The sequence below is a fragment of the Pezoporus occidentalis genome, unplaced genomic scaffold (genome assembly GCF_034315485.1).
Source record: "Pezoporus occidentalis ecotype Australia unplaced genomic scaffold, CSIRO_AGI_Poc_V1 ctg355, whole genome shotgun sequence".
NCBI lineage: Eukaryota > Metazoa > Chordata > Aves > Psittaciformes > Psittacidae > Pezoporus > Pezoporus occidentalis.
Window position 1 is genome coordinate 60,296 of NW_026915538.1, and position 139,882 is coordinate 200,177.

General features: G+C 52.1%; 2 protein-coding genes across 8 annotated transcripts in view; both read left to right on the forward strand.

The window, feature by feature from the left end:
- Positions 1–22,693: 22,693 nt before the first annotated feature.
- On the forward strand, positions 22,694–95,463 carry DAGLA (diacylglycerol lipase alpha). Of its 5 annotated transcripts, XM_062630526.1 has the most exons (23): positions 22,694–22,856; positions 49,137–49,276; positions 55,562–55,715; positions 58,659–58,797; positions 59,276–59,487; positions 61,877–61,978; positions 62,563–62,701; positions 67,067–67,154; positions 71,646–71,780; positions 72,408–72,485; positions 73,905–74,029; positions 75,205–75,361; positions 75,666–75,749; positions 75,860–75,937; positions 80,999–81,079; positions 83,188–83,330; positions 84,950–85,018; positions 86,016–86,088; positions 87,815–88,011; positions 88,487–88,616; positions 89,067–89,248; positions 91,355–94,073; positions 94,122–95,463. In XM_062630526.1, the coding sequence occupies exons 4-22, from the start codon at positions 58,703–58,705 to the stop codon at positions 92,280–92,282; spliced, it is 3,096 nt and encodes a 1,031-aa protein (XP_062486510.1). In that variant the 5' UTR covers positions 22,694–22,856; positions 49,137–49,276; positions 55,562–55,715; positions 58,659–58,702; the 3' UTR covers positions 92,283–94,073; positions 94,122–95,463. The 5 variants fall into 5 exon arrangements, with proteins under 5 accessions (XP_062486510.1, XP_062486511.1, XP_062486507.1 ...); XM_062630523.1 differs by lacking the exon at positions 55,562–55,715 and having other exon boundaries at positions 22,695–22,856; XM_062630524.1 differs by lacking the exons at positions 22,694–22,856; positions 55,562–55,715 and adding an exon at positions 28,734–28,846.
- A 20,279-nt stretch (positions 95,464–115,742) lies between these two features.
- MYRF (myelin regulatory factor) overlaps positions 115,743–139,882 on the forward strand; it is a 64,272-nt gene continuing 40,132 nt past the window's right edge. For all 3 annotated transcript variants that reach the window (XM_062630528.1, XM_062630529.1, XM_062630530.1), the window contains exon 1: positions 115,743–115,956. In XM_062630528.1, coding sequence (XP_062486512.1) covers positions 115,911–115,956 — 46 coding nt within the window. In that variant the 5' untranslated portion in view covers positions 115,743–115,910. The remainder of the gene's footprint in view (positions 115,957–139,882) is intronic.

A 139,882-nucleotide genomic window follows, 5' to 3' on the forward strand; every position in this document is an offset into this window, starting at 1 on the left:
TAAATAAAGGGATAGACAAGTGCTGGAGCACTCAGCCTGAAAGGAAGGATGCATGGTCACCCATCACCTCTTATCCCTGTACCCAGGCTGCTGTAAGCCCCTGCCTGATGCCAGCATCCACCGGGGGCCGAGGACACAAGGAGCAGCGATGCCAGCATCCACGCAGGGCCTGGGATGCAAGGAGCAATGCGGCGGCCATCAGCAGCCATTCCCTGAGGAGAGTTTTCACCTCCTCATCCCTGCCTTTGGAATCAGGTTTCGATCGATGACGAAGCGCCTGCTCCAGCCCCGCTACCCTGACTCAGCAGGTCCCCATTGCCCGGCAGCACTGGGCATCGTGGTCATGCCCTGACTCCCCAGGGATGGGCGCTGGGCCTTTGGATGCTGACCTGCTGGGACCCCTGCAAAGGGTTTGGGATCGGGATGTGCTCCCAGTGGCTGGGATGCTGTCCCCAAGGAGCTGGGAATGGTGGCAGCACAGCACCACAGGGGTGGCCGCAGGGGCCCTGCTCTGCTTTGCCAGGCACTTCCAGGGGAGAAGCTTGCAGGGTACAGACACTGGGACCAGTTTGCAGCCCCATCAGGCCCTGCTCTTCCCTCTATCCCCCATCCGAAGCCTGCTGAAGCCCCATCCTCCCTCCCATTGCTTTCAGAGCCCTTCAGCACTGGCCTCGGGTCATCTTTATTTCATGAGTGCTGGAAGGCGTTGGCGGTCGATGCCTGGGAAAGGCAGTGCTGGAAGAAGATGCTGCCCTTGGGCAGGCTGGCTGGGGCTGCTCTGCAACCACTGCCCTTCCTAAAGTGCTCCTGAGATGCCGACGTGGGCCTGAGAGCTCGCCCTGCCTCTGAAACAAAAGCTCTCCGTGTCCTGATGCTTGGATCGTTTGCGGTACCCGGCTCCATCACGAGCAGTGACCTCTATTAGTCATGCTATTAGTCTCATCAGGGGTTCCTAAAGGACGTTGCAGCGAGGTTCTGCCGAGTAACTGTACAATTAGGGCTAAATCAGCCCTGTGGCTGCAGCTGCTGATGGATGGGAGCCGTGGGGATGGCTGGGGGTGCGGTGGGATGGAAGGGATGCGAGCGAGGTCGTGTGGGAATGGCATCTGTGATGGCAAAGTTGGATAGAGATGGAAAAGGAAGGATGTGCCTGAAGGTCAGGCAGGGATACACAAGGGGATGGAGGGAGAAACTGCTGTTACATTCAGCACCCGGACTAGCAGCAGACCTCTGGCTCTATCCAATGTATGGGCATCCCTGTGCAGCCACTATGGACTTGCTCCCTCATGGAGTCATGGAATGGTTTGGGTTGGAAGGGAGCTTAAAGCTCATCCAGTTCCAATGTCCATCGTTCAGGGACACCTTCCACTGGAGCAGCTTGCTCCAAGCCCCTGTGTCCAACCTGGCCTTGAACACTGCCAGGGATGGGGCAGCCACAGCTTCTCTGGGCACCCTGTGCCAGCGCCTCAGCACCCTCCCAGGGAAGAGCTTCTGCCTAAGAGCTCATCTCAGTCTCCCCTCGGGCAGGTTCAAGCCATTCCCCTTGGCCTGTCCCTACAGGCCCTTGTCCCAAGCCCCTCTCCAGGTTTCCTGCAGCCCTTTTAGGCACTGGAGCTGCTCTAAGGTCTCCCCTTCAGGAGCTGAACTTTGGGGTGAGATCTCCCTCCCCAGCCCCATGAGATGCTCCAGCAGCACCCATGAACCCTTGTTTCACCCTGGCATTAAAGAAACCTCCCCTCAACGCAGCAGTAGTGGGGCAGAAGCAGACTGGAGGAGAGTGCTCTGAAAAGACCAGAGCCACAGGGGCGGGATGGGGAGGGCAGATCCCAAAAGGAAAACTCGCAGGGCAAGCAGGGATGCGGTGTGGAGGAGGGTGGAAAGGCGACGGTGCAGGGCAGGGTGGTGATGCACGGCTGAGCGCTGCCACATCCGCCTCTAATCCAAACATCTCTGCTCCACTGCAGGCGTCGGAGCAAAGTCCAGGGGAGTTCGTATCCCCGTGAGGACTGGAGCAGGTCCAGCAGGAAAACCCCCAGGATGGATCCAGGAAACCAGTGCTGGGGAGGAGCAGGGAACTGGGAAGAAGGGGAGGTCCCAGCTGCGGGAAGAGCAAAGGTGGGAGCTGAACTCTCCATCCCATCGTGGCAGCAGGGAGCAGCGCAGGAGCGGGCTCGCTAATGCAGGCTTTTAGGAGGAAGGGTTTTAATAGCCCGGGAGCAACACGGGGTTACTGAGGACAGGTTGCGCCAAGCCCTCTCCATCAGCCTCCTTCAGTGCAGGCGGTGATGGAGATGCAGGAGCAGCTCTGCACCTCCCAGCTGGCTCACTGCAGGGCCACAGTGCTCACGGTACAGGGGAAGGGGCTGCTGTCGATGTGAAGGCAGCCCCAAGGAGAAGGAGAAGCTCTCCATGACCCATCGGGGTGCACTTGCAGAGCAGAACCCCCCTCCCGTGTGCTGGGCTGCACCCCCAGAGGGTGAGCAGCTCAGGGAAGGGGGTCCTGCCCCTCTGCTGTGTGAAGGGGAGACCTGAGAGCAGCTCCAGTGCCTGAAGGGGCTGCAGGAAACCTGGAGAGGGGCTTGGGACAAGGGATGTAGGGACAGGCCAAGGGGAATGGCTTGAACCTGCCCGAGGGGAGACTGAGATGAGCTCTGAGGCAGAAGCTCTTCCCTGTGAGGGTGCTGAGGCGCTGGCACAGGGTGCCCAGAGAAGCTGTGGCTGCCCCATCCCTGGCAGTGTTCAAGGGCAGGTTGGACACAGGGGCTTGGAGCAAGCTGCTCCAGTGGAAGGGGTTGGGGTTGGAGCTGGAGGAGCTTTAAGGTCCCTTCATCCCAAACCAGGCTGGGATTCTGATTCTATGGTTGAGACCTGGCTCCTTCCCAAGCAGCTGAAGATGCTACCGCAGGCATCAGCCAGCGGGATCCCTCTGCCCGGAGGCCATGGGGATGCCAGCAGCCCAGAGTGGGGTCTTTAAGAGCTATTAAAGGCAATGGCCATGCTCAGGGCAATGGGGGGAAGCAGAAACTTCTTGTCCCAGCCGTGCCACTGGCCATGGGGCTATTGAGACAGTGTCCAGGCAAGGAGCTGGTGGTTCCATACCCAGGGACCCATAGGAGCCTTTGCAGCACCTTGAGCCTCACTCATCCCTCTGAGACCCGGAGCATCCATCAGCCTTGCAGAGCTGGCTTGGGATGACTCTGTCCTGCCTGTGAGAGACCCCAGGTTGCTGTACCAGTGTCCCACAGCCCCCCAAGGTCTCCAGCTCCCTGCATCCCTGGACCACTGCTCCCCATCCTTAGGTGTTCCCCAACTTAGCAGGGGATAGAGGCTTCACCCCATCATCTCCATATGGGTTACAGCAGCAGAGAGCAGGAGAGCATCCCTGATCCCATCTCATTCCTCCTTGACACCATCCTCTGGCACCTGATCTTGCGCAGGGGGAGGATTTGCGTCCTGTGCATGGGATGCTGGAGGGGTGTCCAGGCACGGGCTGGTTCCGCCGTGCACCAGTTCCTGGTGTTCAGCCCTCATCCAAAGCCATCCCAGGAACACGAGGGCGTGGGTTTGGAAGGCTCACGGCAGCTCCAGTGCCGTGCCAGCATCCATGCCTGCGCTGGCAGATGCTGCGGCTGTTAACACCCTGCATGCCTCCAGCATCCTGCGGGTTCCAGCAGCACTCACCACTGCCTGGCACCATCCCCTCCTGCCTCCGTGGGCCCCGAGGCTGGCAGCAGATGGCCAGCACCGGATCCCTTTGGAATACGCCGTGTGCTCCCTTATCCCAGGGCTCAGCCGGTGTGGAGAGCACCAGATGGGCAACCAGTGAGCTCCAGCACAGGGAAGCAATTCCCAGTGCAGCAGGGAGCGATGGGAGGACGAACGCGCTCCCGGCACCTCCTGGCCCCGCATGGTTTGCCCGAGCTTGTTATTCCCATGTGGATGGTGCAGGATCTGCTCCATGGCACAGGTGCCGCAATTCCCAAGGAATTCCCAAGCACGTGCTGCCTCCGCCGGGATGCTTGGGAACACTCAATTGTCTGAACAGGGATCGGCAGCGTCGGAGCAGCAGGGGGGTCCTGGGAAGGGAAGGGATGAGGATGAGGGTAAAATGGGATGGGAAGAGAAGGGATGAGGATGGTATGGAATAGGAAGAGAAGGGAAGGGATGAGGATGAGGGTGATACAGGATGGGAAGAGTAGGAAGGGATGAAGATGAGGATGATACGGGGTAGGAAGGCAAGGGACGAGGATGAGGATAAAATGGGATGGGAAGATAAGGGATGAGGATGGTATGGAATAGGAAGAGAAGGGATGAGGATGAGGATGAGGATATGAGATAGGAAGGGAAGGGATGGAATGAGGATGATATGGGGTCAGAAGAGAAGGGATGGGAAGGGAAGGGAAGGAAAGATTGGGATGGAAAAGGTGGGATGGGATGGGAAGGATTGGGGTGGAAGGGGGGGGTGAGATGGGAAGGGTTGAATGAAGTGGAGTGGGGTGGGATGGGAAGGAATGGGGATGATATGGGATAGAAAAGGTTGGATGGGGATGATATGGGGTGGGACTGGGATGATATGGGATGGGGATGATATGGGAAGGAATGGGGATGATATGGGATGGGAAAGGATGAGATGGTACAGGTGTGATGTGATGGGAAGGATTGGGATGGAAGAGGGGGTGAGATGGGAAGGGTTGGATGGGATGGAGTGGGGTGGGATGGGAAGGAATGGGGATGATATGAGATAGGAAAGGTTGGATGGGGATGATATGGGATGGGACTGGGATGATATTGGATGGGGATGATATGGGAAGGAATGGGGATGATATGGGATGGGAAAGGATGAGATTGTACAGGTGTGATGTGATGGGAAGGATTGGGATGGAAGAGGGGGTGAGATGGGAAGGGTTGGATGGGATGGAGTGGGGTGGGATGGGAAGGAATGGGGATGATATGAGATAGGAAAGGTTGGATGGGGATGATATGGGATGGGACTGGGATGATATTGGATGGGGATGATATGGGAAGGAATGGGGATGATATGAGATAGGAAAGGTTGGATGAGGATGATATGGGATGGGACTGGGATGATATTGGATGGGGATGATATGGGAAGGAATGGGGATGATATGAGATAGGAAAGGTTGGATGAAGATGATATGGGATGGGACTGGGATGATATTGGATGGGGATGATATGGGATGGCTCAAGTGCCCCTCAAGCAGCATCCAAGCAGGGTGCCTTCATCCATCACCGATGTTTCAGGGTGCTGCCCCTGCTCCCTTATGGCAGCATTAACACCTCTGGGATGGGCTATTCCCACTGGGCAATGCGGGGGGGACACCTCATCCCCCCTGGCACCCCGGGATCTCTCCAGCCCTGGGCAGGGGAGGGCTCCAGGCAGGAGCTGGCAAAGGCTCCTCTCCTCCTTCCTCCCATCCTCCTCCTCTCCACACACACTGGGATGCATGGGGGGGGGGGTGTGTCTCCCACATGTTCCGGGATGGGATGCATGGGGGGGGGGGGGATCTCCCTGGTGTCTCCCACCCCTTGGATGGGGAACTTCTGACTCAGGCACTGCTGCTTCCCTGCTGGAATCCCGCTCCACAGCTGAGTGTCACCCAGTGACGCAAATCCTGCCACCCCCAGCACCAGGAGCCACATTTGGAAAGGTTTCCAAGGGGTTTCCAGGCAGGAATCAGACACCCCCATGTGGGAGCTGCCGTCGTATTCCACACAGGAAGGTGCGGAAGGGTGGGTCCCTATGTGTGGGGTGCCGTGGGGAGGACATCCCCCCCCCATCCATAGGGATGCAGGAGGTCACTGAGCCCTGGGATGGGGTGTTCCAAGCTCCTCTGGCCTCCTCACTGGGAAGAGCTGCAGCGAGGAGGGTGGGAAGCTGCTGTAATTCCAGTAGTAGGGAAAAGCCCATCCAGCGTTGAACTTCCAAACCTCCACACAGCCCTTTCCCAGTGGAACAACGCTGGACTTCAATTCCCAGCACACCGGGAGGACGGGGATAGCGGAGCGGGATGGGAGGGTGGATGCTGCTCCTGCATCCCTCATGGGCTCTCAGCAGTGGTGCCCCATGTCTCACTGCTGTCCCACCATGCAGGAGGGATGCAGGAGCCTGAGCAGCTCCCAGGGACTTTGGGAAAGCCCCAGCCTGGATCCAGCCTTTCCTGCGGGATGGCAAGGGGGGACACGTGGGATGTGAGGACAGAGCTCGGCTCCTGGCAGCCCCGGGTTGCTGCAACCTGGACCCTGTTCCAGCATCTCTGGGTACAGCCCTGGGGACCAGTGTGAAGGGCTGAGGAGAACTGGGAGCACTGGGATGTGATGGGAGCACGAGGAACACCAGGAGGAACCCTACTGAGGGCATTGGGACCCCTGGGAGCACAGGGATGTGCCAGGAGCACTGGGAGCCTTGGGAACAGAGGGAGCATGAGGAGCACTGGGGTGCACTGGGGTGTTCAGGGAGCATTGGGATCGCTGGGAGCACTGCGATGCTCTGGGAGCATTGGGAGCCCTGGGAACAAAGGGAGCACTGGGATGCACTGGGAGCACCAGGATGTGATGGCCACATGAGGAACACCAGAGGAAACCTAGGATGCGCTGGAAGCAACAGGAGAATGAGGATGCTCTGGGAGCACTGGGAGCCTTGGGAACAGAGGGAGCACAGGGATACTCTTGGAGCACCGGGATGCACTGGGAACAGAGGAAGCACCAAGATCACTGGGAGCATCGGGATGCACTGGGAGCATCAGGATCCCTGCGAGCATAGGGATGCATTGGCAGCATCGGGATCCCTGTGAGCACAGGGATGCTCTGAGAGCACTGGGAACAGAGGGAGCACTGGGATGCTCTGAGAGCCCAGGGATGCAGTGGGAGCATCGGGATCCCTGTGAGCGCAGGGATGCAGTGGGAGCATCGGGATCCCTGTGAGCACAGGGATGCATTGGGAGCATCGAGATCCCTGTGAGCACAGGGATGCATTGGGAGCATCGGGATCCCTGTGAGCACAGGGATGCTCCGAGAGCACTGGAAACGGAGGGAGCACTGGGATGCTCTGAGAGCCCAGGGATGCAGTGGGAGCATCGGGATCCCTGTGAGCACAGGGATGCATTGGGAGCATCGGAATCCCTGCGAGCACAGGGATGCAGTGGGAGCATCGGAATCCCTGCGAGCACAGGGATGCAGTGGGAGCATCGGGATCCCTGTGAGCACAGAGATGCACTGGGAGCATCGGGATCCCTGCGAGCACAGGGATGCTCTGAGAGCATTGGGATCCCTGCGAGCACAGGGATGCATTGGAAGCATCGGGATCCCTGTTAGCACAGGGATGCAGTGGGAGCATCGGAATCCCTGCGAGCACAGGGATGCAGTGGGAGCATCGGAATCCCTGCGAGCACAGGGATGCATTGGGAGCATCGGGATCCCCGTGAGAACAGGGATGCAGTGGGAGCATCGGGATCCCTGCGAGCACAGGGATGCATTGGGAGCATCGGAATCCCTGCGAGCACAGGGATGCATTGGGAGCATCGGGATCCCCGTGAGCACAGGGATGCAGTGGGAGCATCGGGATCCCTGCGAGCACAGGGATGCATTGGAAGCATCGGGATCCCTGTTAGCACAGGGATGCAGTGGGAGCATCGGAATCCCTGTGAGCACAGGGATGCAGTGGGAGCATCGGGATCCCTGTGAGCACAGGGATGCATTGGGAGCATCGGGATCCCCGTGAGAACAGGGATGCAGTGGGAGCATCGGGATCCCTGTGAGCACAGGGATGCTCTGAGAGCACAGGGCTGCGCTGGGAGCAGCAGGAGCCCTGTGCACAGCGGGAGCCCCGGGACGCCCCGGGACGCCCCGGGAGCACCGGGTGCCGGTGCGGTCTGAAAGCTCCTCCTCGTGGCTCCCGCGGAGAACTACCGGGCACGGCCCCAGGGCGAGGAGCGAGCCGGGACGTGGGGCACAACCCGGTGCATCCCTCCCATCCCATGGGGGCACAGCCACATCCCGGGAAACGGGGGGTGATGGGGATGGGGCAGGGATGTCCCTGCGGATGCTGGGATGGGATGAGCATCCCGGCTCCCTTCCCGAGGGCACCCCACCAGTGTGAGCCCCGTGCAGGATTTCTGCTGGCTCCCAGGAAGCATTAAGTTAATCCATGAAACAGGATTTCAGGCTGGGTATGAGTGTGGGGATGCTGCAGGTGGAAAATCACTTCTGCTGCCAGCAGCAGTTTCTGCTTTTCCCCTTGCTGGCAAAGGTATTTAAATAAGAGGGAGAAAAGAGGAATGGGAACAACCAGGATCTGCAGGGCAGTGCTCTGGGGAGAATCCCCCTGCATCCTGCATCCAGCTCTGGGGCAACAGCACAAGGGGGACCTGGAGCTGTTGGAGTGAGGCCAGAGGAGGCCATGGGGATGCTGCAAGGGCTGGAGCAGCTCTGCTCTGGAGCCAGGCTGAGAGAGCTGGGCTGGGGCAGCCTGGGGAAGAGAAGGCTCCTGAAGGGGAGACCTGAGAGCAGCTCCAGTGCCTGAAGGGGCTGCAGGAAACCTGGAGAGGGGCTTGGGACAAGGGATGTAGGGACAGGCCAAGGGGAATGGCTTGAACCTGCCCGAGGGGAGACTGAGCTGAGCTCTGAGGCAGAAGCTCTTCCCTGGGAGGGTGCTGAGGCGCTGGCACAGGGTGCCCAGAGAAGCTGTGGCTGCCCCATCCCTGGCAGTGTTCAAGGGCAGGTTGGACACAGGGGCTTGGAGCAAGCTGCTCCAGTGGAAGGGGTTGGGGTTGGAGCTGGATGAGCTTTAAGCTCCCTTCCAACCCAAACCAGGCTGGGATTCTATGAATTCCAGAGCTCTGTGCCCCTTTCCCTGCCTGTATGGACTTTGTGTCCCCACCCCAGCAGGTTGCTGCCTCTGCATGCACTCAAACTGCACATTGCCAGCATCAGCTGCAGGAATCCCCCTCTGCCAATCCCCCGTGGAGGGAGCAGGGCCTGGCAGCATGGGGACAGGAACTGATAGGACTTGGAGTCGTTTTAGGTGCTGGGACTTCGCTCATCCCCCTTTTCCAGCTGGCACAAAGAGGATGGGCTCACACCCGGCTCTGCCACCAGCTCCCATGGGAATGTGGGGCCGGTTCCTGCACGGGCAGAGCTGCTCCCCCCTTTACTCTGCACCCTCCAGCTCCAGAGAACCCAAGGAAAAATCAATACCTGGCTGCAAAAAGGAGGCAGCTGCGAGCTGCTTTTTATAGCAAGCTGTCCCATTTGCATCCTTCCTCCGTGCTGACCCAGGGACACCGACCAACGGCTAAATTGGCTGCGTTATCCCAAGGGAAACGGGCTTGGAAAAGCACCAGCCCAAGAGAAGGCGCTGACGTTGGCCGTGCTGGAATATTCCACCCCAGCCACCCCTTCCTTTGCTCCTTGTTGCTCCAAGCCCCTGTTCCTCACAGGGATGTTAGGTTGGTCCCCAATGATCTTGTCCCCTTCCCAAACTGGACTGGGGGGTGGGATAAGGTGGTTTCCAGCAGTCCCAACCCCTATTGAGGATATCCTATAGGCTACCCTATAGGCTGGATTTGGTTCTGGGCAGCGTGACATAAAGGAAGGTGTACAGGGGGGTGGAGCAGATTGCCTTTCCATCCCAAACTATTCTATATCCCAAAGGGAATAATGGATGTGGGCAGGAGCAGAGCCTGGATAGCCCTTCCCATGGGCTGCTGTGATGGCAGAGAGAACCACAGGGAGCAGGAGCAACCCCATGGCAAGCAGGGAGAGGGATGTGGGATGCTGCAGGTCCAGCCCAGGATGGAGAGGGGCTGCTCTTTTCCTTTCCCCATGAAGATATCCCTTTTCCCCCTGGATTACAGAGGTGCCAGAGTAGGGGAGCCGAGCACGCTGGCATATCTAGGTCACTGATGTGAGCAGCCAAATGAGCTCCCTCATTAATTCCCTCTGTCTCTGCATTGCACCTACACGGGGCTGGGATGTGCAAATCAGGCTCTGCCCTGACAAGGAGGGGATTTGGGAAGCCCTGAGTGGGAGGGAAAGACGGATGCACCCGTTAGCCAGGGAGACTGGAGCAAGATGAAAGGTGAGGAGCTAATGTCAGGGTGGCAGGTTGAGGAGAGGAAGGCACGGCATTGACAGGGATGGATGGATGGATGGATGGATGGATGGATGGATGGATGGATGGATGGGCAGACAGAGGAGTGTGGGTGCCAGCATCCTCATATCACCCTTGCCTTAGGGCTTCCCTGCCCTTGGAATGCTTTTCCTGCTCGCAGCACAGCACTAGAGGCAAGACTGAGCCTCAGCTGCCTTCCCAGGTCTCCCAAGGGCTGTCCATCAGCATCACACCTGCAGCAGATGAGGGATAAAAGAGCAACCGAGGGAGGCAGGGGCTTCTTGGGAAGACGGCAGCATGGCCTGAGGCTCTGTGCTGTGTCTGCAGGGAGGGCTGAGATGAGGTGTGCTGCTGCTGGTGCATCACAGGAAGGTGTGTTAGGACCTGAAGCCTGTGCAGAGCGCATGGACCAGGAGTTTCCCCCCACCTTCCTTCCAAATGGCTCCTTCTCCTTTAGCCGGCTGTGATTTGCCCTGCCCTGGGGGTGAGGGCAGCCCTTTCTGCTTGAGCTGCTTTAGGGTCATAGAATAGAATGGAAGGGGTTGGAAGGGACCTTAAAGCTCATCCAGGTCCAACCCCAACACCTTCCACTAGAGCAGTTTGCTCCAAGCCCCTGTGTCCAACCTGGCCTTGAACACTGCCAGGGATGGGGCAGCCACAGGTTCTCTGGGCACCCTGTGCCAGCACCTCAGCACCCTCCCAGGGAAGAGCTTCTGCCTTTATCTAACCTAAACCTCCCCTGTTTCAGTTGGAACCCATCACCCCTTGTCCCATCACTCCAGTCCCTGATGAAGAGTCCCTCCCCAGCATCCTTGTAGCCCCCTTCAGATGCTAGAAGGCTGCTCTGATAACACATAGGTTATAGCCTGGCTGTTGGGGGTTAAACCTCGGCTGTGAGGTCATAAAGCCTTTGCTTGCTCTCCTTTAGTGCTGCTTTTTAGTGGCTGAACCCCACATCGTGGCTGGGTTCGTTGAGCCCTGCTGTCACATCACTGTGATGCGCAAGTTGTGTCCTTCCCGTCAGCAGGATCCCATTCCTGGCTCTGGGAGAACTCCGGGTGCTTGTGACTGTGAAGGGGACACCAGCCTCTGCTGAGGAGGAGTTGCTGGCTCTTGATGGTGGCATTAAGGCTTTGCTGAGGGGGCTTTGGGAAGCACCAGCACCGTGCTATAAGGCGGTGCTGGGCTCCATGCCTTGTGAATGGCTGTAGTAGCAGCATCCTCGGGTGAGCAGCAGCAGGCAGCGGCGGTGCGGTGCTGGGTGTGTAATTGGTGTCAGTGTGAGCAGCTGAGGCCGGTGCTTTGAGGATGAGTAATTACATCAGCCTAATTGTGACAATCAGGCTCTTCATGTGGTGCCAAGCTCATCTGCAGGACAGGCGGGAGCTGCTGGGACAGCATCCAGGCAGCGTGGTACCCGCGCATCCTTGGCCCTGTGCCTGCCAGAGGTGGACAGAGCAGGGCTGCATGTCCCTCTGCCCTGAAAGAGGAGGGTTTGCTGCCTGTGAAGGGTGGAAAGGGGAAGCTGTGCTCCCATTAGCACCCAGGAAGAAGGGATGGAGAGGGGCCTGTAGGGACAGGCCAAGGGGAATGCCTTGAACCTGCCCAAGGGGAGACTGAGATGAGCTCTGAGGCAGAAGCTCTTCCCTGGGAGGGTGCTGAGGCGCTGGCACAGGGTGCCCAGAGAAGCTGTGGCTGCCCCATCCCTGGCAGTGCTCAAGGGCAGGTTGGACACAGGGGCTTGGAGCAAGCTGCTCCAGTGGAAGGGGTTGGGGTTGGAGCTGGATGAGCTTGAAGCTCCCTTCCAACACAAACCATTCCATGACATCAAAGTCCTTGTGGATACAGGAGAGAATGGCTCTGGGGTGCAAGAAGGCTTTAGCCAGCATCCTTTTATTTTACCCTCTGCATTTATGTTTTTCCATGTCCTTTGGTATCTACATCCTACATCACCCTACATCCAACAGTTGTAGGGTGAGGAGAGAGGATTTAGGAAGAAAACACTTGAGTCTGTGTTCAAGTGACCTGATGCATGGGCTCTTCCAGGCTCTCCTGAAGCATTTACTTGCTTTTAAGGTCGTTTTGTACCACTGGGAGATGCTGTGTCAGTGTCCCAGGGTGAGGGTGCTTTGCCTGCCAACACTGAGCCCCCTGGTCTGGGTGCTGCTCTCCGAGCTCCATCACCCCAACATTCCCACTCCCAGCTTCAACTGAAGCTGCTGGCAATGAGGGGGCTGTGTTTGCCCTTGGCAACCCCACTCGGATGCCCACGGACAAGGGGTGCTGATGGCTTCTCCTCCCCACAGCAGGGGACAAGCTGGAGAGCAGCGGGTCTGGAGGCAGTGGGTACCACGCGAGCTGTGCTGCTCTAGCATCATCCCGGCTTGCCCGAGCATCTGTTTGTTTGTGTGGGTTTCTCTCAACAGCAGCCCTGGCAGGTTGGCACCAGGATGGGAGCTGCTGCTCTCTGCAGCATCTTTGAGCAGAGCTCCAAGATGGAGCTGCCTACACAGGCAGCTGAACGGGCTTGGGTGAGCAGCTCGGAGCTGGCACTCGCATCACGCCTCAGCTTCTTCCCTCCCCTCAGAGTCTATGGGGGCCCAAAGCTATCTCCTAGCAAAGGTAGAAGGTGATGGTGGTGTGGCCTGTGTCCTGCCCTGCCAGCGGTGCATCCCTGCTCTCGCTGCCTTGAGCGATCCAAGGATGTTTTCCATAGCGCTGCCTGCTGATGCTCCTGCAACGGGCACATCTGTGCGCCTCCTGCCATGGATATTAGGAAGATCCATGTCACTAATGTCTGATCTTCCCAATTCATCTTCACTAGGAGGGTGGTGGGACTCTGGTTGCTCAGGGCTGCCCCATCCCTGGCAGTGTTCAAAGCCAGGCTCTAATGGAAGATGTCCCTGCCCATGGAATAGGATGAGCTTTAAAGTCCCTTTCAACCCAAAGTCTTCCTCCTTTGCTTGGCCCTCTGAAGTGACTTGATCTGCTTGATCCTCCTTGAGGCTGTGTGTGTCTGCGTCTGCTCTGTGTGCACAGATTGCGTGTGTCTGTCTAGTCCATGTGCACAGATGTGGGCTCACGGGGAACAAGTGCTTGGTGCAGGTCCCATGTGGGTGCTTACTGAGATCTGCAGCTCCTCATGGACCTTCTGGGGTTGATTTCAGGTCCAGGAGGTGCCTGTGATGGGAGTTTGGATGGGGGACAGGTCCCTCTTTTACACCCTGTGGCTGTTGACTGGAAGCAGCCTGGTCCAGCCTGAGGGATGCAGAGGTTCCCCAAACCAACAGCGTTCCCTATGGGACTCGCACCCCTCCAACCCCAGCACAGAGCTGCTCTGTTCTGTGCGTGCCTCATTCCAAGCTCTTCTGCCACGGCTGCCAAGCTTTGGGATGGGGTTTTCTTTCCAGCTCTTTCCTTCAGAGCCTTGTTTATGGCCGTCAGGATTTGACAGGCTCTTGGCACCCTCCCAGCCCAGCAAACGCCGCGGTAGCGGCAGCTCCCGCCTGCTTTCCCCTTGCCCTGCCGCGGCGGTTTGAGACCTGTTGGGAGCCTTGTCTTTGCAGGGAAATCAAGTTGGAGACTTCCAGAGCCAGAAAAGACCTGGCACAGGGATGACAGCAGCAGAAGCCAAAAGGCTCAGATGGTTTTAAATGTCAGGGAGAGGTGTAAATGCATCTCAGAGACAGCGTGTCCAGGAGCGATGGTATTTTACAGACAGCCTGGTCTCCAGAGCCAGCATCCCCATGGCTCTCTCCTCTCTCGGAGCTGTGACTTCACCTGGGTGCTGCTGCGTGGCCACGCTGGGGCTTGCCTGTGGAGCGCCCAGCACGGGGAATGATGCTGGTGGCTGTGGCCTGTGGTGAAGAGGAGCGGGATGAAGGGCTGGCGAGGGGAAGGGGAGGGGGAGAGCTCCTGATGAGCAGAAGCACAAATGCCTCTTGTCTCCTGCTGCCAGCGTGACCTTTTCCGTTCTGAGATGATCCACGCTGACACTCGGAGGTGGCGGGGCAGGAGGACGTGGTCATCATCTCAGCCTCACCGCTGTGTGTGTGCCTGCTCCCCTCCATCACCCCCCCCTCCCCTTAAAAGAGTTTTAGGAGTCAGCAAGTTCCCCGTGCCAGCCATCTGTCCCATTTCCCTTAGCAACCATCCGTCCTTTTCTCCTTCATTAAGGATCTGAAGCAGATCCTGACTGTCAGCCCCTCTCTTGTTTCCCTTTTTGCCTCTCTGGATCATGCCTCTTGCCTGTCACCGTGTCACAGGCTCTTTCTCTGGGAACACGATGCCTTCCCACGCAGGGGATGCAGCCATAGGCATGTTCGGATGGGCTCTGTTTGCTCACGTTCTGAGCAGGCTCTGGCTTCCCTGCTGGCTCTTCCTTTCCAGCCTGATCTTCTCCAGTTCCTTCACCTCATCCTGATCCATGTGCTGCTTGTGTCGTGCTTTCGAGGATGGAGCAGGCACCGGTGCTATTTCCATGGCACATCTGGGCTCTGACTCGTTGGGATGCAGGGGAAGAGCCTTTGGATCCGGAGCTGTGCCACGTGTTAGTTTGGTGATGGAGGTACCGAGCTACCGACTGCCACAATAACAGTGCTGTGACTTAAACTGAGGGGAATGCTCCCAGCTGAGCCTCGGGGTTGGTCCCCCCAGCCCCATCTCTCAACACTTGCCCACCCATCATCTCTGGGCATGGCCAACAGAGCTGAGCAATCTCCTTTCCAGCGTTGCCTGCTCACATCTAACCTGCCTTGTGCTGTTTCTGCTCCTCACAGAGGGATCCAGCACCCTGGATCCAGCTCCTCCTTGCTCTTTCTCCATGCTGTTGTTTGACCCAAAGGTGCACCAGGAAGAATCAGCCTGGGGTTTGCTGCTCTTCTCCCATCATAAACAGGTTCTGGGTGGTGAGGGCAGCTCCAAGAGGCCACCTGGATGCACTACCTCAGCTGGGCTCGTTTTGTGCTCCTGGAGCAAGGATAAGGGTGTTGGTGCATCCCAAACCCTGCCACGCATCTCTCACTGTGGCCCAGCAGGGCTCTGCCAGAAAGGTCCTGGAGGAGAAACCCACTGGGAGGAAGGATGCCCTCTGCCAAACCAAGGCCATCATGGAGACTCGAGCCCTGTGATAACACCTCAGTTGATGCTGTAAGTATTGAACAAGCTGCATTCAAGCGAGGGAGGATGCAATGCTCTGCAAGGGAAAACTGGGAATTCTCCATGGGATAACTATTCCAGGAATACTGGTCTTCATAGCAACCTCTGCTTTGCTCCTAGGTCCCTCTCCCACCTGCCTGATGGGCTGAGATCCCAACACCTCTGTGCACTTTTTGCTGGGGGAGCTGTGTACTGTGAAGAGGATTAGGATCTCAATGGGATGCTCCATCCCCAGGCTAGAGCAGAGCCCTCCCCATTGGGCAGTTCTGAGCTGGGCTAAAGCCAAGTGGGTTAGAAAGGTCTTTGAGGTCCTGGAGAACTGAGGGATGGCTCTGCAGGAGGTGTGAGCAGTGGGCAAGGAGCCCGGAGCAGAGCCAGAGAGAGGAATCCTTAATGTGAACCCTTCTGGTTTGGTCCAGATGCTTCAGCCCTGCTAAGAATCACCCTTGGAAGCAAGCACCGGTTCCTGAGTGTGCAGAGAAGGGATTTGGCCTAATGAAGTTATCCAAGTGCTCTGGCTCCAGCTGCTGCTTCTAATTGCATCTGTCTGATGTCCAGAGATACGGCAAGTAGGGAGGGTCGGCATCCTCCTTGCATCATCCACATCCTCTGTGCTCTGCCCGCATCCAACAGCGTATTCCTGGTATTCCTGGCCCCTCTTGCTTCCTAGAGAGCCTGGGAGGCTGCAGGTGCTGCTTGGTGAGGAAGAGGCAGACTTGGTGCTCTCTTGCAAGTGCTTCTCTCCAGCGCTGACAGGCACAACACAGCTGAACCATAAACTTCCCTATCCTGCTGCAGCCATCCCTGTCACAGGGGGTTAGCAAGCGTCTGACAAGCAGGAAGCAGCCTGGTCAGCCCTTAGGGTAAAGTCTCCTGGTTTGCTATCTCAGGCAGCATCCCCCCCTCAGGGAAGTGGTGTTAATGCCACCTGAGCCCTGGGACAGGGCCAGCCCTCCTGCGTGTGGGGGTGAATGCATCCCACATCCCTAAGGCTCCTGTTAAAACTCCTGATTCATTTCTGGGCTGGAGCTCTCCTTCCAAGCGAGGCTTTAGCAAGGAGGATGGAGCCAAGGGCATTTGAGAGGTGGGTGGTGAGGAGGAATAAGAGCATGTAGGAATTTGGGGGGGGTGTGGGGTCAAGCAAATAAGGAATATGACGTGTTATCGCACCTGAACTGATGCTGGGATGGAGCTGGGATGCTCTGGATGCTCTGCTGAGCTGCCAGCACTGCAAGCACAACACCATGAGTCAGGTCCTCGGGATCAGGAGCTTGTGGGTTTGTATTTTAGTCCCCTCTGAGCCTTTCGAGCTCGTTTCTCTCCTTGGTTTTCCTGTCTCTGCAGAGCCACGAGGCTGGAAAAGCAAACTCCAGCCCATGGCTTGTGGGGAAACGAGGGGTTCATCCAAGAGGAGACGTGTGACAGAGCTGGAGGATGATGGCAAATGCACCAAGAGCCCTGAGCGCTGCTGCTGTGTGATGGAGAGGCCACCTGCAGCTGCTGAGCAGGAAAAAGGCCCTGGGCTTTGCTGAGCAGCCCCAGCAGTGGTGAGAAGCCCAATGGAGGGTTATTTAATGCTCCTCTGCAGCGGAGATGGCCATTTACCAGTGAGGAATCTCTGGGCTGAAGAGCCACAGCTTGGCTAATGCTGGATAATGTCCTTGGGAAGGGAGAGGGGGGGAGAAAGTGCTGGCGGGATATAGAGCAAGTCTTTGAGGCTTGGCTTCCATAGTTAGATCTGGCACAAATATAGCAAAGCAGCTGGAGGATGAGCTTGTGCTTGGAATCATTAGCAGCGAGGGCTGTGCTGAGTTACTGAATGCAACCTGGGGTTGGGGGGGGAATGGTTTCTAGGCTCTCTATTAAAGCCAATCCGTGGTGCACGTGTATGCATCTGCTACGTGGCAAAGGCAAACTCACTGTAGGGTAAAGGCATGGAGATGCCCTGCGGGGAGGTGAGCTGTAGGAAGCAGGGATCGCGCGAAGCGAGCCCAAGGAAGCAGCTTTGTGGCTGGGAAGGTGGCTTCACCTCCAGGGCAGAGCTGGGTGGGCAAAAGGGGCAGCTGAGCAGGGTGGTGTCTGCTGGGGTGAAAGGGCTGTGCCCAAGGGAAGGAGCTGGGAACGGGCCAGCGATGCTCTGCCCTGCTCACCTGTGGTGGGAATTGAGGGATGCCCCACAGCTCTGTAATGGTCTCTTCATGTGTCACTTAGATAGGCTCATGGAATGCGTTGTGTTGGAAGGGACCTTAAAGCTCATCCAGTTCCAACCCCGTGCCACGGGCAGGGACGCCTTCCACTAGAGCAGCTTGCTCCAAGCCCCATCCAGCCTGCCCTTGGATACTTCCAGGAATGGAGCAACCGCTTCAGCTCATCTCCAGAGCATCTCTCCCTGGGTCATTTCATCTCTGAAACGAGCCTTAGCTTACAGCAGGGATGAACTTGGTTTAGGTGTCCATGCACACGGGAGCAGATCCAGCCCCCTGGGCTGCTCCAGGTTAACCCAGCCTCTTGCCTTTTGGAAGGCACAAAAGGGGACAATGCACCCAGCTTGCATCGAGTGGGAGCTTGTGCTTGCCCTCAGCAGGAATCAAACCTCTCCTGGGGTGCCCTGTGGAGTTTGACTTGACAGCATCCCTGCTTTGCCTTGTGCAACTGCCTGGGCTTCACTTGGGTACCACAGCTGGTTGCTTGGTTGTCGAATGCTGCTGAGCATCACTTTAACAGGAGCGGAGGCTGGATGCAGAGCCCTGAATGTGATGTGGGGACATGGGAGTAGGGACATAGCGTGATGCATGCTGTGTCCTCCAAAGCATGTCCTGGTGCCTGGAGAAGGCCCTGACTCATCTTGAGGAACATTTTAGCATAAGACATGCTGAGCACAGGAGAAACACCTTTGTCAGGACAGTGCCTGTTAGGCAGGATCTGAGTAATGCAGTTTATCTGCAGCGCTGCAGCAGCTGGTCCTGCTGCGGGGCATTAACACTGGGCTCTGGTGCTAGGGGAGAGGCAGAGGGGCCGGTGTGGGAGGTAGGGGTGGCTTTGTGTGGGGATTACAGCTGCTTCTGTGGCTGTTGAGGCAGAGCAGGCTGCTGGGGAGATGCGATAGTGGGCAAGGAAGGACCCGGAGAGATGGTGGGGATGGGGAGCTTAATCCTGGAATGGGTTGGGTTGGAAGGGAGCTTCAAGCTCATCCAGCTCCAACCCCAACCCCTTCCACTGGAGCAGCTTGCTCCAAGCCCCTGTGTCCAACCTGGCCTTGAGCACTGCCAGGGATGGGGCAGCCACAGCTTCTCTGGGCACCCTGTGCCAGCGCCTCAGCACCCTCCCAGGGAAGAGCTTCTGCCTAAGAGCTCATCTCAGTCCCCTGTCTTTCAGTTTAAAACCATCCCCTATTTCCCTTGTCCCAAGCCCCTCTGTGTGCAGTGGAAGAAGCTGTGGGATGATCTCTTGATGATGAGAGTTTGTGCTGTACAAAAGGGGATCTCAAGGCAGTTTTAGCCTGCAAGGAAGGAGAAATGAAGCTGCCACAACACCTGCAGTGCCTGTAGGGGTGATGGGGACCACTGTGATCTGGTGCTTAGCAGTGCTTGAACAGGAGACAGAAGGCGGTTGGGTACCCCTGATGTTTGAATCCCTGTGTCAAGGAGGCTGCCGTGCTCCCACATGAGCCCATAGAGGCTTGTTAATGCATTTCCATATGATTTGATTGTAATCCTCATGGAGCAGCTTTGGGAATCTGGCAGCATGGAGCTCGAGGAGGAGCAGGGCTCGCTACAACAGCAGGACTGAACTGTCTGCTTCCAACTGGGAAGCGAGCAGGAGCGGGATGGGAGAGCGGTGGGATTGGATGTGCTGTGCTTGGGGGTGGCAGGAACGAAACCAAACTGAACGACACCAACACTCCAAAGCTCCCCATGCCCACAGCTAGCTTGGGCAGCTGACGGCTCCGGGGTTTGTGCCTTTGGGAGCCTTGTTACTTTCCCAAATTCCCTACAGAGGGCTTTGTGTTGCTTTTAGGCTTAGGAGAATGTGATCCTTGATCCTGGAATCATTGAATCATAGAACAGTTAGGGTGGGAAAGGACCTTAAGTTCATCCGGTTCCAACCCCCCTGCCATGGGCAGGGACACCTCACACTAAACCATGGCACCCAAGGCCTCCTCCAACCTGGCCTTGAACACTGCCAGGGATGGAGCATTCACAACCTCCCTGGGCAACCCATTCCAGTGCCTCAGCACCCTCACAGGAAAGAATTTCCTCCTTAGATCCAATCTAAACTTCCCCTGTTTCAGTTTGAACCCGTTACCCCTTGTCCTGTCACTCCAGTCCCTAATGAAGAGTCCCTCCCCAGCATCCCTATAGGCCCCCTTCAGACACTGGAAGCTGCTCTGAGGTCTCCCCGCAGCCTTCTCTTCTCCAGGCTGAACAGCCCCAACTTTCTCAGCCTGTCTTCATACAGGAGGTGCTCCAGCCCCTGAGCATCCTCGTGGCCTCCTCTGGCCTTGTCCCAACAGTTCCATGTCCTTTTTATGTTGAGGACCCCAGAACTGCACACAATGCTCCAGGTGAGGTCTCACAAGAGCAGAGCAGAGGGGCAGGATCACCTCCTTGGACCTGCTGGTCACGCTGCTTTGGATGCAGCCCAGGATACGGTTGGTTTCTGGGCTGCAAACTCACCCTCACTTTCGTCACAGGGCAGAGCCGGATGCCTTCGCTGTGGACCGCATCCTCCCTGTGCATTGCTGGGATGCTAAAGATCCCCGGAGCTTTGCCAAGGCTGCTTGCAATGATCCAAGTTCTTGTCCTGGAGAGCCGATATCGGCAGTTCCAAGGCTGCGGTGACAGCAGCTCTGTACCTGTCTGTCGGGTTGAAGTATGATGTACTCTGGCTTAAAGAACAACACAGAATGTCCCCTTCCTTCACGTTCCTGGCTTATTCTTCAGCCCAGCTTGGCTGCAGAGCAATCAAAGAGCGAGCAGGGATGATGAGGGCCAGCAATTTATTAAGGCAGTGCTGGTGCTGAGGGTTTTATAGTGAAACTCACGGTGCGGTGTCAGCGGAGGTGATGTCCTGATGGAGAGGCAATAAAGCAAGCTGGGTTAAGCGTGCAGTAATAGGCATGTATCCGAGGCAGCCGCTATGATAACCCAGCTGATGGATGTCTCTGCTCTCCTAGGTCCCTCTTAAGGTGTAGGATTTATCGCTGACACCTCTGTGCCGTTGCCCTGGGCACTCAAACCCCAAATCTTTCGTTCTCCCCAGGTTGGGATGCTCCCGAGTTGATGTTCGTGCTGCGGAGGATGTAGGTGGGGACCGGGTTCACTGGGGCTTAGCGAGCATCCCACCTCTCCTGTGATGCACTCAAATGGATGCCTTGTGTAGCTTTGGTGCTGGTGAGGAGTTATTACTGTGAGGGCTCTGCCCCCTTCTCCCATTGCGTGCAATGAGAGGGCAGTGCCCTTCGTTGAGGGGTGTGAAGTCCTGAGGGAGCGCTAAGGAAACAGGTCAACACGAAGCAAAGCCCACATTGGGGTGTAAGTTGTGTCCCTGCCATAGAGGAGTGCGGAATGAAGAGCTGCTCCTGGCTGGGGTGTGCTCCATGGATAGGGCTGTGCTCTAAATACAGGCTGGCCTTTGATAAGCAGCAGCTCTCGTGGAGCTGAGTTAGATACGCACATCTGAGCATCGCAAGCAGAAAGCCTGAGCTGCACCAGTTTAATAGCTTGGATACATCAATTGGCAGCATCCAGGCTGGAATGTACTGGGAAGCACTGGGAATAAAGCCCCTACTGATTGTATTTTCATCAGTTAAGCAGTTGCTTATGGTTTTCCTGACGTTCCTGCTCCTGTCTGCTCCAGGTTCCAGGAACGTCTGCCCACCGGGATGGCGCTGGCTCTGCTGACAATGGCTCACGCTGGAGGGGAAGACCTTGGAAGGATAAAATGGTTTTGGCTAAATACTATATTTGGCACCAGCTTTTCATCTAAACCTGAGCCACTTTGCACCTGTCTGGAGAGATAAAGGGACTTAAAATGAGCGTGAGTGTGGTTTTGATGCCTGAACAGTACACAAAGCCCTCAGGAGAAATGAATCCCGGGGCTTCAAAGCCTTTGCTGGATGTTTTTCTACCACCTAGAGCACTGTCAGGCTATTTTATTTTCAAGGTACGGTGATTTCACCGAGCAGACCGTTTGAAGGCTGCTCTACTTGCTTTAAGGAGGAATGGACAGATGGGTATGTGCTGCTATTCCCTGCTGGATGAGCTGAACTGTTTTCTGGGACACGCGTTTCTGCCCACAGGAGGCTCTTTTTGCTGCTTTTCTGGTCTTGTGCAATAGCAGCATCTAAAATATGACCTGGAGGATTGAGTTCAGCCTTGGGCAGCTCTAGATGTGGAGCTGTTGAGTGAGGCCAGAGGAGGCCACGGAGATGCTGCAAGGGCTGGAGCAGCTCTGCTCTGGAGCCAGGCTGAGAGAGCTGGGCTGGGGCAGCCTGGGGAAGAGAAGGCTCCTGAAGGGGAGACCTGAGAGCAGCTCCAGTGCCTGAAGGGGCTGAAGGAAACGTGGAGAGGGACAAGGGGACTGTAGGGGCAGGCCAAGGGGAATGGCTTGAACCTGCCAGAGGGGAGACTGAGCTGAGCTCTGAGGCAGAAGCTCTTCCCTGTGAGGGTGCTGAGGCGCTGGCACAGGGTGCCCAGAGAAGCTGTGGCTGCCCCATCCCTGGCAGCGCTCAAGGCCAGGTTGGACACAGGGGCTTGGAGCAAGCTGCTCCAGTGGAAGGGGTTGGGGTTGGAGGTGGATGAGCTTTAAGGTCCCTTCCAACCCAACCCATTCCATAACGTTCTTGGCTGATACTTTGGTACTTGCTGAGTCCTTGCTGTGTCCAACCCAGGCCACCGCTGTCCTTCCACCACTGCAATGCCACGAGTGAGGGAAGGCTGTTAAGATGTGTCCATCCTAATGAGGATTTGCTTGGTAAGTGAACATGCGAGTCTGGGAGGGTCCATGAAGAAGCTTCCACGGTGTTCTAATCGGGGAAGGGATGCTGGGAGAGCCAGGTGTGTTTGGCTTCTGTCCATCAGTGATGTGTTGGGGGCACGAAGCTGCTTCATGCTTGGAGTGGGGTTAAGTGGAGCTCTGGCTGTGGGGCTGGGCTGGCAGTGGGGAGGGAGCCGGCGCCCTCAAGGGGGTTGTGGCCCTGGTGCGCAGCAGGATGCTGCCGGTGTGGGGGCCCCGGGGGCCAGCGGCAGGACCAGGGCTCGATCCCCGTTACCGGCAGCCGCTCCCCGCATCCCGCCCGCACCGCCGCCGCAGGCCCGCCAGGGGGCGCCGCCGCCCCCCTTACCCACGCGCGCTTTCTTCTCCCACCTCCCCAGCCGTCGCCATGGTGACCGCTGGGTGCGTAGCGGTCCTTACGAAGCTGACGCAGTGGGCGGCCCGGCACGGGCGGGGGCGGCCCCTGCACGGGCGGAGGCGGTGTTAGAGAATCGGGGGGCCGCCAGGCCCCCGGCATGGAGGCGGCGGCGGCCTTGGGCCTACGTCGCGGGCGGCGGCGGCGGCGGCGGCTGAGGTGAGGCGAGGCGGGATGGCGGCGGCGGGAGGGCAGGGCCCCGCGGGCCGTGAGGCAATGAGGCTGCCGCGGCAGGTGCCGAGGGGCGGGGGTGCGGGCTGGGGGTGCCCCGCTTCACGCAGCCCCGGCGGGGGGAGCCTGCGGGCTGAGGCGAGCGGGAGCCGCAGGCTTCCCCCGCCGGGGCTGCGTTGGCCTGCGCCCGGTGGACGAGGCGGTTTCCCTCCCCGGAACGGAGGCCCGAGCCCCCGGCCCGAGGTGGGTTTGGCTGGCACGGGTGATGGGATGGGTGCTGCGGGCTGGCGGAGGGGTGGGTGTGACCCACGGAGTCGGTCAGTGCTCGGGGCGGCCCCGCGGGCTCCCGCAGTTAACGGGGGCTGAAGGTGCTCCAGTGATGCGGGTTAACCGCGCCCTGGGTGTAGGAGCCCTCGTTTAGGGTCGCAGTGAGCCGCATGCTTATGGAAGTAAAGGATACATCGCCCTGAGAGCGTGCAGCTGGGGTGTTGCCAGGCTGCTCAGCCCTGTGCCCGGTCTGGGCACCGCTACCTGCCGCTGTGCTTGGGACAGGCTTCAGTTGCCGCTTGGAATGGTGGTTGCTGAGTCTGCAGGTCCCAGTGGCTCTTAACAGCCCCAGCTCCAGGTGGGAAACAGCACCGTGATCGCCAGCGGTGCTCTGTACGGCTCCTGGGATGCTGGAGTGTTGCAGCGCTGTGTGCTGGAAGCAGCACATCTCGGTGGGGTGGGTTAAACGGCGTGTTAGAGGCAAGGTTCTGAGGGTAAGTATAACCTGGGCCAAGGTGGGAAAGGCTTGATTCTTGCCTGCCAGGGCAAAACTTTGTCCTGCCGGCTGTCCTTCCGCCCTGCTGTGTTCTGGATGGACGGGGGAATGGTGGTTGCTGAGTCTGCAGGTCCCAATGGCTCTTACAGCCCCAGCTCCAGGTGGGAAACAGCACTGTGATCACCAGAGGTGCTCTGGACAGCTTCTGGGATGCTGGAGTGTTGCAGCGTCGTGTGCTGGAAGCAGCACATCTCGGTGGGGTGGGTTAAAAGGTTCTGAGGGTAAGTATAACCTGGGCCAAGGTGGGGAAGGCTTGATTCTTGCCTGCCAGGGTAAAACTTCGTGCTGCCGGCTGTCCTTCCGCCCTGCTGCGTTCTGGATGGACAGGGGGAAGAGGCTGCGCTTTGTGCGGTCAGGCAGAGTGTTTTTAACATAGTCGTGGTTGGGAGATAATGAAATTGCAGGAAGTGGCTTTTGGAAAGGCAAAGTCTTTAATGGCTTGGGTTTGTTACGTTGAAACATGTATCTCCAGTGGGCGGAAGTGGAGAGCTTCTCTAAATAGGCAACGTTATCAGGGTGAAGTTATTTGTTGGCCCAGGTGTTAGCTTTCTGTGTCATGAAAGTTACGTGGGGTTCTTAGAGGTGCTGCTGAAGTTACTGCTCAGCCCTCAATGTGTGTGTGAGGCTGCAGCGGACAGGCAGGCCAGGAACAGCTAATGGGGACGAGAAACTTGAGCAGCATCTGCTACGTGGTAAATAATGTATGTCGCCTGGAACTTCTGTAACTAAAGCTCCTCAGAAAGGAGTAGGAGAAACAGTCCTCTTTAAATCTGCATTTAAAGAAGAGATTTGGGAGTTACCATCTGGTTTACACAAATTTCACTCCTTCTATAACGTGCTAAGAGTCAAAATGACGTGAGGGTATGGATTATGTATAGATTTTGGTAGCACTGACCTGTAAAAACCAGATTTGATCCGAATTCCATTTTAACTTAAGGCACTGGGCTTAGGTCTTTTGCCTGCTAGCTGCAAAATCAGAAGTCACACAGAAACAGGGGTTGCTTTAAGCCCCTGACAGTTCAATTGCTGTTAGGATGTGGGTGCTGAGAAAGTCAGACTTCACTGTGCTGTGCCCCCTGTTCCTTTTCTAGAGCCCTAGAAAGGAGCAGTTGTGCAACAAGGTATGGTCTGAGTGGTTGACATTGAGAAACGTGCTGCTCCAGGGGGAAAAGTGGGAAGGATGAAAATCCTCCAATGCCAAAAAGTTGCATTAAAAAAAATAGAGAAATGGGGTAAAGCAAAATACCTTCCATTAAAAAGGAAAAAAGAATGTCGATATCAGCCTAGTCAGTAATGTTAAGACTTTCCTTCAGCAGCAGCTCTGTGTTTGTCTTCTACTAAACTCTGGCAGAGTTTAACTTCTCAGGGAACTGTCAAAATGGACAACATAGTTATGACCCAAAATATCTGCTTTGTATGGACGTGCTTTTGGACTTTGTATGGGAATAGAAATCACATTGCTTGTGCTGGGTCTGCCTCTGTTTGCTCTATGAAGAGACTTTTATGTACCCCTTAAACACTGTGTGCATCTAACTAGGAACTGGAGGCGTAAACTTGCAAACCCCTTGGTTGCCCTTTGGAAAATCCATTTGATTTCCATGTTTTTATCAGTCCCACCTGTCTGTGCTTCCCTTTTAAGGAAAAACAAGCCCCAAAAGGTTTGGCATTCCTGATGGATCTGAGTGCAGGAGCTGTAGATTGTCACTGTAACCCATGTGAAGTTCAAGTTGTGGCTCTATCTGTGAGGTGATCTTTAATCCTGGGGCCCTGAAGGTACAGATGTTTAAAGGTGCCAAGACTAAAACCAGGCAGATGGGTGTCTGCAGTGCAGCCTCTTCTTAGAAATTCATTAATTTTGAGTTAGCTCCTCAAAATAGGTCACTTTGATTTCTGAGCTGGGATATAATTGTATGCATTTGCAAAAAATAGATTGATCTGCTGCTTCCAAGGCTCTGTGACTTTGAAAACTCTCCTTAAAGCAACACAGATACCAGTCTTTTTGGGTTTGTGCATCGCTTCCAGGCAAGAACCCCCAAGCTGGAGGCTTGTAGGAAATACAGGCTTGGGACACTGCTCAGCTTTGGACAGCCAAGAGCCTGTGAGGCTTTGAGTTGTCATCTGCTCCATCCCTGGCAGTGTTAAAGGATGGGGCTTGGAGCAATGGGTTCTAGTGGAAGGTGTCCCTGCCAGTGGCAGGGAGTTGGAACTGGATGAGCTTTAAGGACCCTTCCAACCCAAAACCGTTCCATAATTCTATGATTTAGAGGCCTGCCTACAATTAAGCTTTCTTGCATTAAACAGCAGTCGTTCTGTTGTCTTCAGGCAGGGAAAGGATGTTTGAGAGCTCTTCCTTGGGCAGCAGAATATGTTTACCCTAGAGCAAGAGGCTTTTACTCTGGGGAGCCTGCTTCCACCCTGCTTTTCCTCTGAGAAAGCAGCATGCTCCCTTTCTCAGCTTGCCACCTAGGTAGCAGCAGCAAATAATACTGATTTAAAGCTAGCTGATTCTGACAGTGATCCAGCAGATGAATAAGTACATCCTGAGCCGGATTCAGCACTGGAGTTTGAGGAAGTTCCATTTAAAGAGACAGCTATTGAGATGTTTGGATGAGTGCAAACTCTTTTCAGCTGCTTTGAGAGCGCTTCAGGGCTGGAGTTTTGAGAGAGCTGGGGGAAAGGAATTTATGAAAGTGGCCTTTGTGCTATCAGGAGCGTGACAAATGGACTCTGGGGATCTGGGGTTAGCTTTAGGATGTTTGTTCCTACTGGAATAGATTCTTTGGAGTCAATCAGACTTTACTCGACGTTCATTTGTTCTGATACCTTCTTTATCTGCACTGTACTCACATGATACTGTTAATTTAAGTGTATATCTGCCAGAACAAACACACATGGCACATGGTTCACGGCGGTGGGAATCCTTGTGATGCTTCTACTTAGAACTACATTCCTTCCGTTTCAAGCCAACACTTCGTTTTGTATATTTCCGAAGAGAAATCAGAGGAAAAACATCTTGCAAATGTGGTGGGTGCATTATCTGTGCAGCTTTGAACTCCTGTGAGAGAAGAAACTGAAATGATCTCTCTGCTTTTGATAAGAAATGGAAAATTTTGCCTACTGAAACCCTAAAATTACTGTGTATTTTAAGAGCACGACTAGCTGGGAGCTGATAGTTACTCACAGGGCACAGAAATAAGACTCTAGAGTCTGCTCCCTTAGTGCAACCATGGTATGTTGATCCTGCTCACTAGATCTCCCTCTGCTTTCCAATAATGCAATCTATTTCTTGTCCCCTACAGCAGCAATCACTCTACTTATAATTCTACCGTGCTAGATGCTAAGGCTCTTAGTCTGCTTGCTTGGGTGCATGAGTTTAAGTCGTGGTACTTGGCGTGTTGATCCTGAGTTCATTATCAAACTGTAAGAACATACCCAACTGATCTGTTAAAGTCTAAAATACTGTGGAATATGAACTCTGAAGCATCACAACAAGCTTTAACAAATGATAATGTGAAAAGGGCTGGGTTTATTAGAAAGCAACATAAAGGGGAATATTCTACTATAAAATGCTTCCAAAATTTGGGGTTTCAGTGCTGTAGCTTGGTGATGATTTCATATACAAAATAGAATTCCTGCTGAGCTTGGGGAAGAACGTGCTCTCTGTCTTCAGTCCTTTCTTATTTCTGTTCTTTTCCTTCCTCCTTTTTACCCTTTTTTCTCCTCCCAGTGAAAGGGCTGTGGGTCCCTTACCTCATACACTGGATTTCTTTGAAAAGGTGTCAAGCTAAAAGATGGAATAAAAAGGTTGTTGATTATTTTCCTCTTTCTTGCAGCAAGAGTAGAAAAATTGGCACTGCAAGCAGAGCCTGTTTAGGCAAGGAATAGTTTTGTCATGGGCTCTTAACCCCAAGCTTCCAGTCTGTGCCTTTACATTGATGCTTCTTTAACTGGGCTCATGCTCCTGCAGGCTTGTGCAGGCCCCTGGAATTCCCTTTCCTACCCCCTCCACTGGAGCTGCTGTGTCTCTTGCAGGAGAGCTGGCCTTATGGTCTCCTTCAGGCTGGCTATGGATGTCTGGAACTGTGAATTCATGGCTCTTGGAATCATAGAATCATGGAATGGTTTGAGTTGGAAGAGACCTTAAAGTTCATCCAGTTCCAGTCCCAACCCCTTCCACTGGAGCAGCTTGCTCCAAGCCCCTGTGTCCAACCTGGCCTTGAGCACTGCCAGGGATGGGGCAGCCACAGCTTCTCTGGGCACCCTGTGCCAGCACCTCAGGACCCTCCCAGGGAAGAGCTTCTGCCTCAGAGCTCATCTCAGTCTCCCCTCGGGCAGGTTCAAGCCATTCCCCCGGCCTGTCCCTATGCCAAAGCCCTTCTCCAGGTTTCCTGCAGCCCCTTTAGGCACTGGAGCTGCTCTCAGGTCTCCCCTTGAGGAGCCTTCTCTTCCCCAGGCTGCCCCAGCCCAGCTCTCTCAGCCTGGCTCCAGAGCAGAGCTGCTCCAGCCCTCTCGGTTCTGTTCATCAGCAGCCCGCCTGCTTTTGGTTCCTGCACATTCCCTTTGTGTGAAATTAAAACAACCAGAGGATTCCTCAGTGATGTCTTTGACCTCAATAAAAATTCCTCCCTGAGAACAGGATACAAGATACACTCTAGGGTCTTTCAAATTCTAAGTTTCCTTGTATTTCACTTGCCTTTTCCTCATGCAAAGCTGCTGTTCAGCAGGCAAGGATACAAACCCCAGTGGAACTGATTTCTAGGAATCTCATATTATGCTAAATTCTCCCTGAGTTGTTTGAGCTCATTTCCATGACCTTATGCGCAGATCTACATGGCTGCATTGGCAGCAACCTGGTGCTGAAGAGCCCTCTCCTACCAGAGGCCTGCTGGTGTGTGGTTATTATGGGAATCCTAGAGAAGACTGTTGGGGTGGAGTATTTTCTAAATGCCTGCTGTTTCATAAGAAGTTTTGTGAGCTCCTTCATCCACATAGAGGTTCGTGCTGCTCCACTCCCATTTGCCCTGAGTCTTCCTCAGGGTGAGAATGTCCTTGTGTGCTGAGGGGGAACTCGCTGAGAAAGCTGTCCTGGAGGGTGTCTGGGTGAGTCTGTCTTCATCACCATGCTCCTCTCTGTCAGGCACTGGCATCTTTAGGGGTGAGTAAGCACTGAAGATCCTCTTCAGGATCTGTGGGATAGCTTCTTTGGTGCAGTTGGTGCTCTGTGACATGGGAGATGGGAAGATTTCCGTGTAGCTTCTAAATGATGTGTTATATTACTGAAGAGCTTGTAGCTTCGTGCTGAATGAGAGCAGAGACTTGCTGGTACTGAAACTGTGTGAGGTTTTTCTCTTGTGAAAGCATGGTAAGATAATTTTAAACAGCATTTCTGGTTACTGTGAGTAATTAGCTAATGGCTAAATATGAGAAGGCTGCCTTAAAAATGAATAGGTCCTCTAAGCCTTTGCTTTGCATGTCTGTTTTCCTCTGTAACATGTTTCTTTGTGATTTATTGGTCCAGAGATAAGATTATCAGCACAGACCTGAGAGATCCTGAGCTTAGATCCAGCCAGGCTTCTAGACTGAGTCCTTACTCTGTTCTGAAGCAAATATGCAAATAATATGGTGAATCCCTCAGACCACCTTAAATAAAACTGAGCTGGATAATAGGAAGAAATGGGGAAATTCAGGCCCTGCTATTGTGGTTTCATTTCAGTAAGTACAATAGAAACGGTAGGACAAAAACCCCTCTGGTTCCTTTCTCCCCTGAAAGGTTTCCATTCAGATCTGTTGTGTTGCTCCTTGTTAGAGGTTGGAGTTTAAAGAGCTTTGCACCTTATGGAAAGAAGAGTGAAACTGGATGTTATGTCATGGCTTGTTTTCTCTGCACAGAGCTGTGTGATGTGCTTGCTGGTGTTTACAGCAGTAGGTAAAGCCTTGATGTATTTTTGGAATACAGATTCCAGCTCCAAAGTGTGAGCTTCTGGAGGTTTGTCTGTTCCCCATGGGATCTGTCAAATGATCCTGGTTTCTCTCATGGGGAATTAACCATTTCAGCTCCCAGGAAATAAAGACAAGTCAGAAGCTGCTTGTGAGTTTGCAGCATCTCCGCCAGCCTAAGACTGCCCTGAATACAGTGAGTCCAACCCTCTTGTGTTGTCTTGTGCATACAGTAGTTCTTGGGGCATATCAGGATCCCTTAAAAGAGTTCTTCATGGAAATTAAACCTAGCGCTGTCTGTAACTTCCCTTTTTGTACGGCTTGGCTTTGTCCAAAATGTGTTTTCCTTTGGGAGCAAACTCAGATTTCAGTGTTTGGAAATTCAGCTGTGAGAAGTAGTAAATGAAGTGAACTCGGTGCGGATCTCCATTGCTAAATGTTTCTGGACCATTTTGCTGCTTGTCTGCTGTTGAACTCCAGACAAGCCCCCTTGTGAAAGGGCACCAGCCAGTCTTCAAGGACTTCAGCCTCAGACCCTCTGGAACGGTCAGGTTTTCCAGCCCAATGGCCTCTCTTTGGTTCCAGAATATCCCTGTGAAGAGGCTGTGTCCTTCCCTTTCAGAGTCCTGTGTGAGTGCTTCACCTCTCAGCCAGATTTAACCTTTTAAACCTTTCTGTGACTGGCTTTGTGTCTGATTCAGTTGTTTGTCACCATCTCCATGGTACCCAAGGACAGCCACTTCACTAAATGAGAGTATTCAGATAGGAACCTCTCCGTATTTGCTTGGAGGGGAAACATGTGCCTGTGATCCTGTCAGAGGAAGCAAAACCGTTCCCTTTTGCTCTGCTGAATGGTGGATAAGTTACATGCTTAAAGAAAAAGAAGCAGCAGCAATTTGCAGCTTGTCTCTTAAGTTCCCGTTGCAGTGGATGCTGTCTTTCTTCCCTGAATAGAATGGAGAGTAATAACACACTTCTTTGAGAGACTGTGTGCTGTGGCATTGCTCTTCCCTTCACCTTTGTCATTTCCACTGATTTTCCAGCAGAGAAAGAGGCTGCTCTTTCTTTTCAAGTCTTTCTTCCGAGGTTAATAAGGGGCTAAAATGATTTGGCGCATGAATAATGAAGCACACAGGAAGCCAGAGATGCCTTTCCTGAGATGTTACGTGTGTGTTCTAAAACTGGAAGGAGTAGAAGCTTTCCTTGAGCTAAAGTGACAGGAGAAGACAAAATGTGGAATTGTGTTCAGCTTCATTCTCCAGGAAGCCACTTTTCTCCAGGAGCCCTTTCCCCTCTAAGTTTCAAGCCTATTCCTGGTTCAATATCTTGCTTTTAGAAAACAAATCTTTTATCCTCATTGATTCTTTTCTGAGCAAAAAAGGACTGTGTTTTCGTCCAGACCTTTTGAGCACCTCAGGGGCCATCACTGAATTTAACTTGATAGGGAAAGGGGACATCCACAAATGAGATGTTGTCCTGGATTGTTCTGAATGTTACTGGCCTGGAAGAGACTGAGATAAAGAACTTCAGGTGCATGTAGCTATTATTTACCTTCTTTTATAGGAGCCCAGCTCTGCTCTGGAGCCAGGGTGAGGGAGCTGGGCTGGGGCAGCCTGGACAAGAGAAGGCTCCTTAAGGGGAGACCTTAGAGCAGCTCCAGTGCCTAAAGGGGCTGAAGGAAACGTGGAGAGGGACAAGGGGACAGTAGGGGCAGGCCAAGGGGAATGGCTTGAACCTGCCTGAGGGGAGACTGAGCTGAGCTCTTAGGCAGAAGCTCTTCCCTGTGAGGGTGCTGAGGTGCTGGCACAGGGTGCCCAGAGAAGCTGTGGCCGCCCCATCCCTGGCAGTGTTCAAGGGCAGGTTGGACACAGGGGCTTGGAGCAAGCTGCTCCAGTGAAGGTGTCCCTGACCATGGCAGGGGTAGGAACTGGATGAGCTTTAAGCTCCTTTCCAACCCAAACCATTCTATGAAAGACAATTTATCCATTCTCCAAGGCCTTGGTCTGACTTTGTCTTTCTCTTGCCTGAGGGTGGAGGGATTAGTACAGGCGGGTCTGGAGGTGGGATCCACGTAGGATGCTGCAGAAAATGTTGTTCTGCTGTGAACGGGTAGCTGAGTAAGTGTGGTGCATCCATCTCAGTGCCTCATGGGAGCCTGCTGCTAATATTTAGAGTTTGGAGTGTGCAGTGCATGAGTTTTGTATGATGCAAGCCCAGAAGCATCAAGAGTGTTTGATTTGCCCGGGTGAAGGGGGGTGTGTGTGTGTGTGTGTAAGTTTGTTCAGGGAGGAGTGGGTACAAAGCCTGAAAATCCACTGTAAGGTGGAGAGTAGGGATTTGGGGAGAAGAAAGAGAGATGAAATTACTTTATAATCTGGTGTGCCAGTTGGGAGGACACCTATTTGTCTGTGTCCGGGCCACATGCTTCTGAGTGATGAGACATGCACAGCGGAGAGCAGCTCCACCAGTGCCCTTCATAGCATGAGGAATCTACTTCTACACTTAGTTTTACTGAGTCCTCGGGTATTTAGACCTCATAGCAGCCTTCCAGCATCTGAAGGGGGGCTATAAGGATGTCGGGGATGGACTGTTCATTAGGGACTGTAGTGATAGGACAAAGGGTAATGGGTTAAAAATTAAAACAGGGGAAGTTTAGATTGGATATAAGGGAAAAGTTCTTTACTGTAAAGGTGGTGAGGAGGCACTGGAATGGGTTGCCCAGGGAGGTTGTGAATGCTCCATGCCTGACAGTGTTCAAGGACAGAGCCTTGGGTGACCTGGTTTAGTGTGAGGTGTCCCTGCCCATGGCAGGGGGGTTGGAACTGGATGATCTTAAGGTCCTTTCCTACCCTAACTGTTCTACGATTCTATGAGTTGTTCCCTGGAATGGCTTGAAACCCTCTGCTTGGGAACTGCGAGATACATTGAACTCAGCATTCATTCTTTGAGACGTCTAATGCTTATTTTGTGATGAGTTGCCATCACCAGCTCCTCATGGAGATGATATCACCCCAGAAATAGTGATTTTCTTCTGGGAGTGGTAAAGAGCAGAGGAACTCAGCCCACTGCTCTGTGCTGTTCTTTGCCCAGAACACATCCGTGTTTTCCTCCTGTGTGTGTCTGGGCCTGCTGATGGAGGAGCTGGGGGTGGCTGGGTGAGGCTATAGAAAGAGCTTTCAAGACTGGAGGCGTTACCAGAGACACGATGAAGGAAGTGTCCAGTATGGAGCACAAGAAAAGGAAATGAGCCTTTGCTGGAGTTGATCTTGTGGCACAATGTGAATTGAAAAGCCAGTAAGGTGTTGCTGCTGTTCTGCAGTTTGAGGTTGAGCTGTAAAAGCTGGGGAGGTTAAAGCAGATCTATGTGGAGGCTGCTTTTACTGCCTCCAAACTCTCACAAATACTTCTTGAGCCATGAGAGTGGAAGGAAATTCCCTGTGTTCACTCTGTCAAGTGAGCATGCATGCTAATAAGTGCTGGGTTACTTTTTAAGCTGACGTGACAGCTACTCCTGGGTGTATAGGGTGCTTTTGTTACCCCCTTTGAGCTGCCTGGGGAGGCTGAGAAAGAGGATGGAGTTGCCAAAGGGAATGTGAAAGTCTCTCCAGCACTGATTATCCTGGGTTGTGCCTCTCTGAGCCACCTGAGTTGATGATTCTCTTGAAACATTGCAGTTTTGTGCAATGGACCAGTCAATATCCTTCATGTCCCCAGTGCTGTTGTGTTTATCCTGTGAAGAACTGGTTTACCAACTGCTCCGCTCATCTTTCTGTTCTAGTGAACTTCTAATTTGTTATGGAAAGACTTGAAAGTGGTAAAATGCCTTTGATTGAACAGAGGACAGCAAGAAACAAAGCGCTAGTCTTGCTTCCCTCAGAAATGTCTTCATAAGAAACAAGACCTTTTGTTCCTGTGATCACAGCACTGGATGAGGAGGAATGGTTTTTGGAAAGTAGTAACATTAACCTGGAAGGGAATCACAGAATCATGGTATGGTTTGAGTTGGAAGAGACCTTAAAGCTCATCCAGGTCCAACCCCAACACCTTCCACTGGAGCAGCTTGCTCCAAGCCCCTGTGTCCAACCTGGCCTTGAGCACTGCCAGGGATGGGGCAGCCACAGCTTCTCTGGGCACCCTGTGCCAGCGCCTCAGCACCCTCCCAGGGAAGAGCTTCTGCCTAAGAGCTCATCTCAGTCTCCCCTCGGGCAGGTTCAAGCCATTCCCCTTGGCCTGGCCCTACAGGCCCTTGTCCCAAGCCCCTCTCCAGGTTTCCTGCAGCCCCTTCAGGCACTGGAGCTGCTCTCAGGTCTCCCCTTCAGGAGCCTTCTCTTGTCCAGGCTGCCCCAGCCCAGCTCTCTCAGCCTGGCTCCAGAGCAGAGCTGCTCCATTGCAGCATCTCCATGGCCTCCTCTGGCCTCGCTCCAGCAGCTCCACGTCCCTCTTGTGCTGTGGCCCCAGAGCTGGATCAGGACTGCAGGGGGATCTCCCCAGAGCGCAGCAGAGGGGCAGGATCCCTTCCCTGTGCTGCTGCTCATGCTCTGGGCGTGCAGCCCAACACATGGGCTGGGGTTCTGGGCTGGAAGGAGGGAATCACACTGGTTCCTGTTGCCGTAACTGCAGGTGTTTGGCATTTGGTGTCACTGCTCTGCATAATCATGGCCATGGAATGAAATCCTTTTGAGTGCAAAAGCATGAAAGGGTGCGGTTAAAGCCATCAGAACCTTTTCACTTCAAATTACCTGATTTATGAAATGCAGATCTCAGTGTTAACATAGATTTGTTTTGCAAACCATTGGACTGGAAGGTACCTGGTGCTATGCCAGACCACTCCCTCTTGACAAGCATGTGAACATTACAGCTCTTGAGCCACTGGTCTAGACCACGAGGGCTAAAGGCTTCTGAAGAAAGAGTAAGTTGAACTTTCAGTTCTTTCAGCAGTAGCACGCTTCATTTAATGGGAATATTTGAGTAAGTCCTTTGGCTTGAGGTGTGTGAACCCCCTTTTCTCTTCCTGTTCTGGGCTACTTTGATCATTCCAGTGTGTCTGGGCTTGCAGCTTTTGCGTTGACACTATGAACTATAGGTTGTTCTTCTGCCTTTGCATCTGGAGGCACAAACCTTCCCTGTACCAGTGCCAGAGGGTGGGATACCAGAACTCCTGGTTGTCCCAGCCTGGAGAAGCAGGAGATCCTGCTTCCAGAAAGGCAGGTCCATTTGTTTCCTTGTGCTTTAGCTGAACATGTTGGTGTTTGCTCAACAGCTTTGCACCTCGCTGCTGCCTCTGTGTAGGAGTTCTCCAGGAGTTTGTGTTTCATAATGGAGTTTTTGTTTAAACTTGAGGTTTTTGAAGAGGAAAAAGTGACAGATGCCAAGGAGGGGAGAGAAAAAGGGAGGAAAATAGGATTATCCAAAGCTTGGTGGCCCTCAGGACTGTGTGGCTGCTGCTGCCTCTTTGTAGGGAGCAGGAGTAGGAGATGAGAAAGCGTTATCTTTATCTTCTCTTCAAATATGCAGAGCGTGCCTCCTGCACAGGAGCAAGGCTACCGAGGCTTCATCAGAGATTTCTGCTATTGGAAAAGGCAATGGGGTTGGAAGCAGTTGTGGCTCTTACGTTCCTATGGGAACAGATAGGAGCTGCAAGGCCTTGAATTCTCAACTCTCAGGGAATTTGTCAAGAAAGGTGGGAAAAGGATTTAATTTCTGATTTGAGTGGGAAACTAATATTCATTTTTCCCTTGATGGGCTCCCAGCTGCGAGTTCTTTTTCTGCTGAAGAGAAGACAGAGTTTTGTGCAGCATCTTCAAGGATGCTGAAGAGGAGGCAGAAGCTTGTGCAGTGTCTTTGAGGCTGCTTCCCTGAGCCTGGTCATGGGCTTAATTCCAAGTTGGACAATGAGATACCTGAATCCACCTTTCTGCTCTTTTGCTGACTCAGCTTTTTGTGTGGTGAGGGGCAGCGAAAAGGCTGTACATACAGAATCATGGAGTGGTTTGGGTTGGAAGGGAGCTTTTAAAGCTCATCCAGTTCCAACCCCTGCCATGGGCAGGGACCCCTTCCACTAGAGCAGCTTGCTCCAAGCCCCTGTGTCCAACCTGCCCTTGAACACTGCCAGGGATGGGAGTGTGAATACCACTTCTTTGGGCACCCTGTGCCAGCACCTCAGCATCCTCACACTAAAGAATTTCTTTATATCCAACCTGTTTCAGTTTGAACCCATCACCCCTTGTCCTGTCGCTCCAGTCCCTGATGAAGAGTCCTCTCCAGCATCCTTGTAGCCCCCTTCAGACACTGGAAGCTGCTCTGAGGTCTCCACGCAGCTTCTCTTCTCCAGGCTCAACAGCCCCAATGTTCTCAGCCTGGCTCCATATGGGAGCTGCTCCAGGCCCTGAGCATCCTCGTGGCCTCCCCTGGCCTCGCTCCAGCAGCTCCATGTCATGCTGGATGAGAATGCAAACACAGCTCCGTCCCACTGAGCAGCGGTGCTTGCGGAGCAGGGTCAGTAACCCAGTCTGAGTGAATGCTCCAGACTAAACTACTTCTGAATCCACTTTTACCACCCCATTTAAAGCAGATGAGATTTTGAAGGCAGAGACATCCAGGTTTGTTTCAACCACCCTGAGCTGCAGCCTGTTGTTAAAGCAGTTCCTACCAAAGGTGGGACTTTGCCCAGCCCTGCTTAAGCTCTTCCTGGGAAGATCAGCCAACATGCTGTAAGTAGGTTCTCCCTGTTCAGAAAGGTTGTGTGGTATAAGATTCCTGGTAGAGGAAGGAAAGCAGCAGCGTGATAAGATCCAAGAGGAATTTCAGTCCCAAAGTTAGGTTGCTCCATCTGAAAACTGAAAAGGAAATGGCAAAAAGGAGCTTGATGAATGAAGAAGCTGAGGATTTTAACAGTGAGTGTCTTGTTTCCAGCTAAATTCAATGGAAAGCAAGCACCTGCCCAGGGGTGGTGCTTGGATGGGTGCACTTCCTGGTCACCAGCAAGAGCTTTTGTTCTGTTAGAGAAAAGAAGAAAGCTGGTGGCTTTGGCGGCTTGTCACAGTAGCTAAAGGCTGAGGGAACAAGGAGTGTTGGGCTGAAAATGGACCTTATTGGTGAGTACAAGTTGCACTTACCTCTTAGAAAAAGCTCCTTTTAATATTCTTTAATGTTCTTCTATATACATAATATTTTATCTGCACATCCTGGTTCTTTGACTGTTGCAAGGTCAACCCAATGCAGCCAGTGAGTAAAACCAGTATCTGCTGATCACCTGAGCAGCTGGTGTGGTGGTTGACTGCAGGGATGCTCTGGCAGTGCTGTGGTAAGTACTGTTTTGGTGTTAGGGTCCTGACTGAAGCAGTTGTGCATGGTGAAGCTCATCCCTTTGGGAGCTGCCAGAGCTGCTTCTGCCCTGGGTTGTGGTCAGCACATCTGGGGTGTCCTGCCTGGAGGTTACAGTCTCTTACTGTATTATAAGGGGGATAACTGTCAGTTATATGTCCCAAATCAATGGGTTTTCAATTAATTCCTAGCTGACCATTAAACCTGATACCTGCTACTTAAACTGCATGGTGCTTAGGGTGAATAATACCGTTTCTTTGTAGTACTTACGTGTTACCTACATTGTAGAATGGGATTTGCATTAAGATCATTAGGTGTGCAGGAAAGCAAATGCTTCAGTTGAAGAACAGCTTAGCCTTCCTTGTAGCCTTTACACTGAGGTGCTTACTGAAGACCTGCAGCTATTTAGGGAACATGATTTCAGCTTCCTCATAGAGAAGGGGGGAACCTACCTTAGAAATGGGGGGGGCGGTTTCAACTGCTGTTCTTTACTGCAAAAACCCCAACATTTTATGTGATTTCCCTAAAATGGGTATGTAGCAAAGCTGTAGGTAGGGGTTTGAAGGCAAACTGCCTGTTAGCTGTGTGCTGTGGTCTGTGGTTCTGTGTCCTCCAGAGATGGAGATCATAAAGGTCACTGCAGCCCTGGTTGGCAGCCTGGAGGAGGAACAGGATGCCTGGCTGCTGTCAGCTGCTGAGGGGTGTTAAAGTGCCAGGCTCTGCTTGTTCTCCTTCAGTGTCATTAACACCTTCCCTCCTGGTTGTCTACTTGATGCTTTGCTGCTGGATTCTTTGACTCTAATCCTGGTGATGCTTTTGTTATAGAAACCATTTCCAACTGACTCAGTTAGAAAGTTGCACGTTCTGTTGCCAGCCCTGGTTGGCAAATAGAGGTGAGGCCACTTGTGAGCTGTGGCCCAGATCCAGCCAAAAGTGAGGCTGAGCATGTTAAGTCCTCTAGGCCCACATGAATCTACTCAACATATACAAGGATGTATGTATATATCAAAAGGAGCATAAGCAGCAGGTTAAGGGTAAGGATTCCCTCTGCTGCACTCTTGGGAAGACCCCCCCTGCAGTCCTGATCCAGCTGTGGGGCATGAACACAAGAGGGACCTGGAGCTGTTGGAGTGAGTCCAGAGGAGGCCATGGAGATGCTGCAATGGAGCAGCTCTGCTCTGGGGCCAGGCTGAGAGAGCTGGGCTGGGGCAGCCTGGAGAAGAGAAGGCTCCTGAAGGGGAGACCTGAGAGCAGCTCCAGTGCCTAAAGGGGCTGCAGGAAACCTAGAGAGGGGCTTGGGACAAGGGCCTGTAGGGACAGGCCAAGGGGAATGGCTTGAACCTGCCTGAGGGGAGACTGAGATGAGCTCTGAGGCAGACGCTCTGTGAGGGTGCTGAGGCGCTGGCACAGGGTGCCCAGAGAAGCTGTGGCTGCCCCATCCCTGGCAGTGCTCAAGGGCAGGTTGGACACAGGGGCTTGGAGCAAGCTGCTCCAGTGGAAGGGGTTGGGGTTGGAGCTGGATGAGCTTTAAGCTCCCTTCCAACACAAACTATTCTGTGATACACTTTCTCCTGTGACAGCCCAGAGAGGAGCCAAAGCAGAGGCTCTGCTTCCCCACCTAGATTAATGGGGTTCTTCTGCCTGCTGTAGTGCCTCTGTGCTCCTGTGTGTGTAGGTGAGCTATTTATCTCATAACCTGAGGCATTTCAGAGACCAGACTGTCTCTCTGCCTCTCTCCTTTCATGCCCAGCCTATCCCTGATGGAAACATAATTTTTCCATTTTGCTGTGTTTTTCTGCTTCCTCACTTCTTGGGTTATTGCATAGAGAGAGGAGGAGGGAGAGAGGGAAGGAGGCTGCTGGTTTCGCAATTCAAAAACATACTTGTAGGGTCGTTCTTGTGTCCTGTAGATACTTTTCCCTTTGCCAGATGAACTTGATTCTGTCAACTGGAACACCTTTAATGTTTCAGTGGTGCCAGGAGAGATCATTGAACTGCTGGTGAATTATTCATAGTATCATTCCACCAGTATTAGTGTTTCTTCACTCCACAGTGATCACTTTGACCTCTTGGTATCATTCATTCAGTTGAAGTCAGGTGCTGTTTGCTGGACAATCATTCTCATGTGACTGAGGACTACAGAGGAGGAAGGAAGAAGCCTGTGGACATTAATTTTTTCCAGTTTAAGGAATGCTGGTATTTATCATGTGCTGGGCAAGTCATTACTCAGATGGGATGCTGCAGTAGACTCTGCTTTCTGGGTTTGTCTGCTCTGCTGTTCTCCTCTTTACAGTGGAAAGAAGATCATAAATTATCTGTGTGGTTTCTCCCACATGATGTATTGGCTGCTGGGCAGCTGGAGATACACAGAAAGATGAGTTGTTCATGTGAATAATAGCAACACTAATAGGGATAAATAAGAGTTCTTCATTATCTTGCTTCCAGCAGCAACCTAATCACTGACTGGTTCTCATCATGAATTCCCTGGGCAGTGCAAATGCTGCAGGACTTTCATCAGGCAACTTTTTGTTGCGCAACTCTTCAAACACCCCAGTGCTGCAAGTACTGGGTGTAGTTCTGATGCCCACAACATCAGCACATGGAGCTCTCGGAGCAAGTGCAGAGGAGGCCACGAGGATGCTTAGGGGCTGGAGCAGTTCCCATATGAAGCCAGGCTGAGAGCACTGGGGCTGTTCAGCCTGGAGAAGAGAAGCTGCATGAAGAGCTCAGAGCAGCTTCCAGTATCTGAAGGAGGTTACAAGGATGCTGGAGAGGGACTCTTCATCAGGGACTAGAGTGATAGGACAAGGGTTGATGGGTTCAAACCGGAACAGGGGAAGTTCAGGTTATATATGAGGAAGAAGTTCTTCCCTGTGAGGGTGCTGAGGTGCTGGCACAGGGTGCCCACAGAAGCTGTGGCTACCCCATTCCTGGCAGTGTTCAAGGCCAGGTTGGACACAGGGGCTTGGAGGAAGCTGCTCCAGTGGAAGGTGTCCCTGCCCGTGGCAGGGGTTGGAACTGGATGAGCTTTAAAGGTCCCTTTCAACCCAAACCAGTCTGGGATTCTATGAATGAACAGAGAAAACTGAACTGAATGATGGACATCTGCATAGGGAAAGGCTGGAGGGAGGAGGTGGGTGCTTGGCTAAGCATGGATTCTTGACGTCACCAAAATTTGACTGTCCAATGTTAGAAGCATGGGTTTTTCTCACTGGAGAAGGTGGAGTGTGAGAGATGCTGTCAGCAGGATTGCCGTGAAGGTATGTGAGGAGCTACCTGGCATTTAAATGCAGTTGTCTGGTGATCTGTTATTGAGTACTCAAGGAAATCCCCTTCTCCAAGAGATTAGTCATGGTTTGGAAAAGACTTGGAGCCATCTGACAACTCTTCTGCAGCTTTTGGCCTTGCAAACTGTTGTGCACCCAGATCTCAGACTATGATTTGAAGGTAACTTTGCTGGTGCTGTGGGCTGTGCTGGGTGGCCTGCAAGGTCTTTGCAGTCTAGTATAAACCTTTCTGCCAGAATGCAGGCATCAATCCTAGAATCCCTTTTCCAAAGGGCTGGGAACATCTTCCCATCTTGCCTGTAGATGAGTACAGGAAACCTCAGCTCCCGTGTTTGTGCCTGTGTTCAGAATTCAAGTGACTGAGGGAAGAAGTTGAGGTGCAGGGGTGAAAGAAGTAGCCCAGGATTAGGATGCAGAAGAGTCAGACCTGGGCTGGGCTTATGTCTGGTACTTGAGTGCTTTAATCGGGTGGATTAATTGCAACATAATATTGCTCTGAGGCCTTTGAGCTCTAATCAAGGATGAGGCTCTGAATCAAGGACTAGAAGTGAAAAAAGTCATGTTTTGTTTGCAGGCTGGTAAAGTTCACTTGCAACAGCAGTGAATGAGCTGGTTACCAGCGCTCAGATCCTGTGCTTGGGATCTCTTCCAAGGTGATCAGGGGCTGGAGCATCTCCTATATGAAGACAGGGTAAGAAAGTTGAGGCTGTTCAGCCTGGAGAAGAGAAGCTGCGTGGAGACCTCAGAGCAGCTTCCAGTATCTAGAGGGGACCTACAAGGATGCTGGAGAGGGACTCTGCATCAGGGACTGGAGTGATAGGATGAGGGATGATGGGTTCAAACTGAAACAGGGGAAATTCAGGCTGGATATAAGGCAGAAGCTCTTCCCTGGGAGGGTGCTGAGGCGCTGGCACAGGGTGCCCAGAGAAGCTGTGGCTGCCCCATCCCTGGCAGTGTTCAAGGCCAGGTTGGACACAGGGGCTTGGAGCAAGCTGCTCCAGTGGAAGGTGTCCCTGCCTGTGGCAGGGGCTGGAACTGAGTGACCTTAATGTCCTTTCCAACCCAAACCATTCTATGATTCTGTCATTATAACATTCTTACCAAGGACTGTTTCTTCTGAAGCCCAATTGGAAAGCCTGAAAGGAGTGGACACCTCATGGTTAATTGTAATTTAATTAAAGGAAAGGGAAAATAGTCTCCAGCAGGTCAAATCCTGCAGAATACATTGCTGCAAAGGCACTACATTTAATTACAGGGATATAATGATGCATTGCCTACAGCATAAAAGGAAAAGTACTTTCTCTTCTAATAGCCTTAAAAGTGTGTCTGCCCAGAGCCAATTTCTTGTCCTGGAGTATATGTGAATAAACAGCTTCTTTTTCTCTTTATAATCCTGTTTAGATTGTAAATTCAAGTGTGAAGACTCAGCATTTGAAATTGGCTCCTGCTAGGCTAGAGGAAAAAAAAGACTTCTCTTACAGAGATCAGTTTAAAATCTGTTCTTTTCCAAGGAATAGTGACCCATCCACTGGTTGAGTAGGAGCCTGTCTCTGTTAATAGGTTCTCTGCATGAGATTTGGAATCAACTTCTGGTCTTATCTTCTTGATGGAACAGTGAAGCGGCTTTCTTTTCTTCTACAAACACTGCTAACTTCTTGATGTCTTAATTTGCCAGTGGAAAGGAATTCAGTAGGGATCTGATCTGGCTTTTGGCCTGGATGTATGGCAACCAGGTCTGTCCTAGAGCTTTTGAATTGGACTTGGGAGCAGGTAACAAGGCTGTGTATGGCTCTGAGGATGACCCTGCTGATGATACTCAGGAAAGATGACCTTTTCCTTGTTCATTCAGACTCCAGTGACAATTCCAGGAGCAAGTTATGCCATTCCACATTCTTTCCTTGCTCCTTTGCAGCTCACTGGCACCAAGGTAATGTTACTTAGACCTTGTACATAGGTTTTGCCCACTTCTCTTTGGCAGGAAGAGGATACCTAGCTCCTTTCCCAACCCTTCTTTTGTGCTTTCTGATCCCTTTCCTCTGCATGATTCTTCTCTTGCTTTCCAGTAAACATGGTTGTGATTTATGTTCTGAACAGTCTCCTGCTGCTTTCTTGTACCTCCAGCCATAGTCCTAGCAGTCTGCAGTGCTGGAGTTGGTGGCCTCCTGTGTGTGGCCAGCTCATGCTTTCTGCACACCATGAGCTTGGAAGAATTGCTCCTCATTTTCTGTCAGTACACCCAGTTGTTGGCCATAGAAACAGACAGTTGCAGGCTGTGCTTTTTGGTTCGTGTCTCTACAGCTGCTTAAAGCCAAGGAATGTTTTATCCAGGGTATTTCTACTGCTGCAGCTCTTGTCACGTGGAATGTTTGCTTCTGTCTCACCTCCTTTCACCTCAGTTTTGTCCATCTTTGCTCAAGTCCTTCTAGGTGCAAGGCTGGATGGGCAGCAGGAGGGAGATGCTGTCCCTGCAGTGACAGGCTCTTGTAGCTCCTGCCAGCAGCTAATGGGAGAAAGGGAGGAGTATAGGAAACAAGGAGGATGGTGGCAACAGGGGTCTTCATGACAATAGCAAGGCAATGCTTGAGAGAGGCTGGAAACACTTTGCTTGCATTGAGTTCTAATACAATCAGCTATGAGCTATAACACGTGTGGTTGTATGAAGGGGTATGTAGTAATCATAGAATCCCAGCCTGGTTTGTGTTGGAAGAGGACCTTAAAGCTCATCCAGCTCCAACCCCTGCCACAGGCAGGGACCCCTTCCACTGGAGCAGCTTGCTCCAAGCCCCTGTGTCCAGCCTGGCCTTGAGCACTGCCAGGGATGGGGCAGCCACAGCTTCTCTGGGCACCCTGTGCCAGCGCCTCAGCACCCTCCCAGGGAAGAGCTTCTGCCTCAGAGCTCATCTCAGTCTCCCCTCGGGCAGGTTCAAGCCATTCCCCTTGGCCTGTCCCTACATCCCTTGTCCCAAGCCCCTCTCCAGCTTTCCTGCAGCCCCTTTAGGCACTGGATTTGCTCTGAGGTCTCCCCTTCAGGAGCCTTCTCTTCTCCAGGCTGAACCAGCCCAGCTCTCTCAGCCTGGCTCCAGAGCAGAGCTGCTCCAGCCCTCGCAGCATCTCCATGGCCTCCTCTGGCCTCACTCCAACAGCTCCACGTCCCTCTTGTGTTGTTGCCCCAGAGCTGTCTGCAGGATGCAGGGTGGTTTCAGCAAAGCAGAGGTGCATAATATTTGCTGTCTGTGTGTGCAGAAGGTGCTGTGTGTGGGTGGTGCAGAGGAGGGATGTGTGTGCTGGTGTTGACGAGTGCAGCTAATAGAGGCTCTGTCTGAACGGAAGGGCTTTTTAGCTTTGGGTTATAGGAAGATACATATACATAAGGCTTAAATCTGACACAAGAGCAGAGAAACCTGGGCTTGATTCATCCTTGCTTACATAAGCAAAATGAAAATAGGATTCCAGCCTTTTATCACATGCATCCAAATCTGAGATGCAGGAAGAGTCCAGCTCCTTCAGCTTGGCAAGATCAGCCTGGGATTTCAGTTTCCTCTTGCTGTGTCATTAGGGAAACACCAGCCAGTCAAGAAATCGTGGGAAGAGGAGGAAGCATGTGGTCTGCTTGTCCCTGTGATCTGCACACAGAGGTATGGGACCTGTTCTGTTTGTTTGCTTGTGCCTCTTGCAGCAGCGTTGTACGTGTGGGGTTACAGCATCTTTATTAGAAGCACCAGCTGGTGAACGTGGCTCAAGGGAAAGCAAAGTGATCAGTCACAGGGGAGCTGCCTGGATTTCCTTTCCACTGGGGCTGAATTTGGGTCTTAATTTCCTAAGCCAGGAGGGAGTATTTGCTGCACGCACTGAGCAGTTGGGTGATTCTTACTTCTTGCTGTGCTCCTTCTCAGTGAGCTCCTCTGGGATCCTAATGGACAAGCCTTTTGGGCTATAGAACAGCTGTCAGCAGCTGGAAGGAGGAGCTTTGATTGTCTCAAGATACTCCAGGGCCTCTTAGCAACAAAAAGTGGAGGAATAGATGGAGAGCTACAAAGCACAGAAAATGTGGAGAAAAAGAAAAGGGAGGAAGAGAGTGACAGAATAATGGGGGAGTGGGTTGTAGAGGAGAGAGAAGGAACATGTAAAAGGGAAGGGATTAGTGTGGAAACAAGTTGTTAGTGCAGGACAGTGCTGTTACGACAGGTCTGGGTGAGATATGAGGGAGCTATGAGGAGGAGAAGCACACTGACGTGTGCAGAGCTGTGTATGGAGCAGCACAGGCTACAGGGAGGGTCTCAGTGAATCATAGAATCAGCTAGGTTGGAAAAGACCATCCACTACCCAGCACTGCCAAGGCCACCACTAACCCATGACACTGAGGCCTTGTCTCCACGGGGTGTGAACACTTCCATAGCCGGTGCCTGCAGCCCTGCCCTGGGCAGCCTGTTCCAATGCCTGAGCACCCTCTGGGGCAGGAATTGCTCCTCAGCTCCATCTAAACCTGCCCTGGGGCAGCTTGAGGCCGTTTCCTCTTGTCCCATCCCTTGTTCCTTGGGAGCAGAGCCCAGCCCCTCCTGGCTCCATCCTCCTCTCAGGCACTTGCAGGCAGCCATCAGGTCCCCCCTGAGCCTTCTCTTCCCCACATTGAACCCCCCAGGTCCCTCAGCCCTTCCCCATCACACTTGGGCTCCAGGCCCTGCTCCAGCTCCGTTCCCTTCTCTGGCCCCGCTCCAGCACCTCAAGGTCTCTCTTGCAGTGAGGGGCCCAGAGCTGAGCACAGGATTCGAGGTGCAGCCTCCCCAGTGCCCAGCACAGGGGCCCAATCCCTGCCCTGCTCCTGCTGCCGCACTGGTGCTGGTGCAGTACCAGGATGCTGGGGGCTTCTTGGCTGCCTGGGCACAAGCTGCTCCTGCTCAGCTCCATCAATCAGCACCCCCAGGTAAATGAGGTGATGAAGATTTGGGTTCCTGCAGCACTCGGCCCTGGAGGGGGGTTATTTATAGCAGCAACCACTGAGGCAGGAAAAGTTTGCTCAAGCTGTCATTTGTGTGAGCCAGAGAGCTGGAATCTCACTCTCCCTCCTCCCTCCTGCTCTTGCTTGTTCACAATTTCACTGTAATTACCAAGCTTTACATGAGCAGGGTCAGAGCAAGGAGCTTTCTTTAGAAGACTCTGTTCTCCAGGCAGGAATCAGGCAGGATTTTTTTGTCTCCTGGGAATACTTACTCTGAGCATTTGTGTTATTTCGAGGGCTGTTCTCGTGTGCTGAGGTGGAAGCCACGAGAAGGGAGGGACAGAACCACAGTGCTTCTGAAGCTGCAGCAGCCAGAAGCCACCATCTGAAACTGCAGAGTTGAAATGTTCACTCTTGAGTTTAGGAGGGATAGAAAACCCCGACTGCAGATTATAATCTGTACTAATGTGGGTTTGTCCAAGATGAGAGAAGCATGTTAGTCAATACAGAGCTGTTCTCCTGCCGCATACTTTCAAAAGCTGTTTCCTTTCAAATGGGAAAAGCTGCTTTTTGGGTAGCCAACGGGATGGATTGGGACCAGCAGAGGGTCATTGTGCAGCTCCAGCGGGGTAATAGCTGTGTCTCTGTGACACATGGTGACAATGCTCTGCTATCACATGCTGTAAGGCCTTGTGCAGTGTTTATTGTGGAATCATGGAATAGCTTGGGTTGGAAAGGACCTTAAATATCCAATTCCAATTCCCTGTCATGGGCAGGGATGCCTTACACTAGATCATACTGCTCGAGGCTCTTGTCCAACCTGGCCTTGAACGCTGCCAGGGATGGGGCATTTTCCCCACTTGTTTGGACAACCTGTTCCAGTGCCTCACCATCCTGACAGTAAAGAACTTCTTCATTATCTCCAACCTGAACTTCCCCTGTTTCAGCTTGAGCCCATCACCCCTTGTCCTGTCACTGCAGTCCCTAATGAAGAGTCCCTCTGCAGCATCCTTGTAGCCCCCTTCGGACACTGGAAGCTGCTCTAAGGTCTCCATGCAGCTTCTCTTCTCCAGGCTGAACAGCCCCAATGTTCCCAGCCTGGCTCCATATGGGAGCTGCTCCATCCCCTGAGCATCCTCGTGGCCGCCTCTGGACTTGCTCCATCAGCTCCATGTCCTCCTGCTGGTGAGGACACCAGAACTACACCCAGTGCTGCAAGGGGGGTCTCATGAGAGCAGAGCAGAGGGGCAGGATCTCCTTGATAACATACATGGTATTATCCCAGTTAAGGAAACTTCCAAGCTAAAATCCACAATGCTGCAAGGTTTCAGCAGTGTTTATGGTGTGTGGGGTGTAAGTTACTGCTATGGTGGCACTTGGCTTGGTGACAGCACTCGTGTGTGTTCACGTGTGCTGAGCAACACATGGACACCCAGTAACCAGAGCTCATTACTTTGGTGTTTGATCTCTGTGTTGTTCATGCCCCAGGGGAGACTTTGAAGTGAAAGTGGATCTGTTCCATGGTACAGACACGTGGCCTGGATTGGAGCCTGGAGAAGCCCTGCTCTGGAGGCAGTAGCCCTGTGCGTGTTAGGAGGTTATTAGATACACAGGTCTTGTTGGGAAGAAAAGGATTCAGGGGTTTTCTTTGGCATTCTTTCTATGTAGTCAGGGTTACAGCAAGTAGAGTCGGTGATGGCAATATAGAGTTAGGTTTCTAAACAGGATGCCATAAATATTGCTTTAGGTTCTGTTTTATGAAATACTGATTCTTCTTGCAGTAGATCCTGCTGTTAACTTGATTTTCAGTAAAGGTTCCAAGAAATCCAGAGTGGTGGGCAAGGAATAGAAGGGATTCTGCTCGATAAGGGGCAAGGCTGATGCTTTCAGGAGGGATAAGCTAAGGGAAAGTGGGAAACTGGGAAGCTTTGGGGGGTAATCAGAGAAGGCAGATGTGCACTTGGGATGAAATACAGACATGGTATTTTCAGGGAATTCATAGAATCATGGAATGGTTTGGGTTGGAAGGAAGCTTAAAGCTCATCCAGCTCCAACCCCAACCCCTTCCACTGGAGCAGCTTGCTCCAAGCCCCTGTGTCCAACCTGCCCTTGAGCACTGCCAGGGATGGGGCAGCCACAGCTTCTCTGGGCACCCTGTGCCAGCGCCTCAGCACCCTCACAGGGAAGAGCTTCTGCCTCAGAGCTCATCTCAGTCTCCCCTCGGGCAGGTTCAAGCCATTCCCCCTGGCCTGTCCCTACAGACCCTTGTCCAAAGCCCCTCTCCAGGTTTCCTGCAGCCCCTTTAGGCACTGGAGCTGCTCTGAGGTCTCCCCTTCAGGAGCCTTCTCTTCTCCAGGCTGAACCAGCCCAGCACTTGAAATACTGCTGCAGGATGAGGTGGGCCCCTGGAATAGTGTTTTGGTGTCTGTCTGCTGGGAGTTTCATGTGAACATTGGAAGGAAACAGGTTGGGGACTGTGGGGGACTGGATGGACTTCCATGACTTGATGGTTTCAGAGTGACCTGTTGAAAGACAGTTGGGAATATGTTGACTGCATTTATGGGGCTGTTTGTGGGAGTGGAGAATGTTCAGAAATGGGTAGTTTGAACTTCTAGGAAGCAATCCTTAGTGGTAGATGACATAGAAGAACAGTGAGAACTGAATTAAGGCATTTACAGTAACCCAGAGAGCTTTTACATTCAGCTCTCATGCTGGATGACTTGAGCCCATGATGGAACATGCATGTCTTTGGGGTGTATGACCTCAACAACCCAATCTTTTCAGCTATGATTTCTAGGAACAGAAGATACAGGCATGGCCTTGCCTAAAGTCAAGAATACAAAGCAAAAGTGGCACTTTGAACCCAGGTGGAGGTACAAGCAGTCCAGAAAGATCAGCAAATGGGTTTAGTGCACATGGAGAAATCAGAGACCAGAGGAAAGAGGTGAGAGCCAGATGTTTGACTAGAAACAGAGCTGTTGGTCCAGGGTTCCATCATCAGGGCCATGATTGAGGGAAAGCACTGAAATAAGCAGACAGCACCAGTAAGATGAGGATGGATCATCTCCAGCTAAGGTTTAGACTGTTTGAAGCCCATTTCCAATGTGGTTGAGCCTGGAAGCTTCATGGAGTTTGCAGCCAGGTTTAGTGGGTAAAAAGTACGTTAGGGTTTAGTGTTCAAGGCCAGGCTGGATGAGGCTTGGAGCAACCTGCTTTAGTGGAAGGTGTTCCTGCCCATGGCACGGGTCTGGAACTGGATGAGCTTTCCTTTCCAGCCCAAACCAGGCTGTGATTCTGTGATATCCCCAAGCAGGGGAGGGAGGAGAGGCACTGCTTTTAATTCCAGAGCATCTTTCCTTCCAGAGACTCCTTCCTGTATCAAACACTCCTTGGATGTGAGCAGATCCAGCACATTTCCTCTTTCTCTCCTGGCAGTTGCCTGTGGAGGAAACCACTCTGCAGCGATTCCCTTTGCTCAGGAGCCTGGGGCTGCCTCTGTGCTGCCTGCACGGGGGTGCTGCTGCTCTCCAGCATGGTTTTTGGGGAGCGAAACAGGGAAGTTCTGCCAGGGAATGGTGTTGACCACACAGTTTTCTCCAGTTTGGCACTGATCTTGCTGTTCTCCCACTTGTTTCGCTCCTCTCGTATTGGCAGCGGTGGTCCCTTTAGCTCCCGGAGAATGACTGGTGGCTTTCCCTCTCTGTGACTCATCCTCTAGGGAATTCCTGAAGCAGTGAGTCAAGTTATTGGGAAAACTGTTTGCCCACTAGTGTAAACGAAGAAGCCAGGGAACCTGCCTGAGGTAGTGTAGAGGGGATTACTTTTCACTGTGACTGGTTGTCCTCTCTCTTGCTAAAGGCAGGTCCCTTCCAGATAAGCTATAGCAGGGAGACAGTAGTGAATAGATGGATTTTCCCCTTGCAATATGCTCCTCCTGATGGTTTTCCTCTTTTCCTTTCAAGGTGGCTGATCTGATAAGCATTCCAGGGTGGAGAAAAAGTGACAGGTTTGACTTTGCCAGGATTACAGTGAAAAATAGCTTGCCTAAAGAGATGAGGCTGTCAGATTGGCACCACTCAGCTACAGCTGCAATACTCCTTTCGTAAGTACCATTTACCATTTCATTCTGCCCTGGCTGACTTTAATCCAGCCTTTTGTTCTTTTGACTTCAGACAAATGAATGGTTGTGTGCTTTCCAACTAGGAATTAACTAATCTGAAATATTGCCATGGGATATTACAACAAAACCAAAGCACTTGGATGCATCCAGGAGGAATTACCTAGTGTACTGCATATGTAAGTGTGGATTGGTCAGGGTTGTTTGTACTGATGCCAGTCAGACTCAGGGTGCATTTTTAAAGCAAGGTGCTTTTTGTATCTTAACTCATCCAAATGTTCTCTTTCTACATCCTTCCCCTGTCCCATTCAAACCCAGCTTTCCTTGTCACTGCCTATTAAACATTAGCAGATCTTATTACCCAGTAGAACAGCAAGTTCTATTTAAAATCCAGAATTAGTTTCACTTCTGAATCCATTCTTTTTTCCCCTTAGCAACTTGGCCATGTATTTTTGCTCAAGCTTGGAGGCTTCAGCAAAGCTCAGCTTGTGGGCTTCACTAGCACAAGCTGTAGGTGGTTGCAGATATGTCTGCACTGATACCACGACTGGGGGCTGGTTTTAACTGTCAGTAGACTTTGAGGGTGCTCCTGCTCCGCTCCCAGGTTTGCAGTCCAGGGGCTCATTTGAAGGTAAGTTCATCTCTCAACTCCTCTTGTTTCTCATCCACTTATTCAGGAAGGCTTTGGATTTTCTCTAGTCTGACAAGTAAGAAGCTTGGAGTTCAATTGTGCTCCTGTTGAGATCATGGAGTAAAGTGCCAGTAAGCTTGGAGCTGGCGGGTGAGGAGGCTCCTTCACCTCCCTCACAGCATCATTCTTCCTTTAGTTTAGGCACTGGAAGTGTCTTACAGTGTTCATGGTCATGATGTCCTCAATTGAAAGTGGTTTTAAAAGGACTGTGCTTATCCTTACAAGATGCTTTTTGCCAATGGAAAAATCCCGGCCTGTGGGGTATTCCAGCTGGAAAAAACCCAGGAAGCTCTGAACTGATACCAGCTGATTAGAGGAGGTATATCCCATACTAGAGAGTTTCTTTTTAATTCAGTGGCTCCCTTCTCCTGTTTTTACACTGGTGGCTGTGAAGTTGTGAACAAGTGCTGTGAATAGTAGCGGTTGGCTCTCAGTTAACTCTTACGCTAAAACCAAGGAGATTTGCAAGATGATGCTTTCTTTCTTGAAAGAAAAGACTTATCATCACTGTGGACAAGTCCATGCCAAGCAGATACAGTGGTTGTTCCGGTGTCTAACAGAAAATCATCACTCAGGAAATGGATTCAGCTTTGTAAAGAGCTGTCACAGGCTGAAGGTGAGAATCTTACAGAATCACAGACTGGTTTGGGTTGGAAGGGAGCTTAAAGCTCCTCCAGCTCCAACCCCTGCCACGGTCAGGGACACCTTCCACCAGAGCAGCTTGCTCCAAGCCCCTGTGTCCAACCTGCCCTTGAGCACTGCCAGGGATGGGGCAGCCACAGCTTCTCTGGGCACCCTGTGCCAGCGCCTCAGCACCCTCCCAGGGAAGAGCTTCTGCCTAAGAGCTCATCTCAGTCTCCCCTAGGGCAGGTTCAAGCCATTCCCCTTGGCCTGTTCCTACAGGCCCTTGTCCCAAGCTCCTCTCCACGTTTCCTGCAGCCCCTTCAGGCACTGGAGCTGCTCTCAGGTCTCCCCTTCAGGAGCCTTCTCTTGTCCAGGCTGCCCCAGCCCAGCTCTCTCAGCCTGGCTCCAGAGCAGAGCTGCTCCAGCCCTCGTAGCATCTCCATGGCCTCCTCTGGCCTCGCTCCAACAGCTCCACGTCCCTCTTGCGCTGTTTCCCTTTGCATATTTTATGCTTGTGTGTGTCTCCACTGAATGGAGGCAAAGGGATGTTGCCAACTTGCAGCATATTGGTTGTTTTCCTCTGAAATGATCCCTTTCATGTGGTTTTTAGACAGGGGAAATGTATTAATCCTTAGAATTGCAGAAAAAACAGTTGAAAACCTGAACCCTTTGTGTGCAGAGCCTAAACCCCTGATTTAAATATTTCAGTGGGAGCATCTCATTGTAAAAATACTTGTGGATTTTGACATCTCAATTAATGCCTTAGACTGCCTGGGATTACCAATACTATTGCTCCGGAGCAGGCAGTATGTCAGCGTTGGGCTCTTTGTGGTGTGCACAGCATTGTTCTGCAGGGAAATAACCAGTTTGGAGTGAATAGAAAATGTGATACTAAATCTTCTGTGTTAGTAGGAAGGTTTTTGAGAGCTGAATGTTTTTTTCCTGTCTCGGGAGAGAAAAGGGACCATTTAAGGAAAACCTGATAAGAGGCTTTTGAAATTCAAGGGTGTAAGTTGTAAGGCTGAAAGGTTAGAGAAGGGAACAAGTAGGAGACACCTGTGTTTGAAGATAGTGTGGGACTCATGGGACCTATTTCTAGCCAAGGCAAGAGGTGTTTGGAGTAAGGCACAAAGGGGATGGATTTAAGCAAGGAGCACATATACACAGAAAACATCTCAATGTGTTTATGGTGCCTGAGGCAGTGGGGCTGTGTGAAGAAATATAGGGAGGAATAAGCTGAAATGGAGATCATGGAATGAGTTGGAAGGGGCCTTAAAGCTCATCCAGTTGCAACCCCCTGCCACAGGCTGGGACACCTTCCACTAGAGCAGCTTGCTCCAAGCCCTGTCCATCCTTGAACACTGCCAGGGATGGGAGTGCAAATAGCACTTCACTAACAGATGGGGTTCAAGCCCCATCAAGTCACCCCTACCTGAGCCCCCCATCCTTCCTCTCCTCACCAGGATGTTCCACATGGGCTTTCTACCCCTGGGTCATTGTCCCTGCAGCTTACAGAACCTCGCTGTTCCCATTAAATAAGCCTTTCTATAAGCACTTACTGTCCTTGACGGAAATCCTCAATTAGAACTTGGATCCAACTTCATCGGTCCTCATCCAGCTATTTTTAAGAGCTTGAAATGGAGCTCTTTCTGCTTGAGCCTGGTTCCTCACAATCTGGGAATTGTTCTTCCTCACAGGGAGAAGGGAGGGTGTCATTACATCCATGCAAAGTGTCCTGAAGCTGATAGGAGGCACTTGCTTCCCTGTGTCTGCCCACATGCAAACCCAGCTCTCCTCCAGCACCTCTTGCAGGACCCAGGGATACCTACTCACCACAATGTGGACCAGAGGCTCATAACATAAGGTGGGGCCAAATGAGACAGCACCAAAGGAAGATGAGCTCTTCCAAGGCAGAGCTGCCTTTTACAAGTGGCAGAGGATATCTGCTGCAGGCAATGCCCACAGGAATTGTGGGGAAAGCTCCTTCCCTGGGGGAAGATGGTACAGCAGCAGCCAGAAGGATGTGAGGATAGCTCTGGCATGACTATGATTAAGGGAACAGATCTGTACTTCAAAGAATACTGCCTGTGTTAGTGTAACATTTACTTACAGCTAAGCCAAAGGTGGCTCAGCATGGGGAGGGGGTGATGGCAAAAATCAGTGGGGTCTTTAATGCTGGAATATCAATTTCACACCTGCTTTCAAGATTCTCCTTTATTTATCCCATTTTCCAAGGAGAAGGAGATAAAATGAGTCAGTGGCAGAGCCTGGGGACCGAGGCATCAGGTTCAAGAAAAAAAAGTTCAAACAGCCTCTTGTGACTTGGCACATTTCAGATGCAGCTCCCCCAGGATAAGGCCCCTGCCCCACAATCTTCTCACTACAGTGTCCTCATCACAGAGCTATATGATTAGATCTGAAGCTATAACACTGCCCATTGACACACATACCCAAAATACATCTCGGAGTAGAAGCTGACCTTCAAAACCCAGGGGACAAGAACTTCCCCATGGGTCCCACCAGCTTAAATTGTACATGCTGGCAGAAATACAGCCTTGAAGTGCATGGTGATGGTCACAAGAATGCTGATAGTAACAAGAACAGACTGTTGGCCCAACCCTGGTCAGAGAGAGACTTATAAGAGCAAGCAGGGACAGGCCAAGGGGAATGGTTTAACCTGCCAGAGGGGAGACTGAGATGAGCTCTCAGCAGAAGCTCTTCCCTGTGAGGGTGCTGAGGTGCTGGCACAGGGTGCCCAGAGAAGCTGTGGCTGCCCCATCCCTGGCAGTGTTCAAGGCCAGGTTGGACACAGGGCCTTGGAGCAAGCTGCTCCAGTGGAAGGGGTTGGGGTTGGAGCTGGATGAGCTTTAAGCTCCGTTCCAGCACAAACCATTCCATGATTCTATGATAAAGAGGAAATGCAAATGTACCAGCAGGGGACAGAACCTGTTTCTGTTGATGGAGATGAAGAGGGTTGTGCTGTGCATGAGTATTTGCAGGTGCCACCCTGTGTGGTAGGGAGCAGAAGGCAGTTCCAGAGGAGCTAACAGGATGGAGCTGATCTGGTGATGTTCAGACATTGTACAGGGCCTGCCTGGGCTACTTGGGTGACTCCTGGGGCTTTCTGTTCTCCTACTGGGGCTCTGCAGCACCAGTGCTGTGCCTGTAGGACCAGCACCTCTGGGTACCTGGGCAGAGTGACCTCAGGGAAAAGGGAGGGTGCCTCTGCTGTGGTAGCACAGGAGGAGCAGAGAAGAACCCTAAAGGAGATGCTGCTGTTGGAGCTGCCCTGACACAAGCTTGTTTCCAGATGGATTTTTCTCCATCTCCATCATTTTAATTCATCTCCTCCAGCAGATGAGCTGTGAGGCTGTGACTTCTCAGTGGCACAGCAGGTTGGAACTGGGATGTTCCCTTGGAACACAATGGCATTTCCTTCAGTACCACAGCAGTGTGTTGCTGGATTCCAGTGGCTTTGTCCTGCAGTGACTCCCACAGCCATCTCCAGTGCTAAGACCTAGACATCCCCTTTCTTTTGGGCTTCCTGTAGGCAGTGAAGATGAAGGGCTGGTCGCTGGGCTTTGAACACTTACTTTGAGGGAGTTTCTCTTGGGGGAATCATACAGTAGACCTCAAGGCAGAATCTGGGGAGACTGGCTCAAAGTGTGCTTCCAGATAGGAACCACAGGTGAGTTGGGATCACTCTTCCATACCTGGGGCATGTGGAGTTGGAAGCAGGTCACCAGCTGAGACTGAGGGGAAAGGTGGGTGATGGATCAGTTGTTCTGGCAGAGCTTTCTCCTGCTGGTGCCTCCAGTGGTCTGGCAAAGTGGGAAGAAGCTTGGTACTGGCACATCCAATTTCAGTGTCTTCTTGGCACCCCATCGTTTGCTTGAGGGCAATAACAAGGCATGTTCTGAACTCCAGGAGGTTGTGTGGGCCCGGAGGAGGGTTTGGAGGATGCTGAGTGAGTGTTCGAGCCCTTGTAGATCCCCAGGGATGAGGGCTTGTAGGGGGTTAGTGTGCTGGGCTGTGTGGGTGCGACTGTGCTTCAGGTGCCTGGGTGATGGGTGAGCTTTAAGCTGCTCGTGGGTTTTTGGGTGGTGGGGAATAGCTGATGCTCTCCCTTGCAACAAGCATGGTGTGGGTGGTCTCCTGTGGTGCAAGATCCATGCACAGCCCTTTCCCACCAGCTCTGGCTGTGTTCAGCTTGTATTTACTTGTATCCCTTCTCCCGAGGCTAATGTCAGATGGGATGGGATGCTGGATTAGCCTAAATCTCCTTGGTTTAGCTGGAATGTTGTCTCGCTGGAGCATTTTTCTCCTTTGCTCTTTTCTCTAAGCCTTCCCCTTCCAGACAGCTAATTCTCCCCTTCCCCCACATCCTGTCATACCCCAGAGCATGTCACAAGGAATTAAGGGCTGAAAGGCCTGGGAGAGGCTGCTCCTCTTGGAACAGTCTCTCCTTTCTATGACCAGGGTGGCCCCCTCTGTGTGTCCCTTTTGTGTCCCATCCAATTCCCCTCCCCCTGCCCATTCAGTCCATGCCAGAGCAGAGAGCAGTGCTCCTGAGCCTTTCCCAGCCCTGCTTCCAGGACTGCAGCCGATGGGATGCATGGCTCAGAGTCCAGCCCGATCCCAAACCGCTGCCGCAGTGCTCCTGGTCCGGCAGCAAGAAGGGAGGAGGTTTGTGCTGCTGCACTTGCTGCTGCTGGAGGGTTTTCCTTCTCTCCCATCTCCGTGTGGCTCTGACAGCATCACTCCCGGTCCTCCTTCCCACAATCCACATCCAAGCTCCTCAGAATAGGGATGATGTCACTTCCTTCCAGAGGGTGCCGGGGGTGTGGAAGGGGGGAGTCACGACCCCTGGCAGCCCTGAGGAAGAGCTGAGGTTGCTGCCTGCCTGCCTGGGAAGAGGGAGTTGCTCTGAAGATGATGCCCAGCTCTGTCAGCAGGCAGGCACCACGCCGCCCTTCCCTGTGCCGAGTGGGATTTTCAATGGCTGCAAGAAGAGTTTGCTGTTCCTTCCTTCACTCGTGATGCCTGTCTCCGTGGATATGCACTGTTCCTGCAGCACCCTGATGGGAGAGAAGGATGTGCAGCAGCTGGGTAAGATTCCTGCTTCCGTAGGTCTTTGAGCTGAGGGTCAAGGGCTTTGGACTTGGTGTGCACAAAGCTGGTGCCTGCATGTGCTTCCCCTCATTCCAGTGTTGGGAGCTCGGTGCTGCTTGTACTGGGATTCGGGCTTCAAGGTCCTGGGAATTTTTCCCACTCTTTTCCAGCAATTTTAGGGAGGGTGCAAAGGGGGTTTTGCTGTTGCAAAACTTGGGTCAGTGGTCTCAGGGCTGTTGTGTGCTTTCCTCCTGGTTCTTCTGCTAAATCACATCTTCATCATCTGAAGCAACTCCTGGGATGTGCTGGGATGAAGCCAGGGTTCCTTACACTGAGAGCTTTGCTTTTTTTTGTATCCTTTGTGAGCTTTATTCTCAGGCCTTCTGTCATTTCCCTTCTTTCCAAACTGGCCCCATCCCTCATGGGTTAGGTTTTCAATAGATGGGCTTTGGGAGCTGTGATTCTTTCTGCAGTGCACTGGGAGCATGATGAGCACGGAGCCAGGAGTGACAGTCCCTCAGTGAGTGACAGGCTGCTCTGCTCCAGCCCCATCTGTTGCTGTGGGTAAAGGAATTCGTGTTGGATGGTTGCTGCTCTTGCCCATTCCCTGCCTCTTCAGCTGGCAGGGAAAAGCAGGGAGAGCACAACCACTTGTGCATGGGGAGGTGGAAGAGTTGTTGGGAAAGTGGGAAACGCGTTGGTGGGATGCAGCCGTAAGCTGAGGGATGATGGGAATCGAGGTCTGAGCTTGGCTGGGAGGTGCTGTGGTGGCCAGAGGCAGCGTGAATGAGCATGATGGAAAGTGCATCCCTAAATCCTGGCCAGGGATACTGATATCCCAGGTATAAATGCTTCATGTGGGTGGGTTAGTCAGGGCAGGGCTAGAAGAAGTCACCAGATGGCCAGAGGAGTGAGCAGTTTGAAGCTGCAGTGTACTGAGTGCTCTGATTGTAATGTGCTGAGGAAGCGTGAATCCAACTGGTGATGGAATTTCACATGTGCTTTGTTTGTGGAATAGAGCATTCCCTCCATGCACTGGGAGTGTGTCAGCCTGTTACCCATGGAATCTCCTGGATAGCGTGGAAGGTTTGTGGAGGTTTTCAATACTTAGTGACTGAAATGGGGGGGGAAGGTTCAGTCCAGTGGCCGTGGGTGGTGGTTCAAGAGTGGTCCCTCCTCTGGTTTGAGGTGATCTGTACAGCAGGTAAGTGATGGGGTAACCACATCTGACCAGGCAATAGGTTTGAGTACTGTTCCTGCAGCAGTGAGCGCTGTGATACTTAGTGGTCTGTCACAAACCCAACACTTGTGTTACTTTGAAGGTTCAGATGAGTTTTAATGTGATGGTGTTGCTCTCCCCTGCCCTCTTTTACCCAGAGCACTAAATGAGATAAGTCACATACAGGTTTGATTGGGTTTTGTCCTGTGCATGAGGTGTGGCAGATGATGTTCCCTCCAAAATGCTATTGGAAATCCTGAGTATATTATAAGTAACAAATAGGAACACTTTGAGTTTTGCCTCTGAACACAATAGCGTGTTGCCAGATCAGTACAAAGAGCTTTTATTACTTTGGAGATGCAGCTTTGGATCAGTGTGGTCACTGCAGGTCAGGAATGGGGCACTCCAGCAGCAGGGCATGAACATGAAGACTGGGAGGTTGGTGGGATTAGAATATGGGAAATGCTGTGATTTTGAGCTGGGATGCATCAGTTGGCAGAATCATGGAATCACAGAATGGTTTGGGTTGGAAGGGACCTGAAGATCATCCAGTTCTAACCCCCTGCCATGGGCAGGGACACCTTCCACGAGACCAGGTTGCTCCAAGCCCCATCCAACCTGGCAGAACTTCATACTGGTGAGATGGTGTCTTGGGGCAGAGGGGCACAGGCCAATGTGTAGTGTCCCCTGGTGTCCTCCTGGTAGCACAGGAGGGTACAGTTAAAGATGTGTGACAGGGGTTAGGGCACAGCAAAGAGGGACAGGACTGACCACTGCAGCCAGGAGATCACTGCTGGCTGTGGGCAGACCACATAGACACAGTCATAGAAACCAAAGGTTGATGAAACCAAACAGGGGTCACGGTGAAAGCATGTTGTACAACATAGGAAAGGACTGAGGCAGTCTGATGCAGTGGACTTGGACTGGAGCAGACTGGAGTGTGTACAGCAGAGCTGGAATGGTGTGGGAGAGCTGTGCTGGGAGGAGGCGGTTGGGGAGCCCTGTGGAGTCTCGTGACTTACACCGCTGCTGTTGCTGTTCTTAAAGGGTTTCTGAAGCTTTAAAAATAGGAGCACAAACAAAATGTGGGGAAGAACAGCCAGCTCCTCAGTCTCTGACCTTTTAATTGTTAGTGCCCATCAGTGTGAGCACAAAGACGTGGAGCTGGCAGGGTGCTTCTGATGATGGAGCGAGAGATCTCCTAGGAGCTTGCTCCCTCAGCTCTAAGTGCTTGCTGTTGAGAGCAGGTCAATAGCTTCCCCAGACACTGCTGCTAACTGCTAATGGGTATTTTGGCTTGCTGAGAGAGGAAGAGAAGTGTTGGACAACAAGAGAAGAGCCTGGCAGCAGGGGTGCCTCTGGAAGAACATGGGAACAGGGCTTTCTTCAGAGCTGAGGCCAGTATAACCTGCCCAAAGCACCCCACAGTGACTGCTGCCCAACACACAACCCTAACAGGATTCCAGGTAATCTTATGAACTGGAGCTGGGGGAGCAGTGATTATGTTCAGTGAGTTACACACCGGCTTCACCTAATGCTTCCCACTCTTTCAACTCCACTCTCTTGTACATCTCCTTCCCGAGCATGCCATGCCCCCTGGTGCTGGAAGGAAGAACCTCTGCCATCTTTGGTGGAAAACGGGGCTCAGGTGCCATCCTTCTGCTGGTGTGGGTTTCTCTTGAGGACGATCAGCAGCATGTTTTGGCTCTGTTCTCTTCCAGGAGGTGAGTGTTGTGCCTGCTGAAACCCCTCAGACCCACTAGCCATGCCAGGGATTGTCGTGTTCCGCCGCCGCTGGTCTGTAGGCAGCGATGACCTGGTTTTGCCAGCAGTCTTTCTCTTCCTCCTGCACACCACCTGGTAAGTGAGAAGGGCAGAAGTCTCCCATCAGTTCTTTTTGTTGTTCCTGTTCCTTGCAGCTGTCATTCTTCCTGTTCTTATTTGTGTGGCTGGAAGGCTTGTTTGGGGCATTTCTCATAGGCACCAACGTATTCCCAGCTTCTTTGGATAAGTTCTATTCTAAGTTCTAGTTCCAAAAAGGGAGCCTGACCAGCTGCTTTCATCCTCCTGCGCTACCCAAGGTTGTCCACTGGAGTTTGGGGCTGTGTTTCTTCCAGGGGCTCAGGTTAAACAATTGGAGTAGCAGATCCCAGTGGGATAATGGGACTTGACACAGGTCGTCAAATTGTTTAGACTCTGGATGGCTTGTGGGGAGGAGGTTTCCAGACCAAATTAGAGTAGCTGTGGGTGACTGAGGAGCCTCAGGAGCTTGGTGTGGGTTATTACATGCAGCTTTCTTCAGCTTCCTGCTGGTAACAAGCTGGTTTGTGACTGGCAGGTTTGTGATCCTCTCTGTGGTGCTCTTTGGGCTGGTGTACAACCCCAACGAGGCCTGCTCGCTCAACCTGGTGGACCACGGCAGAGGCTACTTGGGCATCCTGCTCAGCTGCATGATCGCAGAGGTGGCAATCATCTGGCTCAGCATGAGAGGCAGTATCCTGTACACAGAGCCTCGGGACTCCATGCAGTATGTGCTCTATGTCAGACTGGGTAAGAGGCAGAGGCCTGAGGCCTCCTAATGACTCAGCCTCCACACTGCCATCTGCTAGCGCAGAAGACTTCTCTCCCCACACCCTGACAAACACACAGCTTCTGAAAGACATCCAGATGGCCACTTGTATGTGCTATGCATCTGAATACATCACATAGACAGCACCCTGTCATTGCTGTAAGACTCTCATGCAATGCCCCAAATATCTTTCTAGCAAACCTTTTAACTTGCCATGCTCATTGCAATGCAGGTACATCCTTTCCCTCAAACCAAATGTGCTCCCCTTCTGTCTCACAGCGCAGATCTGCCACAGTGAGATGCATCTATACCTCTTCCCCCATCTTTTTTCCACATGTTTTCCTAGGATGCAGGCATGGGTCTGTGTAAATCATGCAGGGTCTGACCCCAAGGCATGCGTGTGTCCTTGCCTGTCATAGAAGACACATCTACAGCCACCTACCTTGAGACGTACTGGACCTCTTGACTCACAGGAGATGCATCTCCATCCAGTGCCTTAGATTCTCCCCCTCCAGGCACAGTGAGATAAATAGGTTTACCACCTGCTCACTGGTTGCATCCTCTCTCTGAGTGTGTATTTGTCTTCCTAAAAACGTTTCCTGTCTCTCTCACCCACCAAAAAGTAGATCAGAAAAGAGAGATTGTTCCTTGATCTCTTACTCAAGGCTTCCCTTTTAGCTTGTTTTCCCTCCTCTGCTCTGTTGTCTTCCAGGTACAGAAACTTGAGCAGATTTTTTCTGTGCTGTGTGAAGATTTTAAGAGGAAACAAATCCTTTTGGAGCTGCAGAGTCGACCCCATTCCAAACAAAACACCTCAGGGTTTTGCATCTCTGTTTTTGCTGGATCCTTTCCCTGCAGAAGTCACTAAAAGAGGGCTAGCCTTGCTTGAAAGCTCTGTCTGAGAGACATTTCCACCTTTTGAGTGTTAAGTGCAAGTCATTAACACAAAGGGCAAACAAATCCTTCTCTTTGCTTTCCCAGACACACTGCAGTCTCCCTAGGGAAGCACGTGGAGCCTGACACCGAGTTACACTGTGTTAAAACCAGACTAAATGGGGCAAGGGAGATAGAGAAAGATCCAAAAAGCCGTTTTCCTGCCCAAGAAACACCCACTTTTCTTCCTTGTCTGCCTTAAACTCTACATGGATCAGTATTTACACTGTATTTTGGGTCTTGTTTGTGGTTGTTTCATGGGGCTTTTTACTCTTAATGGCTTCATGAATTCTGATGATAGATTAGGGAGTGTGACCAGCATGTGGGCAAGGTCCATGTGACTGTCCCAGTTGAAGCATGTGCTGTTTATTACATAGGAATCTGGGAAAGAGCTCCAATACGACCCCAGGAAAGTCTCATGCATGCTCCTGTCCTGCAGCAGGTCATCTCGGAGGGCAGACAAGCCATGGTAGGCAAAGCCTTAGCTAAGATTCAGCACCCAGTTTGTGCTGAGCAGCAACCAGATCCAGCCCTGGTTCCTTGCCTACTGCTGTTGTAAAGTCTTTGTGTCTCTTTGAACTGGTTTTTCCAGGCTGGTGAGAGCCTGTAGTAAGCCACTTGTGGAAAGACACCAAGCCAACACATAGATAAGGAGGGTGGGTGGTTAGTTAGCTAGGCTGGAATGTGGGTTTAGTCCCAGCTCCACCAAAGCCTTGCTAGGCATTACTAAGCAAGCTATTTACTCTGTCCATGTCTGATTGCTCACCTGCACTTTGGGCTTGTAATGTGGAGAGAAAGTGTGGGGATGGGCACTTCAGAGTAGTGTTTCCCAACTTTTTTGTTCCAGGGAACCATCCTGAATCTGCAGTTCCCTGTTTATTCATAGACTGGTTTGAATTGGAAGGGACCTTAAAGCTTATCCAGTTCCAACCCCCTGCATGGGCAGGGGCACCTTCCACTAGGCCAGGTTGCTCAGAGGGTAACATGCAGAACTGAGGAGCTAGTAAATGACTCCTTAAGGGTTGTGTCCTGGGAACTGTTACTGGAAAGGCTGCAAAGGGCAGAGGTGCTGGGAACATTTACTAAGTGTAGTAAGCAGAATTAATCCAGGATGCTCACTACTATTTATTTCCCATCTTTGAATCAGACCAGCTGGCCAAGGTGGTTAAGTCCTGGGTGCTGCTACGCAGTGATTACTCTGTACTCCTGTGGTCCTTGTATCATTCAGGAGTAGTTTTAAGGCCATATCACACTTTTGGTTCATACCTTTGGAATATCACCTTCCAAAGCGGGGGGCCCAATCCTGCAGTCACTAATTCTGTGAAGCCATCCTGCTAAAGAGCCCCTCTTTGTGTTTCCTCTCCAGAAGCTTTGTAGAAGCAGTGGTTAATCCTTAGGGAGATGCTGCTACTCTCTATTGTGTTCCTTTTGTTGCAGCTATCCTGCTGATTGAGTTTGTGTATGCTATCGTGGGCATCGTTTGGCTAACACAGTACTACACTTCCTGCAATGATATCACAGCAAAGAGTGTCACTTTGGGTATGTATTTGGAATGTGGTTTGGGTGCATCCCTGTGGATGAGCAGACATCCTCTCGCCTCAGAGAGCTAATTCATTTCTGCATCTGGGGATTGACTGTTGGAAGTGAATTGTGGCTGTAAATGTGGTGCTTGTTTTCCTGAGACATTAGTGCTCAGAACAGTTGTTCTATTCAGTTGTTTGCGCTGTCTGTGCTGAGGCAAGAATCCATGTTCCCATGGAAGGGTCTGGCTGGGGAGTCTGGAAGGCCTGGTTCTCCTTCTTCAGTTCCAAATGGCTTTGCTGTTTTCCTGGAACTCCTTTTCAGTCTCAGGCAGTCCCTTGGCAGGGGTGATACTAGTGTTGCAGTCCCTCTAGCTACTCAGTGAGTACTTAATGGTCTTTTACATGGGCAATATCCTAAACCAGCTGGAAACTTGGAAGCTTTTATAGAGGATTTCTCTTGCTGCAGCTGGGGTGACACTGGTGTGACTTTCTCTGCCCTGCAGCAATGGAGAGATGGGTCTGATGTGTGTGATGAACAGCAGGAAGTGTTGCTGCCATGACTTGGGGGCAGAGCACCTGATTCCTCTTCTTTCCTTGCAGGAATGGTGGTGTGCAACTGGGTTGTCATCCTGAGTGTCTGCATCACTGTCCTGTGCGTCTTCGACCCCACGGGCCGGACCTTTGTCAAGCTACGTGCCACGAAGCGGAGACAGCGCAACCTGAGGACGTACAACTTGAGGTAAAGCAGCATTCCCGGAAGGATATCCTGCTTTTCTCCATGCTTAACATCCCTCCTTCAGGGAAGCATCCAGCTTCAGGCATTGCTTCCCTTTGGTGAGGGAAAGATGCAGCTCAGACTGTCAGGTGCTGTGTGTGGGCATCTGCATCCAAAGGAGGCTAAGTGATGCGGTAGCTGCCTGCATTGTGTGTTAGTCACTGCATCTGTGAAGCCTTAGGGGCCTCTTGAGCCAATGCTGACCACAACAGCTTCTTTTGTCCATCCTATAGCAGCCTTTTGCCTGGGAACAGTGAGGCAGTGCTTAGATACTGCTTAGATTGAGAAAGCATCTTCTTCCAAAGCCCCTTTCATCCTTCAGTGTTGCCTTCAGAATACAACCTCTTGCCCTGAGGTTTCTTGTCTATGCTTGTGGCCAAGAAGCAATTTCTTTTATGTTGGCAGGCAGATCTTTTAATTAAGAATTGATTACATCTTGGAGCTGCCCAGATGGGGATAGGAAAGCTTTATTTCACCAAGCAAAGCATTTTTCAGAAGGGGGACAACACAAACAGCCTTTGTTTTTCTTATGCACTCTTGACATATGCAACTGTCAGCAAGGAATGTGGCTTTGTAGGACTCGAGGGCACTGGATTTTGAACACTAGAAACTGAGGCTTTGAAAGAATACTCTGCAAGTCTTGCATTTCTCGTGAGGGATGTATATCCAAGAGGGCATTTTGAATATGCGCTCTTCCGCTGGCTTGAAATGGGATCCTTCAAGTTGTCTTTTTGAGGGAGAAAAAGCCTTTTCCAAGGACTGTGCAAGCAAGTTTTGTTTGAAGGAGCCTGGATTTAATTGTGGAATGCAAGACATTCTTCCTGACCTCTCCACTACGTGACACTAGACTTGGTTATTTGGAGTTGGTTCCCTGTTAGCCTAATGTGTGTGACTGCTGCAGTATGATCAGGACGTTCCCAGGGGGACTGGGATAAGAAGCTTTGATGATACTATGGATCTAGTACCCCGCACTCCATCAAAGCTGTGTGGCTCAGGGTGTTATTTTTCCAAAGGGAAACTGAGTGCCAATGATGGCAAAGGTTTTTTGGCCCGCTCACTACAAGAGAGACCTTGAGGTGCTGGAGTGGGGACAGAGAAGGGCAATGGAGCTGGTGCAGGGCCTGGAGCCCAGGTGTGATGGGGAAGGGCTGAGGGACCTGGAGGGTTCAGTGTGGAGAAGAGAAGGCTCAGAGGGGGACCTGATGGCTGCCTGCAAGTGCCTGAGAGGAGGATGGAGCCAGGAGGGGCTGGGCTCTGCTCCCAAGGAACAAGGGATGGGACAAGAGGAAACGGCCTCAAGCTGCACCAGGGCAGGTTTAGATGGAGCTGAGGAACAATTCCTGCCCCAGAGGGTGCTCAGGCATTGGAACAGGCTGCCCAGGGCAGGGCTGCAGGCACCGGCCCTGCAAGTGCTCACACACCGTGGAGACAAGGCCTCAGTGCCATGGGCTAGTGGTGGCCTTGGCAGGGCTGAGGAACGGTTGGACTTGGTGTTCTTCAAGGTCATTTCCAACCTGGTTGATTCTATGTTCTGTAGGTGAAGGTATTTATCCCTTGGGCCGTGGCCAGGTTTTCCCTCCAGGCCTGTACCAGTTTTGGACAGCTTGTGCCTGCTGTTTGCAGCTTCCCACTCTGCAAAGGGAGCGTGAACAGATGTGAACAAGCAAAACGCTGTGGGCTCTGATGTGAAAGGCAAACAGAAGATGGTACTACTAAAGCAATTGTTCCCAAAGAGCACATTGTGAAATTCTCTGCCTGTTTGTGGATCATGATCCAGAAAAGAGGTTGAGGGCCAGGAACTGCTACTGAAACCCCTTAGGCTGCATCAGTACGTGCCTCTGCTGTACAGCAGGAACTTGACCTTTGCATTATGTTTATCCTGAGCTGTATTTCCTCTGTCTTGACTCATGAATAAGCGTGATTTGTTACATTAGGGAGATATCTAACTTCTGCCTTCCCTTTGGTGGTGCTTTGATATAGGTGTTGGACTCTTACACAGAGGTTTTCCTTCACCAGTGGCATCGTGATGTGTGTGGGCACTTCTGTTCTTGCAGAGCTAAGAAAATAAAGCAACAAAACAAAAGGCTCAGCTGATTGTGCTGAGGCTTTGCTTGCTTCAGAGCCCACTAAACATGTGGAAGTTCAGTGTTAGGAAGAAAGAATTTGGGAAAAGTTGGAGTGAAAATAGCTCAGAGCACACTTGGCTTGTTCAGCCCCCGCGGTGAAGTTGTGAAGTTCTTTGCATTGCTGCCCAAGTACTTTGGCATTTGGTGGAGCACAGTACTGCCAGCTCTGCCTTGGGATGATCGTATTCCTGTTCCTCTTCTAGAGTCTTCCTTGGACGTTGTGGATAGTTGAACATTCCCAGGGGCTGGAGCAGCTCTGCTCTGGAGCCAGGCTGAGAGAGCTGGGCTGAGTCAGCCTGGAGAGGAGAAGGTTCTTTAAAGGGAGAACTCAGAGCAGCTCCAGTGCCTAAAGGGGTTCCAGGAAACCTGGAGAGGGGCTTGGGACAAGGACCTGTAGGGACAGGCCAAGGGGAATGGCTTGAACCTGCCTGAGGGGAGACTGAGATGAGCTCTTAGGCAGAAGCTCTTCCCTGGGAGGGTGCTGAGGCGCTGGCACAGGGTGCCCAGAGAAGCTGTGGCTGCCCCATCCCTGGCAGTGTTCAAGGCCAGGCTGGGGACAGGGGCTTGGAGCAAGCTGCTCCAGTGGAAGGGGTTGGGGTTGGAGCTGGATGAGCTTTAAGCTCCCTTCCAACACAAACCAGGTTGGGATTTTATGATAGTTATTGTATCATAGTTGTTTTCAAATGCTCAGCTCTGGGTTGATGGATTGCCCTGTGGGATCAGCTCCTCCTATGCAGGCAAATACTCCTTTATCAGCATCTCTTTCTTCCAGGTACAACCCACTTCCTGTGCTTTGGGCTTTTGCTCATGTGAGAGCCTGCCAGGAAAACAGAAGTGGTCTTTTCTCCTGATTGCTCTGACCTGTTTTGGCTTAGTCTGTGTCCACGTTAAAGACCCTGCTTCAGGGGAGCTGTGGCCTTTGTTGATAGCATTGCACTCTGGCACAGACTCGCACAGACACCCACTTCAACACCACTAAGCTCAGGGCTGTTAGCAGGTATGCCAGTCAACAAGAAGGGACTGTCACCCCTCAGAGTGTAGGAACTGGGACAAGCTGACAACAGTGGAGGCAACTCCACTCTGCTTCATTGAAACAGGGGTGTCCAATTAGCTCGTTTTGAAGCTGGAATTGAAATGTCACCGAAACCAAATGTGGGTTGAGCTAAACCTGCTCTATTCAGCCTGTTTTAACCTTGTCTAAATGGAAAGAGGCCCTTGAGCTAACTTAACTTTTCTTTCTCCTGAAAGCTAAGCACTGTACTTGAATAGAGTGTAAATTTCTTCAGTGCTGAGCCTGTGTTATGTTTTATAAATACATTTTTCCCAAATAAGCAATTTACTGGGGAGAAAAATTCCCCAGCTCCTCTCATACTATGTGCCCACAGTCTTTTGTATCGTGTGCACCCCCTTGCACTGAGGTAGAGTTTTCCTCCTGAGTGGTGGGATGTGCTGGCACGTGATGCAACTGCCAGGTTGCCAGTGGATCCTCCTTCCATCCACAGCACCGGATGCTCTTGACCATCTTGCTCCAGCAGATGTATAGAACAGCAGGAGCTTCATTATGCCCATCTCATTCGAGTGGGACACCATGTATATAAATACAGAGGACAGATTTTTTTGACCTTCCCATCATAGACTGTTTTGTGTTGGAAAGGACTCATCCAGTTCCAATCCTCCTGCCATGGGCAGGGACACCTTCCACTAGAGCAGCTTGCTCCAAGCCCCTGTGTCCAACCTGGCCTTGAGCACTGCCAGGGATGGGGCAGCCACAGCTTCTCTGGGCACCCTGTGCCAGTGCCTCAGCACCCTCACAGGGAAGAGCTTCTGCCTTATCTCTAACCTGCACTTCCCCTGTTTCAGTTGGAACCCATCACCCCTTGTCCTATCACTCCAGTCCCTGATGAAGAGTCCCTCTCCAGCATCCTTGTAGCCTCCTTGGGATACTGGAAGCTGCTCTGAGCTCTCCTTGCAGCTTCTCTTCTCCAGGCTGAACAAGCCCAACTTCCTTAGCCTATAAAATGAGATGAATTGTTAATCTTTATGTGCTCTCCTTGCCTCTGCTAGACCAGGATTCATAGAACAACATGGTTTAGCACGTGTTGTAGCAATGATAGTGAGACTGGGTGACTTTGGATCTTACTATGTGTTTGCAGACATGTTCTCCTGCCTCTCCTCATGCTCATACTCTACCCTTCATTCACAGACACCGCCTGGAAGAAGGACAAGCCAGCAGCTGGACACGCAGACTCAAGGTTTTCCTTTGCTGCACAAGGACAAAAGACTCTCAGTCGGTAGGTACCAAATAGCTCTTGTCCAAGCAGGAGATAGCATCCTGCCTGCATGAGGTGTGTCTCATTACAGTGAGATGTAGAGGCACTAGGAGTCCAGGGAGCCTTGTGTACATGCAGGGACTGGAAATCCCTTCCAAGAAGCATCAGGATCACCAGGCTTGGAGCTTTGCTGCATGCTGATTCCTTTTCTGTCCTTACAGCCCAAGTAGCCAGAAGGAGCCCTTGCATTTCTGCAGGGGGGGACCTGGTATTCCATGCAGGAGCTGATGTAACAACAAATGCAGATGTAACAACACTGAGTAGGGCAGCTATCAAAATGACTAGTCTTAACCCTCTGGTTTTGAGTATTAGAGAACTCTGAAGGTAAAGCCAGCACTGAAAAGCAATGTCAGTGCTAAACTCTTCTCCTGTAGTTGATCTGTACCTCACTGTTGCAGTGAACTGGGATAATAATGTATAAGTGAAGACAGCAGTGGAAGAAGTACCTGTTTTCGCTATGTTTGGGCTCAACATTTGACTTTGTGATCCGTTTCAGTTTGCTCAGGCAGTTTCTCCTGGTGTTTGCATCAGTCTCATACACTTGAGGAGGAGAGAGACCTCTCTGAAAACAGGAAAATGTAAACCTGTCAAGCAGATAGAGACTACTTCTGGATTTCCTAACAGTCAAACCCCACTACTTAATCCCTAGATTCACATGGAGATCGTTGGTTTGAAGTTTTCATGTGCTACAGTTGGGATTTTCCCTTCTTGTGCAGCAGGGAAGGGTAAGGGGCTTGCTATTGCTTCCCCAGAAGTTAGCAGCCCATTTTTCCTGGAAGCAGTAGGAGCAGGTTTATGTCTTGGGGTTGTGTTCAACAGGATTCCTTAGGACCTCCTGAAGATGTGGGCAAGAACAGGGAAAACTTTGCTGATTAAGACTCCTAATATTTAAATGGGTCAGAATTCGGAGTATTTGGGAACTCCTGGAAGACCAGACAGAACCAGGGTGTTGTTATCAGAGGTAGTTGTAAAGAAAGACCAAGTGATGAATGCACATGTACCCTGGCTCTGACTTAGTTCCAGCCTCTCAGGAGAAGAGCTTGGAGTTATCAAGGACACTTTGTCAAAGACATCAGTGCACAGCAGTGGCCAAAATATCACAAGAACATTTAGCATCAGTAGAAGGGCATAGCAAATGACAGGGAAACCACCAAGGGACCAACCGCATCAGTGATGCCCTCACTAAATATAGCTTGGGGTTGGGTCTCCTCAAAGGTGCAGCAGAGAAAGGAGCATATTGGAGGAGATATGGACTTGGAAGAGAAATGGGATTGGGATTTTTAACCTCAAAAAGGAAGATGGAATAAGATGAAGAGCTGTATAACGGAGTCAGGTGAAGGCTACCTGAACATTTGTTCATCACAGATGGCAACCAGTATGAATTAGATTAAAAGAGTGTGTGAGGAAGTGCTGTGGAGTTACCCACAGGGTGCATTCCCAAAGTGTGGATGGCTGCAGGAGTTGTTATAACCCTCGTGCAGAAATCCAGCAGTGTGTCCTGGCACATGGATCCTCCCAGCGGCACTGGATGCAATGCCACCATGTTCCCAACCTGCTGCCCCACTGAGGAGTCAGAGGCCAGGCCTGGCAGCGCTCACAGCTCATCTGCTGGAGCTGCTGAGGAAAAGCCATCTGGAAAAGGGAAACAAAATGAGCTTTTGTGTCAGGGCAGCTCCAACAGCAGCATTTCCTTGGGGGTTCTTTGCTGCATCTCCCCTGCTACCATAGCACAAGCACCTTCCATTCCCCCGTGGGAGCACAACCAGGTCACCTTACTCAGGTACCTAGAGGTGTGTCCGTGTCCCAGGGATGCTGCAGCCTGGCTCCAGAGCTCTGAATGTCCTGGTTTCTGAACAACTCTATTTTATTCAGGAATGTGAAATATTTCCCTGTATCGAGCTGTTTTAAACAAGCTTCTCATTCTGCAGTGACTGTTTCTACTTTAGATGTTTTTCTCTAGTTCAGGATAAGAGCAGATACCACAATCTTCAAATTCTTTGTGCTATTGAGTTCCCGTTTTGCATTCAGCTTGAGCAATTCCCAGGCTCTTTTCTTCACAGAAACAAGCTCTGACTTTGTGTGTCCTGGCATGACAGCGTGTGGAATGAATGCATGTGTAATGGATGAGAAATGAATCCGTTGCTGTCTCTCCCAGTCTTCATGGAAAAAAATGTTCCAATACAGAATCATCATCATCCTCTGGGCTGGAAAATAGTTCTGTGGGGTGGACATAGTGGTTGAGACATGAATGTGGGTCTGGAGTGAAGAGTGAAGACTGCAGCCCCTGGGGCAAATCGTCAGGGCTACAGTCAATCCTACAATAGAATATGAGATGCTCCAGCAAAATCTCATCCTTTGGAAGCAATCAGAGAATCGTAGAAGGGTTTGGGTTGGAAAGGACATTAAGGTCATCCAGTTCCATCTCCCTGCCATGAGCAGGGACACCTCACACTAGAGCAGGTTGCTCCAAGCCCCTGTGTCCAACCTGGCCTTGAACACTGCTTCTCTGGGCACCCTGTGCCAGCGCCTCAGCACCCTCACAGGGAAGAGCTGCTTCCTTATATCTGACCTGAACTTCTCCTGTTTCAGTTGGAACCCATCACCCCTTGTCCTACCACTCCAGTCCCTAATGAACAGTCCCTTTCCAGCATCCTTGTAGCCCCCTTCAAACACTGGAAGCTGCTCTGAGGTCTCCACACAGCCTTCTCTTCTCCAGGCTCAACAGCCCCAGTGTTCTCAGCCTGGCTCCATACAGGAGCTGCTCCAGCCCCTGAGCATCCTCGTGGCCTCCTCTGGACTTGCTCCAGCAACTCCATGGCTTTCTTATGTTGAGGACAGCAGAACTTCACACAGGGCTCCAAGTGGGGTCTCATGGGAGCAGAGCAGAGAGGGTGTTGCTGCCCCTTTGGGTTAATAAGTGGTTTTACTTTGAGGCTGCATTTCATGTGTGCTTATAGGAGATCTGCTAAGCTTTATGGGGTCAGTACTTGAAGGCTGCTGCAGTTGTAATGTCACAGAGGTTACTGCCAGTCCATTTGCTCTTCAAAAGGCACAGCTGGTGTGGAAACCTGCACAATAGGCACCTGAAGCCCTGTTCTTAATGGTGATTTAACTTGCTTTTGTAGGCAAAAGTGAAAAATGAAAGAAAGTAATCTGGCACTCCAGGAGTTTATCAGAGATGAAAGAATATAGGTCATTCCCCGCCAGGAGTGCTTGGGAGAGAAGGGATTTACTTTCTTCCCAGTCAAAGAAGAGACTGAGAGAGATCCTTGCCTGAAATTGAGCCTTTTTGTTAGTGCACAGCTCAGGCTTTCTACAGACAAAACTGCAGTTGGTGCTGAGTAAAGGATGCTCTGAAAACACAGGCTAAAAGTTCAGGGTAAGGCTATGACAGACCTTGGCAGGAAAGGTTACTGATGGCAGGAGTCAAACTACCAGTACCATTGATGTAGTACAGCCTCAGGGTCACCCTTGTCTTTGAGCCTGCTGGTCTTAGAGATGGCCACATCAGCATTGCCTCTCCAGCTCCCAGGCCATTCTCACTTAGCATCTTTTGTCTTTGTAGTACAGAGCAAAAGGGAAAATAACACTTTTTTCCTCACACCACCTTTGTCACTCTACTTTAGAGGCTTTGCTTGACCCTCTCGGGTCACTTCCACTTGTGTCCCTCCTGTGGGGTCTTCCTTTTTTTGGCCACCTTCTCTTCTGGGAACTCCACGTTTAATGACTCGAATCTTTATCAAGGTTTTCACTTTCAGGCCCTCTTGCTTGGATGCAGTCCAAGATAAACCTGGAAAAGCCTCATAACTTGGTCTGCTCCTTCAGCACCAAGGGCTGTCATCTGTAACACTTGCTTGTTGCAATGAGCCTCTTTGAAATCACATAGCAAAGAGGATGATGGTGAGCAATGAGCAGCTACAGAGTGGCAGGATTCAAAAGCTGTCACCTTTATCTGCTTGCAGTGGTGAGCTCTGGGTTAAATATGGACAAAATCAGTGGGGTTTTCATCCTGAGGAGGCTTTGCTCAAATAAAATTGCTTTTGAGGGGCAAGGATGACTCTGAGATGATGCTGGGTTGGGATTTGCTTGGTTCTTCTCATACTTCCTCTGTCTTAATTTATAGTGTAGAGATGAGACCGTTTCTCTCCCTTTCTGCCTGCTCTGTTTTGATGGTGAGGTGCTCTGTTTGCCCGCACATCAGCACCAAGTGTAGTACAAACTCAGCCTCAGCTGAAGCCTCTCAGTGTGACTATGTAAAAATAAACAGGATCCTCATCTGATCAGGCCAGATATGGTGTTCCCTAAAGGAATCTCGTGGATGGTTTGGTGTGTGCGCTATAGAAATGAGGCCATTGCTGCCGCAATGGTTCTCGTTCCGTGGCCTGTTTCGAAGCTCCTCATACCCAAACTCCTCCTTCTTCTCCTAAACTCTTCTCTCCCTGGATTTTGCAGGATGCCTATTCAGAAATTGCCTACCTTTTTGCTGAGTTCTTCCGAGACCTTGACATCGTCCCATCTGACATCATTGCAGGCCTGGTTCTTCTGCGCCAACGGCAGCGGGCAAAGCGCAACGCTGTGCTGGATGAGGTGGGTGGAGAGGGCATCCCTCTTGGCCTCTGACTTAACCTGCTGCTCTTGACTCACTCTCTGAGACCGCATAACTCTGCCCACCTCCTTCGTGGTGCGTGTGATGGGCTATTGCCAGTCACTGAGCTGGAAAATAAAGGTATTAACTGCTTGAGCAGCTTTTCCCAAGGCTCCCAAAAGGCCCAGCTTGGGAAATCCATCATCTTTGCTAGGCAGGTGACACAGATTGGGTCTATAGTCTAACCCCAAGAGGGCCTGAAGGAGGTGGTAGGTGCTTGGGAGTGAGTGGGATGATTACTCCTCCTCTACATAGTAATGTGGAGAAGATTCCAGCATCTGGGAAAAGCTGCAGGAGGAGCTTTAAGGGCAAAATTCCTAAATTCCAAGCCATTATTGGCATTGAGATTTGTGGATCATCAACCCAGTAGAAAATGGGGTTAGCTTCTCTCAGAGGTGGGGTTCAGACAGCAATGAGCAAGAACAGCAGAATTGGACCCAGTTAGAGGAGACCAGTTGGGATACTTGAGAGCATCTTATCCCAGGTTGCACAGTACTCTCTGTTTCTCAGGTGTAGCTTTGTCTTGGTGTCACAGGGAAGAATCTTTCTTGTGTGTTTGTGACTTACAGGCAAACAATGACATTTTAGCTTTTCTGTCTGGGATGCCAGTGACCAGGAACACGAAGTACCTGGATCTGAAAAACGCGGTAAGTGGCTGCATTGTGAACTTGCAAACCCATCCTGCTTCCTTGTGTTGCCTGTTTTCTCTTTCTCAGTGCCTTCTCTCACTCCTTTCTGCCCTTTTCTGGTATAATCAAAGAAATGAAAGATTAGTACAGCAGAAACAGACTGGTTTGGGTTGGAAGGGACCTTAAAGCTCATCCAGTTCAACCCCCTGCCATGGGGAGGGACACCTTCCACTAGAGCAGGATGCTCTAAGCCCCATCCAATGTAATAACAACATGTGCTCTCTGGAGGCTTTTAAAGCATCACCTGTAAGGCATTCTCTCTGCCTTCTGTGTGGTGGGAGGTAGTAGGATTCCCACTTAGATAGGGGAAGGCAGCGTGAGGTTTGTCCAACACCAGGGGTATGAGCTGAGTGCTGCCCCCAGGAGCATCATGCAGAGCTCCCTATGGAAGTACCACCAGGCAGGGCTCCATCTTGGAAAGGACAGGGAGCTGCCTGGAGTGAGGATGGAGCCTTCCTCCCTGTGGCTGCTTGTCAGCAGCTCTCAGGATGGGAATGCCAGCTGTCTGTTCTGTGTGGATTAAGCTTGGTTTTCTTCTGGCATGCTGCTATTGCAGCCCTTCATGGGGCACACTGTATTCACCCCCTTGATTAGATGATATGGCTGCAAGAGTGACCCAATCCCAGCATCTCTGATGGAGTGCTTCTGTGATTAACCTCCTTGTGGCTCTGCTGTGTTTAACACTCACACCCTGCTTGTGCTCAGCCTGTCTCTCCTGAATAGGAGTGTGGGGAGAGAGGGAAGCAGAGCTTATAGGAGACCCTGCTGAGGTATGAGCCCCCAGACTGGCTTTATGGCCCTCTCTGTGCATCCTATGGCCTGTGACTATGTGGAAGTATATTTAAAGAGCTCAACTTCTTGCAACTCCACAGAATCCCAAACTGGTTTGGGCTGGAAGGAGACCTTAAAGCTCATCCAGTTCCAACCCCCTGCCATGGGCAGGTATACCTTCCACTAGAACAGGTTGCTCCAAGCCCAGTCCTGTGCTGCAGACCTCTGATTAAACTAGCTTATCTCCTCAACTATGAGGAGAGCCCCCAGGGGATGGCTTTCCTTTGAGCAAGGTGTTGGATACACAGAGGAAGATTTCTCTAGAACTAACTGCTACTTTTGTTAAAGAGCTGTGGGGGCCCTTCCATGCAGGGAGAACAGGAGTAGCTGCACTGTGCTGTGCTTGGGAGGGGTTGCCTCTCTCCCAGCACCACCAGCTTGTGCAGCCACCTGCAAAACGCTGACAGTGCTGCTCTGGTGGTGCTGAGAGAGCAGGTTGGTGCTCAGAAAGAAGGGTGCACGTGTCTAATCAAGAAGGGAACCAGTAGGAGAACCTCACTGTCTAAAAGGGAATATGGCCTTTAGCAAGTCTCTTGTCTCTTTCAGCAAGAGATGCAGCGGTACAAAGAGGTGTGTTACTACATGCTGTTTGCCCTGGCTGCCTATGGCTGGCCCATATACCTGATGAGGAAGCCCACATGTGGACTCTGTCGCCTGGCCAGATCCTGCTCGTGAGTGGCCATCCTGTCTATCGCTCTGCCTTTTCCCCTTTCCCCTTCTGTTTTCCCCAGATTTAGATATATCCTTTCCTTCAACAGTTTACTCTCCATCACCCCTCTACTTCTTCCTCTTCCTCTTCTCTTTTCTTCCTTATCATGCTTTTTCTTTCCATCTCCAACTCTGTCCCTTCATACTCCAATGTCTTTCCCTTCAACCTCTTCCTTTACAGTTGCTTATCTGCTTACCTTGTTAAATAAACCAGACTGTCCTACGCTCTGTCCTCTCTGGTGCACTAAGGATCATGCCAGTCCTGTGCAGTATGAACAGCCAGGAGAGAGAACTCATCTGGCACAAGGCTGCTTTCACATTGAGGCAAAACAGCTGTCTGGGAGCTCAGAAATCAAATGTATCAGCAAGCCTAGATAAGCAGGGAGTTGACATTTGGGTCTCTATTAAAGCCTTGGCAAGACTTGGCCAGTCTGTGCTGTGTTCTCTGTGACTAATTGTTTTCTTCCTGCCGTGCTCTGTGGTACTCACCTCATGGTAGCAAGGCTGTAGTTCAGTGCAGGATATATTGGGTTTAAAGGTTTGCTTTCTGCTGCCGTAATGCTGGCATCAGCTTCTCTTTGGGGTTGAGCTTTTTGCACTGAAGCAGGTGACTGCTGTGCTGAACCTATGAGGAGGAATCTCCTTCCTTTTATTTGGGAAGTGTTTCATAAGGGAAAGGAGAAATAAATCTGTGCTTCTGTTTTTGGCCTGGGATGATGATTCTAGACCTGTTTTCTGTTTTTGTTATAAATAGACCTTGAGCTCAGTATGATTCTAGACCTGCTCCTTGTTATAAATAGATCTAGAGCTCAATACATGCTAGCTGCTTGGTGCGTTGAAGCAATGTAGGACTGCACTGTGAGGCATAGTATCCCTTGAGGAGAGATCCCAGCTCCACCGTGCATCGAGTCCTTGGGGACCGGTGGCACTGCAGCTCTCTCTGGTGCTCAGAAGGGAAACTACATCGGCTCTCAGCGCTCCTTTTTGATGCTGCAGCATCAGTTGTGTGCTCTTAGGTGCAAGAGCTCCTACCAGGGGAGGGCATCACTGCAGGGTCTGTCTTTCTCTCTAGGAATTCTGCTCTAAAGCCAATCTCTTCCACATTCCTCTTTTCCTCAAAGCTATTGCTCTTCTGCAGATGTTGCTGTCTGTGTCCTTCACGTCCCCGCTATGCACCTAGTGTCACCATTGAGGAGGACAACTGCTGTGGCTGCAACGCCATTGCCATCCGCCGCCACTTCTTGGATGAGAACATGACCTCGGTGGATATTGTCTACACATCGTGCCATGATGCGGTAAGAACCTGCAACCCTTTGGGCTATGCTCCTAAGGCACTTCCTAAGGGGATTTATGGGATTCCAGGTGTAGTGGAACAAAGGAGGAAACTTGAAGCCTTTTTTTCTGACCTTAGAGCTTCCCATCCTATCTCTTCATCAAGGAGTTCTGTCACTTGGACAGAAATATTTGCTAAAGGCAGAAATCATCACTGAAAGGAGTGCTTACACATAAGGCATAATCTGTCACACCATTGCCTCCTTTTCCCTGGGAATAATTAAACAGGAATGTCTCACCTGATTGCTGGTCCTGGATATTTTCCAGGTTTATGAAACACCTTTCTATGTGGCTGTGGACCATGATAAGAAGAAGGTGGTCATTAGTATCCGAGGAACTCTGTCTCCAAAAGTAAGTGCCTCGCATCCCCTTTGCTTCCCTGGCAAACTTTCAGGGGGGGTCTCAGGCCTTCCTGGCTCATGCTTGATTTACCTGAAGGACAACAATGGCTTTTCTTCCAGGATGCCCTGACAGACCTAACTGGGGATGCAGAGCGCCTTCCAGTTGAGGGTCACCATGGGACATGGCTGGGCCACAAGGTGTGTAAAAGAAGAAAACCCCAAACCAAACAAAGAGCCCCCCCAAAACCCCAAACAAACAAAATCCCCCCCCAAATAACCAACCCAACCCCAAACCCCACACTTTTCTCATGTTTTGACTTGAGAAAACAAGTGGTTTGAATTGCTTGAGGTACTTCTAAGGGAGTTACATGATTGCAGTGAAATGGCTTGGAGCTGTTAATACAAAATCCTTAGTTGTAACTGTTAAACCCACTATGTGTGTAATTAAAACCTCCCATATAATTAGTGCAAACCAAGCAGTAAAAGGCATCTGTGGAGATCTAGAACAAAATTATTGGATTCATTGAGAGGACTTCTTCTTCCAATGACCTTTTCAGAGCTTGCAATCAGACCCTGAGGATGTGTTTAGAATTCTCTGGCCATGAGATGGGCACTGAACCTCATCCAAGGGAACTGGCAGGACTTGTGCCTGTGTAATGAGACTGATGCTATGGGTCTGTGTTAGTGATCAGGTCTGGGTTGATTAAATCCATTGATTCTAGAGCTGATCTTTGCCCCAGTCCAGCAAAATAGTGACGTGCACACTGAGTTTCAAGCTTATCAGGGATTTGGCAGCTTCTCAAGATGCAGGGCCAGATTGGGAAGGAAAAATCCCAACTGGAGGTTGTGTGTGTTGGAGGGAATGTGGAGGTTGCTGGAAATGCTGCTGCTGCTCAAGGAGATGAGACGTTGCTGATCATCTGCTTCGGGTCCCTTTGGGCAGGACATTGATGCTGCAACTCCATGGGAGTAGGGAGGTGGGAGCTCCTGCTTCCTTCATGATATTCTGCTTGAAAGATGAACCTTTTCCATGTGCTCTGATGCTTGGCTTTGGGAAGTAGAGGATAGTAGCTGATAGCTACATACTCAAATGCTCAGTTGGGTATGGGTCTGATAAAGAAATGCTCACCTAAGAAAGTCTTGTTTGGACTCTGCAGGCTCCAAGTCTCCCAGAGCAGGTAGTCTTGAAAAGTGTTGTGTACTTCCATTTGGCTAATGGGCATCTTTTTCCTTTCATAAAATCCTAGAATCCCAGCCTGGTTTGTGTTGGAAGGGAGCTTAAAGCTCATCCAGCTCCAACCCCAACACCTTCCACTGGAGCAGCTTGCTCCAAGCCCCTGTGTCCAACCTGGCCTTGAACACTGCCAGGGATGGGGCAGCCACAGCTTCTCTGGGCACCCTGTGCCAGCGCCTCAGCACCCTCACAGGGAAGAGCTTCTGCCTAAGAGCTCATCTCAGTCTCCCCTCGGGCAGGTTCAAGCCATTCCCCTTGGCCTGTCCCTACAGGCCCTTGTCCCAAGCCCCTCTCCAGGTTTCCTGCAGCCCCTTCAGGCACTGGAGCTGCTCTCAGGTCTCCCCTTCAGGAGCCTTCTCTTCTCCAGGCTGACCAGCCCAGCTCTCTCAGCCTGGCTCCAGAGCAGAGCTGCTCCAGCCCTTGCAGCATCTCCGTGGCCTCGTCTGGCTTTGCTCCAACAGCTCCAGGTCCCTCTTGTGCTGCTGCCTCAGAGCTGGATCAGGGCTGCAGGGGGGGTCTCCCCAGAGCACAGCAAAGGGGGAGAATCCCCTCCCTTGACCTGCTGCTCATGCTCTGGGGATCAGCCCAGCACACGGGGGAGTTCTGGGCTACAAGCACCCAGGAGAAAATGAATTAGAAAATGAGGAAATTAACCCAGCAATTACCCAGGGCATGTTATGGAAGCAGCAAAAAGAGGTAGTATTTTGTCACAGAACTGCTATTTAGCTATGGGAATCTTTGCTATTGATCTGATGTTGCTGGAGTGTTGTCTCTGCTGTTGCTGCTGATGTTGCTTCGCTTTGTGCTAATTCATTTAGCTCAAAGTGACTTTGCACATCAATGTGATCAACAGCTCATGCAAAGGAAGGTGAAAGGAAAGCAAAGGGCAGTGAGGGGGAATTTGTTCTAGTGTACAGAAAAGCTCCTAATGGATCCTTGCAGAAGTTGGTTTTCTTTTGATCTCCATGTGCAAACATTCATGTGCCAGTGACTTACATGAAATGTTCTCAGCTCATTCCCTTGGTTCTATATTGAGGTTGTATTCGGCCTTTATGTTATTTCTTGTTTTGACTGTTGCTAATACAGAGCTATAGCTTTATCTCAAATTATTATCAATATGAATCTTCAGACTATAATGTGCTGCTCATTCCTGAGGGGAAACTAATGGAGATAATAGAATTTAAATCCTCCATCCTAATGCATTTTTAATGTCCAGAAGTCAACTTGAATATACAAATAAATGAAGTGCTTTGCAAACACATTTAATTTGGAGCAAAGGACTCGGCTGTCCGGGAGCTTCCTGTGAGTTGTTTGATGTCTGTTCTTGTTCTTGCTGGTTCTGTCCTGCACATCCAACAGGCCTCTTATCTCCACCTGCAGAGCTCTCCTGGTGCTGGGCTTCACGTGGTGCCGATCACACATCCCACTAGTTAAACCTCTTGATGTTCACATGAGCCGCCTTATCGCTCCGCTGCTACCACAGCTCAAAGTGTTTCACTGCTTGGGTCGCTGTGGATGCCACAGTTAGTACAGCATGGAAACAGATTGGTTTGTGCTGGAAGGGAGCTTAAAGCTCATCCAGCTCCAATCCCCTGCCACAGGCAGGGACACCTTCCACTAGAGCAGCTTGCTCCAAGCCCCTGTGTCCAACCTGGCCTCAATCTCAATCTCCCCTCTGGCAGGTTAAAGCCATTCCCCTTGTCCTGTCCCTCCAGGCCCTTGTCCAGAGCCCCTCTCCAGGTTTCTTATAGAGCTCTCTGAGCTATTTTGCATCAAAACTCACAGCTGGAACTAACATTTAGGGCTTAGCATGCCAGAAAAAAAGAGGGACTTTTAGAATGTGGAGGGGAATGAACCACAAAAACCAATCCAGCTTCACAGTATTTGAAATAAAACCCACTGATTTTGTAACAAAATTCATTTTAACATAATCATAAGGCGAGAACATCAATGAACACTTAACTCTGGTGAACTGATATAGAACAAAACTACTAAAATGATGATGTTATGGAGGTTGATTTGTGGTGCTGAGCCAGCTGGGATGACAAGAAGCTGCCAGAAGGAAGTTCAGCCATGATGACAGCTCTTCCTGCTTCCATAGAACACTCAGTAATAGCAAGAACTTCCCATTCAAGCTCTTTATTCTACCCAATACACCCCCTTTATGGGTTTTTACCCCCAATTCAAATATCCCTCAGCAGTTTCACGCCTTCAGACTGCAGTACAATAGACTATTCCCCTTTCCTTCCATCTCCACTGTGGTTATTTACATATGAGCGTCCATAACTAAACTCAAATAGATTTATTCCTTGAAAACTTAGGAAACGGGGTCCATTTAAATGGCAAGCCTACATTTAACACTGCAGTGATGAAAGGCTCATTCCATACTATTAAAATCACTGTCTATATTAGAATATCATTATCAAACCTATCGCTATCAGCCTGACTAACAGCCCATTATTAATATCACTACAGATTTAGGTCATGCTATTCAAAAATAGCATCCTAAATTCATGTTAGGACTTTATGTAAGTAGTTTTGTCATTCACTTCTCATTAGAGAAGGAACTGGAGACTCCTCTGAATGCTGCAGAGAGATGGGAACACAGGCATGGAATATGGTGGCATCTGCTTTTGATGATGCTGGTGCTGTTACAGGTGTCCCATTTGCAGGCTCAGCGCAATCACCATGGTCTGTTCTTTCTCTTCAGGGCTCACATTGGGTTTGATGATGTGTTCGGTATTGAGGGCTTTGAATGCTCCATATTGCTGTGCTTTTTGAGAGGGGCATCAGTTCCTTAATGCCCAAAGCAGGGGGTTGGAACTGGATGATCTTAAGGTCCTTTCCAACCCAAACCATTCTATGATTCTACGTCACAGAGATTCACCAGTGCTCAATAACATTCACTTTGTACTTCAGCTGTTTTCAGGTAGGGGTGTAATGCAATATAGCAGAGGAGATGATCTGCCTGGGTTTAGACCAGCCCAGGCAATGTGAATTCTTTGAGGTCTGTAATCCCCATATTCAGGCAGATCATTTCTGTTAACCCATGTTCACCCTGGACTACAGGACTGGTATTCAGCCCTTGGACTTCACGTTTGCCTAGTACTGAATTAAACTCTAGTGAAGACATAACCAAGAGCAGGTTATAAGCAATGGCTTTAACCTGCCAGAGGGGAAACTGAGATGAGCTCTTAGGCAGAAGTTTTTCCCTGTGAGAGTGCTGAGGCGCTGGCACAGGGTGCTCAGAGAAGCTGTGGCTGCCCCATCCCTGGCAGTGCTCAAGGCCAGGTTGGACACAGGGGCTTGGAGCATCCTTCTGTAGTGAAAGGTCTCCCTGCCCATGGCAGGGGGTTGGAGCTGGATGAGCTTTAAGCTCCCTTCCAACCCAAACCATTCTGTGGTTCTATTTATGCAGTGGACTGAATGCTGGTTTGTAACAGATCAGCTGCATCTGTAATTATTGCAGAGGGAGAAACACTCTTCAGCTGCAGCCGTCAGCAGGGAGGATAAATGCTTAGACCCAGACTGTTGGCTCGTTTCACATCTTCCAGCAGTGCTTAGCTTCTAGTGAGTAAAATCCCTTTAATAATATGTGATAATCATAAAATCATAGCGCCATGGAGTGGTTTGGGTTGGAAGGGACCTCAAAGTTCATCCGGTTCCAGCCCCCTGCCACAACCTTGTGTTTAAGCAGTGGGTTGTTTTGTTGTGGTTGTTTCATTTTCTTCCTGGACTTTGCATTGTGAGCCCAGGGCTGAGCCTTTGAGTATTACCTTAGTTTAAGAGCTGTCATTACTTGCAGGCAGTTTGTGGCTCTGGTAATCAGTGAGGGAGGACATCTGCCTAATGAAGTCTATTCCTCACTATGGAGTGGAGTCAGTCTTCTTCCCCAAGCCTGACACATGCTGTGTGGCACTCTGGAGCTTATCCAGCCTTCGGGGCAGCGTAGTGTCTGCTAAATGTTCAGATTGGGAGCTGATATGTGACCATTTACATCCTGTTCTGCTTTCATGTTTCCTCAGGGAATGGTGCTATCTGCTGAGTACATCAAGAAGAAATTGGAACAAGAGATGGTGCTTTCTCAAGCTTTTGGAAGAGACTTAGTGAGTATTAGTTTTCCCTTATCCTTGTGGGCCATACAGAAGTGATTTCCCTAAAACACTGGTTTTAGGGAAACCTCAGTGTCCCTGAATGTTGTTCTGATTTCCCAAATCTTTCCATCCCTCTGGATTGCCACACAGGGAGCTCATTCAGTATTCCCCCAAGGCTTTTTTATTGTGAAACCACCAACTCTACAAAGCTCCTGATGATGGTTTTTGTTTTTCTCAGGCAAAGCTAAGGTAGGAAATCCCATTTGGTGGCAATGCAGGACAGGGAACACTAAAACCAAATCGACAGGAACTAAAATCTCATTTCTGTGGAGATTCTCTTTGGAGGTAGCAATGGGATGCTGCGCTGACTGCCTCTGTGTGCACATTTCTTGGGATAGACAGCTAGCAGAGGACCCAAGAGAGGTGTTAGGAAGCAGCTTACCTTAGCGTATATGTCAGTAATAGCACAGCGTGTCCCTCTTTGGGAGGGAACTTCTGAACTGCCTGATTCCTTGATATCAGACAGCATTCTTCTTCCCATGCCCAAAGAGTGCTTGGCCTGAGCAGTTCCCACGGGGAAAATAGCAGTAGCTAAAGGGAGAATGAAAAGAGGGATAAAAGCCTCAATGGTTCCCCTAAACTTGAGTCAGAATCATAGAATCACAGCCTAGTTTGTGTTGGAAGGGAGCTTAAAGCCCATCCAGTTCCAACCCCTGCCACGGGCAGGGACCCCTTCCACTGGAGCAGCTTGCTCCAAGCCCCTGTGTCCAACCTGCCCTTGAGCACTGCCAGGGATGGGGCAGCCACAGCTTCTCTGGGCACCCTGTGCCAGCGCCTCAGCACCCTCCCAGGGAAGAGCTTCTGCCTAAGAGCTCATCTCAGTCTCCCCTCGGGCAGGTTCAAGCCATTCCCCTTGGCCTGTCCCTACAGGCCCTTGTCCAAAGCCCCTCTCCCATTTTCCTGCATCCCCTTTAGGCACTGGAGCTGCTCTCAGGTCTCCCTGGAGCCTTCTCTAGGCTGAACAGGGCCAATCGCATTCTGTTCAGTTTGAAGCTGGCTTTCTGTATATTGAGTTCAACCTCTAACTGAGGAAATAGTGTAATGAGCTGGACCTGACCCACAAAGATGGAGCGAGTTTGATTAATATGGAGCAACCTTCTTGTGCGTGGAAAATTAAGAGCTGTCTGAAGCTGAACTGTGATCAATACCTGACAAAGTGCTGTGACCAGAACATTGATGCCATCCCAGGCCCTACCAAAGGTTCACCTACCCCAGTGCACTGTTTCTTAACAATAAACCAGCAGTGCCAGTTACCAGCAACAGATCTTCAGGGATAAAGTATAAGTGAGGTGTATAAAGTCTTAAATCTCCCCCAGCATTCGCCTTACTGACTGTAACAGGCAGGGTGGTGGCTTGGAGGTGGCCTTGAGAAGGAAAATGGCACAAAGATAGATCCTTCTTGTGGGTTGGTCTTACGTTCTGTGTGTGCTTTGTAATCTAATGCAGGAAGTCTGTGTATTCCCAGGTGCTGGATAACAAGAACAGTATAAAACATTAAGGAATACTTCTGTCTCTTTGTTACTTGAGCAGTGTCCTGCTGTTGGGAGCATCTAGACTTAGAAGACTACTATCAAAGTGCTACTTGGATTCCTGCTGTTCAGTGTTGGAATTCCTGAAAGCAAGTCATTTCTAGAACCTGGAGACCTCAGTCTGGGAGCCTGGAGTCAGATATCAGAAGGCTCATATCAAATCCTAAATAACTTGTGTACATTCCCTTTTTCTTCCTTCCTTTTGTGTTTTATGGAAGACCCAGTAGGTCAAACACTGCCTGATAGAGATGTAGGAGAGAATAAACAAGAGGATGAAATCTAGCATCCCTTCAGCAGCACTGCAGGGCAGGAGTGTGCCACTGTGACTTAGCCTAGGCAGTGTAAATCAGATCTCTGCTTCCATTTCACATCTGACATACCCTCACTAGTTCCTGTTGATGGAGGAGCTGGTGAGCTGGGGTACTCATGTGTAGGAAAGACTTAGAGCAGGGGAAAAGGGACACATTTGAAGACTGTGGACTTGCCTTTTGCTCTGAGCTCAATTTCTTGTTTTATGGCTTTTGTTTCCAGGGGAGAGGAACAAAACACTATGGCCTGATCGTGGTTGGTCATTCCCTAGGGGCTGGCACAGCTGCCATCCTGTCCTTCCTCTTGCGTCCGCAGTACCCATCACTCAAGTGCTTTGCCTATTCTCCCCCAGGTGGGCTGCTGAGGTAGGTGTTGGGATGGACTGATGGGGGGGGGTGTGTAGTTGTAGCTGGATCAGATCCTGTTTGTGATGCTCTGAGGAGCAGTAGAAGACAAGTCTCTGCTCTGAGAAGCTTGCAGGAAAATGGAAAGGCTGAAAGCTCTTGGCAGCTTTTGCTCTGTGATACAGTTTAGGTTGTGATTTCATATGGCCAGTTTCCCAAGTATCCCAATTTAGGCCTTAGCTGTCTGTGGCTATAGCTCTGATTTCAGCCTGACTAGTGGAAAATGCTCACTGAGTGGACAAGGTGCACTTCCATAGAGCCCCAGACTGGTTTGTGTTGGAAGGGACCTTAAAGCTCATCCAGTTCCAACCCTTGCTATGGGCAGGGACACCTTCCACTACACCAGGTTGTTTAGTTTTCCTTATTCTCTGCACAGTGCCAGTGTCTCCTCTCCCCACCTGATGTGAATAGATGTACAAGAAGGGAGATATCTGACCAAGTGTAGGTTTCTACATCAGTTGATGTAGTTGTTTGAATTCCTTTTGCAGCTGACAATGAATTTGGCACTTCTGGAGGGTGATTTCTGTCATTCTAGAGTGAGTGCCTAGAATAGGTCAGATTCATGTGTTTCTTGGGTGCCTGTTTCTCTCCCTTTGCTGTAGGAGGGATCTAGGGTAGCTGCCATGGACATCTTTAAAGAGAAGCGTGGTGAATTCCTCCCACTGTAGACTGGGACAGACCAGCTGATCATGTTATTTATGTGGCAGCCAAACCAGACTATCCCACTTGGTTGCTGTGGAGTGACATAAAGTCTTTCCAGTTGTGGCAGACCTCATGGGGGGCACTTAAAAGCAGCTATGGATTACCAGAAGCTTCTTGTGATAATTACTGCATCATGTTCCAGGAGCAGGCAAAGGGTTTTACGCCATCCTGCTAATGTATCTGGATACTGGCCTTGCTGTGATAGTTATCCCTGGTCTTCAGCTGCAGAGGAGTTGCTCTGTAGGATGTTTCTTGAGGGTTGATGGCTTTTTGCTCAGTTTCCACTCCTGACATCCCTCAGGCCAAGCTGTGCTGTGTTACCTCAACTGGTTCAGGGGTGCCTTTAACTGCCACACTTCTGTTGGGTTGTGATTCATGCCCAGGATCACCTCTAGGTCAGTGATGCAGCCTCTGCCTGTGGGAAGTGGTTTGGAGCATCTCTAAGAAGGTGGCTGATTGCACAACCAGCTCATAGAGTGGAAGGCTTAACTCCCTCTTACCTCAGTTCTCAGGTTGCTACAGAAGGTGGCCACCTTAGTTCTACAGCATCTTTGTAAAGTAGTTTCAGGAGGATGGGATATCTTCTTACTTTCTGCTGTCCTGGCCATTCCCAAACTTGGAAAATGACCGTGAAGCATCAAATTAAAGTACTTTTCCAAGTCTATTCAGAGCCATATGCGGAGTAATGTTACTTGGGACATGAGATGTGAATAATTCAGCTTTTCTTTACCAAGATGCAAGTCCCCAAAACCTTGAGCATCTTGGGGTTTATGGCTGTTCGGTAACTCGTCTGACACCAGTGTCAAATTTGGGGATGAAGTGCAGTTTGCTGCTAGTGAAACACTCTTTGCTTCTTCTTGGTCCTGTTTCTCTTCCAGTGAGGATGCCATGGAGTATTCAAAAGAGTTTGTGACTGCAGTCGTGCTTGGCAAAGATCTAGTGCCCAGGCAAGTGGAGAAGCGTCTCGATGTCTTGATGAGTATCTGTTCTACACACAAGTCACCTCCTTCCTATCACAAACACCTCAGTCATATCTGTCTCCACTTTCCTCATTCACCTCGTCCTTGTTACTTCTTCCTTGTCTTCTTGTATTGCTGCATCTTTCACCTGGACATCCATGTTGGTGTTTCACACAGCTTTTTATAGGCATATCCCTGGCCATCTCTCAGCTGCCTGTATGAAAGAAAAGGGTGAATATCCTGCCTCTAATTGCAGTATTTGACATGTCAATGCCATCTTGCCATTGTTATCTTGGGACTTCTTTACACTCTGCTCTGAACTAAATGTCCTGTCATCTCATTTTGTACTGTCTGTCCCTGAGTACTTATCCCTTATCACTTCACATCTCTGAATCAGATCCCTCATTTCATGTGTCTTGGCATCTCTCACCTCTCCTCCTGGGACATGTTCTGCTGAATGGGGCATTGGATTAGGAGCCAGACCAACTGAGTTTTCCTTTTGCTTCTGCCCCTGTTCTGTGACCTTGGATAAATGGTGACATTTGTCTGTACACATACAGAATTCAGTGGAGGAAAAGTACTCCACAGTATTGAATATGCCTTTGGGTAACCTGTATGACAAAGTCTTTTCCATCCTATAATTTAGTGGTGCCACATAACTCTGTGGGACCTTCACTTACCTGTTCTGTGTCATCCTATACTTGTCCTCACTCACTTGTTCCTGTGATTGCATCATCTCCCTTATCTGTTCATTGACCTTTCTCATATCTCTGTTCACTGATCTCACTCTATTCCATTTGTACTTCTTTATTGTCATGATGGTTTCCTGCAGCCTCTTAACCATGGTTACTGGTCCTGGCTGATGCCACAACCCTCCTCTGAAATGATCTGTGTTGTATTCTTGTAGTAGCTTTTGTAGCAGTTTCTTGTTCTGTGCTCTGTGTTCCTATAGTCCTGTTCCCTGACACATCTTCCTCTTTTCCAGAATTGGACTCTCTCAGCTGGAGGGATTTCGCCGGCAGCTTCTGGATGTTCTTCAGAGAAGTAACAAACCAAAGGTAAGAGTAAAGATCAGCAAACACCCAAAGTGTCTCTGGGCAGTGATGGTGAGCTCATAGTGTCACACAGCAATACTGCACGCTGCCCCTGCCCTCCAGCTCTCCTTAAGTCATAGAATCACTGAATCAACCAGGTTGGAAAAGCCCTTTAAGCTCATCCAGTCCAACCGTTCCCCAGCCCTGCCAAGGCCACCACTAACCCATGGCACTGAGGCCTCGAGTCCGCGGTGTGTGACTGTGACTGCAGCCCTACCCTGGGCAGCCTGTTCCAATGGCTGAGCACCCTCTGGGGAAGGAATTGTTCCTCTTCTCCATCTAAACCTGCCCTGGTGCAGCTTGAGGCCGTTGACTCTTGTCCCATCCCTTGTTCCCTGGGAGCAGAGCCCAGCCCCTTCCTGGCTCCATCCTCCTGTCAGGCACTTGCAGGCAGCCATCAGGTCCCCCCTGAGCCTTTTCTTCTCCAAAAGCCCACTGTGACCACTACTTGCATGACCAGGGGAGTGATGATAAGAGCTTGAAGGCAGCTAGAAGGGTCAGGGCAAAGGGCTGTGCTTCATTTACAGGCTGCATGATGACTGCTCCATGCATTTCAAGTTCACCATCACAGGTCTACACTGAGCAGGATATTTTCTCCTCTAAGCCTGTTTTGAAGTCTGTGTTCCAACTGTAGCTGTTCTTGGCCAGTAACAAATGGTAACAGGCTAGGGAGTACAACAGTTGTCTGTGTGTAGACACTGCTGGTGCTGTTCTAGGATAAGCGGTCTGTTCATGTTTTGAAGATAGGATATGTGGGAAGTTGTTCCTCCCCAGCCTTCTTTATCATTAGGCTGAGGTGGAAAAAACCATAAGGCATTAAGATTACTAAGGGTAAAATATTATAGAAATGACCTGTAGAGGGAGAAAACTGAGTTGTATTTGTTTTTCATGTTAGTGTTCTATGGGGTTTGTGTTTTGGCTTTGGGGGTTATGGTGAATTTGGGGGGTTTTAGGATTTCTTTTAGTGCATAAAGGCCTAAACAGATTGTTTTGCCTGTGTTGGATAATCTATTGCTTATGTTTGTACATTAAACATTCAGATTCCTTCTACCGTGTCTAGCCTGGAAGATACCAAGTTATCACTTGGTGGATATGTTGGTGCTTGCTCTAGATCCTTAACTCTGCAAAATCCTCCATTAAAACCAAGGAATTATAGAATCATGGAAGGGAGCTTAAAGCCCATCCAGTTCCAACCCCTGCCATGGCCAGGGACATCTTCCACTGGAACAGGTTTCTCCAAGCCCCTGTGTCCAACCTGGCCTTGAACACTGCCAGGGATGGGGCAGCCACAGCTTCTCTGGGCACCCTGTGCCAGCGCCTCAGCACCCTCCCAGGGAAGAGCTTCTGCCTCAGAGCTCAGCTCAGTCTCCCCTCGGGCAGGTTCAAGCCATTCCCCCTTGGCCTGTCCCTACAGGCCCTTGTCCAAAGCCCCTCTCCAGGTTTCCTGCAGCCCCTTTAGGTACTGGAAGGCTGAGATGTTGCCACTTCTAAAATTGGGAAAGGAAGAAACAGATCTTCCAGGCAGGATTCTCTCTCTCTCGGTCTGTTATTTAAGCAATTGGATGCAAGACCTGTTTTTTCTGCTATCAGGTATTCAGTTTAAACCTTCCAGTAGTGTCTTGAGATGACTCTGCTTTTCTGTGTTGCTTTTCTCACCTCAACGCTCTCCCTCGTTTCTCTTGTTGGACAGTGGCGCATCATTGTGGGGGCCACAAAGTGCATCCCCAAGACAGAGCTGCCTGAAGAGACAGAAGAGAACTCAGTCACGAGTAACCGCCTCTGGACCCACCCCAGTGACCTGACTATTGCCCTGTCTGCAAGCACACCCCTGTACCCACCAGGCCGCATCATCCACGTGGTGCACAATCACCCTGCAGAGCAGTGCTGGTGAGTATCTGCAGAGCAGCACAACCAGTCCACAGTGGCGGTGGAAATTGCCCGTAGGAAAAGACTTCCCAAGACAGGAACCCATCTATGAAGGTGATTTTTTTGCCCCCCACACACACACTGTCTTATAGCGACAGGGATTGTACTGCCAGAATAAAAAGATCATGGAATGGTTTGGGTTGGAAGGGACCTTAAAGCTCATCCAATTCCAACCCACTGCCACGGGCAGGGACAGCTTCCACTAGAGCAGCTTGCTCCAAGCCCTGTCCAACCAAAGATGGTCATGTTACTGTTGGCTAGTGTAGTTTGGAACAATGGCAGTACCATGTGTACTTTAACATCTTTTCCCTCTGTTTCCCCTCCTGTTGCTTTCGTCTGCAACCTGCTGTTTCTTTTGCATGCCAAAATATTGGCCTGTTCTTTCATCCGCTGCTCTCTGCCTTTCCCTCTCTTTGCGTCCCAACTCTTCTTCCAGTTGCTGTGAGCAAGAGGATCCCACTTACTTTGCCATCTGGGGTGACAATAAGGCATTCAATGAAGTGATCATCTCGCCGGCGATGTTGCACGAACACCTCCCATATGTGGTCATGGAAGGGCTCAACAAGGTAATGCAAAGAATTAGGATCATAGAATCATCAAGTCCAACTGTTCCCCAGCACTGCCAAGGCCACCACTGACCCATGTCACTAAGGGCCTGACGAGTGACTGAGCTGATGTATGATGGTTGTAGAGTGGGTCTCTGTCCCTAAGCTCTACAGTTCCCAGCCATGCAGCTCTACCATGGAGTTTTAGCCACGTCTCCTCTGCCCTGCTGATGTGAAGGTGCCTCCCCAGCACTGAATTCCCAGCAGGGCATTTGGGCAGATTAAAGTATATCAGAATGTATTGCTCTAACCCTTTATCTCAAGATCTCACCCTGTGCTTGCAGGGTAAGAAACAGGCTTTTACCTTGCAGGCCCTGGTAAGAAACAGAGGCAAATCCAGCTGTTTGAAAGCCCTGAGCTGAGAACAGTCTCCACTAAAGCACTGACTGTTCCTCTGCTTCTCTTGAATAGGTCCTGGAGAATTACAACAAGGGGAAAACAGCTTTACTTTCTGCAGCCAAAGTGATGGTGAGTCCTACAGAAGTGGATCTCACCCCAGAACTGATCTTCCAGAGTCAGCCCTTGCCCAGTGGCCCTTCAGTGCAGATCGGAACTGGAGCCGTAACAACGGACAGAAGGAACAGCAGTACTAAGTAATGATCTCTTTGGTTTCTTGGAATGGTTGTTGGCTCTCTGTGGGCCTTCTTTCTCTTGGGGTATTGTGACTGATGCTTGTGGGAAGGGTGGATACAAGGGCTGCCTTTTGGGGGGCTTTGCTTAGCTTCATCTTGTCCTGTGTCATGTTGAGAGGGAGGAAATCCTTTGTGTGCTGCGAGGTGAGGAGAACCTGGAAGTGTGACGGGGTGGAAGAAACTCCATCTTCATCCTTGTTGTGGCAAATGAGAGGTGGAGGAACATCTAGAAGATAGACAGGGGGAAGAACTTGTTCTTGGTGGTGTGTGTGAACAGCTTTCCTGTAGGAGCCAATGGCAGAGAGACTCCTTACAGACTTTCAGGTGATGTTTGAGGCATTGAAGGACCCCAAATTTGCAAGAAGCAAAGAAAATAAGTGTAAAAATTTGGGCAAAGGCTTATTTCAAAGTTGCAACACAATTTCCATCACTGAATTGCAAATTTGCAGACAAAACAGGGGAAGAAAGATAGTTCATAGTCACAGATAGGAAATGATGGTTGTGAGTGGATACAAAGACAACATTGTGGGTGGGAGAAGATTATGTCTTTGCAAGGGAAGCACTTCTATGGAGATTACAGGTAGAGACCCTAAGAAGCTCTGTGTGTGTGTGGGAAGAGGCAGGGTGAGATGGTCTGTACTGAGCATCCTTGAGATAACATGAGTGAAGTTTAAGCTTAGAAGGAGCTAAAGGCAGCAAATAATATGAAAATGGTGAGGTTCTTGTCTCGGAGAGAGTGATAATGGCCAGAAACAGTGAAGGAGAGCTTAGAAGCAGAACTGCAGCTGAGATGAAACAGTAGGAGAAGGGATCAGCCTATGTTGTGAAGGCCACAGTAAGCCTGAGAAAATGAAGTAGGTCAAGCAGGGAGAGGAGCCGTGGTTTCTGTGCACACCCAAAGAGCTGCTTCCCTTTGAGATGAGTGAAAACAGAAGGGAAATCCCGGGATCTGAAAGGGATGAGGGAGAGGGCAGAGAGGCTTCAGGGAGGTGCCAGAGTGGAAATGGTTGTAGGTCGGTTGTGTTTGATCCAAGGTTAGAACCGGTTTACTGCGTCACACTCCCTTCTCTGGGGTTCTGGAAACCTGTTCTTAGATGACTGTTGAAGCTAAAGGGATCAAATCCTGGTCTAACTTAAAAGCTTCTCCCTATCCATCAGGTCCTCCTGGCAGGTGCAGCAGTCCTCTGCCAAGCTCAGGCTCTTTTCCCAGCTATTCCTTCCTTTTCCCAGGAAGCTTGGAGCAAGCTGCTCTAGTGGAAGGTGTCCCTGCCCGTGGCAGGGGGTTGGAACTGGATGAGCTTTAAGGTCTCTCCCAACCCAAACTATCCTGTAATTCTATGATATTTCCTTAAGTTCTTGTCTTTAAGGGCTGTTGCTTTGGCTGCAGCTCATCTCAAGCTTTGTGTGTGCCTGGTGTGGGGAACTCCTTCCCTGTGTCTTTGACATGGTGTCTTTCTGGAGGAGCCCTGCCTGATCCTTTGAAGTCTTGGTGTAACTGGTGTCTTTCTAAAGATCTTCACTTGGCTTAAGCTGAAGAAATTGCTTTTTTTACCTGTCTTAAAGTCTGCCACCTGAAATGATAGCTGAATTGGGCATGGGTAATGCTCTAACAGCCTCCTGGCATTGGTGGTAGCAAAGCAGGGCCTGCCAGCATGGAGCAGGAGGGGAAGGCATGAGACTGGAATGGTTCTAGAGTGTGAGAAGAAGGAGTAACAGGTTAATTGTAGGCTGATCCTTCAACCTCTCGTGCCCCAGTCCTCTCTTAATACAGAGAGAGGGGTTTGCATGTGTGGAACCTAAGTGAAAACAGTGCTTGAGGGGGAACACTTTTGGCCAGGAGAGAAGGGAGAAGGGCAAGAACCTGAGTTTTCAGAAGGGAGAAACTGTACCTAATACTTTCAGGTGGGAGGATGGAGACATAAGGGGTTTCTTGCAGTTGTGGAGGGCTCTGGTTAGAGCAGCCAGGGTGTATGAGGACCTCTGTGCTTGGTTCCTGTGGCTGTTGTGGCCACTTGTGGTTGGTTCTCTGGTGTGATGCGACCTCACGTTGTCTGTTTCTCATTGCAGGAGCAAATCCCATTCTGAGATCAGCTTGGAAGGCTTCTATGAGACGAAGCCACTTTCCCCTGTGCAGAAAGACCCCGTGGAGCTGCTTCTCCTGGACACAAAGGAACGTCTGTCTGTGGAGCTGCAGGACCGCCGTGCCCCTCTTGCCACCATGGAGAGCCTCTCAGACAATGAATCCCTCTACAGCTTTGATTCCAGGCGCTCCTCTGGTTTCCGGAGCATCCGGGGCTCTCCCAGCCTCCATGCTGTCATGGAGAAGGATGAGACCCACTGCTTTTATATAGACCCTGTTATCCCTGAGGAAAACCCTTCCCTGAGCTCCCGGACAGAGCTGCTGGCTGCTGACAGCCTCTCCAAGCACTCCCAAGAGACTCAGCCCCCTGACAACGTGCTCAACAGCGGTGGCACTACCCCACAACGACGCTGCAGTGAGGAGGGAGCCAGCAGCGAGGGGGACCGTGTTTCCTTACCCCCTCGTGAGGAGCTGTCCCTCCAGAATGGACGTCTCACTGATGTTCCCAGTCCCCAAGTGCTGGAATTTGCTGAGTTCATAGACAGCCTCTTTAATTTGGATAGCAAAAGCAGCTCCTTCCAGGACATCTACTGCATGATGGTGTCAGACAGCTCCAGTGACTTTGCAGAGATGCCCAAATCTGTTAGTGATCAAGAGATCCTGTTGAGGGCACAATATGAACCCAACTTAGTCCCTAAGCCCCCGAGGTTGTTTGCAGGCTCAACAGATCCTTCGTCGGGCATCTCTGTGTCCCCCTCTTTCCCCCTTAGTTCATCTGGAGAACTCATGGACATCACTCCTACAGGTGTGAGCAGCCAGGAGTGCCTGGCCACTGAGAAAATCCGGACTTCCACCCCCTCTGGGCATGTAACCAGCCCTGCCAAGCAGGACGACCTCATGATTTCAGCCCTCTAGTTGCAGGGTAAAAGGGGTGCAGCTCTGAGAGCTGATCCCATAGGCTGAGTGCTGGGATAGTACTTGGAGGAGGAGGAGGTGGTCATGGGGCAGTTCAGATCAGAGGAGACAGTTGGAAATGTTCCTTTCTGGGGGTGACACAGTGGTGGCACGTTGGTGTCTGGAGGATGGGCTAGGAGAAGCAGCTTTGCCTCACAGGGTCTGCTGCAGGGCTTGAGTCTCTAAAGGTAGATGGAAGTTCCCTACCCCAGCCTGTCTCATGGCATTTCTGAGGCAGATTCCTTGCCTCAGGGCACCTGCTGAGTTTGGGAGTGACATATCCTGCTTCAGGGAATCCTCTGGCCTGAAGGGGTGGATTCTCTGAAGCTGAAGGATTGAATAGATTGAGGGAGCCAGGCCAGATCCCCGCCTTGGTACCATGTCAGTGGGTTTGGAAATGAATGGATTGAGACTTTGGGCCCTATTGCACTACCAGGTTGGATCTGGCCCAAGATCCAATCCATCCCACTTCCATAGGCATTGCTTTTGTAGGACACTCTCCTGTTCTAAAGCCATTGGGGCTATATTCTCCCCACATGCAGTCTCCCCTCCCCTGGCCAGGCACAGCAAGAGCAGGGCTGGCACTGTGCTTTCTCTCCCCTGACTCCTTCTGTGTTCAGTGACCATCAGGCTGCTGCTGAGAGGGAAGGACACTGTTCTGAAGAGCCAAAGCCCTCTGCACGTCCCTCCTTTGCCAGAAAGAGTTCTGGATGTCACCACCATCACTTCTCAGCTCCCTGGACCACTCTGAGCTGGCCACATTCCTGCAGGCCTGACAGGATCCTCATCTAGGAGCTGCATGGATGGATCAACTTCAAACAACAACAGGCTTCTCAACACCCAGTGTTATGTGCCAGGCCCTTGTGGAGCCTGGGAGCCTCTGCTGGGTCCTCACACCACCCATATGCCATAATCACAGAGCAGTGTCAGCCTCTGTCATTGGGAGTTCAGGGGAAAGATGGACTTTTACAAGAGTATTGAAAAATTACAGGAGTATTGCAAAAATACTCTTTTTCAGTACAAAAATTACAAGAGGATTGAAATCTCTTGTATGTTTACAGAGCTGCTAAGCTTCTTGGAAGGTATTTATTAAGCAAACAGGGAGGCTTTCCCTCAGCTTAAAAGCGTGTTCATCCTCTCCTTTCCTGTGCTGTTGCCTCTGGGATCCAAGGGGATAGAGGATGGGCAGGTAATGATTGCAAGTCCTCTGCTTTTCAAGTGGCTCAGAGCCTGGGGGGAAGCATTGTGCATCCCTCACCCACCCTCCCTTGGCTGCCTCTCCATTGCACACTGCAAAGCTTGACCAAGGTACCAGGAGAACTCCCTGAGCACTGCTGTGCAGAGCCTCAGGGCCTCTAGGAGCCTCCAAGACCTTCCCAGGCAGGGACTTGCCAATGATGGGAGCAGGAGAGAAACTACCTATTGAGAGAGTTTAAACGTACTGTGACCTGTAAAAAGGCCTTTTGTTGGCACAAAACCTTCCTATTCAAGCTCTGCAGTCATCAATCAGTCTCACTGGAGCTCTGAACTCCCTCACTGGAAGAGAAAGTCCCATTTTAACTTCCTTGTAATCACAGGGATGTTCATTGCTCTCCTTCCCCCTCCTTAGTCGTGATCTTTCCACTGTGGGAGGATGCTGTGCTTCCCAGGCTCATGGCAAGCCTCTGGGCTCCTGTTACCCTTATCCTGGTATCCCACAGCCTTTAGCTGTGGTCACTGAGTAGTCTCTTGACTACTCAGCCATGGGTCTGAGTCATGTCTCTTGTCTGAGTAGTATCTTGACTACTAGACATGGGTCAGGCTGTTCTGTCCTGGACACCACACAAACCGAGTGGCATCAAATGCCATCGAGTCAGGACTGGAGCACTTTATTTCCATCAGTGCACACTGGTTACAACCTCAAGTGCATGGAAATGAACTGGACTTTGTGTCCAAATCCCACAGTTTAGCCTGGGATACTGTGTTCCTGATCCTCACCCATTACAGGGCCTTCAGAAGCACAGGGGCTTTGTTCAGTGGGCAGTAAAATACTGTCCCTGGGGTTTAGGTCCCAAAGGTGACCTTTTCTCTACTGTCTTGAATTAGAAGTAAGAAACCCCTTTGAGTTTCAAGTAATTTCTAAGAGTAAAATGCTTTTAAAAGCAAAACCAAGTTACTTTTCCTCCTTGTAGATCCTTCAGGAAAGAGCAGTGTTGTTCCCTTTGCTGCGAGCTTGTTCAGGAGCTCCCCTAGAGCAGCTGTGTAAGTGCCATCACATCACCCACTCTTGCAGAGCACAGGGTAAGGCTGACTTGCTGCCCACACCCGAGGCACACTAAAAAGGTGGTGTCCAGGAAGACACACAATAAACTTGGGGTGGTTTTGAGGGGGAAAGGGGATATTGTAGCATCGGGAGGCTGAGGCTGGCAGGCTGGCTCTCCTCCTGATGCAGACTGCTCACCCACGTTGCTAAGAGGAGGGGAAAGGAGTTAATCTCTGCCTTTAATCATTGGCAGAAGATGGGTAGGAATCACTTAGCACTTAGGCAGAGCTTTATATCTGCAAAGCACTTTACAAATGCTAAGGAAAGAATCATCTCTGGCCCTAGCAGTGAGGTGGTAGGAGATGGGTTTCTCTGAGACTAGGTGGAACTACTGGTGCCCTACCAAGGATGGTGGGGAGATGCCTCAAGGTGAGGAAGGTGGATTATCTCCCTCTGGTGTTTCAGTGATGACCTGAGGATGGTTAATGGGTTATAATATTGCACTAGAAAGTCACTTCTGAGCTTAGGCATACATCCACAATGTCCTGGAAGACACAGTCCTTGTGTGTGACTCTTTCCTTCTCTGTGCCATTGGAACTGTGTCCCAAGGGAATGGGTTTACCTTGCCCTCACCAGCTGTAGCAGGAAACAGCCTGGCATGCTGCATTATTTGGCTTTGTGCTCTGTGGTTGTTAGGTTCCTACTGAAAAGCCTGGAAAACACCTAATGCCTGTGACCTGGCCTTGCCATAGATCAAGGCAGTAAAGGTGCAAAAGGGCCTTAGTTAAAGGTCTTGTATCACATTATGTGTAATTCCTGGCTGCTTTGTTCTCTCTTGACAAACAGATCTGTTCCCAATCACAAGTAAATCCATGTTCTTGGCATTATTTCTGCTTTAAATGGCTTTCTGTGTCTTCCTTCTTATCAGTCCTTTCCTCAAAGAGTATTTGACAGGCTGATCTCCTGTTTCATCCTGGAAGAGTGTATCTGGGGAGCTAAGCATGAAGCCTGTAGCTACCTCCTTTGCACTGCACATGGTTGGCTGCTTCCTCTGCCCTTGGAAACATGAAGTATCCTCACGTTTCTTAATCTCTTGTCTTCTGGTTCCTACTCTTCAGCTTTGTGCCTTTGAATCTTTAGGTGTTCCCATGGAATTTCAATGGGATATTCCAGCCAGCAGTGCTGGGAGTGCTGTTGCTCGTGCCTGAAACCCCAGCTAAGCAGCAGCAGCTCATCAGCTCCATGGCACATCCTTAAATGTCTTAAAATGCCCTCCAAGAGCTTTGTGGTACAGCTGAGGCCACAGCATTCCCGGAGAGCAGAGAGTGGACTTTATGCACCTTAAAGTGAAGCAAGGGCAACCTGCTTCACCAGCACAGCTTTGCTGGAGTCCAGCAGGGTTCTCTGTCCCTCCATGATCTCCTGCTGTAGCAGATTACATTCAAGTGGGTACTTGACACTTGCTGCTGCATCCTTCTTCATGATGCTCTCAACAGACTGTAGTGAAATGTAATCCTGAAGCCTTGAAGAGTTCAAGGGCAACGTGGGATGCTCTTGCCTAAGTGTGTGTGGAGCTCAGTCCCACAGTTTAGCAGGGTCAGAGGCAATTCTTGTGTTCAAAGGCCAGGTTGGATGGGGCTTGGGAGCAAGCTGCTCTAGTGGAAGGTGTCCCTGCCCCTGGCATGGGGTTAGAACTGGATGAACATTAAGGTCCTTTCCAACTCACATCAGTCTGGATTCTATGATTTCCATGGTTGACAGGAGTCTTTCTGTGTTTCCCTTTGCATTGGCTGGGCTGGACCAATGCTTGGGGCTGGGTTCACTTTGTCCTTATGTGTGCCCATTGCTGGGATATTCTCTTCCTTTGGAGGATTCTGGCTTTGTAGGAAGGGTAGAGTAGCATTTGATTACGGTTATCTTAGATATAGTGGTTGCAGCTACCCTCTGCAGAGCACGTTAAGCCACACAGGTGAGTCATTTGCTTGTAAAGTGGTTTATAACTTATTAAATGTAACAGAAATACTGGCAGACACTTAAAATAACCTTTAGCTCTCAACCTAGCAGCTTTGCTGTGTGCTGAAAAGCTCCTTCAGCTTCCCTCCTATCTATAGCATCACATTTGTTCCTTTCTGCTCAGACAACTGAAGTCTGAGATGGCTTTTGCTGACAATCCTTCCATGCTGTCAGTGTTCATCATTCCTTCTCTTTGGATTCACTCCACTAAAGCTGGGTTTTTGTGGAGTGCTGTTACTTCATTGTGCTGCTGCAAACAGACTCTCTCAGAGCTGCTCTGCACTTTAGGAAGCTTATAGACAATCTCTGACATCCTCTTTCTAGTTGGAATAGCTTTGGGTGAATAGGTTTTTCTGCCCTGTGAGGGTGCTGAGGCGCTGGCACAGGGTGCCCAGAGAAGCTGTGGCTGCCCCATCCCTGGCAGTGCTCAAGGCCAGGTTGGACACAGGGGCTTGGAGCAAGCTGCTCTAGTGGAAGGTGTCCCTGCCCGGGGCAGGGGTTGGAGCTGGAGGAGCTTTAAGGTCTTTTCCAACACAAACTGCTCTGTGGTTCATGTTGGATAAGTGCTCCCTCATTAGAGTTCTGTAGCAACAGAAGTAATAAGTTCCAGAAGTAAGGTAAAAGGGAAATGGGTTGAACATCCAACACACTGAATCTGAAAGCTCAGTCTAACAACCAAGACATTGAACAGGGGTGGTTGTTTCTTAGCTGTGAAATCATAGAATCACAAACTGGGTTGGAAAGGACCTTCATATCATCTAGTTCCAACCCCTGCTATGGACAGGGACACCTCACACTAGACCAGGTTTCTGTAGTGAGAAGATGCTTGCAGTGAACTGAGTGCCTCTTCAGCCTTGCCTGGGGAAGGGGAGGGTTGGAAATCCAACAGTGCTTTAGCACAGGCTGCTCTGGTGTCCTGAATGAAGGAATATCTGGCTCGGAAGCACCGGTTGGGTCAGGCTTTTTGGCACATTCTCCTCGGAGCCTGTGCAGTGCTGAGCTGGGATTTAGGGAAGAGCTGCATCTCTGGTGCCAAAGCTCCCTCTCATGGCGCTCCTGTGCGGAGGAGGCGATGCTCCGTGTGGCAGGCAGAGAGCATCCTGCTGGAGGCAAACTTCCCTGGCGCTTAAGGGAAGAAAGGGACATAAAGATTGCAGCCGAGTGGTGGGACTTGAGCTGGGAATTCCTTGCTCCACGGTGAGATGCTCACACTGGTGTTAGGGTGAAGTGTGAGAGAGATGTGAAATAATGTATTGCATACAGTGATGTTCTTCCCCCCTGCCAGCTCCTGAGTGGGCTGTGTCTGCTCTGGTCCCTTCAAGGGAGGAGCCACTGCCCCTTGGGGTGAGAGAGTCGGGGCCTTCACTGCTAAGATGGGTGAGTGTTTCACCTCAACCCTATTCGTTTGTGAGCTCTGTGTTGTTAGAGTGGAGAAACACTTGAGGAAGGAGGTTCCTGCTGGGTGGAGGGCAGCGTATTCCACGTGTGGCAGGACTTCTGCAAACAGCCACACTTCTGCTGTCCTGTATCTGCATCCACCACCTCGCTGAGGGCTGTTACCCTCTGCACAGGAGGGTGTTGGTAGCCTAAACTTCATCTTTAAGGATATGGAAATTCATAGCATCCAGGAGAGAGCAATGCCTCCCTTTGCCACAGGGACTTGCTGTCTTGAAAAGCGTCATTTGTCTGCAAGCACTTTGCTGTCTCTGTTCCTATTACTGGTTTCTTCTTTGCTTGTTTTCTTGACTTCATACCTGTTGTGCCTTTGCTTTCCTTTGACTTGGGACATTTGCCAGCTTCCTTTCTTCTGCATGTTGTTTCTTCTCTGGCTGTGTGAAAGGGAATGCAGCGTGGCCAAGGACTGGTTCAGAGTTGCCTTTCCTGCCAGGTTCTCCCTTTCTGCCTCAGATTCCTGCCTCGGGTTGTATCCAAGTGCCAACAGCAAAGCTTGATCTGAGGCAGGCTCTGTCCTCAAGCCCACACCACCATCGGGTCAGCCCCTCCAATCTAGAACCTTGTGCAAAGTGAGTGTTTTCCACATGAAAGGAAGGGAAGACTTCCTACCATTTCTTACTTCTGGTGTATGTGACCTCAGTCAGTGTTTTACAGGTCTGTTCATGAGTAGAATCCTTCCTCCTCTTCAAGATCTGCTTCTGGTTTTTGCCAGAACTTATGCTGAAAGGGACTTAGTTCTGAATTTACCATGCTCTGTCCACTGCAGTTTTATTTAGTGATGTTTCTCTCCCTGGCTCTGCAACATCCATCTCCCAAAGGTGAGCTCTCTTAGAGATTTGGGCTTTCTTTGCTGCTTTCATTGCTGTGTTGGACACCTTGGACCTCACCACAGCATCCTGTGCTCTGTTTTTCGTGCGCTGAAGTTCTCTACCTGCCCCACCAACCTGTATGAGGGGAACCTCTGTCTGACTCCTTACTTACTTCTACAAAGCTCATTGAACACAAAGAGCACAGGAACAAGCCTCGGGTTTTATTGGGATTCCACTTCCCTGCTTTCCATCCCGGGCTTTATGCAGTTCTGATGGCTCAGAGTTGGAGATAACTGATGCACGTGGCAGTAGCAGGAACAACCCAAAGCAGCGCATCCATCACTCAGCCTGGCTTGGTGGTACCTGTCCAGTCTTGTCCTCTCGATGCGCTGCTTTGGGGATGCTGCTAGTGCCAGGTGATCACACCATTGAGTGTTTCCTAGTGCCACACACCTTTGCGGGTCTTAACTCCTTTATCCCAGCACTTGCTGATGGTCCCTGTCTGGTGGCAAAGTGGCTATGGAGGCTATGGCTTCCCAGCTTTCCCTCCACGCAGACTGAAGAGGTGATGGCCAGGGAATAGTCTCAAACTCCTATTGTAGTGAATAAACTTAGTTACTCATGTCAGCACAGGGGTTATTGTGATGGGCTCCCTGCCTGTGTCCATGGGGCAGCAGGAGAGGAGCACTCTGCCCTGCACAACCCTTTCCTTTGGCTCCGGTGTCCTGCTGGGACAGCCACTGGTCTGGCCTGTCCTCCCTTATAGCTGTGAACAAGCAGAGCCAGCAAGACCAGAGGAACTGGTGGAAACTCTTCCGTTTTCTCATCTTTTTGGGGCATTTTAGTGCTGGCTGCATTGGGTAGAGCCCAACTGGATGGCCTCGTGCAAGAGGAGCAGCACTGGCACGCAGAAACTCACCTCCCACTTCTCTCGCTGTCAGTGGACACCAGTGCCTCTGGCAAAGCCCTTCTGCCTGCTTCTGTCACCTCTCACGTCATGTACTGGGGCAGCTCAGGGTAGCTATGAATTAACCCCAATTGCCTCTTTCTAGCTAAAGCCTTTTGCATTAATGGGAGAAACAGTCCGAGGGAGCTCAGAGCTGCTCTGACTGCCTCTTGCAGGGCTTAGAGCGCTTGCATATGCAATCAAGGGGGGAGACAGCACAGGGTCCTGTGTCCCCACGCTCATCCAAGAGGTTACTGCCTGTCCTGGGAATGCTGCCCTCCGAATCCCTGCTCCGAGCTGCCCCAGCATGAAGACTACAAGGAAACTAAAGCAGTCCTCACGTGCCATTCTCATGTGACTGACTTTTTGTACCTATGTATGAAAGATCCAAACTAATATTGCTGTAAAGAAAAGAGACAGATTAATATAGCATATTCTATAAAGATCTATGTATATAAAAGTTTCTGTATATTACATGGCACTGTGTATAAAATGGATGTAGAAGCATGGCTGGTGTATGTGGCTGTTCCCACGTCTGAATCTGGAGAATGCTCGTTGTGGTTTGCTTGAGGTTATGCCTTCAAGGCTTGAGTGTGAGTTTGAGAGTTGGAAGGAGCTGCACTGGGCTCCCTCGTTGCAGAGGCATGAGGACTGTGCATCGCCACAGCTCCTGGAAGGCTCTTGGGGGCAATTTAGGTGCTGCTGGGGCTGATCGTCACCTCACTGCCTCTGTTTGTTCTGGATCTTGGCCTTTGATGGAGATAGGGTATAGCTCTTCCTTGGGCTGAGCTTCACACTTCTATGCCCTGTGCAGCCAAGGGTGGAACTGCAGGAGACTCTTCTAGCATCTTTCTTCTTCAGTGAAGAGTTAAGGGAGAAACTGAAGGCATTGAGTTACCAAGTATGGAATTCAACGGCCATACAAAAAGACCAACATCAGAGCAAACAAAGGCACTGGATTACAAGGGGCTCTTTGGAAGGGTACGAGGAAGTGGCAGGGAAAGGATAGAGTGAAGCAAGACGAGTGTAAGAGGGTTTGCCCTGTGGGATCCTTTGGCAAAGAAGGTGAGGTCAAACAGGGGAGGAAGAGCTTCACACCCTGCAGAGCAGGACCGAGATCCTGCTTTACAAGGAGTTGTAGGTGCTGCTTACAGCAGAGTAAGGCTGTAGGAACTCATACTCTGGGAAGGGGAAGCAGTACTTTGGTCAGAGGAGGGTAAGGAGAGGAACAAGAGCTTTCTGCCAGGCCATGAGCAACACGGGCAGGAAAAGGAATGCCTGGAAGAACGTTAATCCTATTAATGGCTGCATGGAGTAGTTTTTATGGTTGCTCCTGAAGAGATGAAGTACTATCAGGGAATTAAGAGCTTAAAGGCGGCAGAACTACTGAGTTCCCATAAAAATGCCTATAAAAAGGGCTGGTATGTGTAAGTGCTGCCTCCTGGTTGTGGTTTGTGGCTTTTTACCCTACCTATAGCTATATCAGCCTCATAAAAGGCTATTGCCTCTTCTTTAGACACTTCCTCTCATGGGGAAAGCAAAGCATAAGAGTCTGGATACAACCCTTGTATAAACACAAAGTAATCCATGCTTAGGAGTGACTGCTTTAATACAGTTCCTAAGGAGAATGTGTACCCAGCAGGCATGGAGGATGTTGCTTTAAACCCTGTTTTACTATTAAAAGCCTTCACTATTGAACGTAGTTAGGGATGGAGTTGGTATTTCCAAGACAACTCTCCGGCTCTTTGGGATGTTGGTGGCCATAGGAGGAATTTCTGGCTTACTGAGGAGAGGGGGATCAACCCATGGACCAGAAAGCATCCGGAAAACAAGGTTTGCAGTGATTTCTAAGCTCTGGAAGTGATACATTCCCAAGGGAGCAAAGAACAGGAGTGGAAACTAACGGAAATGTGTAAGTACAGCTGTGATTTGGTTGTTCATTCATTGTAAATAGAAGCGAGCATTGCCCAAACCATATTTGGTTGTTTTTCAGGGCCGTTAGGTTGGACTTCAGTTAGGAAAAGAGACAAAGGATGAGAAGCAGCGCCCTGAAGGTGATTGTGCAGAGGCATATCTGAAAATCATGCTATGAGAGGTCATTTGGTTAGCTTGTACTTTTCAGAAGAGGCGATGTTCTGCTCAGGTACATCCCAAAACCTTGCTTATAAAGGATTCTTCTTGGAACCAGTGCTATGATGAAGGCAAATGGAAGCAGTATGTGTGGAATCCCTGCTCTGGAGCCAGGCTGAGAGAGCTGGGCTGGGGCAGCCTGGGGAAGAGAAGGCTCCTGAAGGGGAGACCTGAGAGCAGCTCCAGTGCCTGAAGGGGCTGCAGGAAACCTGGAGAGGGGCTTGGGACAAGGGATGTAGGGACAGGCCAAGGGGAATGGCTTGAACCTGCCCGAGGGGAGACTGAGATGAGCTCTGAGGCAGAAGCTCTTCCCTGGGAGGGTGCTGAGGCGCTGGCACAGGGTGCCCAGAGAAGCTGTGGCTGCCCCATCCCTGGCAGTGTTCAAGGCCAGGTTGGACCCAGGGGCTTGGAGCAAGCTGCTCCAGTGGAAGGGGTTGGGGTTGGAGCTGGATGAGCTTTAAGCTCCCTTCAACCCAAACCAGGCTGGGATTTGCGGCTGGGTGGTGGCTCCGTCTCGGTGCCTTGATGCAGGTTAACTTGGTGCTTTCAGTTAATAGTGCACTAGAGAAGTCGGGGGTGCTGCTTGCAAATACAGGGTGATGCTCACTTGTTGAAGGAGGTCGGATTAGTGCAAAGAGATCAGGAGTGAGGTCAGGCTGCCCCAGTGTAAGGAACAACTTGGGAAACTGGTGGAAGAGTGGCATGGAGTGACATAGAAGAGGGAGAGTGTGGGTCAGAGCTTATGACTGGTCACCATGGCAGAGCTGGAGTGTCTGTAAGGATGCAACTTGTGCAGAGCAAGTCCATGTATTAATGTTGTGTGTCTTGTGAAGCCACACGAGACCCACGGGCTCTTCTGACAGCGCTTGGATTTCCCTTCCTGTTCAGCAATCTCACCTTACGCTGCTGTTCTTCCATTAACAGACCTTCCTTGAAGGCAGCAGCAGCTCTGTGGGCTTGTGTTCCTCTCAGAGTCAGCAGAGGGGCTCGATGAACCTGGGATGTCCTTGCGGGGAGATGCAATAGCAGGTACAGGACACTTCAGCAGAGGGTGCTGTGCCCGTGCTGGCAGCGCTGCCTGCTGTGGGTGCTCCCATCAGTGGAGTTCCCAGTGCTCAGCTGAGCATCCTGGGACTGAAGTGTTGCTGCCTGCTTCTCTGCAGGTGGGAAGTGCGGGCCTGGGGGGGGCTAACGATAATAGATGTGAGGGAATGGCCTTGGAGAGGGGGGATCTCACTGCTGGAAGGGTTCATCTGTGCCCTTGCAACCTAGAACCCCTCCGTGGGCTGGGCTGCATCTGCAGGGTGTGAGTAGCAGCTCAGAGAGGGGATCCTGCCCCTCTGCTGTGCTATGTGGAGAGCCCCCCTGCAGCCCTGATCCAGCTCTGGGGCAGCAGCACAAGAGGGACGTGGAGCTGTTGGAGAGAGGCCAGAGGAGGCCATGGAGATGCTGCGAGGGCTGGAGCAGCTCTGCTCTGGAGCCAGGCTGAGAGAGCTGGGCTGGGGCAGCCTGGACAAGAGAAGGCTCCTGAAGGGGAGACCTGAGAGCAGCTCCAGTGCCTGAAGGGGCTGCAGGGAACGTGGAGAGGGGCTTGGGACAAGGGCCTGTAGGGACAGGCCAAGGGGAATGGCTTGAACCTGCCCGAGGGGAGACTGAGATGAGCTCTTAGGCAGAAGCTCTTCCCTGTGAGGGTGCTGAGGCGCTGGCACAGGGTGCCCAGAGAAGCTGTGGCTGCTCCATCCCTGGCAGTGTTCAAGGGCAGGTTGGACACAGGGGCTTGGAGCAAGCTGCTCCAGTGGAAGGGGTTGGGGTTGGAACTGGATGAGCTTTAAGCTCCCTTCCAACCCAACCCATTCCATGGTTCTATTTATTATGACCTTTCCAACCCCAAAAGGTTTGGACCAATCCTTCTGTGGCGATGCTCCCTCTCTGCCCCTGTTGTTCTGAATCCCAGTGGTGCTGGTCTGAGCCTTTGTGCTTCTGACTCCTCCGCTCGCCAGTGACAGAGAGGATCCCCACTTTTGGTGCCCGTTGCCAAGGGCCATCCTTTATTCAGTTTCTCAATCAATGCTGGTATTCTCTCCATCTTGGGAACGAACCTCTTGCAGTTAATGAATAACCAGGGAGAGCTTTACCAGGGCAGATCTCTTGCCAAGAGGAGATAACAGCCTGAGCCCACAACAGACTGCTTCCGTCTGCACAGCGTGGGAGCTCCCTGGGGTGTGTTCAGGGCATTGGAGAAGGGCAGGATTGCATCCTAGAACCATAGAACAGTTAGGGTTGGAAAGGAGCTTAAGATCACCCAGTTCCAACCCCCTGCCATGGGCAGGGACACCTCACACTAAACCATGGCACCCAAGGCTCTGTCCAACCTGGCCTTGAACACCGCCAGGGATGGAGCATTCACAACCTCCCTGGGCAACCCATTCCAGTGCCTCAGCACCCTCACAGCAAAGACTTTCCTCCTTAGATCCAATCTAAACTTCCCCTGTTTCAGTTTGAACCCGTTACCCCTTGTCCTGTCACTGCAGTCCCTAATGAAGAGTCCCTCCCCAGCATCCCTATAGGCCCCTTCAGACACTGGAAGCTGCTCTGAGGTCTCCCCGCAGCTTCCCTTCTCCAGGCTTATCCTCTGCTCTTCTCCCTCTCCATAGTCTCATGATGAAGGACACTCACAGCCAAAGCAGGCCACTGCTGAGAGAAGCTCTGCAAGGACAGGGCTTGGGCTGGTGAAGCTCTGCCTGCCCCATGGGTCTGCGTTGGGTGCTGTGGTTGGAAGATCCACGTGTGGGATGTGTTGTGTGAGAGGGCTGGGCTGGCTCAGCCCGGACAAGAGAAGGCTCCTGAAGGGGAGACCTTAGAGCAGCTCCAGTGCCTAAGGGAGAGGGGCAAGAATTCCCTGAATCCCGAGCTGGAGGCAGCCCAAGCAAACAGCGCTGTGTTTAGGAGCCTGCACCGCTGCCGTGCTGAGCCTCCTGCGTGCTGCACATCTGGCGGCTCCCAGAACAACCCCTGCCTGGTGATGAGGGAGCAATCACAGCGGTGTTTGAGGCGTGGAGATGCTGTAGCATGAAGGTGAAAGCTTTGGGGCAGCTTGGAGGAGAGGCCCACAGGGATGTGGTGGGGAGAGCAAAGCCTGCTGCGGTTTCAGACGTTGCTGTGCTGGCTGCCACAGGGAGCGCTGGAGGGAAGGATGTTCCTGTGTAAGGCCATAGGAGGATGGAGGGTAAGGAGAAAGGGTGTTTAAGGTGGGGAGATTTGTCTAAGGGCAAAATCAAGGGAAGAAAGCGAGTGGCTGGACTTGGTATGAGCCCTGGCTCTTCAGCTGGGCTGTGTTTAGGCTCCCTCAATCCAGTTACAGGAGGAATTCAAGGGGGAATGAGTTGGAAGAGTTGGGAATTAGGGAGAGTTGACAGCATTCATTGATACGCTGGAGGGAAGGAATGCCATCCAGAGGGACCTCGACACGCTTGTGAGGTGGGCTGATGCCAACCTCATGGAGTTCAACCATGCCAAGTGCAAGGTCCTGCACCTGGGTCGGAGCAGTCCCAGGCCCAGCTACAGGTTGGGCAGAGAAGAGATTCAGAGCAGCCCAAGGAGAAGGACTTGGGGGTGTTGGTTGATGAGAAAATGAACATGAGCCGGCTTCAGTGTGAGCTCGCAGCCCAGAAACCAACCGTGTCCTGGGCTGCATCCAAAGCAGCGTGACCAGCAGGTCCAAGGAGGTGATCCTGCCCCTCTGCTCTGCTCTCGTGAGACCTCACCTGGAGCATTGTGTGCAGTTCTGGTGTCCTCAACATAAAAAGGACATGGAACTGTTGGAACAAGGCCAGAGGAGGCCACAAGGATGCTCAGGGGCTGGAGCACCTCCTGTATGAAGACAGGCTGAGGAAGTTGGGGCTGTTGAGCCTGGAGAAGAGAAGCTGTGTGGAGACCTCAGAGCAGCTTCCAGTGTCTGAAGGGGGCCTATAGGGATGCTGGGGAGGGACTCTTCATTAGGGACTGTAGTGACAGGACAAGGGGTAACGGGTTCAAACTGAAACAGGGGAAGTTTAGGTTGGATCTAAGGAGGAAATTCTTTCCTGTGAGGGTGCTGAGGCACTGGAATGGGTTGCCCAGGGAGGTTGTGAATGCTCCATCCCTGGCAGTGTTCAAGGCCAGGCTGGACAGAGCCTTGGGTGCCATGGTTTAGTGTGAGGTGTCCCTGCCCATGGCAGGGGGGTTGGAACTGGATGATCTTAAGGTCCTTTCCAACCCTAACTGTTCAATGATTCTATGATCCAGTGTGTGCGCAGGGAAGTGCTGGTGGAATGGAGGGGGCACCTTGGCACAGAGGGAGAACCAAGCCCCTCTGGGTGCCCTCCTGAGGCTGTGCAGGGAGCGGAAGCATCTCCATGTTCAGGCTGCCTTGGCAAAGCAGTGGAGCAGTCAAGGTGTGCTCGCACATCCGTGATGACAGCGTTGGTGATGCTGCAGCCAATGAGGCCAATGACCCCAGAGCGAATGACACTCCTTTTACTGCACTGATGTTACCTCTAAGCGGTCCCTTTGTGTCTGCCTCTGTGTCCTCAGGCAAAGCCCAGTTACAAGAACGGGAGGAAGGTGCTGAGCTCCAACAGAGGGGGGTTTTGGTAGAGCGTAGGAACAAGAAGCAGAGCAGCACTAAGGCTTCCATCACCGTCCATTTAGCCTGGAGAAGAGAAGCTGTGCGGAGACCTCAGAGCAGCTTCCAGCGTCTGAAGGGGGCTACAAGGATGCTGGAGTGATAGGACAAGGGGTCATGGCTTCAAACTGAAACAGGGGGGATCCAGACTGGATGTAAGGAAGGAATACTTCACTATGAGGGTGCTGAGGCGCTGGCACAGAGAAGCTGTGGCTGCCCCCTCCCTGGCAGTGTTGAAGGCCAGGTTGGACACAGGGGCTTGGAGCAAGCTGCTCCAGTGGAAGGGGTCCTTGGATGATTTTATGGTCCCTTCCCACCCAAACCATTCCATGAGTCCTTGCCAGCTTGCTGCCTCCTGGCATCGCCTGTGTTCTGATGGAGTCACTCACTGAAGCCATAGTCTTCTTGTGAAGGTTTTGGTCTTCCTGTGGTGCTGCTGGGTTCACTGCTTGGGCTCGAAGCAGCATTGTCACACCAGGTCAGAGCAACGGCTCTTCCCAGGGGAAGTCAGGTGGGCTCAAGGAGAGGAGTTTCTCCATGGGGAATACAGGTTCTGTACAGGCTCAAACCCTGTCAGACTCTGTGTAGAGCACGGACAAGGCTGCGTGGACCCGTCCCCAAATGAAGTCTTTTACACATCAGACCCTTTCTCACCCCAAACCCCGGTAACCCTTGTAGAGTACAGTGTAATGTGTATGGAAGCCACTGACCCTGTCACCTATGCCATCCCACACTGCCCCAGGTCAGGAAGCCAGGATGGTGTCACAGGGTAGCTGCCAGGTTTCCCCCTTGCATTAACCCTAAGGAGATTCCAAAGCCCCTCACTGCAGTGTGGAACAAACCAGAGGGACCATTACCTATGGGTAACTCCAGACTCGCCAGCTCATGGAAGGGGATGGTGGGAGCGGAGGGAGGGACCTGCTGGAATGAGGCTCTTCCATATTATTTACCCCCATAGCACCTTCTTCCTGCAGCCTTCAAGAGTGACAGGAGATCAGTGTTATGGTTTCTCTGCTTTCCTATGGCATCATGGAATGGTTCGGGATGAAGGGAGCTTAAAGCTCCTCCAGCTCCAACCCCAACCCCTTCCACTGGAGCAGCTTGCTCCAAGCCCCTGTGTCCAACCTGGCCTTGAACACTGCCAGGGATGGGGCAGCCACAGCTTCTCTGGGCACCCTGTGCCAGCGCCTCAGCACCCTCATGGTGAAGAAGGAGCCATCGGACATCTCTTGACCAAAGTGCCCTGCTCAGGTGAGCCTCACGTTAGATGGTTCCATGGCCCAGGGACCGAGGCTGGATCCATGCTTGATGCTGAGGAGGGAAGATAGAAGTAAAAGGCCTTCCTGCTGTGCCTGAGCAGCCTGGGTGCGGGTTGGGGTGCGGGGAGGGATGGGGTGAGGGACCACAACTGCTGGATGCATTCTTTTTGTGGTGCTTTGAAGCTGAAATCCAGCGCTGGAGGCAGCAACAGCCCCGCCTCCCGTGAGTAACGTCCCTGCAGCCCTTCCCTGGCCCCCATTCCTGCCCCGGCACATGGGATGGGGAGAGGGGAGTTGGCAGAGAGGAAATGAGGGCGTTTGTGTATATCCAGAGGAGCCACGAGGATGCTCAGGGGCTGGAGCAGCTCCCGTATGGAGCCAGGCTGGGAATGCTGGAGCTCCTTGGAGAGCTCAGAGCAGCTTCCAGTGTCTGAAGGGGATACAGGGATGCTGGGGATGGACTCTTCATCAGGGCCTGGAGTGATGGGATGAGGGGTGACGGGTTCAAACTGAAACAGGGGGGATCCAGGTTGGAGATAAGGAAGAGGATGCTGAGGCGCTGGCACAGGGTGCCCAGAGAAGCTGTGGTTGCCCCATCCCTGGCAGTGTTCAAAGCCAGGTTGGACACAGGGGCTTGGAGCAAGCTGCTCCAGTGGAAGGTGTCCCTGCCTGTGGCAAGAGGTTGGAACTGGGTGATCTTAAGCTCCTTTCCAACCCAAACCATTCCATGAGTCTATTCAATGATTCTATCCAACGGGAAGAGATGTGGGAAATGAGGAGGACGTGGAGTGGTAGGGAGGGACAGCAGCAGGGATGGCAGAAAGGAAAGCAAATGGCACATGGTGATGGGGGCTGGATTTCCAGCTGTTGCCTTCTGTGCAGCAATAGTTCAAAGTGATGTAATAACTTTTGTGGGTTCAGATCTCTCTGTGTATCACTAATACGGTATATATATTATCTATCTGTGTATCACTAATATAGTATATATATTACTGTGTGATCTCTGGGGATTGCACAGCACAGCTCTGAAGTGCTGCATTCTGAGCTCATTGCTGTAAGGGACCAGCTCTTTCCCCTTTTGGGAAGGGGTGATGTTGGTGCAGAGCTTTTTCCTTATCTCCAACCTGAACTTCCCCTGTTCCAGTTGAAACCCATCACCCCTCATCCCATCACTCCAGTCCCTGATGAAGAGGCCCTCCCCAGCATCCTTGTAGCCCCATTCACGCTGTTAGGAGCCACAGCTTGTGTTGCACACCCTGCTTGCTTTGGTTGGGATGAGAGCGGCCACTCCGACCTCTGCCTTCCCCATGCAAAGTGGGAGTGGGATTTCTTCATCTTACTCATACAGTAACTTGGTACATGGGACTGTGCTAATGGTCCCATGCAGGTGGAACGGTGTTGAGCCTGGGATACCATGGCTCTATTTTGGCTACAAACACCTTCATGCTGTTGCCCAAAGGCACTGAGTTATTCCAGAGATCATTTCTGGCCCGCTGCCCTGCCTGCTCCTGTGCTCCCTTTGGACAATAGAGCTGAGAGCTGTGTTCGTCCTGCCCCCCCCTGCTCTGTTCTTAGGGTGTTTCTCTGCTTTGCTGGGGTTTTACTCTAGTGGGGGGCTCTCGAAGGGGTTTTCGTGTCTCCTTAGTGGCGTGAGTGACCGGGAGGACTGGCTGGTCCAGGATGTGTTGTGGGAAGGGTGAATTTACCCCTGGGATGGTGGGGATCCCAAGCAGAGACTGATGCGGTCGGTTCAGACGGTTCCACATGGGAAGCAAATCGCTCCCAGGGTTATTTGCCTTTAAATCATAGAATCATAGAACAGTTAGGGTGGGAAAGGACCTTAAGATCATCCGGTTCCAACCCCCCTGCCATGGGCAGGGACACCTCACACTAAACCATGGCACCCAAGGCTCTGTCCTTGAACACTGCCAGGGATGGAGCATTCACAACCTCCCTGGGCAACCCATTCCAGTGCCTCAGCACCCTCACAGGAAAGAATTTCCTCCTTAGATCCAATCTAAACCTCCCCTGTTTCAGTTTGAACCCATTACCCCTTGTCCTGTCACTGCAGTCCCTAATGAAGAGTCCCTCCCCAGCATCCCTATAGGCCCCCTTCAGACACTGGAAGCTGCTCTGAGGTCTCCAAGCAGGTTCTCTTCTCCAGGCTCAACAGCCCCAGCGTTCTCAGCCTGGCGCCATACGGGAGCTGCTCCAGCCCCTGAGCATCCTCGTGGCCTCCTCTGGCCTTGTTCCAACAGTTCCATGTCCTTTTTATGTTGAGGACACCAGAACTGCACACAATGCTCCAGGTGAGGTTACTTTGACCTGGTTCAGTGTGAGGTGTCCCTGCCCATGGCAGGGGGTTGGAGCTGGGTGATCTTAAGCTCCTTTCCAACCCAAACCATTCTATGATTCTATCATCTTTGGCCCTAGCTTTCAGGTCCATAACAGGCAGGAACTTGTTCACCCGCCAGCCTGGCCTCTTCACAGGTCCTTGTGCTGCCTCTGCTGAGCACAGTGAAGTGACCCAGAATAGCCTTGCCCTTCCCTTGTTGTTTTATTGTGCTTGAGCTCCCGCCGGCCGCTGCTGTGATTTATCAGCTGCCGCTGGGACACGCGGAGGGGATGCACTTGGAGGCCTGGTGCCACAACAGCAGCGCTTATGGGGGGGTAACGCTGCAGTGACCCAGTGGGGAGGGCAGAGGAGGTTGTATAAGCAAGACCTGGCCAGGAGCAAGTGCGGGGGGACCTTTTCTGCGTGCCAGTAGCACTGAGCTCAAGTCCTCCATAGAGCCACGGACTCACAGCGTGGTTTGGGTTGGAAGGGAGCTTAAAGCTCATCCAGCTCCAACCCCAACCCCTTCCACTGGAGCAGCTTGCTCCAAGCCCCTGTGTCCAACCTGGCCTTGAACACTGCCAGGGATGGGGCAGCCACAGCTTCTCTGGGCACCCTGTGCCAGCGCCTCAGCACCCTCACAGGGAAGAGCTTCTGCCTCAGAGCTCATCTCAGTCTCCCCTCGGGCAGGTTCAAGCCATTCCCCTTGGCCTGTCCCTACAGGCCCTTGTCCCAAGCCCCTCTCCAGGTTTCCTGCAGCCCCTTCAGGCACTGGAGCTGCTCTCAGGTCTCCCCTTCAGGAGCCTTCTCTTGTCCAGGCTGCCCCAGCCCAGCTCTCTCAGCCTGGCTCCAGAGCAGAGCTGCTCCAGCCCTCACAGCATCTCCATGGCCTCCTCTGGCCTCGCTCCAACAGCTCCAGGTCCCTCTTGTGCTGCTGCCCCAGAGCTGGATCAGGGTTGCAGGGGGGTGTTCCCAGAGTGGAGTAAAGGGGGAGGATCCCCTGTGAGCATTTTCTGTTGCATCCTCAGGTGTAAAGCACGTGTCCGGGGCTGTGGGTCGCTGGGATCTCTGTTCCCAGCATCTTCACCCAGGATGCTCTTGCTGAGCAGGGATAATGGGGTGTTAGGAGGATGGGGGACCAAGGGTCAGGGCTTGAACTGTAGCAGGAGCATTTAGTTCTGGGGCCCCATCCGATCCCAGGCCTAAAGCCTGACTTGGGACTGACTGGATTTGGGGCCAGCAAGAGCAAATCCACTTCCTTCCCATACAGCTTGTCCCCAGCGCTGGGGGAGGTGGGTCTGTGTGCATAGGAACAAGAGGCGTGGGGGACCAGAGAATAACAATTGTCTTAATGGAAAGAGATGGGGAGAAAGAGAAGAAAAAAGGGCTGTTGAGCTCTTTCTCTCCATCCCCGACATAATAGACCTATTACTGTCCCCAAACCTCGGTCCCTCTCCCCTCCCTAGAGAAGAATTGGTCACTGCACAGCTGTGAGAGCTGGGAAAATATATTTATATATCTAAGAGAATCTGCCCTTCTGAATTGGGTTGTGGGGCCAAACAAAACCTCATTGTGTGCTTTATCTGCCCCGGAGAGAATGGCCCCACAGTGCTGGCCTGGCAGGGGCTCTGCGTTTGGTGAACTGTGGTCACATCACTGTAACTTCATTTAGATACTGCACTGTTATGTAGCTGATTTCGGGGGGCATCGGGAGCGATTGTGGCCACATCTGGGCAAGAAAACACAAGAGGCCCTTCCCCCCCGGGGCTGGGGTGTGGGGCTAAGAGGGGGTTTGGGGGGGGTTGTGGTTGGGTTTGAGGGCTGGGGGGTTTAGAGTGGGAAAAGGCATTTTTGGGGGGACAAGGACCTGGTTTCGGCTTTGAGAACTGGGTGGGAAAAGGCATTTTTGGGGGGACAAGGACCTGGTTTCGGCTTTGAGAACTGGGTGGGAAAAGGCATTTTTGGGGGGACAAGGACCCGGTTTCAGGCTTGAGAACTGGGTGGGAGAAGGCATTTTGGGGGGGACAAGGACCCGGTTTCGGGCTTGAGAACTGGGTGGGAAAAGGCATTTTTGGGGGGACAAGGACCCGGTTTCGGGTGTGAGAACTGGGTGGGAGAAGGCATTTTTGGGGGGACAAAGACCCGGTTTCGGGTGTGAGAACTGGGTGGGAAAAGGCATTTTTGGGGGGACAAGGACCTGGTTTCGGGCTTGAGAACTGGGTGGGAGAAGGCATTTTTGGGGGGACAAGGGCCCGGTTTCAGCTTTGAGAACTGGGTGGGAAAAGGCATTTTTGGGGGGCAAGGACCTGGTTTCGGCTTTGAGAACTGGGTGGGAAAAGGCATTTTTGGGGGGACAAGGACCCGGTTTCAGGCTTGAGAACTGGGTGGGAAAAGGCATTTTTGGGGGGACAAGGACCTGGTTTCGGGCTTGAGAACTGGATGGGAGAAGGCATTTTTGGGGGGACAAGGACCTGGTTTCAGGCTTGAGAACTGGGTGGGAGAAGGCATTTTTGGGGGGACAAGGACCTGGTTTCGGGCTTGAGAACTGGGTGGGAGAAGGCATTTTTGGGGGGACAAGGACCTGGTTTCGGGCTTGAGAACTGGGTGGGAGAAGGCATTTTTGGGGGGACAAGGACCTGGTTTCGGCTTTGAGAACTGGGTGGGAAAAGGCATTTTTGGGGGGACAAGGACCCGGTTTCGGCTTTGAGAACTGAGGCTTTTATAGTTGGAAAAAGCATTTTCTGGGGGGAAGAGGACCCGGGTTTGGGTTTGAGAATTGAGGCTTTTTTAGTAGGAAAAGGCACTTTATGGGGGGACAAGGACCCAGTTTCAGGCTTGAGAACTGGGGCTTTTATAGTGGGGAAAGGCACTTTTTGGGGGGGTCAAGGACCTGGCTTCAGGTTTGAGAACTGGGTGGGAAAAGGCACTTTTGGGGAGGACAAGGACCCAGTTTCGGCTTTGAGAACCGAGACTTTTATAGTGGGTAAAGGCACTTTTGGGGGGACAAGGACCCAGTTTCGGCTTTGAGAACCGAGACTTTTATAGTGGGTAAAGACACTTTTGGGGGGACAAGGACCCAGTTTCGGCTGTGAGAACTGGGGCTTTTATAGTGGGAAAAGGCATATTTTGGGGGGGACAAGGACCTGTTTTCTGGTTTGAGAACTGGGTGGGAAAAGGCATTTTTGGGGGGACAAGGACCCAGTTTTGGCTTTGGGAATTGGAGCTTCTATAGTGGGAGAAGACTTGGGGGACGGGACGGGACAAGGACCTGGTTTTGGCTTTGGGAACTGAGGCTTTTATAGTAGGAAAAGGCACTTCTGGGGGGACAAGGACCTGGTTTCTGGTGTGAGAACTGGGTGGGAAAAGGCACTTTTTAGGGGGGTCAAGTACCCGGTTTTGGCTTTAAGAATTGGAGCTTTTATAGTGGGAAAAGGGATTTCTGGGGGCACAAGGACCCAGTTTCGGGCTTGAGAACTGAGGCTTTTATAGCTGGAAAAGGCAATTTTGAGGGGGGGAAGAGGACCCGGGTTTGGGTTTGAGAATTGAGGCTTTTATTGGGGAAAAGAACTTTATGGGGGGGACTAGGACCCAGTTTCGTCTTTGAGAACTGGGGCTTTTACAGTGGGAAAAGGCACTTTTTTGGGGGGACAAAGACCCGGTTTCGGGTGTGAGAACTGGGGCTTTTATAGTGGGAAAAGGCACATTTGGGGGGGGGGGGGGGGACGGGACGGACGGACACAAGGACCTGGTTCCAGGCTTGAGAACTGGGTGGGAAAAGGCACTTTATGGGGGGGACAAGGACCGGGTTTCGGGATTGATGACTGGGGCTTTTATAGTGGGAAAAGGCTCTGTAAGGGGACACAAGGAGCCGGTTTTGGGCTTGAGAACTGGGGCTTTTATAGTGGGGAAAGGCAAATTTTGGGGGGGACAAAGACCCGGTTTCGGGCTTGAGAGCTGGGTGGGAAAAGGCACTTTATGGGGGGGTCAAGGACCCGGTTTCGGGCTTGAGAACTGGGTGGGAAAAGGCACTTTTTGGGGGGGACAAGGACCGGGTTTCGGGCTTGAGAACTGGGGCTTTTATAGTGGGGAAAGGCACTTTTTTGAGGGGGACAAAGACCCGGTTTCGGGTGTGAGAACTGGGTGGGAAAAGGCACTTTTTTGGGGGGTCAAGGACCGGGTTTCGGGCTTGAGAACTGGGGCTTTTATAGCGGGAAAAGGCACTTTTTTGGGGGGGGCAAGGACCTGCTTTCGGGCTTGAGAACTGGGGCTTTTATAGTGGGGAAAGGCACATTTTGGGGGGGACAAGGACCTGGTTTCGGGCTTGAGAACTGGGTGGGAAAAGGCACTTTTTTGGGGGGTCAAGGACCCAGTTTCGGGCTTGAGAACTGGGGCTTTTATAGTGGGAAAAGGCACTTTTTGGGGGGGTCAAGGACCCAGTTTCGGGCTTGAGAACTGGGGCTTTTATAGTGGGAAAAGGCACTTTTGGGGGGACAAACACCCGGTTTCGGGTGTGAGAACTGGGTGGGAAAAGGCACTTTTTTGGGGGGACAAAGACCCGGTTTCGGGCTTGAGAACTGGGGCTTTTATAGCGGGAAAAGGCACTTTTTTGGGGGGGGGCAAGGACCTGCTTTCGGGCTTGAGAACTGGGGCTTTTATAGTGGGGAAAGGCACATTTTGGGGGGGACAAGGACCTGGTTTCGGGCTTGAGAACTGGGTGGGAAAAGGCACTTTTTGGGGGGACAAAGACCCGTTTTCGGGCTTGAGAACTGGGGCTTTTATAGTGGGAAAAGGCACTTTTTGGGGGGGTCAAGGACCCAGTTTCGGGCTTGAGAACTGGGGCTTTTATAGTGGGAAAAGGCACTTTTGGGGGGGACAAAGACCCGGTTTCGGGTGTGAGAACTGGGTGGGAAAAGGCACTTTTTTGGGGGGACAAGGACCGGGTTTCGGGCTTGAGAACTGGGGCTTTTATAGCGGGAAAAGGCACTTTTTTGGGGGGGGGCAAGGACCTGCTTTCGGGCTTGAGAACTGGGGCTTTTATAGTGGGGAAAGGCACATTTGGGGGGACAAGGACCTGGTTTCGGGCTTGAGAACTGGGTGGGAAAAGGCACTTTTTGGGGGGGTCAAGGACCCAGTTTCGGGCTTGAGAACTGGGGCTTTTATAGTGGGAAAAGGCACTTTTTGGGGGGGTCAAGGACCCAGTTTCGGGCTTGAGAACTGGGGCTTTTATAGTGGGAAAAGGCACTTTTGGGGGGGACAAAGACCCGGTTTCGGGTGTGAGAACTGGGTGGGAAAAGGCACTTTTTTGGGGGGACAAGGACCCAGTTTCGGGCTTGAGAACTGGGTGGGAAAAGGCACTTTTTGGGGGGGACAAAGACCCGGTTTCGGGCTTGAGAACTGGGGCTTTTACAGTGGGAAAAGGCTCTGCAAGGGGACACAAGGAGCCGGTTTCGGGGGCAGCCCCGGTTCCGGACGGGCTCTCCCTGCCGGCGGGAGGAGGAAGAGAAGGCGGAGGAAGCGGAGGAGGAGCGGAGGGGAGGAGCGGGCGCGGCAGCCCCAGGCTCGGGGGCAGCGGCGGAGGCCGATGGGTTGCGGGCGGCCGCGCTCGGCGCCGGCAGCGGCACCGGGAGCCGGACCCCGCGGCGGGGGCTGAGGACGGCGGCGGAGCGCAGGGAGCCCCGGGGGATGCCCCGCTGCGGGCGCGGACACTGAGGCTGCCGGCGCGGTGCATGGCAGAGCCATGGAGGTGGTGGACGAGACGGAGGCTCTGCAGCGCTTCTTTGAAGGTAAGGGCTGAGCCTCGGTGCCCCGCTGCGCTCCGGCTGCGTTGCGGTGTGCGCTGGGTGCCCGCCGCCGCCGCCACCCCGTTGAGGACATCGGAGTGGCCCTCCCCGGTCCCCATAGGAGCTGGGGTGTGGGGTCAGGCTCCTGCTGCCCTCTCCCCTTGGCACAGCCTCATGTCCTCGTGGGCTGGGTTGCAGGGTGCTGGAAGCAGGATCCCCACTGTGCGTTCGTCGGGGAACTCGCTCCGATGGAGAAGATGGGGCCTCCAGCAGCGAACCCCGCACCGTCAGTGCCCAACCACAGCCCAAGCCCCTTTGGGCATCTCTGCAGAGCAGACTCTTTCCCGTCAGTGCAAACCGACAGCAGCTCGTACCTAAACCAAGGGTGGAAAAGGGCTTGTAAAGAGAGTTTGCTCTCGCTCAAGCAGCAGCAAAACGCCGTTGCCCCAGGCACCTGAGGGGTCGGTGGGGACTGCACCGTGTGGCTTTGGGACCTCCATTCCCTTTGTTGTGCTTCCCTTGGTCCGTGTTTTCTTCTCCCCGCTCTGGCTTTGTTGGCTCCGCTCTTCCTTGTTGACTGTGTTGTTGCGTCTCCCTTGTGCTGTTGTCTTTGTTTCTCCTCTCTGGCGCTGGGCTCGCTCCGTGTGCCCCTTGTTCCCCGGTGGGACGTTTGCCAGGCAGAGGTTTTGGTTGCTGTGCCTTGTGCACCTTGATGGGAGCCCCTGGTACCCAACCAGTTGAGTGGGGGACATCGCGCCCATCCTAGTGCGGCTCTGTTGTGTCAATAGGGCCTTACTGCTGATGGGACAGTTTGGGGTCTGCTAGGGGGGATCCTGGTCCGTGGAGAGCAGGTTGTGTGCACTGGGCAGCTCTGGAGATGGATCCCATCTGGAGTCCTCGTGCTGTGCTTTGTGTCCCTTCTGTTTCTTTGGCTGGTGGAAGGGCTTGCCCTGGGGAGGAAGGTGAAGATGCGCCACAAGCAGGAGATGCTCTCAGAGCAAACAGAGGCTCATGCTGCTCCCTGCTCACTTTCCTCACTTCTGGCATCCGTGTGATGCATCAGTAATGCACCTCCTCTGCTTCAAGGGGAAAAGCATTCCCTGTGTGTCCCAGCCATGGTTTGGGATTCCCAGGAGCACCAGGGATGGGAAGCCTGGTTTGTCCCAGCCATGGTTTGGGATTCCCAGGAGCACCAGGGATGGGAAACCTCACCACAAGGGCTCTTCTCATGCTCCCAGCCTGTCTTCAGCCTTCAGAGCCTTTGTTTTGCATTTAGGGTTCCACTTGGACCCATCTCCTAACTCCTGTCCACTGGGCCCTGAGCACCCACCCAGCGCCTGCAGAGCCCTTGCTCAGCACCAGTTCCTCACTGCCTGTCCCTTCCTTTCCTTTGTAGAAGTGGAATTCCTCTCTCCCTCCCCAGAGCATCGTTTGGCAGGTGGAAGGGTTCTTTCTTCTCCTGTCTTGTTCTTGCTTGCTTGGTGCTGTGGGTGACCCTGCTGGAGATGTGGAGCTGAGCTCAAGAGGTCCCTGCCAGCCTCAACCATCCTGGATTCTTCCTCTCTTTACCCTTCTTTCCCTTTCCTTCTTTCTCACTTTATCTTTTTGCCTTTTTCTCCTTCTTTCTTTCCACCTTTTTCTCTCTTTTGAACTAAAACCACCTCACCCCTGCAAGTGAGGGAACCTGAAGGATGTTTCTGCTTGCTCCCTTGTATAACTCCCTGTTTAGAACGACCTAAAGCTCAGTTTCCTCACGGAGCCCGTGGTGGCTGATGGCTGTGTTCAGGCAGCAGATCCCTTTGGTGACGTTCTTAAGGAGCATCTATTCCAACACAGCGTTTGAGGGTGACGGGGGAAGAGGAGAAAGCTTTGCAGGGAGGATTCCCGCTCGGTTCAGTTGGTGCAGCACAAGAAGGAGCAAGGTTCTTCCCTTTTGTGCACGCTATGGTCGTGGCCAGACTGAGCCGCTGTGGTTTGGAAGGGAAGGTCAGTGCCTGAAAGCGCAGCACGGAGCGGGATTTGCCCTGGAATCCTGCTGTCCTGCAGGATTAATGGTTTCTGGATGTGTCATCTCATGGGGAACAAGCTCTGACAGAGTTTATCCATTTACAGGCATCAATCCACGAGTAGAACCAATCCCTCGCTGCCCATCGCTTCTTTAGGTGTCCGATTCCCTTCTACAGGGAGCATCTTCAAACCACCTTTTCTCCTATAGTGAAGCGGTTTTCCTCCTCGCAGATCACGTCCTCTCCAAGCAGAGGTGTTACACTAAAGGGATCTCTTCCTGCAGATTCAATTAATTTGGGAATTTCCTTTCCTTTGCTTGCCTTTGCCCGGGATCCGAGCCTGCGGGATGCGATCCCACCGTGGATCAGAGCAGTCCCTTAGTGCTCGGGTAGCACTCGGTATTTCAGTGTCAGACAAGGATTAACTGGGCTCTCCTGGCAGGCTCTTTGGGAGCGGGGGCTGTGCTGGATGAGCTGTGGAAGAGGGCTGGGGGCTGTGCTCCTTCCAAAGCCTGGCATTTGCCTGGCTCCAGCAGCAGGTCCCGTCTGTAGAGCAAGCCTTGTCCAGGGCAGTGGATGTTCCCATCATCTCAGGTCCAATTTCCCTGTCTCCAATGTCATAATGAGAGCTCTCAGTCCTTGCTGCCCTGGAACCTGTCCGTCTGCTCCTAGAGAGTGGGATCTGGGATGTGCAAGGATGGAGAAGCAAAATGATGTGAAAAGGCCAAGGCTTTGATGTGATCTTATTGCTCTCTGCAACCGCCTGACGGGAGGATGGAGCCAGGATGGGGCTGGGCTCTGCTCCCAAGGAACAAGGGATGGGACAAGAGGAAACGGCCTCAAGCTGCCCCAGGGCAGGTTTAGATGGAGCTGAGGAACAATTCCTGCCCCAGAGGGTGCTCAGGCATTGGAACAGGCTGCCCAGGGCACCGGCCCTGCAAGTGCTCACAAACCCTATAGACAAGGCCCTCAGTGCCATGGGTTAGTGGTGGCCTTGGCAGGGCTGGGGAACGGTTGGACTTGATGGTCTTAAAGGTCTTTTCCAACCTGGTTGCTTTGGGAAGGGGCTGGGAAAGCGATGGGTTGAGCATCACTTCACACCCTCCTGGAATGAAGATGCTGTGAGTGTGGGTCTGATCAGCAGCACCCTTAAGGTGGGTTTGCCTGCATTGGGAAGCCCATCTCTCTCCTGGTTTCCATTAGGATCACTGTTAAATGTATATGATGATGCCCAGGACCATCCTGCCAAGGGGAGCTCGGAGGCGGAGAGCGTGGGATGCTGATGGTCCTGGCAGCGGGGCGAAAGGAGTCTGGTCTCTTCCATGGCACTGGGAGTGTTTACGCAGAGCATTCGTAGTCTGTATCAAAGGCAAAGAAGGGAGTTGAAAGCGTCTGACCCTTGGCTGGCACCCTGCTAGAAACCTCACCTTCCTCCCTGCCTGCCCCTCGCGTCAGGGAAACAGTTACGCCAGAGCTCAGCTATTCGGGATCCCGCTCGCTCCCATGGCTAATTTATGAGATAAGAGGCTGGTAAAGAATGTCTATGGGGCAGGATGTGCAGAGCAGGGCTGGGGAGCGGGGAGGGGGGGGTTGGCAGATGGCTGAGAGATGGAGAAGGAATGGAGAATGTGAAGAGTCTGGGGGTGAATTGTAGGTGGGGAAGGGTGGTGGGGTGAATAGGAAGGGCTGGTTTCCAGTGGGGGAATGGAGCAGCTCTTTGCAGGGTTTCACTGAGCACAAGTGGCTGGAGCATTCAGAGGCACGTTTATGGGGTGCCCCATGGGTCTGTGTGTGATGCCAGAGGGGTCGCAGGAGCTGGGAGGGAGCATCAGGCCGTTTACCAGCAGCAAGGCAGCCAGGGTGTGTTAGAGACTGGGTTTGTGCATAGCAGTGCGTGTGTTCATGCCAGGAGTGACTTTCTTGGTGGGTTTTATTGAGTATTGTGGAGTACTTTATGTATGAGGAGGAAATGCTGCCTTGCAGCCCTGCAGGGAGAGGGCTGGGCCGTTGCCCCGCGTTCCTTGCATGAAGAGGGGTAAAAGGATGGGGCTGAAGTAAAGAACTAAACCCAGGGCTGCCAGGTCTGCACCCTGTGCTGCGTTGTACGGGATGGGTTCCTGCGTGCTGTGTGTCTGCAGGGAGGTTTGGAGGTGGATGGGAATGAGCAGAGAAGGGTTTCACTGCTCTGGAGTGTGGAGGGGGGGAGCGGTGCTTTCTGGAAGGAGAATCCTAGAATCCCAGCCTGGTTTGGGTTGGAAGGGAGTTTAAAGCCCATCCGGCTCCAGCCCCAACCCCTTCCACTGGAGCAGCTTGCTCCAAGCCCCTGTGTCCAACCTGCCCTTGAGCACTGCCAGGGATGGGGCAGCCACAGCTTCTCTGGGCACCCTGTGCCAGCGCCTCAGCACCCTCCCAGGGAAGAGCTTCTGCCTCAGAGCTCAGCTCAGTCTCCCCTCGGGCAGGTTCAAGCCATTCCCCTTGGCCTGTCCCTACAGGCCCTTGTCCCAAGCCCCTCTCCAGGTTTCCTGCAGCCCCTTCAGGCACTGGAGCTGCTCTCAGGTCTCCCCTTCAGGAGTCTTCTCTTCTCCAGGCTGAACAAGGCCCCTGCCTGGTCAGTGCCTGGCTGCCCCTTAGCCCTTTGCATCCCCTAACTGCATCTTCAAGTGCTGATGCTGTGATGGAGAGAGGCTTTGCTGCACCGCCTGCGTGGAGCTCTTTGAGCAAGAGCAGAGGGAAAGCAGCAGGGAAACCCTGTGGAGAACCATGGGGTTGATGTGAGAAGCCCAACGTGATCCCTGCTGCGCATCACTGGGTGCTCCCTCCCCAGACCTCACTCTGGGCAGGTGGCTTTGCAGGGTGACAGCATCTCCACGGCCCGGCTGGTGCAGTGGGGAAGGTAAGAGGCTTTGTGTGCAGTGCTTTGCACGGGGCCAGCCCGTGACAGAATGGTCCTGGGGAAGCTGGTACAGCACAAACACATGACCATCCCTCCTGGTAATCCCCCTGCAGAGCCAAATCCCAGCGCGCAGCAGCAGCCTCCTCCCGGGCCCTCCCACTATTCCCAAAGGGAATGGGGGAACCCACAGGCAGCAGCGCTGGGACCTGGACACGCTGAGCTAGGCAGCATGGTGACTGAGGGGCAGAGCAGGGACACAGCAGGATCCTGACATCTGCTCCCACCATGCTCAGGATGCGCTGGATCCGAGCAGGTAACGGCAGGGATCTTCCCACCCTTGCTTTCCCTTCTCCATCTCTCTTTTCCAATGTGATTGCTTCCTGGTCCCGTTCTCTCTCCCTTCTATTTCAAGCTTCCCCTGCCCACTCCATGTGGGGTGTCCCTCTGCGCAGCACAGGCCATCAACCAGAGCAGGTAACGTGAGGATGCTGCTGAGCCCACTCCATCCTAGGGCATAAGGAGAGAGCAGGGAGGAGAGGAAGATGTGACTTTGAGCTCATCACCGGTGGTCTGCAGAGCTTGGCTGAGGCCATGGGGGGAAGCTGCCACCTCCATCCCAACAGGACCAGCAGCAGGAGGGTCCTAAAGTCTTCATCCAAAGCGCAGGTTCCCATCCACTGCTCGGGACAACGCTAGTGCAGAGCAATCTGCTGCTGCCGGTATGATGGTGTGACAGTGCTGGCACTTCTCTGGGGTCTTCCCTTTCTCCCTGGTCCCTCTCCCAAAACTCCTTTGTTCCTGGCTGGGAAAAGCACAGGAACCATCCGTATGGAGTCAGGCCAGAGAGCTGCTCATAGGAGGGTGGATCCTCAAGGCATCTGATAAGGGGTGGGTTGTGATTCAGAGGGAGCAACGGTGAGCACAACACCCGCAGAGGCTCTGCGGGTCGATGGAGGTACTTTGCCCGCGTTCTGGTTAACGTTATCTTCAACGGGTTGATGTCCTGGCCACGGAGCAGGACGGGCTTTGGGAGGAGGCAGCAGGAAGAGGTGGCTGGGAAGGGAATGGTGCTGGAGGTGTGACCAGGCTGATGGAGACGGGCATGGCGGTGACTCAAGAGAGCCCGGTTACCCCCGCTGCTCCCTGCGCAGGGCTTGCGCAAGGGCTGCTGCGTGCCAGGGCATGGGGAGGAGATGCCGGGCAAGGAGGAGCCTTACAGGGGTGCTGGGCAGGCAGGATTCCCCTCTGCACCCTCACCCTTGTCTAGTGTTCACTTGGAATGGCTTGTGGGGCCGAAGTCATCCCAGCTGCATGTCCCTGGGTGCGTAAGCGTGGAATAGAATGGATCCTGGGAGGATCCAGCATTGCCTGAAGAAGCATGGAATGGTTTGGGTTGGAAGGGACCTTAAAGCTCCTCCAGCTCCAATCCCAGCACCTTCCACTGGAGCAGCTTGCTCCAAGCCCCTGTGTCCAACCTGGCCTTGAACACTGCCAGGGATGGGGCAGCCGCAGCTTCTCTGTGCCAGGCCCCCACATGGGTGCTGTGCAGGGAAGTTCTCCCCATGGACTTCCTGCTTCCTATCATAGTTCTGTGGCCTGCTTCCTGCTTTACCCCTCTTGTTCTCCTTACTGCTCTTGTTCTCTGCATGGTCACATAGTGAGAACCAGAAGAGGCCTTTCAAAGGGATGTGGTCCTGCTGTCCTGGACCACTTTGAGTTTAGGGACGTCATGGATTCCTCCTCCTGGACCAGACCCAAGTGATGTGGAGCTGGGAGCTGTGCTAGGAAGGTACCAGCCTATGGCCAGTAAAACCCCTCTCCCACAGCAGTGCTTCAGGTGTCTGCCCTTTGTGCTGCCCAGACAGGGTCCCAGACCGTGGCTTGCATCCCTCCAGTGCCTCTCTCCATGGGGAATTCCCTGTCTGGGGATGGCGTTGCTCGGGCAGAGCTTGCTGGGAACCCCTTTGCCTCCTTCCAGTAGTGCTGCAGGTTGGGCTTGGACTTTGCACCCTCTGATAAGGACCTCACCGAGCTGAATGTGTCTGAGGAATCATTAACCAGCATGTGCCTCGCCAGAGGACAGGGGAGCAGCTGGGACTGGAGCCACAGACAGCTACAGCCTTGTGGCTTTGGGCCCGAGCTGGTGCTTGCAGGATGCCCCTCCTATGGGGCAGCATCATATGGGAGGGAGAACCCATGCCATGGACTCCTTGGTGCTTTCCAGGCACAAGTGGGCATGGACAGAGAGGGATGAGGCTGTTAGATCAGCAGTGGAGCTGCAGAGCCCGAAAGAGGGTTTGCTGCTGTGCAGGGGAAATGGGCGCTATTAGAAGTTGAGGGTGGGTTGAATTGAACACCACATTTGGCTGTGTGGTGGCTCCACTTATGGTTTCGTAGCATCAAAGGGTGGTTTGGGTCAGAGGGAGCTTAAAGCTCCTCCAGCTCCAACCCCAACCCCTTCCACTGGAGCAGCTTGCTCCAAGCCCCTGTGTCCAACCTGCCCTTGAGCACTGCCAGGGATGGGGCAGCCACAGCTTCTCTGGGCACCCTGTGCCAGCGCCTCAGCACCCTCCCAGGGAAGAGCTTCTGCCTCAGAGCTCATCTCAGTCTCCCCTCGGGCAGGTTCAAGCCATTCCCCTTGGCCTGTCCCTACAGGCCCTTGTCCCAAGCCCCTCTCCAGGTTTCCTGCAGCCCCTTCAGGCACTGGAGCTGCTCTCAGGTCTCCCCTTCAGGAGCCTTCTCTTGTCCAGGCTGCCCCAGCCCAGCTCTCTCAGCCTGGCTCCAGAGCAGAGCTGCCCCAGCCCTTCCTTGTCCCTTTTGCCCTGCACAGCGGGCACAGAGAACATCTTCAGCCTGACTCAGTGGATGTGGATGGTCTGGTCACCCCATAGCCATGTGCTCCCCTGTTCAAGGCATGTTGGAATGAAAGGGTTCCTTCCCAAGGGAAAATGGGATGTGATGCTCAGGGCCCAGCACTTATCTCACTGAACATTGTTTTGGTGCTGTTGGAAAGGGAGATGTGGGAGTGGGGCTGGGGAGGGTGGCCAGCCCTGGCTGCAGAACCAGGATGCTGGATTTCGTATGGAATGAGAGCCAATGCTTGTGGATTTTGCTGCCTCTCGGAGTGATGGGGAGCAGGACTGGTTGGAAAGGCCGAAGCTGGAGTTTTTAATAGCCTCAATGTGCTCAGATCCAGGATTTGAGGGCAGAGGAAAGGGTGGGCCAGGGAATGCCATGTGGCTGTGATCAGCATCCTATGGCATGGCCACAGGCTGCAGGCAGAGGTGGGAATCTGCTGCAGCACAGCATCAGTGCTTCTCCTTCACATCCCAGTTGCTGTGAGAGACCAACGTGGCCATAGGAAAGCTGGTATCAACCTCGGCAGTGGTTAAAGTCTTCTTACCCTCTCGTTGTCTTTTCCCCAACAGCTCTTCCTCATCCCTTTTCTCTATCCAGTCTTCTTACCTTCATCTCATCATTTGCTTGCAGTGTGTTGAAGGAGCTTACGCCCTGAGTGGTTGCAGACTGCATGAGCAGGAAGAGCAGCACAAGTGGGGCTGGGATTGCAGAGCAGTGTGTAGCCTGAATGGACTCACTGAAGTGATGTGGGATGAGACCAGAAGTGAGTCAGGAGCTCTGCTGTTGCAGCAGCCATGGTCTGGCTTTGGAGCCATCTCTGCTTCTTTTAGAGCACAGGAATTAAAGCACCTTTTCGTGGGATTGATTTTCTTTCCCCCTGTGGGGTCTTTGTCATCACCCCGGCATCACCACCGTGTGTTATCTCGGTAGGCTTCCAAACCAAACTGAGCCCAAGGAGAAGAAGGCAGTAGTTGGTGGGGAGGGGGCAATGCAGAGGACATGGGGTGCACATGGGACAGGATTTGTGGAAGGGGTAGGGTTGCCAGAAGGTTTGGAGGCCCAAGTCCTGCCAGCTGCCCATCTGCTTTGATGGCAAGGACCATGGAGCCACTCCTGCTTGCAGCCTTGGGAAGTGAACGTAGCATAAAGAGTAGATTCCTCTCAATTCGGAATATGGAATTCACGTAGTTTGTGTCTGACAATAAGGAATCCACAACTGTCATTTATGACATTTAATCCCATGGGCTGATTGCAGCTAGCAATGGAGATAAAGAGGAACCCAAACAGCTTATCAGCCTGCTTGATCTTGGCTGACTTCTGATGTTATGACAAGCGATGGTTATGGACGTTGATTCCTTAGAGCACTAAAAAGTGTGCTTTGGCTTCATTGGAAATGAAATACAGCTTAAACCCTGTGGGTTATAAGGGCCATGAAGCCATTTCACTGTTGGCTGCTTGCTAATAGTGGGCTTTTCCCTGATGAGGTCCCATCCAAATCAATACCTGAGGTCAGCGAGCAGTTCTGGGTAGGGGGAAGTGAGAGGACTTATGTCTATCTCCCCTCCCTCTGTGTGTATGAGCCCAGTCTTTGGGAAGGGGTGTTGGAATGGTGAGGTGGGTAGTGAGGAGTTTTCACATGTAGTGCAGTGGAATGTGTAGGTGAAGAGAGAGGGGTGCTAAAGGATGTTTCAGGACTGATCTCATAGGTGTTGATGGGCTGGAAGGACACAGGAAACAGCAATGTGGGGACGTACAGACTGTGGAGATTATATATATCTCCATATATATATGGATATATATGGATATATATGCATATATATCTCTCCACGGTCCATACAGCCCAGAAACAGAATTTTGGGGGCTGGAGGTTGTGCCTCATGCAGGGTCTTGGGAAGAGGAGCTGGTTGACGGTCAACCCAGTTATTCCATAGACCTTAGAATCCCAGCCTGGTTTGGGTTGGAAGGGAGCTTAAAGCTCCTCCAGCTCCAACCCCGACCCCTTCCACTGGAGCAGCTTGCTCCAAGCCCCTGTGTCCAACCTGCCCTTGAGCACTGCCAGGGATGGGGCAGCCACAGCTTCTCTGGGCACCCTGTGCCAGCGCCTCAGCACCCTCACAGGGAAGAGCTTCTGCCTAAGAGCTCATCTCAGTCTCCCCTCGGGCAGGTTCAAGCCATTCCCCTTGGCCTGTCCCTACCATGGGTTTTCAGCACAACTTTGACTCCGTGAAGGCACAAATCAATGGTGATCCTGACATGGGGCCAGGTTTGGCTTTGGAGGAGATGGGAATGGTAGCAGGGACAGTGAGCCGTGATGCGCAGTAAAGCTGATACCAGGCATCACGTGTGAGTTGGAACACTTTCCATTGGCTCACCAGTGGAGGGAAGTAGTGGGATTTACTATGCTTTATTGCTTAAACCCTCCTCTCTGCAGTTTTGGAAACCAAACCACGCTGAGAGTAAGCTGTGAGGGCTCAATAGTGGGAATGGGATGCAGGAGGTTGGTGGGATGTGTCCTTGTTCTGTGCTTTAAATGTGTTTTCCTCCCTGGGGATAGGCACTGCCTGAAGGAGCCTTATGGAGGTCTCTGGTTAGGCAGAACTAAACCTGAGGTGGTTTCTTCTATGCTCAGCCTGGTGTTTGAACGGCTCAGGGTGGTGGTTGTTGGGTTCAGGCCTTTGCTGGTACAGGAGAACCATGTTAAACCTTTTGTGGTGTTTCCCAAGCTTGAGAGCACTCAATAAACCCAGAAGCTTTGTCCCAGTGAGTGGTTGGGCAGTCTCACATAGTTAAGGTGTTCATCATAGAATCATAGAACAGTTAGGATTGGAAAGGACCTTAAGATCATCCAGTTCCAACACCCCTGCCATGGGCAGGGACACCTCACACTAAACCATGGCACCCAAGGCCTCCTCCAACCTGGCCTTGAACACTGCCAGGGATGGAGCATTCACAACCTCCCTGGGCAACCCATTCCAGTGCCTCAGCACCCTCACAGGAAAGAATTTCCTCCTTAGATCCAATCTAAACTTCCCCTGTTTCAGTTTGAACCCGTTACCCCTTGTCCTGTCACTGCAGTCCCTAATGAAGAGTCCCTCCCCAGCATCCCTATAGGCCCCCTTCAGACACTGGAAGCTGCTCTGAGGTCTCCCCGCAGCTTCTCTTCTCCAGGCTGAACAGCCCCAACTTTCTCAGCCTGTCTTCATACAGGAGGTGCTCCAGCCCCTGATCATCCTCGTGGCCTCCTCTGGACTTGTTCCAACAGTTCCATGTCCTTTTTATGTTGAGGACCCCAGAACTGCACACAATGCTCCAGGTGAGGTCTCATCACTGGTTGCATTGCAGCAAGGGGGAGGTCCAAACCTCTTTGGACTGATGTTGGGCTGGTAGAGGTCTTGCCCTGAAGTCTTTATGGTTCAGGTGAAGGGCGGAAGAGTGGAGGGATGAACCTCACAGAGGCAGCTGAGGACCACCTGGGACAAAGTGACTTCTCCTGTCTGTTGTCAGCTTGTTCCCTTGCTTGCTCATAAGACCCAGGCAGTGGCAGTTATGATGCTGAACTGAGTTTTGGGTTGGAAGGAACTATTGGATCTTCTAACCTGAGCCATAGAATAGCTTTGAGCAGTGCAACCTCAACCTGAAAGTATGGAAGAGCAATACGGTTGGTGAGTTTTTTACTACCACAGAGAATCTATCTCTGCGATTGAGGTTAACATCAGTGCTTGCAGGAACAACTGTGGGGCTTCTCATCACGTGTGGTTGTAGGTTTGTGTTTCATCTCTAAAAAGCCCAAACCAAACCAACACAAAACCCAACCAAGTAATCAACCCAAACCCCATAGCTCTGGTCTGGGGCTCTGATAGGGGTGAATATGTCCTGAACTGTGAGAAACAAGTCATTCTTTGCCTTTGGATTAGCCCTGAGAGCCCTTAAGGGCTGAGGACTTCTCCTAGGGACTGGAGAAGTCAAAGAGGCTTGGTGCGGAGCATCAGGAATTGTCAGCAATTCATTGGCTTCCAAAGAAGCAAATTGATGGAGCTGGGAGCAAGCTGCTCTAGTGGAGGGTGTCCCTGCCCATGGCAGGGGTTGGAACTGGATGAGCTTTAAGGTCCCTTCCAACCCAAACCGGTCTGGGGTTCTATGGAATAGAATGGTGTGGGTTTCCAACTGGAGGGCAGTGGGGCTGACTCAGTGGCTGGGCTCAGTGCAGGTCTCTATAAAAGGAAGGTCCTGGCAGAGGCAGAGCTGAGATCTGCCAGCCTCTTCCTGCGTGCCCTTTCCTGAAGGCCAAGATCCATCTTTTCCTTCCTTGTATCCTTGCACAAGCAACGACACGGAAAGAAGAAGAAGCCATTACCGTTGGGAACTTCTTTTGTTCCCCATTGGCAGAGATGTCGCAGGGATTGGAGCTGTAGGGACAGCCATCGGGCAAATAACTGATGGAGGCTGCTGTGGTCGTTCAGGAAGTGTGGATTTTCCCTCTGGGAAAAGACTGCTCAGCAGTTCCATCGGATGTGTGCTGGTGGGAAGAGGTGCTGCGTGCGGTGGTGTGGTGGTACCTTGGACAGCAGCGCTGTGCCGCCGGGGCCTTCCCACTGCCCTTCTGTGCCAGGAGGTCAGCTCCAGCCCCACAGAGAGCCCCCCGGGTGGTGGGGACGGGAGGATGGCCAGCTTTGGCAGGATGGGAGTTGCAGCCTGTTTGCCATTTGTAGACGCAGCTTGGGTGGAAGAGCTTCAGAAAGTTCACTTGAGCAATGAATGAATCGTGGGATCATGGGATGGGTTGGGTTGGAAGGGAGCTTAAAGCTCATCCAGCTCCAACCCCAACCCCTTCCACTGGAGCAGCTTGCTCCAAGCCCCTGTGGCCTTGAGCACTGCCAGGGATGGGGCAGCCACAGCTTCTCTGGGCACCCTGTGCCAGCGCCTCAGCACCCTCAGGAAGGTGAACTGTGCTGTCTGGGGGGAGCTTTGGGTGGCTGCAACTCTTCTTGTGCATCTTCTTGGCTCAGCTTTCCCAAGCAAAACTGGTCAGTCACCACCACAGCCTTTTCGATGACCTTTCAGTCATAGCTCCCTGTGTTGCTCATAGAATCATAGAACAGTTAGGGTTGGAAAGGACCTTAAGATCATCCAGTTCCAACCCCCTGCCATGGGCAGGGACACCTCACACTAAACCATGACACCCAAGGCTCTGTCCAGCCTGGCCTTAAACACTGCCAGGGATGGAGCATTCACAGCTTCCCTGGGCAACCCATTCCAGTGCCTCAGCACCCTCACAGGAAAGAATTTCCTCCTTAGATCCAATCTAAACTTCCCCTGTTTCAGTTTTAACCCTTTACCCCTTGTCCTGTCACTACAGTCCCTAATGAAGAGTCCCTCCCCAGCATCCCTATAGGCCCCCTTCAGACACTGGAAGCTGCTCTGAGGTCTCCCCGCAGCTTCTCTTCTCCAGGCTGAACAGCCCCAACTTTCTCAGCCTGTCTTCATACAGGAGGTGCTCCAGCCCCTGAGCATCCTCGTGGCCTCCTCTGCACTTGTTCCAACAGTTCCATGTCCTTTTTATGTTGAGGACACCAGAACTGCATAGGTAGTGAGGAATTGTCCTACAGCCTTTGGAGGGAGATAACTCTGGAACAGATGTTAGCATCTCTCTGCTGAGGTTAAGGAATGGTTTATCACTTGTGTGTCCGAGGAAGCTCCCTTCAGAGCTGGGGCCTGGCTGGAAGGCTTGGGGCAAGGGATGAACCCAGTGTGCTCTGCTGGTCTGGTGGGAGTGGGGCTTGGTCAGGGCTTTCTTTGCTCCCTGTCCGTGCTCAGCTCATGACTCATGGAGCTGCACTAACACGTGCTATGGATGAATTTTGCCAATAGAACCCTCTTGGGAGGATTGGTGGGGCCAAGGAAATAGGAATATATTGTCAGAAGTGTTCCTGAGCTAGTGAAAATCCCAAATCAGCTTTTAGTCCCTAAGTTACCTCTGAAACCTCTGTCCATAACTGGTAGTGTGGGGCACCTGAAGCACAGTGGGGCTGTGGTTGTGGTTTTCTGTGCTGAGAACAATTGCTTTGTCTCCTTGAGCTTCTTGTATCTGTTGAGAGGCTGTTTGCTGCCTCACTGTTGCCTCAGAGCACAGTGGACTCTGCAGCTAAGAGGAGCCCCCAAGATACCCAAGAGGTGGAATTGCTCCTCCAGCATCTCTGCGAGTTCTATCTTTATATCGCTTCCAAAAGCTGGTGACCAGACTATTATAATTAATAGAGAATAATTAATAGAGCTGAATAATTAATATTCATTAATATGAATATGAATATTCATACTCATTGCTATCAGACACGAGGGCCATGGGCTTGCTGGGGCTGTGCTTTGCAAACACGAGGAGCAGATGGTCCTCCGTGGCCTGCATGGTTCATCTCCATGGGAAGGCTGTTGCTCCCTGATGGGGGCAATGTCTTATTTCATGCTGATGCTGTCGAACCTTCCACCCCAGCTGCCATATCCCCTTCACGAGGCTGAAGCTCCCTCTCAGCAGGCTGCTTCTTCCAATGTGAGCTCATATACATGAGGATCCAACCACTGCTCAGCCTCCTGGTAACAAACAGGCCAGATAGGGACTTCTGTAGAGCTTCTTGTGCCCCCCAAGCACTGTTATTTTGACCTTTTCCGTGGTCTTTCCAGTATTTCCGTGCCCTCTTTCAGACAAACAGTGGAGGAGAGCAATAAAAACCCCTGCATGGCTTTGCCCCAGGTACCAGTCCCTGGGTCTATGCTTGTAACCCCTCTTTGATGTCTCTGTATTAACACCTGGATTTCAGCTCCATTGGTGACGCTGTCTTTGGTCTCTCTCATGTTCTCCCTGCAGGGGAGGTTTCTAATCGGGGTGGTATTTGGCACTGGAGGACTTCAAGGCTGTAAATGCTGCAGGACATGGGCTGCCTGGTTGGTATCTGAATTGACACCAACCAGCAGTGCAGAGAACTCGGGGTGAGCTGTGACAGAGGCACCTCGATGAGTGTATTTAGCAACCGAAAGATGCTCCAAGCACTGAGAGGATGAAAAGTGGTGCAAGAAGATATCCAGAGGGAGGGAGACATCCTCCCTGCTCCTGGCTGTGATGGATGCTGGGGTAGCAAGGGGAAGGAAGAGCATAAGGATTGCTGTGCCCAGAGCAGTCACAGGATGCCAGTTAATGCCAGGCTGATGGTAGCCAGGGCTGGAGGAGTTTGCCTGGGGTTAGAAGATGGTGAATGGCCCAGCTGTGAAGTCTTTGCTCTTTAGCACATGGGGACTGGTGGTGAGTGGAGATAAGAAAGGCAGCATTGAGGTTGGGCTCGGAGGAGTGTGGGGCTGCAGCATCATCTCCCAAAGGGAAGTGCTGGAAGTCCAGACACAAGGCAGAGCCGCAGGGAGTGAGCTGGCAATGAATGACCTTATGCTGGCCTGGACAGAAGGCTCTAAGAGGTCTTTTAATCTATTGATCTAATGACTCATGCGATTGGGGTGATTTCCACTCTTCCCTCATCACTCGGCTCTTTGTCCCAGTGCTGGCTGGCAGCAGGACAGGGTTGTTCCCCCAGGACGTACACGCTGCTCTCCCAGCAGGTGCTTTACAATAGCAGCAGCAGCAGCAGCAGCAGCAGCAGCAGCAGCAGCAGTGTGTGAGCTGGTGGAAGAAGCTGGGTGAGAAGTGTTGGGAAGCAGCAGCAGCTGCAGCCTGCGGTGCTCTGTGATGGAGCGCAGGAGGGATGGGGACCAGAGCTCTGCCCAGGCAAGGAACCAGGAGAGGGCTCTCGGTCCTGACCTTCATGCATCTCTTTTGAGCTCAGTCATAGAATCCCAGCCTGGTTTGTGTTGGAAGGGAGCTTCAAGCTCCTCCAGCTCCAACCCCAACACCTTCCACTGGAGCAGCTTGCTCCAAGCCCCTGTGTCCAACCTGGCCTTGAGCACTGCCAGGGATGGGGCAGCCACAGCTTCTCTGGGCACCCTGTGCCAGCGCCTCAGCACCCTCCCAGGGAAGAGCTTCTGCCTCAGAGCTCAGCTCAGTCTCCCCTCGGGCAGGTTCAAGCCATTCCCCTTGGCCTGTCCCTACAGGCCCTTGTCCCAAGCCCCTCTCCAGGTTTCCTGCAGCCCCTTCAGGCACTGGAGCTGCTCTCAGGTCTCCCCTTCAGGAGCTTTCTCTTCACAGTCTTTTAGAAAGGTGTTACCACCCTCCTGCATCCCTTGTGCTTCTGCACCCACAGCTCAGGCAGTGCTGCCATGAGCTTTCTCTCCCTTTGGACCCATCTCACCCTTATTTAAGTCCCGTTTGCCTCCAGTTGTGATGCACGTGGAGACACCTCATTCTGCTCCTCGAGAGGAGCTGCTCTCCCTGCAGGAATGTGTGCAGCCAGTGCCTCCCACCTCCCTGTGACCTCCTCATCCTCTCCTCCGTGTGCTTCCCTCCCCACCAGCATCCTCGAGCAGCGTGCCAGGCTCCTTCCCCCTCGGTTTGTGCTCACTGCTTTGAAGTGAGACCCAGAACACACAGAGAGCTCACGGCGTGGATGGGATCCAAGCAGCACGGTTGGTATCTGACTTGTATTGTCTGGCGAGTGTTTGCTAAATCCCTGGTGCAGGAGCTATGTTCCAGGGCAGGAGGCGGCTCACACTTAGACAATGCAAACAGCAGGGTTGTCTTCATGAAACAAAGCTCAGTTTCAGTCTGAAACCTGGATGGGAATAGCCAGGACAGCAGTAATCCCATGGGATAACGTCTTCTAATGGCATCAGTACTTGTGGGGGCTAGAGAAGCTTTGCTTAGCTTGGGAAAAGCCAGAGCATGAGGGTGATGGAGCAGGTCCATAAACACCTTGTTGCAAAGGAGCTAATTCGGAGCAGAGGGCTCTGTAGTTCGGTTGTGAAGGGTGTGGGGAAACACGGTGCAGAGCCGGGTGAGGAAGTAAAGGGTGGGAATGGCTTAGTGTGTCCCTTCCTCAGGAGTCAGGCTGAAGCCTGATCCCAATTGCATCTGTCCAAAGGACGGTTTGGTGGGGGACACCCTGGGTAAAACACTGCGGTTGGTGTGAGTTGGTGATGTGATTGTTGGTGTTAGGATGGAGACCAGGGTCCAGCTCTGGGGCAGCAGCACAAGAGGGACCTGGAGCTGTTGGAGGGAGTCCAGAGGAGGCCATGGAGATGCTGCGAGGGCTGGAGCAGCTCTGCTCTGGAGCCAGGCTGAGAGAGCTGGGCTGGGGCAGCCTGGACAAGAGAAGGCTCCTGAAGGGGAGACCTGAGAGCAGCTCCAGTGCCTGAAGGGGCTGCAGGAAAGCTGGAGAGGGGCTTGGGACAAGGGATGTAGGGACAGGCCAAGGGGAATGGCTGGAACCTGCCCGAGGGGAGACTGAGATGAGCTCTTAGGCAGAAGCTCTTCCCTGTGAGGGTGCTGAGGCGCTGGCACAGGGTGCCCAGAGAAGCTGTGGCTGCCCCATCCCTGGCAGTGCTCAAGGGCAGGTTGGACACAGGGGCTTGGAGCAAGCTGCTCCAGTGGAAGGGGTTGGGGTTGGAGCTGGAGGAGCTTTAAGCTCCCTCCGACCCAAACCACCCTTTGATGCTACGAAACCATAAGTGGAGCCACCACACAGCCAAATGTGGTGTTCAATTCAACCCACCCTCAACTTCTAATAGCGCCCATTTCCCCTACACAGCAGCAAACCCTCTTTCGGGCTCTGCACCTCCACTGCTGATCTAACACAGCCTCATCCCTCTCTGTCCAAGCCCACTTGTGCCTGGAAAGCACCAAGGAGTCCATGGCCTGGGTTCTCCCTCCCATATGATGCTGCCCCATAGGAGGGGCATCCTGCAAGCACCAGCTCAGGCCCAAAGGCACAAGGCTGTAGCTGTTTGTGGCTCCAGTCCCAGCTGCTTGGAGCTTGGAGCAAGCTGCTCTAGTGGAAAGTGTCCCTGCCTGTGGCAGAGGTTGGAGCTGGATGAGCTTTAAGGCCCCTTTGTCCCAAACCAGGCTGGGATTCTCTGAGTGCCCTGTACCTGTGACCCTGGCTGGGCCACTTCTTGGTTGTGTTCTGCTCTTAGATCCTTGGAAGTGGCCCTGGGTCCTGGGATGTTTGTGCCATTGGAGGTAGGTGAGGACTTACTGCAGCGATGGCAGAGCAAACCCAATGATGTAAGCAGCTTTTGGTTCCCTTTGTGATCTTCTAAGGAGCTAATTCTGGAGCAAACTCTATCGCAGTGCAGCACTGAGAGTAAGTCCTGTGCAGACACACATCCCAGCTGTGTGAGAAGGAAAAGCCCCGTGACCTGACCCTTCTGCTTGTAAAAGCTCAGTTTGGGTTGCACAAACGCGGTGCTGGCCCTGCCCAAGTGCTGGCACAGGCCCCATCTCGATAAATCCCTCTGCTTTCTTCCACTCACTCTCCTCTGGAGCCCGTCCAGGCTGGACAGGAGGGACCCTGTTGCCTCCCAGTTAGAAGGGAGGAGCGGAGCACCCGACCTGGACGTGGTGTTCCAGGCGATGCTTGGCTGCTTGGGCTTGTGTTCTGGTGCTGTTTGGTTATCAGTCTTCCTGCCTGAGGATGAGGGTTGTTTTGTGCTGAGGAGTTCCAGGAGGGGCAGCTCAGCTCCAAGTCCTGATTCCCCTCTAGGTGTGTATTGAGCCCACGTCTTCAGAACCGGGATGAAAGAGGTCTCCGGAGCGGCTCCTGGATCCCCAGGTATCCCAAGAGCCATTCCAGGAGCACAATCCAATGGTGGTGGTGGCCCTGCAGCGAGGTCAGTGTTTGGGGACTGTGTCCCTGGGCTCTTCCCCTGGCAGGAGCAGAACAGCAGTGCCGTTGGTCAGGGGTCTACCATGAGCTTTGTCACATCCCTGTGCCTCTCTGAGTCTTCATTGTTCCCCAATGGAAAAGGTGACTCCTGTCCCCCAGAACCTTCAGTCTAGGTCCAGTTAGTGGCCTGCGGAGAGGAGTACACAAGAGCAGGATTAGGTCTCCTTATTTACTGTCTAGTCCTTTAAGTGCAGCCCACTAAAGCCTGGTGAAATGGGGTGGCTGATGTGCTGTGAACAGGTGAGGCTGTGCTGGAAAGCCCTTCCCATTCTTCATAGGAGCATCCCAGTATCCCAAGGGAGCTGCAAGGATGCTGGAGAGGGACTCTTCATCAGAGATGAGTGATAGGACAAGGGGTGATGGGTTCAGACTGAAACAGGGGCAGTTCAGGTTGGAGTTAAGGAAGAAGCTCTTCCCTGTGAGGGTGCTGAGGCGCTGGCACAGGGTGCCCAGAGAAGCTGTGGCTGCCCCATCCCTGGCAGTGCTCAAGGCCAGGTTGGACACAGGGGCTTTGAGCAAACTGCTCTAGTGGAAGGTGTTGGGGTTGGAGCTGGATGAGCTTTAAGCTCCCTTCCAACCCAAACCATTCCATGGTTCTATGATTCCAGTCTTCCTCCCACCCTGGGGAATGGAGGTGCGAGGGTCACCGAGCTGGTGGGTACCTCCAGCGTGGGAGATGCCAGCTGAAGTGACCTCCTCTGGTGCCGTTACCCCCTCCAGCACCCTCCAGAGAGGCAGATAAAGGCGTTGTCTTCTGCCTCTGTGGGTCTCCAAACAAACAGGGCAATGTGCCCCCCTGGGCAGGCACCTTGGACCCCGCCAAATGGCGAGGCTTGTGTGGGTGCTGCTGTTCCTGCCATCCTAGTGCATGAATGGACAAGCAGGGCATTGACGGCTGCGGGGACAGGCACAAACGCTCCACTGTGTCCCCTCTCACACCTTCCCCTCCTCCTCCTCGGCCCCAGTGCCCCGAGGACAATGGCTCCATCCATGCCAAGGTTCACAGCTGGCAAGGGCGGAGGAAAGGGCAGGACAGGGGTGGAGAGCTGGATGGAGAAGGGATAACGGCTCAGGGAGGGAAGGGATGAGGGGAGATGGAGAGGTGGGACAGGGGAGGAGATGCTGCGAGGTGGCTGGTGGAGAGGACAGGAAGGAGAAGGGAGGAAGAAGAGCTCAGGAGGGTTTGGGAGGGAGGAGGATGTGGTGATGCTCACTCATCCCTTCTGCATGGAGCTGCCTGCCTTCTCCTGCAGGGCTCCCTGAGGGATGTATCCGTGCCCTGCTGTGGCACAGCGGGATGATTTCCTGTTGCTCCTCGTGCCTCTTCTGTCTTGGGATATCTCCACCACACACCTTGTCCTCCCTGAGGCCTGGGAGATGAAGAGAGAGGGCATTATTTCTCCATATATATACCTAAAAAGGGTATATCTACTGATTCCTATCCCCTGCTGCTAGTATGTGAGGGACAGCAACACTGCACACAGGTACAGCGGTGAGGGTGGCTGTGGGCTGGAGCCAGGACGTGTTACATGGTTAAGGACACTTCCCAGCTTATCCAGAGGCATTTTGTCACCTATATTCTCCTGTGCACATAAGCTGAGGGGTTGTGGGCCTGTATGAGAGCAGGAAGGAGCCTTGCAGGAGATAGGGAGATGCTGCTGTGAATGGTGGTACCCGGTGTGGGCACTGGGCTGCGGGATGGGGATGGTTTGGTTGTACCTGGTTCTGGTGTGGTTCATGACTCTCTTTTGCCACTCACTGCTCAGCCAGGTTGTTGCTCCAAGGTTTTCCTGGGCCTGGAGACCCTGGAATGGTTTTAACTCAGGTCCTCATGGATCTCCTTAGCCCTGTGTGGTGTTTTCCCAGCATCTTGTCCCATGGACACCAAGGGCTCAACCTTGGCCGTGTTTCTGGTGTGACTTTGGACCTTGGGTTTCTGCTCCAGCAGGAATGAGGGATGCACAAGCTGTTCCATTGCTTTGGAGGGGCAGGGCTGTCCTTGGTGATGGGACAGGGGTGGGACACAAGGTGGGGGCTGTAGCTCTGCATCGACTGGGGCAGACCTACCTTTTGGGATGGGAAACGTGCTGTGTTTGTGTGTGAGTGAGAGCAGGTTGTCCTAACGTAACTGAAGCTACTCAGGGATAGGAGTTAGCAGTGAGTAACCAGCCAGTGTAGCTCAGCATAGCTCCATCAGCACCAGATCAAGCCAAGGTCCCTGAAGTTGTATTGACCCCCATGTAGAAGTTTCCCCCACCAGCAGGCTGCCCTGAAGAGGATGAAGGAAGATGATAGAGGAGATGGGGTGAGCCCTTTCGCACCCCATGGAGGACCCACGCTGTGGTTCAGAGGGGGGGACTTGGGGTCCCCTTTGGGTGCCTTGGACAATCAGGGCTTCACTCTGAGGTGGTCCTGAGAGCACTCAGGGGGGAGCTGGGGGAGTGGGTGATGTCTCACTCAGGTTACAGCAGCCCCTTTGCTGGAAGCGACTGGTTATTGTTAGGGACAGGTAATAAAGAGCATTAATTAAGGAGGAATGCTGGGCTGGTAGCCAGGGGGAGGCAGGGGCTGCATCCGGAGGGAGTCTTTCCATCCCTCCATACCCTCTGGACAGCCCAGGGTTGGGTGCATGGAGGGATGGGGACATCACCCCACTGTCCCCTATGCAAGCAGCATATCCCCACTGCGGGTGGCGGATGTGCAGCCCAGGTCTCTGGGCAGGGTATTGCTGTGATTCCTCACTGTATCCCACTCCATGCATGGGAATGGAAGGATGCAATCCCCACCTAAGCAGAGCAGGGATGTCGCGCTGGATGCTCAAGCATCACCCTGCATGCAGATGGGGTCCTGCTGATGGGGAAGGAGGTCTGAAGCCAAGCGCTGGCCCTGCAGCACCCTGGGCTTAGGCAGTGTTTGGTTAACCAGCCCCAGCACAGATTCCTCCTGCTCGCGGCCAGGCCAGCAGCCAATCTGCCAGGACCAAAGGATAAACAGGGAAGGAAGGAAAAGGGGGGTGCTGAGCAGCAGGAGGCCCCGGGAATGTGCCGATGCGGCAGCCCAGCCCCATGGTTGCACAACTCCTCACTCACAGCCACAGGAACGTGCTCAGAGCTGTGTCTCAGGGCTCTGCACCCACTCTGGAGTGCTGGAGAGCCATCAGGAGAGGGAATGCCACATCTTCCTATGTGGAATCAGCAGCCAGGTCCTGCTCCACTCTACATCCACTGGGTATTTTGTTGTTGCCTCCCTGTACAGTGGTGGTTTTGTCACCAGGGTGCTCTGTGCCTCAGTTTCCCCATGAGCATCCTGCTTTAATGTGCTTCGTGCAGGGAGGTCCTTGGGCAGAGAGATGTGCTTTGCTGGAAGCTCTGCCTGCCCCATCCCTGGCAGTGTTCAAGGCCAGGTTGGACACAGGGGCTGCTCTAGTGGAGGGTGTCCCTGCCCATGGCAGGGGTCGGAGCTGGGTGAGCTTTAAGCTCCCTTCCAACCCAAACCGTTCCATGAACTGCTCCCAAAGCTACAGGCTCTCCATCAGGCTCCAGCCACCCTCTGTACCACCAGCACCCCATCCACCACCCTCCTCTCTGCTGTGACTGATGGCTCTGACCCTGCTACAGACATGAGTGAGCTCCCTGCCCTTTGCACCAGGCTTCAGGTGAAGGTTTGCCTGCAGCAGATAATGGACCTGGCCCGTCTGTAGGTCAAGGACTTCAAAGCAAAGCTCTGGTGCTGCTCTCACCTGCAGGTTACTCCCTCTCCTGGCTCTGCTGCACCTTGGGCAATGCTGCCAATGGAGATGTCCTCTTCTTGCTGTCTTTCAAGCACTCAGGTCAGAGAATGGTGCTTTAATACCTTCAATAGCTCCCTGAAACCCAGAAGTAACACCCCCTTCTCTTACATGGCTTCAGTGCTATGGGGAGGCTCCGGGCTTGGCACAGCCTCTTCTCTTCCACCTCATCCCTGGTGTTCCGCCACCCTTGGCTGATGCTCCCCAGTTGCCCTCCTTGTCATCTCCAGGTTCCCACATCTGGTTCGTGTTAGCAGATCCCAGGATGAAGTTCCTCAGCCCTCTCCCTTCCTCCCACCCCCAGGTGACCCAGCCAGGATTAGGGGTGATTAGAAGACAAGCAACAGAGCAGGAATAGAGGGGGGAGGGCCTGTTATAAATAGAAATACCATAAACTCAGCCTACCACTCGAGGTACGTTCTGGGTTTAATCTCTCAGACCTGTAAATATGACAACTCGCGGGGGCCGGACGCCGTTAACTCTTCCCGAGCCCGTCTCGGATGGGATGCAGGATGCGCTGAAGCACCTGAAAACAGGGAGCCAAGAGGATGTCACCGGCTGCCAGCAGAGCAGGGAGGAGGCAGGGGGAAGCACCTCTGTTTGGATGTGTTTGGAGCTTTGGGGAAGGCAGAGAAAACCAGTCCAAACATTGGGATTCCTGACATTCTCACACGTACGGGGGCCTCTGCTCGCCAGGAGGCTGCGGTGCAGTTAACAGCGTGTTCTTCAGGCTGCTTGTGGATCCCTTCCATCCTTTTGCAGTGGAGGGGTTGGAAAGCGGAGCCGGGTGGCCGAGAGGAGGACGGGGTATAGGGACATGGGAGGGTTGGGAGATGCTTTGCAGCAGCATTGGCTGAAGGAGCTGGGAAACAGAAGGGTGGCCTGGAAGAGTCTCCGTGTCAGTACTGGGATGTCAGTGTGTGAGAAGGGGCTGGATTACTTCATCCCTGCCTCGGGATGTTCATTGTGCGCAAGAACATTTGGGTGGCTCTGTGGGTACCTACAGCATCTCTCCCAGCTTGCTGCTGAGGGATGGAAGGCAGAATGCCTCCTGCTGAGCTTTAGGGACAGCAAAGAGGTTATGGGTGACAAGAGCCTTTATGTCCTCTTTGGGGCAGGCACTGGTGCAGAGGTAAGGCTGGAAATGAGATGCTGTGTGCGGGTCACTGCTGTTCTCCCCACAGGAAGAGGACCAAGGCCAGCAGCACTGGGCTCCTCCATCTCTCACTGGGGTGAGATGTGGGGTCTGACTGTGGGTGTTGAACTGCCCAGGGTGGCTTCCTGCTTCCCCCTAATCCCTGCTTTGGAGGGGGAGGGAGCACTGTTCCTGTCGTTGGGAGCTCGTGACTCTATGGAGAAGTATTAGCCTGTAATTAATCACCTAAAGCTGGCTTTAGGTAAGAGCCCGGCTTGCATGGGAGCTATGGGTGGTGGGACATTCCTCATGCAGCAGGTCCCACTGCCCTCACACGCCTGTTTCACCCCATCTGGCACATGGAATGTCCTTTCTTCCTATCAGGAAACCCCTATCCCATCCCACACGTGCAGCCAGACCCCACCGTGGTTGTTA

What these genes read in the sequence shown, in the direction of transcription:
- DAGLA (XM_062630526.1), top strand. Translation starts at nt 58,703, where the DNA reads ATGCCAGGGATTGTCGTGTTCCGCCGCCGCTGGTCTGTAGGCAGCGAT. An exon ending in GGACAAAAGACTCTCAGTCG is followed by an intron (nt 67,155 to 71,645) that starts GTAGGTACCAAA and finishes TGGATTTTGCAG; the next exon opens with GATGCCTATTCAGAAATTGC. An exon ending in GGACATGGCTGGGCCACAAG is followed by an intron (nt 75,938 to 80,998) that starts GTGTGTAAAAGA and finishes ATGTTTCCTCAG; the next exon opens with GGAATGGTGCTATCTGCTGA.